At 35.5% G+C, this 118,614-nt stretch overlaps 18 protein-coding genes across 61 annotated transcripts in view; 8 read left to right on the forward strand and 10 right to left on the reverse strand.

Moving 5' to 3' along the window:
• The window catches only part of LOC135163069 (asparagine synthetase domain-containing protein 1), a 7,186-nt gene extending 5,762 nt beyond the window's left edge, over positions 1-1,424 (forward strand). Inside the window, exons 2-4 of the mRNA XM_064122239.1 lie at positions 1-85; positions 198-367; positions 456-1,424. The exon at positions 1-85 is cut by the window's left edge and continues 2,232 nt beyond it. Of these exons, the coding sequence (XP_063978309.1) occupies positions 1-85; positions 198-367; positions 456-1,153 (953 nt within the window). The 3' untranslated portion in view covers positions 1,154-1,424. The remainder of the gene's footprint in view (positions 86-197; positions 368-455) is intronic.
• On the reverse strand, positions 1,281-4,274 carry Rbsn-5 (Rabenosyn-5). Of its 2 annotated transcripts, XM_064122262.1 has the most exons (8): positions 3,938-4,274; positions 3,674-3,802; positions 3,449-3,589; positions 3,142-3,303; positions 2,998-3,072; positions 2,718-2,901; positions 1,992-2,385; positions 1,281-1,913 (listed from the first exon to the last, which is right to left on the reverse strand). In XM_064122262.1, the coding sequence occupies exons 1-8, from the start codon at positions 4,071-4,073 to the stop codon at positions 1,695-1,697; spliced, it is 1,440 nt and encodes a 479-aa protein (XP_063978332.1). In that variant the 5' UTR covers positions 4,074-4,274; the 3' UTR covers positions 1,281-1,694. The 2 variants fall into 2 exon arrangements, with proteins under 2 accessions (XP_063978332.1, XP_063978323.1); XM_064122253.1 differs by having other exon boundaries at positions 2,718-3,072.
• A 603-nt stretch (positions 4,275-4,877) lies between these two features.
• Positions 4,878-7,797, forward strand: LOC135163163 (3-ketoacyl-CoA thiolase, mitochondrial). Its single transcript, XM_064122411.1, has 8 exons — positions 4,878-5,052; positions 5,525-5,691; positions 5,865-5,996; positions 6,215-6,479; positions 6,549-6,724; positions 6,889-7,089; positions 7,189-7,343; positions 7,416-7,797. The coding sequence occupies exons 1-8, from the start codon at positions 5,034-5,036 to the stop codon at positions 7,495-7,497; spliced, it is 1,197 nt and encodes a 398-aa protein (XP_063978481.1). The 5' UTR covers positions 4,878-5,033; the 3' UTR covers positions 7,498-7,797.
• On the reverse strand, positions 7,547-12,373 carry LOC135163140 (ADP-ribosylhydrolase ARH3-like). Of its 5 annotated transcripts, none has more exons than XM_064122390.1 (7): positions 12,238-12,373; positions 9,655-9,929; positions 9,245-9,402; positions 8,950-9,168; positions 8,756-8,871; positions 8,336-8,579; positions 7,547-8,120 (listed from the first exon to the last, which is right to left on the reverse strand). In XM_064122390.1, the coding sequence occupies exons 2-7, from the start codon at positions 9,926-9,928 to the stop codon at positions 7,953-7,955; spliced, it is 1,179 nt and encodes a 392-aa protein (XP_063978460.1). In that variant the 5' UTR covers position 9,929; positions 12,238-12,373; the 3' UTR covers positions 7,547-7,952. The 5 variants fall into 5 exon arrangements, with proteins under 5 accessions (XP_063978460.1, XP_063978451.1, XP_063978442.1 ...); XM_064122381.1 differs by having other exon boundaries at positions 9,655-9,938; positions 12,238-12,365; XM_064122372.1 differs by having other exon boundaries at positions 9,655-9,981; positions 12,238-12,365.
• LOC135163205 (Kv channel-interacting protein 2) lies at positions 10,275-27,828 on the forward strand. Of its 4 annotated transcripts, none has more exons than XM_064122475.1 (6): positions 10,275-10,408; positions 13,301-13,558; positions 25,711-25,780; positions 25,859-25,929; positions 26,226-26,498; positions 26,961-27,828. In XM_064122475.1, the coding sequence occupies exons 2-6, from the start codon at positions 13,394-13,396 to the stop codon at positions 27,006-27,008; spliced, it is 627 nt and encodes a 208-aa protein (XP_063978545.1). In that variant the 5' UTR covers positions 10,275-10,408; positions 13,301-13,393; the 3' UTR covers positions 27,009-27,828. The 4 variants fall into 4 exon arrangements, with proteins under 4 accessions (XP_063978545.1, XP_063978538.1, XP_063978530.1 ...); XM_064122468.1 differs by lacking the exon at positions 10,275-10,408 and adding an exon at positions 10,976-11,469; XM_064122460.1 differs by lacking the exon at positions 10,275-10,408 and adding an exon at positions 10,978-12,474.
• On the reverse strand, positions 20,513-24,545 carry LOC135163182 (dynein regulatory complex subunit 5-like). Its single transcript, XM_064122445.1, has 8 exons — positions 24,046-24,545; positions 23,797-23,970; positions 23,455-23,620; positions 23,050-23,287; positions 22,702-22,857; positions 22,232-22,346; positions 20,753-20,931; positions 20,513-20,681 (listed from the first exon to the last, which is right to left on the reverse strand). Exons 2-8 carry the CDS (start codon positions 23,892-23,894, stop codon positions 20,575-20,577), a joined length of 1,059 nt encoding a protein of 352 aa, XP_063978515.1. The 5' UTR covers positions 23,895-23,970; positions 24,046-24,545; the 3' UTR covers positions 20,513-20,574.
• A 4,878-nt stretch (positions 27,829-32,706) lies between the features above and the next one.
• LOC135162961 (vinculin) lies at positions 32,707-46,854 on the reverse strand. 17 transcript variants are annotated; one of them, XM_064121982.1, is made up of 22 exons: positions 46,795-46,854; positions 46,621-46,667; positions 46,347-46,511; positions 45,468-45,575; positions 44,827-45,234; positions 42,659-42,912; positions 42,064-42,541; positions 41,575-41,815; positions 41,066-41,298; positions 40,860-40,874; positions 39,896-40,783; positions 39,567-39,654; positions 39,200-39,244; positions 38,635-38,754; positions 38,118-38,186; positions 37,282-37,320; positions 37,020-37,144; positions 36,548-36,787; positions 36,349-36,439; positions 35,780-35,815; positions 34,900-34,917; positions 32,707-34,025 (listed from the first exon to the last, which is right to left on the reverse strand). In XM_064121982.1, exons 5-22 carry the CDS (start codon positions 44,881-44,883, stop codon positions 33,856-33,858), a joined length of 3,207 nt encoding a protein of 1,068 aa, XP_063978052.1. In that variant the 5' UTR covers positions 44,884-45,234; positions 45,468-45,575; positions 46,347-46,511; positions 46,621-46,667; positions 46,795-46,854; the 3' UTR covers positions 32,707-33,855. The 17 variants fall into 17 exon arrangements, with proteins under 17 accessions (XP_063978052.1, XP_063978043.1, XP_063978115.1 ...); XM_064121973.1 differs by lacking the exons at positions 46,347-46,511; positions 46,621-46,667; positions 46,795-46,854 and adding an exon at positions 45,667-45,685; XM_064122045.1 differs by lacking the exons at positions 38,635-38,754; positions 46,347-46,511; positions 46,621-46,667; positions 46,795-46,854 and having other exon boundaries at positions 45,468-45,599.
• A 1,714-nt stretch (positions 46,855-48,568) lies between these two features.
• Positions 48,569-51,920, reverse strand: LOC135163052 (optineurin-like). Of its 3 annotated transcripts, none has more exons than XM_064122210.1 (5): positions 51,768-51,920; positions 51,261-51,554; positions 50,811-51,107; positions 49,390-50,400; positions 48,569-49,057 (listed from the first exon to the last, which is right to left on the reverse strand). In XM_064122210.1, the coding sequence occupies exons 2-5, from the start codon at positions 51,552-51,554 to the stop codon at positions 48,746-48,748; spliced, it is 1,914 nt and encodes a 637-aa protein (XP_063978280.1). In that variant the 5' UTR covers positions 51,768-51,920; the 3' UTR covers positions 48,569-48,745. The 3 variants fall into 3 exon arrangements, with proteins under 3 accessions (XP_063978280.1, XP_063978263.1, XP_063978272.1); XM_064122193.1 differs by having other exon boundaries at positions 51,692-51,840; XM_064122202.1 differs by having other exon boundaries at positions 51,697-51,824.
• Positions 51,921-52,041: 121 nt separating this feature from the next.
• Positions 52,042-61,305, forward strand: LOC135162920 (uncharacterized). Of its 2 annotated transcripts, XM_064121883.1 has the most exons (6): positions 52,042-52,267; positions 52,691-60,076; positions 60,358-60,444; positions 60,532-60,594; positions 60,747-60,872; positions 61,072-61,305. In XM_064121883.1, the coding sequence occupies exons 1-6, from the start codon at positions 52,235-52,237 to the stop codon at positions 61,141-61,143; spliced, it is 7,767 nt and encodes a 2,588-aa protein (XP_063977953.1). In that variant the 5' UTR covers positions 52,042-52,234; the 3' UTR covers positions 61,144-61,305. The 2 variants fall into 2 exon arrangements, with proteins under 2 accessions (XP_063977953.1, XP_063977962.1); XM_064121892.1 differs by lacking the exons at positions 60,358-60,444; positions 60,532-60,594.
• On the reverse strand, positions 61,195-68,105 carry LOC135162934 (cohesin subunit SA-1). Of its 6 annotated transcripts, none has more exons than XM_064121911.1 (8): positions 67,951-68,105; positions 67,568-67,757; positions 63,863-67,146; positions 63,619-63,667; positions 62,435-62,470; positions 61,870-62,034; positions 61,707-61,791; positions 61,195-61,475 (listed from the first exon to the last, which is right to left on the reverse strand). In XM_064121911.1, exons 2-8 carry the CDS (start codon positions 67,735-67,737, stop codon positions 61,458-61,460), a joined length of 3,807 nt encoding a protein of 1,268 aa, XP_063977981.1. In that variant the 5' UTR covers positions 67,738-67,757; positions 67,951-68,105; the 3' UTR covers positions 61,195-61,457. The 6 variants fall into 6 exon arrangements, with proteins under 6 accessions (XP_063977981.1, XP_063977973.1, XP_063978019.1 ...); XM_064121903.1 differs by having other exon boundaries at positions 63,619-63,670; XM_064121949.1 differs by lacking the exons at positions 61,195-61,475; positions 61,707-61,791; positions 61,870-62,034; positions 62,435-62,470 and adding an exon at positions 62,600-62,896.
• A 138-nt stretch (positions 68,106-68,243) lies between these two features.
• Positions 68,244-70,136, reverse strand: LOC135163107 (uncharacterized). Of its 2 annotated transcripts, XM_064122313.1 has the most exons (3): positions 69,907-70,136; positions 68,750-69,626; positions 68,515-68,691 (listed from the first exon to the last, which is right to left on the reverse strand). In XM_064122313.1, exons 1-3 carry the CDS (start codon positions 70,134-70,136, stop codon positions 68,659-68,661), a joined length of 1,140 nt encoding a protein of 379 aa, XP_063978383.1. In that variant the 3' UTR covers positions 68,515-68,658. The 2 variants fall into 2 exon arrangements, with proteins under 2 accessions (XP_063978377.1, XP_063978383.1); XM_064122307.1 differs by having other exon boundaries at positions 68,244-69,626.
• Positions 70,137-70,315: 179 nt separating this feature from the next.
• On the forward strand, positions 70,316-73,872 carry LOC135163169 (uncharacterized). 2 transcript variants are annotated; one of them, XM_064122432.1, is made up of 4 exons: positions 70,316-70,453; positions 71,604-71,923; positions 72,005-72,269; positions 72,577-73,872. In XM_064122432.1, the coding sequence occupies exons 2-4, from the start codon at positions 71,687-71,689 to the stop codon at positions 72,981-72,983; spliced, it is 909 nt and encodes a 302-aa protein (XP_063978502.1). In that variant the 5' UTR covers positions 70,316-70,453; positions 71,604-71,686; the 3' UTR covers positions 72,984-73,872. The 2 variants fall into 2 exon arrangements, with proteins under 2 accessions (XP_063978502.1, XP_063978494.1); XM_064122424.1 differs by lacking the exon at positions 70,316-70,453 and adding an exon at positions 70,588-70,963.
• Positions 73,873-73,918: 46 nt separating this feature from the next.
• On the reverse strand, positions 73,919-75,948 carry LOC135163192 (uncharacterized). The gene is made up of 5 exons (XM_064122456.1): positions 75,528-75,948; positions 75,153-75,303; positions 74,940-75,072; positions 74,478-74,613; positions 73,919-74,361 (listed from the first exon to the last, which is right to left on the reverse strand). Exons 1-5 carry the CDS (start codon positions 75,745-75,747, stop codon positions 74,144-74,146), a joined length of 858 nt encoding a protein of 285 aa, XP_063978526.1. The 5' UTR covers positions 75,748-75,948; the 3' UTR covers positions 73,919-74,143.
• A 486-nt stretch (positions 75,949-76,434) lies between these two features.
• LOC135163120 (uncharacterized) lies at positions 76,435-80,112 on the forward strand. 4 transcript variants are annotated; one of them, XM_064122336.1, is made up of 6 exons: positions 76,435-77,013; positions 77,260-77,619; positions 77,836-78,080; positions 78,328-78,522; positions 78,633-78,902; positions 79,014-80,112. In XM_064122336.1, the coding sequence occupies exons 2-6, from the start codon at positions 77,472-77,474 to the stop codon at positions 79,614-79,616; spliced, it is 1,461 nt and encodes a 486-aa protein (XP_063978406.1). In that variant the 5' UTR covers positions 76,435-77,013; positions 77,260-77,471; the 3' UTR covers positions 79,617-80,112. The 4 variants fall into 4 exon arrangements, with proteins under 4 accessions (XP_063978406.1, XP_063978396.1, XP_063978422.1 ...); XM_064122326.1 differs by having other exon boundaries at positions 76,435-76,934; XM_064122352.1 differs by having other exon boundaries at positions 76,435-76,934; positions 77,839-78,080.
• Positions 78,743-86,314, reverse strand: LOC135163094 (uncharacterized). Of its 3 annotated transcripts, none has more exons than XM_064122286.1 (8): positions 86,164-86,314; positions 85,985-86,078; positions 85,072-85,393; positions 84,634-84,754; positions 84,235-84,534; positions 83,337-83,790; positions 82,775-83,001; positions 78,743-78,932 (listed from the first exon to the last, which is right to left on the reverse strand). In XM_064122286.1, the coding sequence occupies exons 2-8, from the start codon at positions 86,001-86,003 to the stop codon at positions 78,894-78,896; spliced, it is 1,482 nt and encodes a 493-aa protein (XP_063978356.1). In that variant the 5' UTR covers positions 86,004-86,078; positions 86,164-86,314; the 3' UTR covers positions 78,743-78,893. The 3 variants fall into 3 exon arrangements, with proteins under 3 accessions (XP_063978356.1, XP_063978346.1, XP_063978365.1); XM_064122276.1 differs by lacking the exon at positions 78,743-78,932 and adding an exon at positions 82,350-82,448; XM_064122295.1 differs by lacking the exons at positions 78,743-78,932; positions 85,072-85,393 and adding an exon at positions 82,350-82,448.
• A 199-nt stretch (positions 86,315-86,513) lies between these two features.
• On the forward strand, positions 86,514-90,066 carry LOC135163035 (uncharacterized). Of its 3 annotated transcripts, XM_064122180.1 has the most exons (8): positions 86,514-86,670; positions 86,886-86,948; positions 87,047-87,628; positions 87,749-88,057; positions 88,148-88,458; positions 88,572-89,024; positions 89,323-89,361; positions 89,826-90,066. In XM_064122180.1, the coding sequence occupies exons 1-8, from the start codon at positions 86,556-86,558 to the stop codon at positions 89,919-89,921; spliced, it is 1,968 nt and encodes a 655-aa protein (XP_063978250.1). In that variant the 5' UTR covers positions 86,514-86,555; the 3' UTR covers positions 89,922-90,066. The 3 variants fall into 3 exon arrangements, with proteins under 3 accessions (XP_063978250.1, XP_063978233.1, XP_063978241.1); XM_064122163.1 differs by having other exon boundaries at positions 87,749-88,458; XM_064122171.1 differs by lacking the exon at positions 89,323-89,361 and having other exon boundaries at positions 87,749-88,458.
• On the reverse strand, positions 89,826-95,394 carry LOC135163022 (GPI ethanolamine phosphate transferase 3). Of its 3 annotated transcripts, none has more exons than XM_064122142.1 (6): positions 95,269-95,394; positions 94,877-94,969; positions 93,376-94,522; positions 91,772-93,222; positions 91,409-91,579; positions 89,826-91,169 (listed from the first exon to the last, which is right to left on the reverse strand). In XM_064122142.1, the coding sequence occupies exons 3-6, from the start codon at positions 94,485-94,487 to the stop codon at positions 90,751-90,753; spliced, it is 3,153 nt and encodes a 1,050-aa protein (XP_063978212.1). In that variant the 5' UTR covers positions 94,488-94,522; positions 94,877-94,969; positions 95,269-95,394; the 3' UTR covers positions 89,826-90,750. The 3 variants fall into 3 exon arrangements, with proteins under 3 accessions (XP_063978212.1, XP_063978222.1, XP_063978204.1); XM_064122152.1 differs by having other exon boundaries at positions 91,772-91,858; positions 91,940-93,222; positions 94,877-95,383; XM_064122134.1 differs by having other exon boundaries at positions 94,877-95,382.
• Positions 95,395-98,602: 3,208 nt separating this feature from the next.
• LOC135169145 (doublesex- and mab-3-related transcription factor A2) lies at positions 98,603-111,618 on the forward strand. Its single transcript, XM_064133882.1, has 5 exons — positions 98,603-99,766; positions 100,953-101,259; positions 109,275-109,711; positions 109,812-110,160; positions 110,378-111,618. Exons 1-5 carry the CDS (start codon positions 99,497-99,499, stop codon positions 110,701-110,703), a joined length of 1,689 nt encoding a protein of 562 aa, XP_063989952.1. The 5' UTR covers positions 98,603-99,496; the 3' UTR covers positions 110,704-111,618.
• The last annotated feature ends 6,996 nt before the right edge of the window (positions 111,619-118,614 follow it).

Below are 118,614 nucleotides of genomic sequence, written 5' to 3' on the forward strand. Positions count from 1 at the left end.
GTCCTGAATCGTGGAAAATTCTCATGGCCAGTATAAAAATACCTGGATCTAAAGACATTCCCCGTTTTACCAGTGAAGATGTCAGGTCAATAATTAATTCATTTACTTTTCTATACACCGTAACAAAATGAATAACTCACTTTCTTGCGCCATTCTATCTTTATTACTACACTCTGATGTTTATTTCTTCAAAACAGATTAATTGAAGAAGCTGGGAAAAACCAACAACGTCCAGCTGCTGAAGTTTTCTTGTCAGAGTGGTGCTCAATGGGAAAAACTAGGCCGACTGTCGGTTCAATGATTCAACTATTGATTGAGACAAATCTGCTTAGGGCAGCTGATTATCTGGCAGTGGATATTTTAAAAGGTTAGAAACTCAATAAACTGTAGAGTATACAAGTTATATTGATAATGGATTGGTTTACTATTGTTTTATTAATGATTAATTGCTGCAGGAAAGCCTCCACTACGTCCGCAAGAAGGTCCAGCAGCTGTAGTGGATCTTTCAAAATTACTCGAGGATTTAAATCCTCGAAAGTCTAATTCTCCGGAAAACGAAGATGCAGAGTTCTGGAACAGATCTACAGCTGAAGCCGGCCTCAATAACATAAATTGTCCAGAGGGAGATATTCGAATTATCGCAATGAATTTCATTGAAGAGCAGAATAAAAATGTCCAGGACGGTCCTCAGAGAGAGCCCGACGAAAGTTCAGACTTGATAAAACTCTCAAACAGCAGTGATACAACAAAAGACCAAAAAAGTGACATGATAAAATTCAGTTCCAACTTAAGTGAAAATGAAGAATTCAGGGGAAATGGGGATCTCGTTGAAACAACAAATTTTTCACCCCGCATATCACTGTTGGGTATCAAGCCCTCGCAGAATACTGGAAACAATAATGTGAATAGTTCTTCCACTCAGAACACCTCGTCAATTGATTCTTTTGAATGCATTATTTCGGAAACAGACTCTCAGACAACCTCCATGGAATCTAGTGATTTCAATCTACCCGCAATGTCTGAAATCCTCCCGGATGATTTAAAACCGAAAAATGACGAGTCTGAAGGGACCGAACAAGAAATTGATGCTTGTGTTATTTCGGGAAGTGTTCAGAATTTACCTGTTACAATTTTAGAACTTTTTAAGCGATGATGAACGACAATTGGCGATCTATGGTTGATTTTTTTGAACATTGTTTTTTTTTTGCATTTTTTTATCTTTAAAATTATTCTATTTCTAATTAATCAAGTTGTAAATACTGAAATAATGCCTGATCCGATTTGTATTGTTCATGTACTATATTTCAATTAAATACTTGTCGTTTTTATATAAATTTACATATTTTACGTTATAAATAGTTGAAAGATAGGATATATCTTATTAAACAATTAAACTTGAAGTGAAAGATAGGTGATAGGAACAAAATATTCAGTAAATATTATTTACAAGCCACCGAAACATTTTTACATGCAACAGTTGAGCTTAAAAGACATCAGAATTTTCAGTGATAAAGTGAAAAACAAATATCATGGATTTGATTCGGTCAATTATTGGAATGAATATGAATATTCTTATAAATGCTAGTAAAGATCAAAGGGTATAGTTGTGGATATTGGATATCAATCATGATTAATAAGATCGGTCAACTTATTTTGATTACAAGTTCTATTGTTAGTGATAATAATTTTTATGATTAACCATCGTTGGTCTGTTTCATAGCAAAGTATGCACTTTGGAGTTCCTTTAAATTACCCTCGAGTGTAGCCACCTCATCATACTTACACTCAGCACGTGCTTGTTTTATGTATGACCTTAGATTGCTCATTTGTTCGATAATTGGATCCATTGTGCTTGAAGGGAGCATTGCAACTGCACTTGACGGTCCCCAGCCATCAGACTTTTCCATTATTGGCTGTTCAATAGAAATATTTTTATTTATCAATTAGCAATTAAATAAATCATTTCATTAAAGAAATCACAACTACTTTACTTCATTATTTTTAACCGATGAAACACCACTCATCCCACTTTTATGGTCGATTCTCTGTTCTTTTCGCCTCTCCCTCAGAGCTTCTTCGATCTCCAACTGCCTCTCGAAGGCCACGCGCTCTTCAATTTTCTGCTGGCGCTTTTCTTGAAGTGTAAGATACACCTCTTCGCTCGGTAATGAGGGAATTGTCACTAGGTGCTCTTTCAGAAAAATCATGGCTGAGGCTCTGACCATCTGGTGGAGTCTGAGGGCCTGCCCCTGCGGTGGATTTTCCACATCAGCTGTTCCAATCGCTAGAATTCGTTTGCTGATGTTGTCTACGTTCTCCCCTATCTTTGCTATTTTCACTCGAAGAATTTGCGCGTCTCGAAGATCGTACGTGGTTTCTCCTTCACTAGGAATTTGTTGAGGATATTAATTAAAAACAGGAATACAAAGTGGAGAACAATGGAAAATAAAAATTATTTTATTGTGAGAGAAACAAATAATAAATCGAAATTCACTGGAAAAGATATTGAAATATATCGCAGAGCAACTGATTTTTAATTTTTCTTCTTTAGTTAAAAAAATTAGCCAATAAATTAAATGTAAATATATGCTATTGAAAAGAAAATCGGTCATAATAACAAAAGTAAAACTGCAGGTTAAATTTGAAAGACTGTAAAGCCTCGATCGCGAAACAAAAAAATTCTTAATGTCCATTTTATTCTACTTGTCTCCACTTACTTAAAGGACTCCCACATTTTTTGGTACATCGTCATGAATTTGGTCGCCTCCTCCATATAAGTTCTCATAGTTTCGTAAAATTTGTTGATTATTGGTTTTGAGAATTGTCGTGCTTGAAGCCTCTGCCTGGCATCGAGAAGATTTTTGCAGTGAGTACACAAACGGAAATGCTGTTCACCGTTCGCTGGATCATTCATCAATGATAAAACACTGTTTAAACTACTATTTGATGGAGAACGTGCAAGTTTTGTAAGACCTATTCCAGCACGGAGAATTCTACCTGTTAAGTGTGACTCGGGGACTGTTGGCGAGACTGCTGAGTCATCTTGGACAGAGACTGGGCTTGTCATTTTCTCTAGTAATAATGAAAAACAAATCAGTGTGGATATATAGGCTGATTAATCAATTTTTTTACGGTACATACTGGCATCTAATAGAGATAGAAACACCGTGCAGTCGTGACACATTACAGCACCACACAGTCTGCAGTGATGCTTTCTCCTTGCCAGGTGGAAACTTCTCGCACAGTTGGGGCAGAGTTTAACGTCTTTGTCCTCTATCCAAGGAACGATGGTCTTCTCATGAACTTGACAATTGTAAAATTAATGAAATAACTTAAGATTTTCCTTTTGTGTGGGTTATATCAATGAAAAATTAATTGAAAGCGTTAAATTATATATAGATATATATAAACCTCGGTAAATACTATGAAATTTTACAATAAAATTTACCTTTTCGATCAATTGGATCAGTCGGCAAATTATTTAATAATTTATCCAATCTAATTAATAACTTATTAGTTTCAGCGGAGTATCTCTCTAGCCTCGCATTTCTGATATCTCTGAAGTGAAGAGTATGGGTTTTAACAGTACCTGTGAATGAAAAATCAAGGGCCAATTAGAGAATTTATTTGATTTCATTCTTCAAAACTGTATTAATGAAACCTTATGATATACCAATTTCCTGTGGCCCCCAATTGATTTCAGGACTTGTCCTGCGTTTACTGATTGATACATTTTGCTCAGTTAGGCCGTCATTGATATCATCCTGCTTGAGAATTTTCTTCTTAGCTTTCCCGAATAAATCTGTAAAGCAATAAATGCTAAAGTATTCGAGATGATTATGTGCAAAATGAGTATTGCAAAGCACATTGTTAATTTATCAGTAAAACAATAGCGATTCTACATAAAGACAAAACTCACTTTTCTACTCGTGTTTACCTTTTAGTGATTTTAATATTTCGGGATCATCATTGTGAAATTCTTCAAAGTGTTTTGTGAGTTGACTCGGTGTTTTCAAATCAGTCATGCAGATAGGACATATGAATCCCTCGATAATATCCCCATTTTCTGCCATTATTATACCTAATCAATTTTGTGTTCAATCAATGGATATACCACTGCCAGAAAGGCAAAAATTTAGCGGTTGCAGTGATTCCTTCCCCAACGGATTGGGGCGTAACTGATATTATTTTCAGAAAGAAATATTCTACTCTCAATTTATCAACCAGCTGATTATGAATAACCTACCATGGCTACCAGTGGCTACAATATTAGTGTTCTGTCACAAATTACTTTAATTATAAAATTCATGTTGGTACGATTGAAATACCTAGGGAATTGTGGATTTTCCCCAAGAAAATGACAAAAAAATTCATGAAATTTCATATCTCAGTGGAATTAAGTTTCGAGATTCAATTTGTTTTTAAAAAATGTTTTTTTTTCAAACATGGCAAATTATAATCGCATAAATATAATGGTTTTCAATCTCTTAATGACAAATACAAAGCAATGTCAAAATAAAAATAAGAATAAACATATCAAAATGATGTACTGTAAAATTAACAAAGGTCTCTGTCAATTTGAAAAATAATCTAGTCATTTAAGTCTTACATATGGAGTCACTATCGCTTCAAAGATACTATTGGCATTCATCAACATATATTCAACATTTCATCATTGATTGCATAATACTTAATATTTTAATTTTAATCATGGGAAAAAAAAAATAAAAGGGCAAGTTCCAAGTCCAATGTCCATTCTCATTAGAGGATACTTGCACGACCAACCAGTTGAACGAGTTGACGAAAATACTCCGATCGTGAAAATTCGGAAAGGCGGTTTCATGATGTTCGGTACTATTCGACTTGGTATTTAGTTTCAGTATTCAGTAGCGCTGGTAACACTGAAGGGAGCAAAGGTCGACTTGTCCGGATCTCTCATTCCGTCTACTTGTCATTGAAGAATCAATCAACAAGTTGGATTTTTTTTTACTCTCTTTATATTATCTGATCGCTTAAAAGGAATTCCAAAAATCATGTCAATTGTAACAAAAGGTGATAATAAATATAGTGACTAATTTACATTATTAATAAAAAAGACATGATTAAAATGACGAATGAAAGTGTGCAATAATGACAATGCAATTCATTTACCGGTGTTACGATAAGGAGTGATAAGACAGACACTTGACATATGACTAAATTTATGCGAAACTTATTGAGCGAAAAATTATACCCCGAGGATTGTCATTATTTTTTTTTAATTAAAATGTTAATATTTACAGTATTTATTTTTGCTGACTTTATTGAGAATAAAGTCATCGAAAATTAGGACAATAATTAAATTATAGTGTTACCCGATGGAGTTATGAAAATGAAAGTTATTTGAAAAATTCCATTAGAGTTAGAAACTCATCAGTACTACACATTCCTATTTCAAATTCAACCTCTAATTATGACTGATTACGATTTAATTAAATTTTATAAAAAATTTAATGTGTACGACACATTCAATCACTCTTCATAGGAATCTACTTCGTAGCCGCTAAAAGAACCCCTTTTGGCAAAATGGGAGGTGTTTTCACGAACAAGAGTGCAACAGATTTATCAGCAGTGGTAGCAACGAGTGCCATCAAAGAGTCGGGTCTTAAACCAGAACAAATAGATCACGTTATAGTTGGAAATGTTATGATTGTATGTGCCTTTTTTTTTATTCTTGTCAAACTTTCATATTCCATTGACAACAAGATTATAATTATTCATTTGTCACTCTTTTTTTTTTACATTTATCAAATAGATTGAAGATTTACTATTTTCAGTTAATTAATACTAATTAGAATTAATTCTATAATCAACACAAAATATAGAGTTCCGCATCCGATGGTGCATTCTTGCCTCGACATACTTTATTGAAATCCGGAATTCCGGTGGATAGACCTGCGCTAGGAATCAATAGACTGTGTGGATCTGGTTTTCAATCGATTGTAAATGGGGCACAGGTACTGTTAAAAAATCAATTCTCCGTCTTAATAATGACACAATTTTCATTCTTATGTGTATAACTACTCGCTTTTATTCTATCATCTTGATTGCAAAAGCAAGATATGTCAAAAGAAAAATATTTAAACAATAAGAAGAAAAAATTTTTCAATTAAATTTTTCTTTTCAAACAATGGAAAAATACCCATTACTTTATTTTATTTTCTCAATATTATAGAGCATCATCTCTGAAGAATCATCAATTATTCTTGCTGGTGGAGCTGAGAACATGAGTCAAGCTCCATTTGTAGTAAGAAATGTTCGTTTTGGAACAACTCTTGGACAAAAATACGAATTCGAGGATTCACTGTGGCTAGGCCTTCTTGATACTTATTGTGGTCTACCTATGGGGATGACGGCAGAAAAATTAGGGGCCAAGTATGGCATTACAAGGGAGGAAGTCGATAAATTTGCCCTGAGGAGCCATTCTAATTGGAAAACAGGTGTCTGTCAATTCTACTTTATTTCACAAATGGATATTCAACATATTCTCATATTACTTTCTCGTCTAGCCCATGATAATGGTTATTTCAAAGCTGAAATAACACCAGTTACGGTTAAAACTAAGAAACAGGAAATTGAAGTTACCGTTGACGAACATGCACGACCTCAAGCTAAAATTGAAGATTTCATCAAACTTCCGTCGATCTTCCAAAAAGATGGACTAGTTACTGCGGGTACCGCATCTGTGAGTTATTTTTCTACAATAAAAGGAAGAGATTCAAATAAGAGTGAACAAATTGACTAGAATATCATTTTATCAAATTTATCATTTAATTTTTTAATTTATAGAATTTTCTATTGACATACTTAATAGTTTTTATAGGTAATGAATAATTGTGTTAATTCCAGGGTGTGTGTGATGGAGCTGGTGCTGTGATATTAGCCAGTGAGGAGGCTGTAAAACGTGAAGGATTGAAACCCCTTGCTCGTTTGGCGGGATACGCTACGGTAGGTGTAGAACCTAGTATTATGGGAATTGGGCCAGCGCCTGCTATTAAAAAGCTTCTGGCCAATGCCGGCAAGTCTCCCAACGATATTGATTTGATTGAGGTGCGTATACAGAAGAATATATGTTATATAGAGATATTTATGAAAAGAAAAACTCATAAACTTTACAAAAAAGATTAATAAATAAATAAAATATTGTAGATAAACGAGGCATTTGGTGCGCAAACATTGGCATGCGCCAAAGATCTTGATATAGATATGAACAAATTGAATGTCAATGGTGGTGCCATTGCCATTGGACATCCTCTGGGTGCATCTGGAACGAGAATCACTGCACATCTTATTCACGAATTGAGGTAAGACATTTAATTCATTACTCTCATTACAAAAATCACATCTCTTTTATTTGTCATTCCTGTACGTGACAGGAGACGCAGCGGTAAATTTGGTATTGGATCGGCTTGTATAGGTGGTGGACAGGGAATAGCACTTCTCATTGAATCTATCTGAATTTTTCCATTGAAAAATCTACTACAGCTGATGGAGAAGGACTGGCAAATATTTTTGATAAAGTTTTTATTCCAGAAAATAATAACCCAAATGTCTAACAATGATGCAATGTAATTTTCATACACTTGATAAACTCTTGTGTAAACTACATCGTTATTTTATTGTGCAATCACTTACTATTGTTTAAATCTTTTGTATTCCCATAATGATCGTACTTTCAGTATGAGTCAAGTGTAACAAATAATGAAAATTAATTATGGCAATTGTTTTCTATTAAAAAATACAAACATAAAAATACAATTGAAATACTATTGTTTTCCCCCATAGTTAAAAATATGTAAATATATAAAAACGACAAAAACGACTTTATTATTCATCAATTTTTTTATTACAAAATTATAATAAAAATGTCTCGTGACGAAACAATCAATATACGATACAAAAATATTTTTTCATCAGTGTTTATGTACAATATCAAATAAGTGATCTGCCAATTTGGTAAAATTTTCTGAGCATTCGCAGTGCGTTAACATATTGGAGTTTATCCTTCCATCACCATAATATGCACCTGCCATGGCGCCTGCCATACTTGCGATAGTGTCAGTGTCACCACCGAGTGTCATCTAGAATAGATATACACGTCACAAGCAAAATATTTTAACTTCAAATTTAAATTTAGTCTATTATCATTTACACCCTGATAGAAGTTAAGAATGAAAAATCAATGATTCATAGATTCATGGATTTTTTTATCAACTGAAAGATCAACAATATTTATTATCAATAAACATAGAGTCATCGTTTGGCAATAAGCAATTAATTAATGACACATACTCACAGCATATTGAATAGCTCTGCGAAAAGGATTCTCAGTATTGATCCCCTGAATTGGATTCTGAGCATACAAAAAGCAGAAAATTGCCGTGGGCACTGAGTGCACAGCTCTCAATGAGGTCCCCAAATTTATAACAACCTCTTCAACGTCAAGTCTCTTCGAATTTTTTACTGACTTCTTGATCATTTTTTTCATACGGGTAAGTTGTGCTTTGTACGGTTTAACAACAGATTCCTCCCTCTCTAGGCTATCGCAGAGAAAAAATCAACGAGAAATTTTTTATTTGTATGAAGACACTAGAAAATACTTTCAACCCGATGTTTGGTTCGTTCGATTATTATTTTAATATTTTCAAACTCATAGATTAATATGAAAGCCAATAATATTTAATAATTATAATAATTAGGTAGGAAATTGACTCACAATTCTTCATCATCCTTTTCAATGTCATTCATCTTGTCAATCAAATCGTCGATAAATGCTTTAGTATCTAGCTTTTGATTTGGATCCAGTGAAATGGTTTTCTCGATAGCTATTGCCTAGAAAATTGAAAGTAATTAAAATTCCTAGCTTCCAATTTCCACTCATCATCATATTTTTATTATTGGTAATTTTACTTGCAGAATAGCACCATTAATTCCGTCTTTATGTGTGTGAGTCAACATCGCTTGTCTTCTCGCCATATTTACTAAACGATCATAATTATTGTGACAGAATAGAGATACTGGAGATACCCTCATCGCAGCACCGTTTCCCAGAGAACCTTGTCCATTAAATTGTTCTCTAGCTGGGCCCTCCAAGTCCGTAAATTTATTTCCTCTTAGTTTCTCAAATACCTGAATCACAAAAGTCAAACAGGCCATTAATATTGACTATGTACCAATGGCCATTAATGGCATATTTTATACTAACAACAATCACTCCAGCTCCATAACCCCGATTTGGCTCTTGGTAGAAACTTTTAACAAATTTTTTAGCCAAGTCTAACAAATCCAAATCACCTTTATCAATCAGTGATTGCGATATGTCCCTCGTCATAGCAGAGTCATCCGTAAAAGGAATCACCGGTGCTGTAATAATTTATACATTTTTTAAGCAAATTGAAGGGGAATTTATTCATTGACATTCAATAAATAAGTGAATTAAATATTTTGCACTTAGTCAATTTTTAATACATAATTTATGCATAATAATTTAATCTCTCTGTCTTTCTCATGAAAAATAGACATTTTCTACGCCATTGAATATTGTTTTGATATTTTATGTTATTGTGATATACTTCTGTGAAGGTTAAAAAAAAATGCAAATTTCAATTTCTTAACCTTTAAAATCAACTCCCTCCAGTGTATCGAATCTTTTCTGGAGAATAACTGTATTTCCAGGTGTCATGGGGGGGTCACCCTCATACGCACTTCCCAGACAATCGCCTGATAATGCCCCCAGTATGGATCCCCGAAATTTTTGCCTTAATATTGCTAAATCCATTTTATTCAACAACATCGCCGGTGCTTTTTGTTTATCGTCGACGTCACTGCATTCCATTCGCCCTCTGCGCATGCGCCGTAACAATTCGAACATTTCATACAAGAATCCCATTCTGAAAAACCTCCACGAAGTCGAAAAAATCTCCTTGGCATTATCTTTATTAACTAAAAATCATTGAAAATAGAAAAAAAATAGTCATAAAAAAAATATAATCATTGATTAAAAACTACGAAGAACATTATTTTTTGTGTGTGTGATAATATGTTTGATGACCTTGATCCCCTCACAGCTCTCTAATTCGACTGGTGAAGAAACTGTCAAAGAAAAATAATGATAGTCTGAGAGCCGATTGAAGTCTTCAGTGAGAAGAAAAAAAAATAATAACGATACCGTTATAACGTGGAATAGTTACGCCCGAACGAACAAACGACAGAGATCTTTTTATAGAAAGGGGCCACTGATATGCCGGGCAAGAGTAGTGATTATTACACCGCACAAGGGATCTATACATCCAAGAGTTAGTGGTAAATAGCCGCAGATGACACGACGGAGGGTGTCTGATGCGACCTTTTGGACTTGGATTGTCGACAGGTATTTATCGTCTGGGGTCATAGGATCGTCAGTTTCTCTTCAACTCACATTCGGCAGGACGAATAAAACTTACAATGGTCTAAATTCAAATAAAATGATAAAAAGATTAAAAAAAAAAAAACACCAACGTACCGATGCAATATCTCTGGTAACTGAATGATTATATAAAGTAAATATTTCACATAAGCCCCCATGCAGTAATGTCCGCTCTCCAATCAGCAATAATGAGCCCATGGCCTCGAAAAACCCCATTCAAAAGCCGAATCGATCGAAAACACCCCAATTATCTGCAGGCCTCCCCCTCAAAATCACTGGCTGTTCACAGGCAATTGGGAAAACGTATAATTTCCCTTCATCCCCCGTTGGTTCTTTCTGGCGAGCGCGCGTCTACATTCGCGGGATGGAATAGTGAGAGGGCGTGCGATCTGTGGTTTTTTCGGAAGCTAGGAACTATATATATATATCTGTGGGCGAGATGCCACACGGGGTGGTGGAAGCGTTGAAACAGTGGCAGAAGCGACGACGGAGACGAGCCTTGGCCACCCCCGGTTAAACCCGGGAACGAACAGTCTAGCGCCGGCTGTCTGTCGCTACGCTCGGAAAGTACATAGCTCTCACAGCTCCATCAATTTTTAGTTGATTCATTATTATCTAAAATAAATAATGACTTATTGAATTGACCAATTGATGGTATGGCGAGTATCATAGAATTAATCTCCCGTAAATTCAAATATTCAATTGTTTCGCTGATAATTGAGAGTGATAATCAATTGGGGCCGGCGGTGATTGAGACTCGTCGATTAATCATTGTTAGAAAAATACATCGGTAAAATTAATTTTGAGTTTATGTGATTAAAAAAAAAATGCCCAAGTGCCAGACAGCTCGGCGACAATTCTCAACGAGGGGAGGGAGTGAGAGGGAAATAGAGTGTGACTCTTCACACGCCTGACGGATACATATACGAGGGGAGTGGGACAAAGAACTGGGACGCGTTGAGATACATCAGAGAGAATGGAAAAATAAAAAGGATGAGTTTTTTTTTAATATGAGGGATGCATTGGTGAGTTTTTTGTTTGGCATTACAAGTGAATTATCAAGTGCATTGGAGAATGGTTCACGTATTTCGTGATAATAATGTTAACTGAATAACAGCAACGGAGAACTTCTATCAGGGCATGGCAAATAATGAGATAAATTTATTGATGCAGAAGTGTCTGATGACTGCAAATTCACAAAAAATTATTAATCACTGATGCTATCGATGCAGCGAGGTGAATAAGAGATATGTGTATAATAAAATGTACATTTACATTTAAAACTCAACTCATCATTGACAATATTTTCTTCATCTAAATGGAATAACTAAATATATCTTTCGATGTAATAATGGAGGATGAACCGATGTCAATGAGATGGAGTCACATTTGATGGATTTGGCGATCTACTCACTTTTATAATAATAAAAGTGAAAATAAAGTCTTTCTCCATCATTCGAGGAGAGGGTTATTCATCACTTAACAGCTTTTTTAGATGAATAAACGGATCATTGAAAATTTCGCAATTTTCTTCAGAAATTTTTCAATGAAATTTTCGTTGATAAATCTGGTTGTAAATTTCTCCGTCCATTCTTCTATCTGCACGTTATAATAAAACATGTTGAAAAGTACGGATAGAATTTGACAATGTCATTTAATGAAACTTGGAGTTTGCGGTGTGATAATGGAAATGGAACAAGAACAAGAGCTAGTGACAATCACTGCTCGAGGACGCCGGTCAATCCAATTTAGTGGTCGTATATTCAATGCATATCGTGATTTAGTGCACTTACTTTTCGATTTGAAATCAATGATGATACTGATGATGATTGTGTGCTGTTGAGACTGTTGGATTTCACCGAGCAGGATTTTTCTGCCTCACTCCTTAAATCTCAATGTCTCTTGATTCAATGAAGGCATGATTTCTCGTGGGACTGAATTGGAGGAAAAATGAGAAATAATTGAGGGAAAGGGAGGATTCAAGTGAGAATTATCCTCGTTGGATGAGTCAGGGGTTCACTTGAGGAAAAGTATGCCTCATATTTTTTTTCTATCCTTCAATCATTAAAAAAACGATTTTTTTTTCAATTTTTATCGCTTATAGAATAGATTAAAGTATTAGTAGAAATCATTATTCATTTTTAATTAACCCTTCAATTTTCAACTATTCCTATGAAGTCTTTACATATGTGATTAAATTATTGATATATTTATTTAATAATCATCAAATTTTATTATTACAAAATCATCCACTATCCATATTTTAAATCGTCTTTTTTTTATTAATTATAATACCTATCAGCAAATCCAGTAAAAATTCTACAGACTGTTGAAAAACAAAAGCTTGTGAAATCTTAAATAATTAATTTTGATATTTTTAAAATACCTTCGTCTACCTGAAATTGAAAAAAAAAAGTTAAACAGTGTAGAATCTACATAAACTGTTAAATGAAACTCTCTTATGATCGTTGATTTTCCTATGAAAGTGTCTGCTCACATTCTACCGTCGGTAATTCCTGTAGAATTACAATAGATAACCGTGGTAATAATAAATATCTCACGCAGTTATTGCATTCTCACTGGCAATTAATGTAATCCAGAATTAAATCCAGGCTATGTCGCGGTCTAGATAGTTGAGGTCGTACTTTATCGACTCCAGCAAATATCGAGGAAGTCGACGGACAGCGCAGGTCACGGTCGGGCGAATGTTATAATTCATTGTTCATGCAAAATATTATTTTTTTCTCCCCAAGAAAATAATACAAATTAGGGAATTTCAAGTCACTTTCATAATAAATCAGTCTGTAGAAAATCAAAATAATAATTTTTCCTTATTCCCTGTGCTTTTGTTTTCAGCGAATGATAGCCATGACGATTGGATTCCTGGTGTCAAGACCCTGAGGTGACATTGAAAGAGAATTTACACGTGGGTAAAAAACACGTGAAACAATGGCAACGCCACCAGATTCACCAGGCCCTGAGGAGGCGCTGTTTGAGTTCGAGAGTTCGAGAGCTAGACAGCATACGACGAGACCAGTTGCTATTGAGGAATTGTTAAGACAAACGAAATTCTCGCGTCAAGAGATACGTGTCATGTACCGGGGATTTAAACAGGTATTTCATTAGTTTCATTTACAAACATGAGAGAGAGGTACATTTATTTAATGGAAAATCGAAATTCATTTGCAATTTTATTTCGATTAATATATATCTCACTATAATTTATAATGTCCAACCAAAACTGATTATACAAACGGTGAATTGGCCAAATGAGGAAAATTGATTTTCGTCTCCTTCCTCTTATAAAATAAAGTATAAGCGAAAAAATTCAAGTCCTATTAGAGACAAGGTCATCTGGCGCGCAACTGTAAAAACTATTTTCGTACTTGCCTATGTGCGTGTCTTTCGACTTCACAGCAGGTCATCATGAATGCAATATTCACCCAACTATTGAGCGTCATGAATTAAAGATGGAAAATTGAACGAAAATTCCCAAACAACAGAGCTACTAGACCTCTACACCGTTGAAGTAATCCCCGTATTCATTGGTTATGATTATTGCGGCTCCAATTTGTCAGAGGTATGCGCTAGAAGAGGGATCTTCAACGGGGAAAATATTTGCTGCAAAAATAGTATCAACCAGGCAGTCCAGCGCGCTTATTTTCACCACCAATGTTCAAATTCTATTCATTACAGAGTTACAAGTCTCAATTCCCAGCGAATCGATTCATATGTTTACGGAGAACTTATTTTTAATTTCTTATTGTTGGGATACTCTTTATCATTGCTGAGCGATTTAAGAATATTCTTGATAAAATTAACTAAATGAAATCCGAGGGAAACCATTGACATTTTGTATAAAACTATTATTATTTTTTACAATAAACCATTGAATAACAAAGTAGATAAAAAAAAAAAACATTCTGTGAGGGAGAAAATAATTAATGTACTTGGATATTTGGAATAATTCCCTTCACTTTTCTTGCAAAGCAATGTTAATTTGATTTTCCTTAGTTGAATGCTCGGCTCATGGCCTCCTCCCTCTTGCAGTGCTTTGCCATAGCATTTACCAACGCTTCTCATTTTTATTCCTCCAAGCACAGGAAAACTTCCACTCACACAGTTGGAATATGAATTTTGCATATGCACGATGCCTATCGGGTACATGTATGCACATTGGCTGGCACTCGTGCGCCCAACGAATGGTGAACATTTCATTCGTATCGTTGTTTCGATAAACACTCCTACAAAATCAATAAATTCAAAGTGGCAAACTGAGCAGAGGAGAGAGAAAAAATCGGGACGAGGGTTGGGAGGGAATAATTCAAGTGTAAACACAAAGTTTCTGGTTTATCAGAACTGGAGATATCAATAATTGTCAATGGTAGGAGTGACAGGAATAACGATCATTGAAGAATTGAAGTGAGCGTTCAAGTAAGGGAAATTCTGGTGATAATAGGAGTAGGTTTTGCAGCCATTGTAGGTAGATAAGGCATTGTTGTTTGCACATTTTGCCGTAGGTATGTAAACCGAGTTGCTGTTTGTACATTGTCCTCGAGTTGATAAGCTTCGAGGCTTTGAAAATTCCGGAGTACATGTTGCAAGATTTTATTGATTTTTGCACCATTGGTTGTTTCATATGATATATTTGATTTTTCAAAATTTTAACTTTATTCAACGCACATCTTAACTCCAATCCGAATCTCTGGTTAAAATCCACAACTAACCACTATCGATAAAGGATTCCACAATGTCAGCTTGACTAGTTGGCGGTGGGTCGTAAGAATGTGGGTTACCGATCATCATTAACCAGAAGTCAAGGGTATATGTATAGGTCAGAGGTTTCCGGTGAGGCTCAAAGATGGTCTCGGAAGTCCAGTTGCAAATGGACTCGGCATATATGTATATGATCCTCCCAACCATACAATTTGCCAGTACAAGTGGATCTACCAACACTGCAGCTTATATCCCCTGGGTGCATCGAGCGTGTCGGCTTGTTCAATGAGGATAACACATCGAGTTTATTTATCTTGATGACCTTTGCGCGCTTCATAGCAATTAGGGGTGAGAAGCAGAGAGAAGGAAGACTAACGGTTAAAACAACTGATTAACCTTGGCTCATACCGCAGCGTTGGAATGATAAAAATGCAATAATAGAGGGAAGTTTATGGGAATTGACACTAAAAAACCACAACATCGTTTTATATCGATTTTGTTTATATAAGTGAAAATTTATCTAACCTCATGATTTTGACTTTGTAAAGTTGGACATATTTATGAAACTGGACAGTTTTTGTTTGGACTGGTAGGATTTTTTTCCCCTTAATGGTGGAGATAAAAATGATAGTGATTTTCTCCGCCTTGTCCCTCGATGCTTTGTACTTCTCAGCATAAATGCATGAATATCAGCGCCCTATGGGCTCATCAATTTGTTGGCTACTGGGTGGATAACTATACTCCCTAATCCAATTAAGGCAGACTCATGATCATGACTAGGAAATGCCCAGGAACTAATTAAGCGCCCACTCTGTTTCGTATCTCGCCTCACTGACAACACTGTTTTTTTTTTTACTTCTCGACATTTTGTCTGTTCTCGATTGAATGAAAAGTTTATTTTTTATCTCCCTGGCATGGATAGAAATAAATATTTAATAAAAATTAAAATGACATACTTTTCCGAGTAAAATTTTGTTGAAAAAAATTTTTCAGAACAGAACCTGGATATTTTAGCTGAATAGGCTGTGAGAAGTGTGGAAAACTTCTCCATGAAATTTCAGGAATGATTTCCCAAGAGAATATAAAATAAAAATTATGTACTTAGGAAAGTGCAACATTTTTTTCTCTCTCCTAATTGCTGTAAAATTGAATCGGGACGACTCCTGAATGACCAATGATGTTAATCTTTTCACGAGCTCTATCATTTGATATCCAAAAAACTACAAAATGTACGTGAAGAGTTACATTGAGGTGGAATACACGTGTTTCCTATAAATAGAATTTGGCCGTGTTCCAATTCACAGGATACACCTGACCCACCCACGTACAACAGCTATTACCCCTTCTCTACTGCTTTTTCTCCATTTACATTTCTCCATCCGGAACGCAGAAATTGTCCATCCCACTCACTGGGATTAAATTCCAATCGTTGACGACGCTTCATATTGAAACAGATGGAATAGAGGAAGCACCAGATATCATTGAAGAATTAGGGTGCAATCTGCAAATTTCATTAAACAATGCGACAGATGATTTACCAAAAAATGATAAGAGATGTTATTGATACGTTATGTTTGCCTAATCTTTTTTTTTATCGGTATTATTTTTCTTTTAATTCTATCTTCATTTTGTTTTCATCAACCAGATCAACTACAAAAATATTGGAAAATTTGAACCGATAAAATAAATAGAAAAGACTGCATTTACATAAGATCAACACCTCATGACTGGCAGTAATATAATCGTTATTTGAATTATTTCAATGACACAATTGATTTTACTGGGCCTGTAACTTTACTACACCGTGATTACAAATGTTTGCAGTCCCTGGATAAAATCATCACGAACTGTATTTACAAGCTTTGAATGGGGCACTAGAAAGTACAGTTGGCATCACGTGACTGTTAATCACAATTCCGACATTTCCGTTTCGCATGAAAGACGAAAGTTCATGTTTAAATCCAACGTTATGTACACTATCTCTTGGTTGAAGGGATTTATTTCGTGAATACCCAAGGATATTGAAGATTAAGTAACTCGAAGGTCATGTGAAGTGGGACATTACTGGCTGAGCAATTTCAACCTTTGATAATCTCTGGGCCCTGCCTATTGGATTAGTCTAGCGTTGCAAAGGGTTTTCATTTGACTCGGTTATTGTGACTATCCATTCTACCGCTGCTTCATCTGCATATTCATGGGATTTTTCAGTTGAACCTATCTGCATTATCCAATATAGTAGAAATTCTTGGCTCCACTAGGTCACCAGTAATTTCAACGAATGAAAGACAATTTTCATAAAATTTTCCAATTTCTATATGGCCACAAGCCGCATATGCATTCAATATGCATTCAATGTGATGTGTGCTTCTCGAAATGTTTAAAGACTATGTTACTGCAAGATAAATTGAAAATTTAAGTGGAAAAATTCTTGGAGAATTTGCTTGAGTTGCTCTCGAGTAAATAGAATTCGCTTTGATGCATACGAGAGGAGTTTGAGATGGTCCACTCACTTGTCTTCGTTTTCACGTCTTGTATTTTCTTTTTTTTTCTTTATTCAAAGTGAAGTTTTTTTCACTAGCCAATTAAAATAATTCATCATTGATTATTGTCGGTGGTTACTGTCTATTAACGACTACATTTTCTTGACTTTCTATGAGAAAAAACCCAGGAGGTTTTCGGTATTTTTCATCATGCTACACATTCCCAACCACCAACCAAGGAAATTGAAATTTCGTTCCAACTATTGACTTATGAAACACACGAGGAATTAAATCATCCTCTAATAAACTGTTGACACCCAGGGGTCAAATAGCTGCGACAGATTTCGTAATTGTTTCATCAACGGCATGCCCATGTGTCTAGTTACTGTCATTATCGAACGGAAAAGCCAGCGTGCGCATCCCTCACCTACATCATCCTATACGTTTATTGCCTGCTGATGGATCTCTGGTTCATTTCCTCGGTTATTTACAGAGATAATCACCGAAGAATTGGTTTTGCACATTCGTTAGGAGAAAATTGCCGCGGAATTCGATTTTTATCTTTGCCTTTTAATAGAATTAATAGAATATAAATAAAAGAAATTGATAGTTGAATAGGAGTCACTGTTGGCACTCTTCAAAAACTTTGGTAAACTTTCAATCTGCAGGGCGAAATTCATCAAAATAAATTTCGCATTGTTATTTATGAAATACATATTTAAGGGGATTTTATGAACGGACGCGAAATCGTTATCCAGTGACATTCTGCAAATATTCCAGAGTGGCTTGTCTAAGATTTTTTTCCAGGATTTATTTTTCAAGGGTTAGTAAATCCTCTTTTCTGAAGCACAACATTTTCCCTAATGTTTTTGTATAGAGATTTGAACATTTTTCACTTCCTGTATAAAGTTCGCTTGAAATGAGAGAATTAGCCTTAATTTCATATGACTAGTCGTTTGTTATGAGCTCTTTTAATCCACAATCTGGTGGTTTTATGCACAAATATAACTCCGATGCAGATTTTATTATCTCATAAAATGGAATGATTTGAGAATTTTAATGTTTCAATATAATGTTCAGGGTTGTGTAGTACGTGATTAAAATATTGCCTTGAAAATCCTATTGCCACTTCAGATGAATTTTTATTCTTATTCCAGACAAGAGCATGCCAATTGAAAAATTTCAAGCTTTTAAATTCTATACTTGAATAGTAAATGACCAATCATTCTTTTTTTCAATAAAAATTAACAATTAAAAAAATAACAAGCGGAAAATTATAAAAATCAGCGATTAAAAAAATGATTTCATAAAGCCAGGAGAGCAGATGTTGGTAAAGACTTCTCTGACAAAATCCCCCCCCCCCCCCCCCCCAAGAGTGCCACAGGATAAAAATCTGGCATTCATCTCCAAAGTTGGTGTTACAAACGTCCATCGAAAAATTCTAATGGAATTCATCCGGCGCGCATTGAAAATTGATATTTCATAGAATCGCCCTCCCTTGATGCGTAAAGAATTCTCCTCCAAGAGGCAAAAAAAAGCTGAGATACAATCTGTGCCTTAGGAGACTGGAAATGGGGCGAGAGTGAGGAAACGGTAGAGGCTGAATGCAAAAGGGAAAAGGGAGTGAAGGTAGGAAGGGTCGAGTGAAAAAAAGAGAGTGAGGATAGCCCCCGAGCTGTATCGATTTCCTCTCCTCCAACTATGACGTCATCGACTGTATAGCCACCCACTTTGCCACGAGATATGTGAAGGTGGATCATCCGCCGCTCTCTCTTCAATCGTGCTCTTGCCATCGTTCGCTGCACTTTTTCCCTCTTTCTCGCTCTTTCATTCATCCAATCACACCGATATTAGGTTTATTGAAAAGCCAATGACCTTGACTGAGAGCTATTGCGCAAAAAATTAAGACAATTTGCAATGAAAAATATATAGTGAACATAATTCAATAGAAATTACTAGAAAAATAATATCAATATCACGGCTTGAATTGTAAAAAAAGATTTTTTTCCAAAATCCTTTCATTTTGTCTTTTCAATGTGTATTTTTATTTTTTCATGATAAATTTCGATATACCGTAATGGATGGAAATTTAATGGTTCGACGTTCCATCGAGCCACTCAATGACTCGAGTAATGACTCAAAGTTCATCCAAGGAGGGAATATATCGATCGATAGAAAAATATAAAATAAAGTTTCTTTAATAAAAATAATGGTTCAGCAGGATACCATTGCTTCCGGTTACTACGAGTTGAACTTTTACCAATCTCAGCTTTTTCAGTTTTTCTTTTGCTTTTTTGCTTCACTATTTCCAAACTGATGACTGATTTGAGAGAGATGTATTTTAAGTTGGTATACATGTTACCTAGATAAAACTTGACGTGCACACCAGCGTGAATTGCCACTTTTCTTCTCCTCCTTGCTATGTCACATATGATACCACCTAGGTCGCGATGATAATAAATAGTAGAGAGAAATCTCGTGGAAATGGACAAATTATTATGCAAAAGAGAGAAAAAAAATCATTTTTCCCACTACTGCTACGTTCAGCTCGTCTCGAGAAGCGCATTTTCGTTTAGTTGAAAATGAAAAGACTTTTCGTATCGTATAGTAATATGAATAATAATAATAAACGAATGATGGCACAGTTCACCACTCGCTAAACGTAACATCACTATAACAAAAGTATGATTCCGACACATGTGCGCCGGAGTCACTTAATGAGTGCGAACTTGGCACTTTTTATTATCCCGTCGAACTTGTATCGAAATATATTATTTTTCTTGACAATAAAATTTTGCTGCGAATAAAAATATTGAGATTAGTGAATTTCAATGAACCATATGAAAAATTTTATACTTTGTCAAGTTGCAATTACTTTGAGTTAGTTATTTTCATTTATTACCATATCTTATAAAGAGTCATTTATTTGAAACATCATTCGTGAGCTGCATCAGATACCTCTGATCTAGTATGAACCATTTGTTGGCTGTTCATTGCATATTGTCCATGCTCACCGCCAAACCAACTTCCGTCATCCAGTTCTACCAATGAAAAGATATGCTCATAATCGTCCCGGCATTCACAAAATTTCAATCAAGAGTTGTTTGCTCACCAGTATAGACTGAACTCTCCAATTCATTGTGAAAAGGGACAGCGCCATGCTCAGGACTTTGAAAATCCTTAAAATCACGTGGTGGTAGGAGACTCTTTGTTTGCAGTGGAATAGAAGAGATACTACGTTTACGCTCAAGTATAGACTTTATCCTCCTCTTCGTCATTTCTTCTTTGTTCCTGCAACAATTTTTTACTTATTCCCTATTATTTTCTCATGGTTAACTCGTTGTCGACTTTATAAATGAGTAGATTTATCCAAAACAAAGTCTTCCGATTTTATTAGCGAAAATATGCGGGATATTGCGAGGTAAAAAATCGATCCACAAATGATAACGGAAACATTGCTCAAGGGGAGAGGTTCAACAATTGGCATTCTTTTCATGTAGATTTTTATGCCTTCTCATCTTACAGAGATTTGTCCTCGTCATTTAATATTGAGTAAAATTGATCGGGGAAGAATGGCAAAAGCTTTGACTTTTCTTAGCTCATAGAATGTTGCCATTAATCTCTACGTCGATGAGTGACGTTGAAAGGTTCTGTAAAAGAAATATTGAATTGGGCCTAGAATCCTTTGATCAGTTTCTCGAAGAATTAAAAATGAGGCGCTCATCACGGCTAAGTCAATTTAACAAGTGATCATGTCATCGTTCAGTCAGACACGCAGTTGGCTTTCCGCGAATCATTAATTAACATCTATATGCAGCTGTATAAGAAATGCCGGGTTTACTACTATCAACCACTCCAATTAGCCATAGGGTCAATTGATATCGACTATCAATTACAGTTCGATATAATTTTCGAGGATGTGACAAGCGTTATGAGTAAAGGATCGAGAATGTAATTCACAAGAAAAATCTGGGAAATCCATAGCCAGAATTTTGGCCACTCGGTGAAAATCCTTGAACCAATTATCCATAGTTTTTTTCGTCTATTTGCCTCTTCCTCTCACCAGAATTTTTTATCGCTCTTCAATATTCCTTCTCTAGGGGGATTCAAATATAATTCATATCGTTCGAGCCTTTTTGTTGGTCACGTCAGTTCGTTGGCAAGACTTTACATAAAACTCATGAATTTTTTCCCCCTTCTTCTAGTAAACTTTAACGGTGGACAAAAGCCAAGTGGCAACTGTGATGGAGAAAGAGTTGAAATCAAGCCATTATTTTGACCGCCCCTAAATCATCCTAGAGAGATTTTCACTAATCATTTTAAATTTTTTATAGAGCAATATCGGCGAGAAAATGGTTGGCATGCTGGAGGTGCCTCATGGAAAAGTTTATTTTAAAAAATATACATTGCCCCAATTTCATTTATGTTTTAAAATAAAAAAAATTGCCTATGAGCGAGAAAGTTTAATGCAAAAAATTCTGCAGATAAGCCTTGAAGCCCCAAATTTATTCATTTAAAATGACGAACTCGAAATAGATCATCTTTTACAATTTTATACTATTTTAACAGATCTATTTGACCCTAGCCTCACCTTCCAATAGTCTCGTTGATGAGGTATTCCGATTCTTTTGAGAAATTACACATTCTCACGTCCAATCCAATTATATGTGAACAACTTTTAACCGCGACTTCCATGGCCTCGCCAGCTGCACATGAGAAAAATATTGGAATTTTGAATGCTGCAGTTTAAACATCGTTCTATAATAATAATATTAATAATAACAACAATAAATCAGCTGATCAACTATTTTTATGTATTTTGAGGAACAATTGAACTTGAGGAAATATCGATGGTTATTATTTATTCTCATGTCAGTTTCAATGGATATATAAAAATATTGAAGCTTTTGAATAATTTGCAATTACGAGTTATTCCATTCATTAACTTAATTTTGAATTTCTCGAGTCTGCAAATTCGAATTCCACATATAATTTTCAAAAAAAAAAATACTTGTAAAAATCAAGTATTTATTATGAACTACGAAAGAGGCATCTCCATACCAACGGGTCCCATATTGTTATTCGACACATCAATCTTCAGGAAAAATATTTTCGTGTACCCAGAGGCAATGACTTCCGCTAATGCCATTCCAGTTTCAGTTTTAAAACAGCAACCACTGACATTCAAATTTTCCAAATTTCTCGCTCGCAGAATCACTTTAATGACCGGAAAAATTGATTAATATAAAAAAGAGGATTACACCAAACCTACTAGAGATACTAGAAGAGAAGAAAAATCCATTGTCAAAACTTGGAGATTTCACATCGAAAAATGTTAGTAATAATAACTACATTTATTCATAAAGAAAATGTAATTTTCCATTAATTATTGTGGTAATGAAATTTTACGTGCAGCTATGTGGATTCCTCCGTCATCCCTAAGTGGATTCAATCTCAAATCTAAATGTCTCAACGGAGTGGATGAGCCTTGGATAAGTCCATGGACAATTCCAGCTACTCCAGCCCCCTTAATATCATTGTTAGTCAGATTTAGTTCCCTTAGACTACGATGAATCTTCAAAAATTCACCGATTGCATGAGCGCCGGTGTCACCGAGCTTGCAGTGTGAAAAATCCAGCACTTGAATCTAAAAGTATTCAACTACATATTGGATATTTTTATTTCACCCATGAAATTAAGTAGTTGAGTTGTAATTTAATGATAAAATATTATAATAATACTGAAAACTCAATTATTGAAACTATTGTAAGTATTTTCAGTAAAATGTCATAATTTTTATAACAACTCTCCCACGTTGTTATTCACGACGATGCCCTGAAGAAGTGCCGCTGCACGTGGCTGATCTAAATTACTCCGGGTGATAGTGATTTTCTGAAGATTTTTCACTTCTTTTATTCCGTTTCCCAGATTTAAACAATCCTCAACTGAAAATCTCAATGAAAAAATCAATAAAAATTTACTACATAAAAACGTCAAAATTTGTTCTTTTTTTTATGTGATTTTTTAGAAGGTCTCTAATAATCTCACTAGTTGATACATTTCAATACAGTAAGCTATTAATGCCATTTTTCGGATAGTCACGCCCACTATTGCTCTCCTAATACAAATAAATTTCGTGAAAGTAGGACAACTCACTCGAAGTCGCGCCACTCGAATCCCTCGTTCATGTAAATCATACCAAAGTTGAGTCGCAATTCCCGCAGCTCCGGCAATTTTCGAAGAATCACATTCATGGCAATGTGGTGAACCGGAAAATCAGTCGCTGTACATTGATCTTCATCATCATCTCCAGACCACTTGAATGGATATCTTTGCAGTGATAACGAGAATTTTATGTTGGCATTGAGAAAGACCAAGAGAGTATTACATTATTGGGCTATTTACTTGGATGGCTGTAATGATCGAATTGTCAGAGTACTGACATACCGTTGTACCAAGTTGATAAGAGCCTTGCACTCATCTTTTTCACTCTCAACATCCTGAAGTGATTCTAAATATTCGGTGAAATGACGTTCACAATAGAGACGTCGCCACGAGTTGCCGTGTTCATTTGGCTTATTGTGTTTCCACCTTTAAATGGTCATCACTGATATATTTTACGATTTCTTGACAGCATACTATTCAATGCACGAACATATTAATCCTCAATAAATGAGTCATAATTTAAAAATCCTATGCAAATAAGCGTAGTACACAAATTCAGTAGTTAAATATTAGAGAAAAAATTTTTTTTAATGACGTCAACAATCCATGCCCCATTCATTAATTAATATTATAAGTGCACATTGAAAGGAAAGGATTATACTCGCAACAATAAAATAAATTAAATATTTCAATTTTAAACAATAATGAAATTAAAAGAATTCAATTTACAATTGGGAATTCTTCATTCTGTATTAAACAATTGAAAATTTCAGATATGATAGAATTCCTCTATTGAAAACAATACATGTATTTAGGGTGAGATACGTGGCTCTCTCACCTGGCTTTGGCAGCCCGTGACCAGTAATACTCATGATGTATCGCCTGTATAGCTATTTCAAACGACAGATCGGCCGGCAATAATTCCAAAAGTCTATCCTTATCTACCGGGTTTGAAAGTTCATCAAGTATAGGCGTGTGAGGCCATCGTTTAACCAACGAATCAAGTGCTAATGTTTTCAAATCAGGCACCAGGGACACATCCCATGTTTCATTCTCTGCACGAATACTTCGATGCTGCTCGCACTCCAGTAATAACGTCTGACTCGAACATCTGTTCCGATATAGAAAAGTTAATTAGCTCATTCATTGGATCAAAAGATCAATTAAATATTTCGTCGCTATTATCAAAATCAATTGGTCAACTTTGCCATTTTAGTGAGATTATTATTTGTTTCTTACCTATAGGCTTCGATGACGCTCTTGGAAATTGTGTGAGGAACTCTCATGATTGTTATTCTACTTTATCATCACTAGAAATTGAATTTATTGAAATGAATTACATAATTATTACTAGCGATAGTATCTATCCGACAATTAGTTAAATCGTTCTGATATTTTTTATTGCATTGAATTCAAATCTTTATATAAGATACGTTGTTGCAGTTATGTAGATGAAGATAAATATTTTGTAAAATTTTAATATCCCGAAAGTACATCTCAATAGAATAAAAAATATTGAACATTAGGAGAATTCTTCGTCTGTAACTCAAAATATGCTAAAGTAATTTTTTTTATACTGGGAGCCAACTGTATGTCCTATAGTGATAATTACGATGTATCATTCTGTTTTATATAGTATAGATTATTTATTTATGTGTCATTCTACTGCTGAATCAATTTATTGAATGAATTTATTAGTAAAAGTAAATAAAATTAATGTAGTTTTATTTCAATATTTTCAATAATGTTGATCAATTGCCTTTTATCAGAACTCTAGACATTTATATGAAGGAACTCAGTTAGAAAACAATTATAGCGCATTGGACATTCAATTAATTAACTCTAATCAAACTAGTAGAATGTTATGAGAGCAATCTAATACATTCGTCATTTTTTTGTCTAAAGGAGTGTCCTGAAGGTGTCGTTCAGGAAGACTCATTCAAGGACATATATGCCAAGTTTTTTCCCCATGGAAGTGAGTAAAATACAAATTGTTTAATTTGGATAATATTTTTCATGCTTTTCTCATATGGATTCAATGGAATTATTCCAGATTCTAGCCTCTACGCGCACTACGTGTTCAAGGCCTTTGACGTTAACTGCAATGGGGCCATCAGTTTTAGGGTAATGATTGATAAATTAATATCATAAATGATCAATGAATAGACTATTATTTTTTTCATAATTCCTAAATTCCCATTTATAGTTTATATTTTTTTATTTCATTGATATATATTTTTTCAAGCTGATAATTCATTTCCCTTTTTTTCCTCAATAATTTAAAAAAATCCATGAATTCTAGAAAAACATCTTTTTCGAAAAATATTCTTAACCGGCCCTTTGTCGAAGGATTTAACTTGCAAAGAGCCTGAATATATAACAAATATATATTCAATGGAAAAGTTTATAACTGTTCCCAGGATCTACTCGTAACACTCTCCACGCTGTTACGTGGGAGTATATATGAGAAACTCAGATGGACATTCAAGCTTTACGACATAAATGGGGATGGTTGTATTACAAGGGGTGAATTGGGTGAGGTCGTAACAGCAGTTCACGAGCTGATGGGACGAAAACATCCAGCGGAGGAGGAAAGGAAGGCCAGAGAACAACTGGATCGGGTCTTTGAGAAACTCGATCTTAATCATGATGGGGTTATTACGATAGAAGAATTTATCGAAAGTTGCCTTAAAGTGAGTTGCTGATGGGGTTATTCTTATTCTATTCTATTTCTTGTTATCAGTTTTCATAATAACAAAATTATAATTCAAACTCAATAAAATCACGTGTAATCGTTAGCATTGTGCAATCATCATCTTCCATATTTTAATTCAGGAGAAGAAATATTCAGTAGAAATTATGAAAAAAATGGAAGAAAAAATCGGAAACGTGTTGTTAATAATAACAATCGTCATGGAATAGACTAGAAGAAGTCAGATTTTACAGAAAATTTCCACCTTATCATATTCCTAAAATCATAATTTCTTGAATGTTTTCTATGATTTCTACGAAGTTAATTATTTCTATGTTTTTTTCCGTACGATTTTTCACTTGTTCGTGATAAATTAAGTTTAGCCATCTGTTGAATATAATTAATCGGTTTGATTGTCTGGTAGTTTTCTATTCGTATCAAATAAATTATTCAATGAGTGCAGGATGAGGTCATTACCCGCTCACTGGCCATGTTCGACTGTGAACTTTGATCTCCGGTGAACATTAGCCCTACAAGGTCACCAACCGGCGTGACACCAACGTCCCCAGCCTCGGGTACAACCCATTCACTGACGAGTTCATCCCCAACACCACCGCGTTATACCTTACTACCGTCATTACCAGCTCCAATAATAATGGATAATCCACTTATACCGATTCCATTGCCATCACCGATTGATCATTTATCGGAGCCAATGCATCCACCGCCGGACTACATGACTGTACAGCAGATACCCTTTTGTTACCGCGGGCAACACTGCTGGGACCAGACGGATGAGCCACTCTTTTGCTGAGAGAAGTTATTCATCAGTCTGTCATTCAGTCAAATTTATATATTATTATAATCAAACAGAATTGAGGATATTTTCAGTATTTTTTGGTAATTCAGGGAAATGTTTTCTCCTCTTTTGTTGTTTGTTTACTATTTGCATGGAAAACGTGATGAGAAAAATCTCTTGTTTCGGTAAAAAAAAATCTATTTAAAAATCGGCCAATTCTCATAGAAAAACCTCAATGGATAATATTTTTTTTATTCAATAACATTGATGTTCTTATATAAAAATCTTTGTACATAAATTGTGTAATTTCGGTTTATAATTTTTCCTCAATCGATATATATTTTTTTCGCACTTGCGTTGAAATTTTTACGATGAAAAAATGAAAGGATGTCATTCGTCGATTATTTGAGAAATTAGGGGAAGCCCTGTTCTATCTTTAATAAATAATTGACGAAAAAAAAAGAGAATCAGATATAAAAACGAAACTCAATATTGTAATAAGTAAAATAAAGTGGATTAAGAGGTGTAATAATGTGGAGTAGATAACGAATACGAGACTACCACTTTGGGAGGGTCAGCATTTTCACAATGACTCTCTTGAGATTGTACCTGTAGAATTGAAAAATACGATTGAATAGATATAGCATAGGACCTGCACGTTGGGTCATCCGATAATTTGACGTTCATTATCAGTTGGCATTATTTTTTTCCGAATTATAGTAACAATTTCTGACTAAAGAAATGGCACGAGGTATTTGAAGTAGTTTGAATGGAGTTGACGTGCTGTTTCCAGTTTACTTTTCTTGGTCTATAAATATTTTTTAATTTTTCATTATGGACTAATTATGCATCTCATTGTTTCACTTTAACTGTTAGAATAACTCATTTCATTTCCACTTCGATATTAGAGTTGATTCTTTCTATAAGATATTTCTCTTTGTTGCTCCTTCATTCAATAAAAGTAATATTTATTCACGTTATCGATCATCTTTGATTTTCTTTTTGTCAAAGTCATTTCGATTACGTTGATGTGCCAAAAGAGTTATCAATAGCGAGTAAATTTATTCATTGATAACTATGAATAATACGTGAATGTTAAATTATATTATACGCGGCTGTGAATTCGAGCATCTCAATGGAGGTTTGCCAAGGGTAATAAAAACAAATATAACACGAAAATGGTGAAGTTATTTCGGAGGGAAGGGCGAGCCACGTTCAGCCACGATTTTATAATTATAAAATGTTTAATGAATATAATTAAAGTAAATTGTATTCGGCGACATCAAGTAATTGCGTTGATAATTGATCTTTTTAAAGAATCTTCCGGGTACATGGGAGGGAGAGCACCTTCAGGTCAATTGAACGGAATGAATGGGGCTACTGATTCTAAGGAAAAATACATGGTTTTGCTACTCTACTTGTTGAGTGGATAGAAAAAAAATTATTCTCTGCAAATTTCAAGGTTTCATTTCTAGTTTAATCAATTCATTTTTAGTAATCCGTCAAAAAACGGCTGAGAAAATTCATTCATTTTCTATAGTAAACCTTGAAAATATTTCTTAAATTCCTATTTGAGAAAAAATATATATTTTCCATTACTATAAAAACGGAAAAATTCCTCGGAAAATCCTACCGAAAAGATCTGCTATGTTGAATTACATGATTTTCAAACAGATAGGTGAATAATGAAGCTGTGCCGACAAATTACCGAATATTTAAATAACTCTGTCTCTAGAGATTTAATAAATTTTCATGGAAAAATTTTCCAAGACTTCGCAAGAAACTCTGACGTGAGTGTTATTTTACATTGGAGCAAACAAACATCACTCAATATTTAGAATGGTTATTACCATACACACTTAATCAGGTAGATGGAGAGGGGCGTAATGGTTGTAGGCAGTATTTCCATAATTTTTTAAAATGCGAAATATTAAAAAATTAGCTGATAGGTAACTTGTTATAGTAGAATTGAAACTAACGTCGATATTCGACGGAGTGAGTGCCCTTAGAATTATCGTTATTTCTCATTTTCATTGAGTGGAAATGGCCGTTTATCGGTAAATAACAATTTCATATTACGAATTATTGTCAATGAAGGTTTACAATTTTTCATTGCTCTTTCATTTGAATTATTCATTTTACTTATTAATACTTGAATAGAAAAATAATGTACACATAAGTCATTGCATTTGAATTAATAAACTTGGTTGAGTGTAAATGGCAGATCAGCTGAGCATGTCACTAGAGAATTCCAAAAATACATATTTTAAAGGTAACGAATAGAATTATAAGGGATAGTGAATGAGTTCTAAAAACCTTTCTTAAAGAGAAAACAATTTAAATCAATGTTTTTAAGGTTGAAAAATGAAAAATTAGGAATTTATAAACAGCTAAAAATTGCTGGAAAATTAATTAGACTGCGTAAAATAGATACGAGGAAGTTTTTCATATCACTGAAAATTCATTTTGTTTTCCCCTCATTTTATTTGATATTTACACGAAGCGAATTAGGACCATGGAGTAGATTAAAACTATAGGATAATGGTTTAGATACGTTTTTTTGGTATCTTCGGCTGTACTCGAGTTTAATCATCCTGTTGATCAGCCTTATCGAATTTCTAGAATACTTCTGGACAACAATTTCGTCGAACAGATAAATAAATTGACTTGCTAATAAAACAGCATGAATATTTTTCGAATTTGTGGGATGACTTGAGAAACAGAAACTTGAACGCCAAGTTTTTCTTTTTGCAACTCAATAAAAAACAACTTTTAAAAAACAATGGCTCAATGCAGTTGTGAAGTGGTAAAGTGAGATAAGTTGATTTATGTCGCTTTAGCACTTCGATATTGAATAAAAATTCAATACAATTGTCCACTGAATGATTGAGGTATTCTCCTGAAATTATGTCCTCCGTGTCAACAAAAAATTATTCTCAACGTTGTCCTACGCGTTCGTCACAGAACTAGCTCGACTATGTCCCTACACACCAGAGTTGATAGAGGATAATATTGAATAAATAATTGCGTCGCCCTCAGCGATTACAACTAAAACGATAATTAAGAATGTTACTGCGTGACTTGAGAATCTGAAAGATATAGAAGATTCGTTCAACGCCATACTGCCTCACGATAATGAAATAAAAATTCAAAACCGAAGAATTAACTGATTAAACAATTTTTTCTAGATCTTACATCAGCGTAAAAAATCCACATCTCATCGACTGAGTGAATCAACTCATTAACAGTAATTTAGATAGTTTAGAGAGGAGTCGAGTGAATGGTGATTATAAATAATTTATGCTCATCTAAACTCTGATTTCAACCCATTTCTACAGCATATGGGACCTTTAATTTTCGTTACTAAATTTATAATGCATTGATTCATTCATTTTTGTAATATATGTTATTAATGTAATTTTGGATTCAATATTAGGTTTGACTAAACATGCAAATATCGCACGCAAGTGGGGTAACAAGTGCTGGTAAATTTTCATTAAAAATATTGAATAGCTTGACTCATTAAGATACACACTCGCTCATAGCAACTCTATAAAATTGATAGCCATCCATATAATTTTTCCATAAATATTCTATATTGGGAATATTAATAGAATATAATTTTTCTAGGCAACTTATTTTATTGAAATATTTTCTATAAAAGCTCAACTGCTCAATTTTTTCTGCTTTTTTTTGATTTTCTTTATAAAAAAGAGAAAAAAATAAATAATAAAAAAAAAATAGAAAAATCATTCCTAGAGTTTTCTATAAAAAATATGTCAATAGAAAAAATAGCATAGAAATATGGAATACTGGAAATTTTTTTCATAAACGATTATGAAGTAAAGATTTTAATCAAGATGACATTATAAACCTGTAGAATTTCGGATCAACTTCAATTCGCCTACTTTTTATGTACTAAGAAAATCTTTTCAGCACATCCCCTCACGTTTAAGTAATTTTTTTTTCATTCACGAGGGCCTCCAATCAATGCCAAGATAGTTGCTAAAAGCTAACATTATAGTTGAATCGACTCCTCTCTTTTTTCCAAGGAATCCAACACGTGCTACTCAATTTCATTTCATGTATAAAACGAGTCACTAGATTTATTCAACAACACTCCACCTCTGATTGAAAAAACAAATTAGAAATTGAACAACAAAGTGTAGTTCTATTTAGATGAAAAAACTGCGGAGTGAGTATTATCTGTAAAAATAACGTACGAATTTGTGTGCAATTATCAAAAAAGTAATTTGTGATTAGCCGAAAATTTGGATGATGAAAATCCAGAGGATAAGTAAATCATGAATATAAGACTCCGGTCGGGATATCTCGTTACGCTCAGAAAAATAATCAAGATAATTATATCGATTTCTAAAGCAAATAAAATAAATGAATTGTTCAATGAAAAGGCGAGTATTGGAGAGTTAATGAAGAAACAGGTACGATGTTGTTGATTAGAGGAATTAAATGTCATTGCAATAGTGAAGTGATGAAATGGGGTAAGTCAAGTTCAACTTGAGAATGCGATTTCAATTGATTCCGATGAAAAATGTTATACGTTTTTTCTTTATTTCTGTAAAAATCCAAAAATCTGCTGATTGTTTGATTTTCCATGGAAAATTTAGGGATTTCTCTGCCTATTGTTTACAAACAGAGAGAAACAGAAAGGTTATTACAGCATATTTTATTTAAAAATAAATCAATATATTTCAAATTTTCTATATACTTTGCTATTTGAAAATGTTCTTCACAGGGCGTGAGATGTTTTTTCTGTTTTTCCATGATGAAAAGAAAAAATTACTGGACATAGTGAATTTTTCAACAACAGCTTTTCTACCAAACATTTCCATGAAAAAATGGCCAGGAGCGTTGTGAACTTTTCCAACAAGTTTAATAAATTTTTCTAACGCATCATACAGGAATTTCTGGAGAAATAGAAATTTTTCTTTGATTGTGACATTCTTTGTGAAAACCCATCTTCAAGTGAAACTTTACAACACTTCATTACTGATTTACGGAATGGCCTATTGGGCGAATTCCTCTATTAGTCATTTCATCTTCGAATTTGTATGTTATAAACAAGAACGTTACCTTTAGGTATAATTATTAAAGAGTGGAATCATGATGTTACATAAATTGTTGAGTACTCCTTCTTTTTAATAAAAGCTCATGTTTCCTAAATGACTTTCAACTATTAATTAAAAACGTAATAAAAATTAATCCTTCCTACCTTCCTGCCTTAAATCTCTTCTGCTACATTTCCAATGGTATTTTCAGGATGTTTGAAGTAACCAGGGACGTTTCCATGACATCCATGAAAATTATTAGTTCGAAGTAGAATTAGTTGTAACAAGAATTTTTCATTGAGAACAAAAAAACTATAAAATAAAGAGACAGATAAAATGGATAAATCCACGAAATTAATTTATTATGGCAATATTCATCGTTGTTTCTTACATTAATGAATGATATTTCATTGATTACAATAAATAGAAAATTAATTAAACAATCCAATAGATGAATTGAAAAATATATAATATTGGTCATAAACTAGGCGATTGTTTTAGTTTGGACAGAATCATCATGAAATATTTCTATTGCACTACCATTAAGCACCAACTTTGTTTGGAAGATCTAGGAATTCAAAAAAATAAACAATTTTTTTTTTGTTCATATATCAATTAAAAAATTAAAAATTGTTAACACACAGGGATTCTTACAAAAATAGATGAGAAATTCGTCTAAGGCAGAATATTGAAATCGTGTATCAGTGGAAAAATACCATTGAAAAAATTCTTCAATGTTGTAAATATGATGTTTCTGTTGATCACGAACTATTAATAATTCATATTTTAAGGCCAGACTAAATAGTGGTCAAATTGCGAGCGCGAAAATTTGAGTAATAATGATCACTTAGGCCATAGGTTATCACGAACAAAAAATTTTAGTTAGATTTCTATTAAACATTCTAGTAATTTTTTACCACTTTCATTGAAATGTCCTGTACAAGATATTCATTAGAAAAAGTTTATAGAACTAATTTATTTTAATGCAGCTGATTTTATTGATCTATTTTTTATTGAACCTTTCTCGTAAAAGTGAAGCATAGATCAAATAATGAAAGTTCAATATGGATGTCAATTCATCAGTGAAATTTTACCATAACTTTTACTAAATACCTTGTTAAACTAATTATGATGGTTAATTATTATTAAGACTGTCTTATTGGAACCCCACAATGGAGACTCCATTATCTTCATTACTTCAGTATATAAACAACGACAATTTTTTAAGTTTAGAACTTTAAATTTTAAGACGGAGTTTACTCTGCTGTCCTCTGTAGATCTCAGAAAGGTGAAATTAATTGATGAACTATTAATAATACAGTTATAAGTTGATTATTCATACGAAAGCCTGTGTGAACTCTTGGATGGATTTTATTTGATGTAATTAATATTTCAAGTAGTCGTCATATTCCACTCATGGAAAATGGTAGATGTACTGTTCTGCAGTGGATCGAATTGTGTCGGCGAATGAAAGACGGATGATGCTAGATTTAGTATTGGTACCAAGGCTGACGTCTTACCCAGCGTAATTTCATTCCCGATGCTGTACGAATTTTAATACTGGCACACTCAGCAGCACGGACTGTTTCTTTTACACTCTGCATCAAATTTTGGGCATTGCCAACTAGCATATCAGTTGCCTCTTGATCCTCCTCAGTACCTAGACAGAATGTATTCATTATTTTCACTGAATTAGGATCACTTCATTTTTCTAGAATCTAGACTCTACGTAACGTATTTGAATTTTTTTTACCAGAGTGCATTATCCAATAAAAAAGAAAATCGTAGAAGAATGGAGGATAGAATTTATAAAAAATATATACTAAACTGTTCGCAAAAACTAGCCGTTTTTGAGCAATTCTATTTATCAATATCATACTATAACATAAGCTTGCATAAAAAATTGATAATAATCTTATAGAATATAATTTTTTTTCGGAAAAGTTTTCGCTGTAGCACAAATCTTAAAAAGAAAATTTTCTATCATTCTTAAACGCAACAATATTCACTAAAACTCATGCTAAATTCAAGCTAGGACGCCAGAAATACACGGAATGAATATATCGAAAAATTTTGACCAATAGATATTATCTCATGATTAAATACTACAAGACCACTGAAATTGTTCATGCACGCTAATCATAAATAAAAATTTCTTCTTTAACTTGTGCGTATGAGATTGCTCGTTGAAAAAAATCTAGTGCAGGCATTCATAAATGTGCAAGAATGTTATGCATGACAAAAGATCATAGAGAAATTTAGCATATTCAATCGAAAAATTTATTGAATTTCTTCAGTTTAAATTTTCAAAGTTTATTAGTCCAATTTTTTAAATGAAAAAACTGATAACATTTTACATTTTCTAAATGGGAACTTTTTCTCTCAAGCTCTTCAATAGAATCAGAGAAAAACTGTTAGAGACTTTAAATGGAATCTAATAGAATTATCTAGCAAATTGATTTTTCGCGTGGCCTCTATTATAATGTAAGACTAAGCACTAATTATTATCATGCGAAACTTTCGTCGTGACTTACTGCATCCGATAATTTCATCTGTAACCAGTGATATCGTTGGGGGGATGTGTATTTATTTATTTTGGTATTCATAAAGCCAACCGTGTTGGTTTTTTCATGCCGTAAAAAAGAAGTTGAAAAATATATAAGACAAAATATTATAACTGTGTTAATCTTAAAAATAAGTTCTAGAGCGCAGCTTTGGGCATTAAGGTTTTCATGATGTACTTGATGAAAGTAACATTAATACGTCGATATTTTGCTCGAATAATGAAATATATTGATGAATAGAAAATGAAAGTTTCACTTTGCGCAAAATTACGAGAAAAACTGTAAAAATTCTCTTTTGAGTAGAAACCTCGATGAAAAAATATATTTGCTACTGTAGTTGTTTAAATTACTGAATCTACGCAAAAAAGTGAATAATTTCATTTTTTCACACCAAAAAATACGCAAACTCTATGAATAATTCAACATTAATTGAACGTTATAATTAATTTTTAGCCATTAAAAAGTTTCCATACGGTCATGATTTTCATAAAAGATATTTTAATAAAAAAAATGTTGCAACAATCAATCCACATCTCCTAAGCAGTGAGAAATTTACCTATTACATTTCTACAGGTCATTTATTCATACGGGCGTTTTATAGCACTGTACGAAATAAAAAGCAGATGCATTGTAAACATAAACTTGTGCTTTACGACGAGTGGAGAACTCCACAGCATTCAGAGCCTCCCTAGTTTGTCCTCATAATGAGTGCCGTGAAACCACAGAGAAATGCATGCATCAAAATATTGTCAACAGCAGATTGAAATGCACCGGATAAATGTATGAGGGATTGGAGGAAACTATGGGGATGTCACAAAAAGCGCATGATTTATTTACAGCTCATTTTTACCATATAGCATCAGCTCTTCCCAGGTGGGGAGCATTTCTACGTACAAAAAAAATTAATGTTGATTATTAACGGATTGATCGGTGAATTAGTCTGGAAAGAAAATGACTGGAATGTACACTGGGCTCTCTCTATAAGATACTTTTATAATTTTTTTTTTCCTCAACGTTTGAATCCACTTTTAATTTTTTTAAGCTATCTATATTTTATAGAAAAGCTTTTTCTATATTTTATAGAAAAATGAAAAAATAAATACGTTAATAACGATTATTCAAATAGTTATAGATAATATTGGATGAAATACAATTTCAGTATTTTATATAAAGAGTCGGCTGCACAAACGTATGTAAATTAGGAGTGGTGATGAGATTTTTCAAAGGAAAATGTAATTCGATGATTTATTAAAGAAGTCGTTAAATGTTGTTAAGCTGGAGATATTTTGCTTCTCGTGGCAAATGAATCTACGATTCTCGAACACCAATTACTGATGATATATGCCTTCTTTCACGTTGAAGCTTCAATTGCCTAATTAGCTTTAATAATTAGAATCAGGTGAATGTCAGTGAGCCTACCTTGAGCACCTAGCATCGTAGCTTTTACCGTTGACAGGATTTTTAATTGAGTTCCAATAGTGGGAATTCTCTCGCACACTTGTAATAAATTCTGAAAAGAAAGAATAGGTTTGAATAAATAAGTATAAATTTTTGTCTGGATAAAAGTAATCAATAACCCGATCGGTTGGATTAGTTATCATAGAGAAATATAAATTACCGTTCTGATACGCTTGTCCGTGCATTCTCGGGCAAGCTCTTTAGCAAGATGAGTAACCTCCTGTGAAGCTTCAGCAATGTCCTTAGCACACGCGATTAAATCACGCTTATTGCCACCTTCACCTCGGACAAGCCCAGACAGTCTTGCCATGAGAATTGCCATTTTCTTTGCTGCTGCAATAATATCATTGTCCTTGCTAGACCATTGACGCACCTCTTGATGAAGACCATGAGCAGCCATCTAAGTATTTCACAGGCATTATTAATAAATAATGTCCAGTAAATAGGAATAATTACTGGTTTCTTTTAATTTTCTAATTATTTTTTTTTACATTTCGAGTCAAGATTTACATTTTTTTTGTTCTAGCAGTAAAGAACAAAATTAAAAATTAATATTTCTAAAATACCCGAAATTTTTTTAATGAAATCACTGATTATATCAGAGAAATTGAATAATTTTCTCATTTATTTACCATGATAGGTTGATTTGGTTGAGGTGCATGCATGAACATTTCGTCCTCATCGTCAGTTTCCGGAGGTGGAGGACGTGGGGGTGCCACATCACTGCCGGGTAGTGGAGGCCTCGGTGGCGCCATATCTGCGAAAAAAATTGCTAATGTTGAAATCAATGGAAAAAAGAATTATTTTTCCATGCACATTCACAAGTATCAGGATGCAAACACTTTTATGTACTGAATTCCGGCGAAACTAGTTCATTCATCGGCAAATCCTTACCATCGTCCTCCTCATTCCGATAATTATTATCGTAGTGTCCTGAGCGATTTCATGCAGCATTAGAGAGATAAAAATGATTGCAATTAAATTTGAGGATTATTCGGAGATGAGTGAGGCTTCGTTTTGTCATGCTTGATGAAATTCATGAAATGATGTTAAATATAGTTATATGGTAGTCACCAGAGCGAGCAACACCATAATCACAGTGATTTTGTGACCTTTGGGAATTGATTCAATTATGAAATTGCGGAACGGGATAAGGCGATTTAATTTCATACTTTGTTTTTGTATAATCTCTTCCTATTTAAGTGATAAGTGAATATATCATAGCCAATTGGATTAATTTCCTCCTGATTTTGTTGAAGAATTTCTTAGCCCTCCTATTCTTTTTGCGGATAGACAATGGCAGACAGAAATTTCATGTTATTTTTCATTTCGTTCCCCATCTTACCCAATTGATACAAAAATATCGCTCGAAATTGCTGTTCCATTAATAAAATTTTCATTTTTTATTTTCTTTTACCTCATTTTCCAATATTTTGTAATTATTGTTTGATAGTTCTAAGTTCCGTTGTCAAACGGAGAATTGAATTTAACTCCTCAAACTTCCTCAAAAGTTGAGGAAGAAATATCGAGTGGCGAGTGATTGGGGAAGATAGCAAAGACTAATTAAAATATTTTTCATGTAGAATTAATTTTCAATAATAAAATCAATGTTAATGTCAACTTAGACTGCATATGTCGCGAATTATCCACTTCCAAAATTACATGAATATTATTATTTTGTCCTGTTTCACAATTTCATGACACGAATTGTTGGCTTTAATTGGAATTACCTCCTACGTGAGGCGATTTGTCAACATCATCAGACGCTAGTTCCTCGTATAGAAGAGCTGGGTTATCTCCTGATAAGAAATTAGAAGCATTTAAAGCAAGTGCAAGAAAATAAATGTTTGGAGATAATAAATATGACATCTTTTTCTTTTAAAATGATTGTTTTCGGAGAGAAAAAATAATGAATTTTTGCTTTTCTACTAAACTAAATCACGTAGCGAGGCAGTACAATGTTTCACATCCATTTCAACACCTGGTCATTTTCCATTAAATATGTTGCAATCTATGACAGATCGCGAAATGGTTATTATAATTTTGATTATCGCTGTGAGCTCACTTTAAAAAAAGATCATTGGAAACTTTGTTACCTCCCTCAAATTTAAAGACATTTGTAGAAAATGCAGCTAAGAGATTTAAACTAGACTTGAATGGTTTTACCGTAGCGCTACTCAAGTTTTTTCTCTGATGATTAAATAGCCAATGAAATCGCGTTGATTAATTTTGTTAATTCTTCTGTACCTCCGCGTGCCCATTTGGGTAGAGGACTAACAGAGCCGTGCTGTGGTTTTCCGCCACCCAGGATAGGACTGATCGCTTTCAAATTGCTGGGAGACGGCTGATTTCTCAGCGGTTCACCCACTGGTAATTGGAAAATTTAATGATGATCATGAAGTGAGATACATAAATGTGTGATACTTTTGGTAAATGAAAAAATATTTGTGTACAAACACTCAACTATATTATCTAAAAGGATAAACTTTTTTGGACTAGGAAAATGATAATGTAGATAAAGGGAGAACTGAAATTTAGAAAATGCTGGTGTCTCAAACTTCCTGACAAAATGATTTTTTTTTTTGTTGACTCGAAAAACATGCTTCATATATGAATTTTTTTTAATAAAAAAAGGTAAAATGCTTCTTCATGTAAATTGTCAAATATAAACATTGATGATACATAAGAATAGCTTATTCATGTGTAATTATATAATTCCAGCGATTTTAAAATTTCAGCCTAGTATTTGAAAAGAATTTTGATGAAGGTGATTGTACATGCAGAGATACTGGGCATACACACGCAATTGTACCTTTATCAGCGAAAAACGTATGCCTAGGTGGTGGCACTTTAGCCTCTGTAATAAACATGTAAAATATCAACTCTGAGCATGACAAACGATGAAATTTACAAAGAAACGATTAATTTATCTGAACTGTTGGCCATACCAATGCAGATCGCGAGTGAAAAAAAAATGAATAGAAAAAAATCAACTAATGTTTGTGAAATTATATTGAGTTGCTAGTAAATTGCATACATATAATTTTATAATAGTCGGTAAAAAGAACTACAATGGAAATATTTTGAATGTTATTCGAACGGAATGAACCATCATTCAGTGAACATATAATTGAGAAAATAAATACTTGGCTGGAGGATATAAAATGAAAATATCTTACCATCATTAATCCGTAATTGCGACAAGTCTGGAGATGTCCTTTGATCTGTGTGAACAGCCCTTCGAACTTGTCCCACACTATTGAGCAACTGAAAAAAAAACTTTTTTGAGGGACTCTGTAGACAATTCAATATTCATTAACGCTATTCGATATACAGATATGTGAAATAATTCAGGAAAAATCATGTATATAATTCTGTCACTGTCGTTAAAATCACTAGTAATAATGTATTTTGTTATTTATCATTTTTCTTGTACGTACAAGAAAAGTCAAAAGTAAAAACTTGAACCGAGGATATTGTATAGAAGAAATGGTTTAAAAAATCTCACCGCTCGATTGCTCTCCCTCCACCTTGAAATAGCAGGTCCATCCGTTATATTCATAGCTACAGACTTGGCATCCTGCACCATAGGTGTTACAGAGTGCTGAAGTACATCTGTGGCCTGATTGACTCTTTGTATATAGGGTAAATCCTCGCTGTTATCGCTCTCCTGTTTAGCTACAAGAATAACGCGATTAGCTAGTCTAGCAATGGCAGCAGTATTGTCCACCATCTTTTGTGGATGTTGCTTTACAATGGCCTCTTCACACAGAAAAGCGTGCTTTTGCATCTGCTCCTCCGAAGTTCTTATAAAATCTGCACTATCAGTTGCTTCATCACAGAGACCTCGGGTTCTCTGCATTGTCTCAGCAAATTGTTGACGTAAATTTTCAAAATGCTCGTGCGCTGCTTTGCTCTCTGGATAGCTCATCCTGATTCTCCCAGCATTGACCAACTGTGGCGTCAGTGATTCTACTTGTGATGCACTAGTGAGAAGTGCCTCAGCGAGTTTTTTGTTACCTCCGCTGCCTCCAGCGGCCACCATTCTGGCGGTTTTAGCTGCCCTGCTAGAGAAACTCTGGAGAGTGTGTGTTTTTTCATTGAAATTCTGTTCACGTCCTGGGGTACCCTCAGGGATCAAGACGGCATCGGTGAATTGTTTCAATGGGGTTGTTATGTCGATGAAATCCTCGACTACTCGAGAGACAACCGCTTGTTGAATGCGATTTTTCAATTCGTAGAGTTTCTGCGACAATTGACGAGCTATTTCTTGAGCTCGTGGAGTGTTGCCTTGACCATGAGCACAGAGGTCGGCCAGTTGATGGGATAGAGTATCGACTTCGTCGCATAACTGGAGGATTTCTGCTTTGTGAATGCCTGGCAGACCCTCAGCAACCTTTGATTAAGTTTTTTGAAAAATTGCCGTTTTTTGTTCATTAGTCTCATTCATTTAATCACATACAGAAACTTACATAGGCTATACCCTGCTAAGTAAATATGTCCAATGAAGCATGTATTATTATTATTATTATTATTATGATTATCATCATCATTATATTGTTATTATTATTATTATCAATACTTTCATAAATACCAATTCAATGGTACGGAGTAGTGGGAATACTTTCGGATTTATCACTAAATTTATCGTCGAGCAATAAATGTTTTTAAATCTTACCTTTTTGCCTTCATGAATAATCATGGCAATGGCTCTCTGTCCTAGTCCCTTGTCATCTTGTTGAGGATTTAATAACCACTTGTTAGCCTGCTCAAGACGTCCAGCTACTGTGTGCGCCGTCTGAGCAAGCCCAGACTTGTCAGCTGCCACAAGAGCAGATGCCACTGACGATCGGAGTTCATTCAATTTATCCTTTATTCCACGAGCGAGGGACTCTGCTTGTGGTGTAGTTCCTAGGTAATGTAAGAGTCAGAATTAATATTTAATGCAGATATCCAAAATCTTGTCGTAGAAAATCCTTAAATTATAATTAAAAATTGAAAAATAGAGTGAGAAACTTGCTCAATAATATCAATATAACTCGATACATTCTATTTTTCTGTCATTCACGTAAAATGCTAAACATGAAAAGCGGTTTAGTATTAATTTGAATTGAGACTTTCCTGCACATCGGAGATTAATTGATTGGTGGAAACTGATAATTAACGCATTTAAAAAAAAAACAATACCTTTGCCATCCTGACGAAGCTCACAGAGTGCATCTGTCATAGTTGAAATTTCACCAGCGAGTTTTCTTAGGGGTTCTGCCTGCATTGGGTGTAAATATCTCTCAGCCAGCCTCTCTGCCTGTTCAATAATTTGTCTAATACTCTTTTCACCGACACCACCACGCATTGCCCTTCCGTCGTCGAGCCAATCGTGTGCTGCTCGTACACGAGACTCAATAGCACTCTGAGCCTTCTTTAAAACCTATCAGATTCCATTTTTATGAAAGACCATATAAATTAAATTTTTCAACAATATATTAATCCAATATGTGCCACTTTATGAAAATATTTATCGAATCAAAGAATGAAAATTTACTATTTACGTTGACTTCATTATAAATTGTGCACTTCTTATGATGAAATTCATGGCAATATCAAAAGAATTTTTCATTTATTATTTTCAATTATCAGTTGGAGTTTCAGGAATTATGAAATGAGAGAATATAGTACCGTTAATTGATCAGCATCCCACTCTTCCTCATCATAAGTAGTAAGTTGGAGAACCCGAATGATTTCATTCAACTCATCCGACATTCGCCCAGATAAGTAATTACGATTTTCGGCTGCCTCCTCAGCTCCCTTGCCACCTTGTGATATAATGTGAATGAATATTTTCATCGAGCATATAAGAATAGGGGCCAGTGTCTTGACTTGATCCAAACAACGGACTAGAATTTCTCTGTGCACCTGGTGCGTCAATTCCTTCTCCCTCGCGCTAACTTCACGCGAAACTTTACTCAGACAGGGGCTTAAATTCTTCAAAAAATGGACAAGATCCTCCATTGTTTCAATCACTTCGGTTACAGCGAGATAATCCAATACCCGTTTACATTCACGAATGATTTTTCTCACTTCACTTTCGTCGAAACAGAGAAGAAGGGAACTCGTGCCTTGGAGAATTCCACGAGAGCCTTCTATCAGTTTTTTTCTGAAAAAAAAATCACAGGAGCGAGAAAAAATTACCACCATTTGACCGTAATATATCCTCGTATAATTTATCAAAATATATCCAACACCTCGACATTATGAATAATTTCATTAATACCTAGCTGGTCCTGAGTACGGATCATGTTTAAGCAATGCTGAAGCCTCCTCCAACAGCCTAGAAGCCCCCTCAACCCGCTGCAATGCTGAGGGCATGTCTTGCTTAAGTAGCGCATCGTCCGAGGAATTGATTGTTTCTTTTCCAACTTTGACAAGATTTGTCACTGCCATGCTGACCACCTGGACAGGACGGCCAAGGTCAGGCATAGCGTTGCCATCTTCAGCCTCTTCATGAAGAATCACGAGCCGCGAGACCTATAACCATTAAAAAATATTTATTGCAATAGTTTATCAAAAACATTTTTCCTCAAATTAGTGATATTTATTAATTGAATTGCCCAATCAATTCAAAACATGTATGTTTCGACGCATTTAACTTTCGGAGTTGAATGAGTGAATAAATATGCCCATTTGGCACACACTACCATCATCACCAGTTTATTTTCATCTTGTTTATTACGAAAAAGTATTTCATAATTTCAACTGTGGCTGAGCAACAACGAAAACGTCGGCAATTACGTAAATATTTCCAGTGTTTTGACAATATTAAATGCCATGGAATGAGGAATAAAAATAAATAAAAAAAAACTCCAATTTTATAGACTGATTGATATCGTGGAGAATACATGCTGGCGATTTTTTTAACTTTAACAAAGAATAATGAAAATAAAATTGACAATTCTGATTAATTTTTTCATCAAACTGAAAGAGAAAGAGAGAAGAACCTTTTCCTTCTATGGTTCGAGGTCAATGAATAGTTTTATAGTAAATCTCAACACTCTTAAAGACCCCTCTCTTCACTTTTATCGTTTTGCCTTCTCTTTTCAAATGAGTTGGGGATTTAAATCTATTGCAGACATCAATAATGATAAATCCAGAAAAGTTAGTTTAATGAATGACCGACGCAAATCTAAACATTTTGTTATAATAACTAGGTGAACAGTTCCCTTGGGATAACTCCAAAACATCTCCCAATATCAATCATGTTTATTTCGCTATTGTACAATCATTTTCGGCCCCAATGGGTTTTTACTGGCCCTCGGTAGGCTTCAAGCCACCACCGGATGGGCTTTTATTTTCATCTTCATGTATTTTTAGAATTTCTTCATAAAGCTTAGATGTGGCATTGGCCAACCGGACAGGCGTGGTCGACAAAGCGCTAGAGAAAGAATTTATTTTTGCATAAGATACTGGTTATCACGACCTTCAGTCTTGAATTAATTCTTACCAATGGCTATTTAATTATTCTAAAGAGGCCAAAAAAATTTTGTGTTATGAAATATTTTTGAATTTATAGCGTGGATTCATAATGACAACATTATTATAGAAATTTTTTTTTCTGTTGTAATGAAAAAAAATTAGCGAAAAATTTCACGCTGTCCTCATACTCTTAATTATTAAGAGTGGTTCCGTTTACCTGACTCTCCTTTATTCTCGTAAATTAATCAGTCTAATTAACGGCTAAATTGGCCAATCTTTTATGGATTTATGAATTATTTCAATATTTCCGAGGCTCAGCTCACTGCCTCACTGTGTGATGTCAAACCTAAATATACGCCTATGAGTTTGTGCAAAGGAGCATTTATTGCTAGAAAAATACAAAAATGGTGATACTGAGACTCAATGAAGATTGTAATTATAATTTAATTCTTTAAATTTTGTAGTCCTTAATTAAACAATTTGGACCTTCGCAAAAATATATTTGTCAGACACGAGATAATGTGACATATTTTTTTTTAAAATTGCTTCCACATTTCACTCCTAGATTTTTTATGAATATGAAAATAAATCATATTTCACGTGGATTTAGAGATAATTATCTAAATATATTTTCCAATAAAAACAAGAATTTGGAGTAAAACATGAGAATTCTTTAATGACAAAAGTTACACGCACTAAAATTCTACTAATGGTTTAATTAAATTTTCTTAATGCATGAAAAGTAAAAATAAAATAAAGTACATGGAGTTCTTCATATGTCTATTTAATGATTTCTAAAGGTTATCTATGAAATTATCGCCAAAATTGACGATCGCAATAGACTTTTTTTTTGACATATCCACAGCAAAGGAGAAGAAATATTCTGAGAAATCCGTGGGAGTGGCTGTATTATGGCTCCAATTACAATGAATGAAAAACAAATGATGTATTGTTGTCGAAATGTTTTACCTGCTGTGCCACAGGCTCGAGGATACTCTCGATGGTCTTCGTGTGAAACACCGGCATGTTAGTAAACCTCAAAAAATCACTTTTCACGGCAACTGAAATGCTCACTTCAATTAACGTATTTAAAGGCCTATGTGAATACACATTAGTTTGTAAGTAGCTTTAATGGAGTGATACGAGGAATTGAGGCACTTGGTTGAAGCTTAAAGCACTGGGGCCTTCAGTCGCGTCTCGCGTCGAGGAAAAAAAAATATGTCAAGTCTCTCCTACTCTCTCCCACGTAGCACCAACTACTGAGAGTGACTTTACTGACACAGCCGGAGATACTCGTAGGCCTCGTTCCTGATCGTGGGCTTCGGCTATACTCGGAGAGTATTCAAACTGTTGTTTTTCTTCTCTTCGGTCTGTTGTCTGTTGGAAAATAAACGTTGGAATCATTTTTATTCTTTCTCATAAGACTGGGTTTTTCATTTATTCTTGAATTTATTGGCAAACAATTCATTACCGTTAAAAAAATGAAAAAAATTATAAAACCCTGAAATAAAGATGAATTTAGACAATGAATGCATAAAAAATTTCAGACAATGATTGCATTGCAAAATAGAAGAAAATAATAACAAATGATGGTCTAATGATTTACGTACAATGTATAGCAGTATTTTCAGTTTTCCAAAGATAGACTTCCAAGAACTGGAAATACTCATGAATTATGCATTGTCTTCGACCGATGTCCTAATTTTGAGTTCCATTCCCTGCAAAAAGGATTTTCAAATGAGTTCATATGGTGGAGTGCTAGTGTGAGGTGTCACCAAGAATGAATGGTGAAAATATATCTCAATCTACTTTGATGGCTCTCAAAATCCTCCACAAGACCTTTTGGGCATTAGGTTTGGCGCCCTGTGATCTCAAGATCTTCACTCCAAGAGGATCAAAAATAACTCTGAAATACAGCAAATCCCGTAAAAATTGCATATACAATATTTTTCTCTTAATAAGCATTATCTTTATATTCTGCTACTTATCACCGAAATACGTCACGAAGGGATTGCCATCCCTAGAGCGGAAAATTGCAATGAGTGCTTTAGCAACAGTGGGGAATATCTCAGCCTTCATAATCATCATCTCTCACACAGTATGCCAACGGAAATATGTTAAATTGGGGAATAACTTATGTGAATTCGATGAAATAGTGGATTTTTCTCGGCCTGATGAATATTTCCAGCATTTGATTCATGCCTTATCTATCACACTACTGTGGCTGGGGCTACTGATAACCGAAGGATTAAAAAATTTATCGATCTGGCAGTTTATCATTCACGTACCAAACTCAATGGTTTGCTGTTGGTTCGTCCTTCAATATAGTTTAGTGGGAATTTCTCTCCGAATGAGATTCCAACAACTCAACAAATTATTCTCAAAGAGTGATGCTGCTAATAGTCCGGTAAAGAGCTTCCAGAAGCTCAGAGAGACGCGAAATTTTCTCTGGAAGACGACTCGGAAATTTTCTAAATTTTACTCATTACCTATCTTATTTGCCATTGGTAATCTCTGTTTTGATGCCACCATAGGTGTATATTACTCCGTCGCACACATATTGAATTCTACAGATGTCATTTTCTCTACTGAAGCAATCAATGGCTTGTGTTGGGCTTCCGTCCAGATATCTCCAATTGTTTACTTGAGCATGTCTATTGAGAAGCTTATAAAAGAAGTTTGTATCATTTGTCAATCCATCAAGATATATGGTTTTCAAAAAATAATCATCTATACATGAAGAATATGCTTTTATATACTTGCCTACAGATTAACACCACTCCATTTATCGTCAATAATCTTTCTGCTGCCTTTAAAGGAAATAAGGATGTTATATCTTGGGTCAGTCTGTCGACTGCTGCTATGTCTGAGTATTATTATAGTGAATTGAAATATTTTATTTTTCAAACTAATATCTTACAGATCAACGAGTTTTACCTGGAATTATTCCATAAAGAAATAGCCTTCACTGCTTATGGATTGTGCTCGTTGGACTGCAGCTTACTCTTCTCGGTAAGAATGACTGTAATTATTATCATCGATTGAAAAGATTGGTATTGTTAGTTATGTTATCTTAACAGGTGATAAGTACGTTAGTGACGTACGAAATCATTGCAGTAAAGTTCGACCAGCTTGACGGTGATGATGTACCAAACATTTATGATTAATAAGTCATGCGTAAAAAACATGGATAAATCAACTCTCAACCTTCTGTTCATTATATATTTTATTATAAAATCATTCGGTGTTTTTCATTTAATATTTTTCACTTAATTAGAAAAGCAGAAGTAAAACTCTACAGGTAATTGTGAAATTTTACGTCCTATCACACTACTACCGTATCACAGCGGTAATTCCTGCGCCTGTCTTCATGGTCCGTGCTGTATCGTTGGGTGAATCCCAATGTCTCTCATTCACTAGTACAAACTATGATCAATTCTTCGGCAATGGTTGATGCTCAAATTGAGGAATTTAATGCCCTTTCAATGGACTCTATTTCTGAAAAAATTGAGAATAAACAGGAAGAAGGCAAAATTACTCAATCAAAACCAAAGCCGAATTATCCCCGGGTCTCAGAGATGGTGAATCTCGCTATAAAGGCACTCTGCGAGAAAAACGGCTCTTCTCTCCAGGCGATAAAAAAATACATGGTGGAGACGTACAAAATCGACGTTGAAAAGCAAAATCCGTTCATCAAAAAGTATTTGAAATCAGCCGTTGAAGCTGGATTTCTTATACGAACTAAAGGAAGAGGAGCCGCTGGTTCATTCAAAATACCGCGACATGAAATCGATCCACTGAAAGTAGTGGTAAAACCGGCACCAAAATCAAGGAGAAACAAAGCAAATGGAACAAAAGAATCTCTGAAAAAGAGCAAACCTTCGAAAAAAAACGGTAAAAAATTTGCAAGTATAGAGGAAATCATTGGAGAAGGATCTGCTCAATCGAAACAAGTTAAAAGAGAAAAAAACATCCAGCGCAAAAGGAAGGAAAACTCAAAATAAATAAGCGATAGAAAACTTTTGGCTGTAACAAAACGGCCCTTTTCAGGGCCACAACTATTTCACAACGTAGAATTCGATGGCCCGTGTGTATTTTATCAAATAGAATTATAGCTTAATTCATATTTCAGTGTTATGTTTTAACGTGGTGGAGTAAGTATTAAATTTGAAATTGAATATATATATCGAATAATTTTCGGAAAAACCGATGAGATAAGCTTCACTATTTTCTTTGAAAAGTATTACAACTGGACTTGAAATATCAAATTAGTCTTCAAATCTTGAGTTATCTCACAAACAAATTGATGGAATAGACGTTGACCAATAACTAACCTAGTGCTCTTCTTGTAACACGATGACTCGCGCGAACGGATACAATTCATAGATTGCTCGGGTTGTTAGAGCAGCTCTTTAATCTGTTTTCCTATTCTGACTTTCAACAAAACTTTTCTATGAACTGCACATTTTGTTAACTATCAATTAGATAAAAATGTAGTACCAGGAAGTTATTTCAAGAAAAATTTTATACTCCATTGATTAATATAAGCAGATAATTTCAACTTGGATTTTATGTTGCATTGATTAAATAAAAATTGCATTATGTATTTCATATTTTAGTGGTATTTATTTGCTCAAAAATTGTCGATTAGAACCTACTCAAATATACGGAATCATTATTTTCAAGAATAATAAGTCAAGATTTACGTACATAGAGGAACAAAGGTTATTTTTATTTGCCTGTTTTTACAACAATCATGTTTGAAGCTATCAAACACGGTTGAAACTACATATATAGTTGATTTTCTAATAAAATAAACCTTTAATGCTTGACAAAAATATAGATACATCACAAGATTTCATAATTTCTTCCACTGCAATCACACGAATTAATCACGAGGCTGACACAAACCTGGGCCATGCCACTGCCCCGGCATTTTACCTAAGCCACAAGTCTCGCAGAATGCGTCGATGAGAAAGCCATCAGGAGACATATTGTGCTGTTCACCAGTGGTTCCTAGTGTGGCAGGATTGGGACCATTTAGACGTTGCAGTAATTGCTGATTATATTCTCGCATTTTTCCCAGCTGACCTGATAATTCTTCTCGTTGACTCAATAAATCTTGTCGCGATATTTTCTCCTCCTCGAAGTCTAATTTATACGCTTCGATTTGTGCACGGAGGTGATCTATATCATCGTTCTGAAAAATAATAAATATAAATAACCTTACTTAAAGGCCCACAGTTGTAGTGGTAGTTCAACTCTCAATGTGTAAATGTTTGATGAATTAAAAATCCAAAGCAATTGTTGTTTTATCCTATCCTATGCTCCTATAATCAAAACCACAATGAAAATGAAACACAAAAAATATCTTAAAATCTTAACGGAGCCTGAACGTAAAATTCGAAACATTACAATCGATATGAATCACATTTGAAAGTATGACCCAATTCAATGGATTTTTCATCAACAAAGATTTCATCGAAACATTTTGTGAATGAGTTATACTCTAAAATTTAACTATTTATTTACATGATTCTTAGCAAGAGCCCTGAGTCTCTGCATCTCAATATCTTTTTTCTCCGTCTCCATTCTTAGACTCGTTATCTCGGTGAGTAGATCATCATGTCGCTTTTCGAGGACTTTATTATCATCTCGCAGACTCTTCATTTGTGCCTCATACAGCATACTTTGAGAATCGAGGGAAGCCTTCTCTCCATTGAGTGACTCCCTCTCTAGCTCGAACAGCATTTTCTCAGCGAGAAAACTTTTTCTTTCGAGTTCAAAGGCCTCCCTCGCCTCCTCCAAGCTCTTTCTCTCCCTAAGGACATCGAGTTTACCCGGCTCGTGTGAGGCCTTTCGCTCCACCGGCTTCGAATTTTCTTCTCGAAGGATTTCCAGTTCGTGAAGGGCCGCGTTGTAATCTGAAAAAATGCTCTCAAACAGTTTCTGTGCCTTTATCAAGTTCTGCCTCTCATTGATATTCTTCAGCTGTTCTTTAATCAATTGATCTCTGGCTTCATCCAACAGCTGTTTGTGATTCAGTCTTGTGTCTAAGGTGAGATCCGTGGGCTCGAAATTCTCGTAATAGTCCAGTGTCTCAATGCAGCCTTTCAAACACTCCTGAATTTCTGTAAATCGACTCATCTGCTCTGTATAGCACCGAGCGAGGGTTGCCAGTTTCTCATTATAGTGGGTGAAATTATCCAGAAATTGTTTGCGATATTTCTCCTCTGACTTTTCAGAATCAACATTGAGCTGCAGAGGAGTGAACGAGTTCTCACTGAGAAGTCTTATTTGCTCCTTCAAAGAATGGATTATTTCCTGCTGGTACTGCGTGTTGTGATTCTCCAGGGATTTCTTAAGGATAATTCTCGTGAGAGATGACTCTTCATTGGGGAGACTCTGAACGTCCTGCGTCACTGAAGATTTTGTGGAGGCTTGGGAGTCATCACTGACAATTGTGGATGAGGGACTTTTTTCAGCCAGCAAGGAGGGGTACTCGATGTTTTTTTGGCGGTTAGCACTCATAGATTCACCGACCTGCAGAAGTTGAAAATTTTTTGGAATTTTTTCCAACTCTTATTTATATGAATACATCAACGTAAAAGTTTTTTTTGTATTTATCATAATTCACCGAGAAAGAAGATGAAAAGCTATCTAATTTTAATAAATTTGAACGGAAATCTCTAATGACTTTTCCAATGATTTCAATATAATATTTTTAGTAAATATATGTTATCAATAGACGTTTTAATAGTGACGTTATTAATAGTTAATAATTGTTATCAATAGACGTTTATTTACTGTGCTTAAAAATGGATTTTTCTAGAATAAGTATTCTTTCGCATTTTCTCATTAAAAGACTTGTCCACATAATGAATAAATCGTCGATAAAAATATATAACTTTCCTTCAATAATTAAATCGCTTCCATTGGTTAAAATATCTCACCATTTCTCCCGAAAATTTTGAACTTATCATTGACGTCTCCATAGTCAATTTCGTCTTCAACTCCGTATTTTCGTTTTTCAGAAGAGTAATCATGTCACGTGTTTCAGCGAATTTCTGCTTATGATTCTCGTGAACTTTTTTTAACTCCTGTTGGTAAATCGCCAAAGTGTTGAAATGATGTTTCATAGTGTTATTGTTTTGGGAGAGAGTGTCCTTTAATTTTTGATTCTCCTGGAGTAATTCCACAACTTTCTTCTCGATTTCTTCAGGGCTCAGAGTGGAAACTATCGAAGTATCCTAAAAGTTTTTCAATAAAATAAACTACATTAATCATTTTTACTCACTTAACATATTTATTGAGACTCTACATGTGAAAAATTTATGGTCCACGTATTTCTTAATCCTAACAATAGGAAAAAGATCAATTTTAATAATTGAATTTCAACTCACCACAGCCAAGCTCTGTTCCTTGATTTGTTCATAATCAGCCAGTGAAGCAGCATTGATGAAATCCATTGAACTCTTCCCCAGGACGACGAATGAAGTCTCCTCGTCTTCGTCCTGGTTGAAATGCCGACTCCTCATAGAGCATGCCCCAGTTGAAAACACAGGTTCATTGAGCCGGAACCTGGGTTTTCCATTGTCCATGACAATCCCCAAACTCTCAAAAGTACTTTTCGTCATCGACTGAGGTTCATCTCCATCACTCGGTGCTATTATCCCTTTGAAAACCGGAGTTGACATCTGGAAGTTTACGAAATAACAAATGTAAAATTTGGAAAAAAAATTGTGTCAAGATGTGTCGCAATGTTTTTCATGAAATCTTTGGACAAGTAGATATGATTAATATTAATATGTCGACTATTAATGGATGAAGAGACCTTACAATGTGACACAGCTATCACGAAGTGGAATCAAACCCCAGTAAATAGATTCACATGACAAGTTATTTCTCACCAAATGATTGAGTGTTATTTTTTCCGTTTGTATGATGCTGCTGCGTCAATAATTCCGCTAGAGCTTCTCTGGCATGGGTTGACATTGCCAAACGATTTGACGAATCAGAAATTTTGTGAAAACAAATTCTGAAAACCAATGTATCTTGTTGGTTATCAGCAGTGGTAATAAACCAATGACATCGAAGGTTATGTTTCTCCGCCAATAGGCGGCGGAAATATTCCCTTAACACCCTGTGGGTACCCTGTTGAGGGACCCCAAACTAAACTAGAATAGAGTTTGAAAACGGTCAGTTGACCACTGGAACAGTTGTAACCGAAAGACAGTGAACGCAAAGGAGACTTTTAGCTATGATCATAACATGAGTTGATTTAGAAAATTGTTTGAATTATTTATTATACGGTTATTGATATTTTCGAGGACTGTTCAAATTATTTGTGAAGGGTGAGGTAAAGTTAGTGGAAAATATGCAGACATGGATTGAAGCCATCATTGAATGGGTATGTAACGTATTTTTGTAAAGGGAAGCGTCCCTTGAAAATTCTACATTAATTTATGTTTTGTTTTGGAGTTTTTATTTTTCGAGAAAAGTAGGGAGAGGCATTAACCATGGGAATGGTTAACTAATTTGTTGTTATTTAAAAAATTAAAATTAAGTTACCATAAAAATAAAAACAAATTTTTTAATATATCATTTAGCCATTATTTATTGAATCAGTAAAGAGTAAAAACAAAAATATCTGTTCGGCTCGAATTATTTTCTCTGCTTTCTTATTGTTATATTTTATGAAACATTTGGAAAGGTTTATAGACAAACGCCAATGGCTGGAAATTCTTTCATTTTCACAAGTTTTAAGTTTAAAAAATGCTGGCATCACCGAATTTTGGTTGAAAATAAAATTGTGGAAATTTTTTAATGCTAGGTGAACTGTCTGGGAGTTCACCCCTCCCCAGTAAAAGATGTTCGAGACTTGGAAAACAAGAGTATCTACCTGAAAATAATAGGTCAGCTGGCTGGTGAAACGTCTGAATCTCCGACACAAATTTCCGAATTTCTCTCAAAAGAGTACCCTGAGTTCCTCCCACAACATTCATCTAACGACATCATACCAAAAGATGTTTACATCGCTTCCTTGCTGCTCCTAACAAGCTCTCAGAAGATCTCGTTTCACCGCCCCATGTGTAATCTTCGCAATGACACTCAGATCCTAATAAAAAGATTCCTAGAAGTCCTCCTGCCTTATGGGAAGAGTATAACACAAGGTATCCTGACGAGTACTATATCAGAACTGATCGATGCCACTCCAAGAACTCCGCCGATTACTCCTAAGGATCGTCCTCTTAGAAACTTTTTCACATCTCCAGCCGCACAGTCCGCTCATCGACACAGAATTCTCAATGAAAAGACGCGAGAGCTTCGGTTATTAAAAGCTGAACTTGAGACTGAGAGGTACGAGAAAATGGATTTGCAAGAAGACATCAGAATCAGGGAGGAAAAAATCCAAACGCTCCAGAAAAAACTTAACGAGAAGGATCTGGAGTTAAAGGCTTTCAAAGCAGATAAATGCAGACCTCATACTCCTCAAACCGGACGGAAAAATAAGGCATTAGAGGATATGGAACATATGTTGAAGAAAGAGATTCAGCACTTGGAGAGCTTTAATTCTCATTTGCAGGATCAGTTAGATAGCGCGGAAAGTGATAAAGAGGAGTTGATGAGGAAATTGACGTCCAAGGAACGTCTAAGTCAGGTATTGAAGGAAAAGACCGAAACATATGAGAGGGAATTAGAAGCACTGAGTATCCAGCTAGATCAGAAGTCCTCTGAGCTCTTACAACTCCGCCTTCAAAACGAAGAATTAAGATCCCATATCAAGGACATGCAGAGATGTTCCTTGGATGCTGACCAAAGTTTTGAAGTTGATTCAGTATCAATTTCCCGTTCACCCATCCCAGGACTGAACACCAGTGAGGCACTTAGTTCGATCGTGGATATTCAGTTGCAGGAGGCTAAAGAAGAGTCCTCCAAGTTGAAAGCCGAATTGACAAGTATGCATCTCCGCCTGGACGAGGCTCACCAATCCTGCAATGAGTTAAACCGAGTCAATAGAGAACTGGCTATAAAAACTGATGAGTTGATTATCGTTAAAGAAAAATTGCAACAAACTAATGAAGAATTACTTATTATGGAAGATAAAATTAGGACCCTCGAGGAGGAGAAAATGCATTTCGAGCGAGAAGTGGAGAATCTGCAACAAGTCCTGGCATCGAAGGAAATAATCTTGAAGGAAACAACTGACAATTGCAAATCATTAAACACGAAGATCGAGGAACAACTTGAAATAATAAACGAAACAACTGAAAATATCCGAATATTAAATTTATCATTAACCAGCCACCAGGAGGATATGTCACGAATAAACTCTGAAAAAAATGTTCTCCAAAATGATTTTGATAATTCGAAGCATAAAATTAATGAGCTGGAGACGTTTCTAGCTGCAGAAATGTCAAAATCATCAAACATCGTTAAACAAGCTCGAGAAAATGAGCAAATCCTTGAAGAGAAAATAATTGAAATCAAATTAGAAAAAGAAAAACTGGAGAAGAATGTTGAAAAGATGACAGTTGCTCTGGATGAATCTGCGGAAAATCTGCATGATAAGCAGCAGAAGATAAATTCTTTAAGTAGTTTGGTAGACAGTCTTCAGAACCATCAGAGCATCCAGGAGATAACCCTGAACAATCTACAGATGAAGCTGTGTGAATTAAACGAGTTAAGAGACGAATTGCAGAGTCAAGTGGACGAGGAACGCCGGAATTGTCTCAGAGTATCATTGGAACAGGAGAGCTTGCAACAGGATTTGATGGCCTGTGACAAGGAGAAAATGAAACTAATCGATCAATCAACCGGGCTAAAGGCAGACCTGGAGGAGATGACGAGGAGAGCCGAGGAGCTCGATAAGCAGAGAAAAATAAATGAGGAGAAATATCTCAAGACTTCGGAGAAGATCCAGCTGCTGCAGACAGACAATGAGAGGTTGAACTCCGATATATTCTCCGCTACTGCTGAAATGTCGAGGCTGAAAGAACTTCAGGAGAACCTCGAGAACCAGCTGACCCAAGAGCAGGAGAATTCCATGAAACTGATCACTGAAAAGGCGAGGATCGAGCGCGAGTTATCGAACAAGGCGCTTATGAACTGTGATTTGTCTGAAAGAGTTGGAGAGCTTGATGTACAGTTGAGCAAGACTCTTCAAGAGCTGCAAGACTTAGAGAATGTTCATGGAGATCTCACTGGGAATTATCAAAGGAGTGTGGAAAACGTGCAGAGACTCGAAGCTGATGTTTTCAAGACCAGTGACGATATTAGGAGGTACAGTCAACAGATGTCTGAGATGAAGTCTGTGATTTGTCGTTTGGAAGGACAATTGGAAGCAGAGAGATGTAGTGTGAAGAGTCTACTGCATGATAAATCGGAATTGGAAAGTGAATTGTCTTCGTCTGAAGGGGAGAAGAGGGAGGTGATGGAGAAGTTAGTCGGATTGGAGGTGAATTTAAAAAATTCATGGAGGAAAATCGAAATCATTCAAGGAGAATCAGAAAAATTGAAGACTTTGGTTGGCATAAAAGAGGGAGAAATTGAGTGCCAGCTGGATGAGATCAATGTGTTAAAGGGCGATTTGGAGGCAGTCATGACCGGGCGAAGTGCCTCAGAGATGAGGCTGAAAGAGAGTGAGAGGAGATACTCCGAAGCTGTTGATAGAATCAATTCTATGGCTTCGCAAATCGAGCAATTGAATTCTGAATTGACTCGTGGTGTATTAGAACGAGAGGCTCTCCAAGACGACCGGAATCGTATCGCCGAAGAAATGTCATCACGCATTTCAGGATTACAGAAGGTTCAGGACGCTTTGGAGATTGAGTTGAAGACAAGTCGAAATGATAATGAAGCTCTTTCAAATGATAAGTCATTTTTGACTCAAGAATTATCAATTTTGAAGGAAGAAAAGGGTCGCCTGAAGGATGATTTAAAATCTAATGACCTGATACTGAGAGAACACAGGGAAAAAATTACAGAACTCGAGATTTACTCTGGAGAATTGTGCCAGAAACGTGAGGAATGCACCGAAATAATTAATTCAATGACTTCAGATGTGAAAAATTTAACGTCAGTACTGGAGCAGACTATTTTAGAACGCGACGAAGTCCAGAATAATTTGACAGGTTTGAAGAAACAAGTGACAATGCTGGAGGCTCAATGGAGATCGGAACTTGATAAGAATGGAGTTATTTCCGGGGAAAAATCATTCCTGACATCGGAAATGAATATTTTGCAAGAAGAGAACAAGCATTTGTTGGAAAAAGTGTATGTCAATGGAGAAAAATTGACTATACTCAACGACGAAATTGAAGAACTGAAGAATTATTCTGAGCAATTGCACCAGAAATATGAAAAATCTACTAAAAAGATTATTTCCATGACCTCTGAGATGAATAATTTCATTATAAAACTAGATGAAACTAGTATAGAACGTGATTTACTCCAGGAGAACTTGACAATTCTTCAGAAGAACATTGAACAATTGAATAATCAATTGGTGACTGGACGAGAGGTCAACGAAATTTTAACAACTGAAAAATCAGATATCAGTGTAAAATTATCGAGTTTAGAAAAAGATAAAGTCGATTTAGTGGAAAAGTTGGCTTGTCGTGAATCAGAATTAATGGAACTTCAAGGACAAAATAAAAATCTTGAAGTTCATTCAAAGGCACTGCAACAAAACCTGACCGAAGGTATCGAGAAAATCAATTCACTGAATTCTCAAGTGGAAAATTTGAATTTGCAACTACAGAAAATGATACCTGATTTGACAAATAGAATGAGAGACTTGAGTGATCAGTTGGAGAAAGAAAAAGATATGATTCAGGTTCTTATCAAGGAAAAATCAGCTCTAACGCGTGAATTATCAAAGATGAAGGAAGAAAACAATAATTTGTCACTTAATTTGGATTCCAAAAAATCGCAATTGAAGAATTCTAACGAAAATAATGAAAAACTGATGAGGTTGTCTGCTGACTTGCAAGAAAAATGTGAGGAATCTAAAGATAAAATCTCATCGATGACATCCGAAATTGGCAAATTATCGTTCAAGTTGGAAAAGACAATTTCAGAATGTGATTTAATGCAAAATCATTTGAAAAATCAATTGGAGACAGAAAAAGACTCCATTAAAAGTGAAAAATTGTCGTTGGTGGCGCAATTATCAGGGTTAAAAAAGGAAAATGACGATTTAGTCAAAAATTTAAATTCAAAACTTGAAGCTCTTCAGAACAATTGTCACACTTTAGAGGAAAAAGAACGAGTGTCTTTTAAAAAAAACACTTCATTGCACTCCGAAATCGATAATTTGACTTTACAACTGCAAGCAGCCATTTTAGAAAGCAATGCTTGTCAATTGAGTTTAAATGATTGTCGTAATGAATTGAAAGATTCAGAAGCTCAGCTGGAAGTAGAACGAATCCGCAATCAATGTCTTTCAACGGAAAAATGTTTTCTAAAAACAGAAAATGAGAATCTTCTCGGTGATGTAATGTCTGCAAAAGAAAAACTACTTGAATCGAAAAAGAAAATTGAAGACCTTCAATGTATTTCTGAAACCCTACAGCAAAGCATTACAGAATCTTCTGGAAAGATTACCTCCCAGAGGTCTGAAATCGATACATTGACGTTGCACTTAACGGAAACCACTTCTGCACATAATGCAGCACGAGATAATCTCGCAGATGTCGTGAAACGCCTAGAAATGACTGAAACAGAATCAAAAAAAGGCAAGGAGGAACACGAGGAATTAACAGCAACCATTAACCGCTTGGAGGAGCTCGTAAGGTCCTTGGAGGGACGCCTTCTAAACCTCAAAACCACCCACGACAAACTGAAAATCAATCACAAGCTGAAGGAAGAGGCTTTTGAAGTTCTGAAATTGAAATTGGAAGTCTCGATAAGAGAAAAAATCGAGTCAGATCTAAAGCTGAAAGAAGTCATTTTGAGTCTCCAGGAAATTCGTACGAGTCAGGACGGAGTGATGGAGGCCCAATCGAAGGCGTTAGCCCAGAAGAATCTGGAGCTTGAAGCTCTTGAACAACAACAGCTGAAGTGCAAACAAACTCTCGAGGAAAAAATCAATCTCCACAACGTAAGAAACACTGAATTAACAAAAGAACTTGAGGAACTTCATCAGTCACAGGAGTGTTCTTCAAGGGAAATGCAACGACTCCAGGATTATCTGAAGATAGAGAGAAATGAATTGACATGCCTGAAGGAAGAACTCCGACAGTGCAAAGATGAAAAATCTAAAATTCTCGAAATAATAAAATTGTTGACTTCGAAATTGTCGACATTAAATAGTATTATTACAAGTGATGGCACAATTGTTCTTCAAGGGGATGAAATCGGGGACATTGTTCACTCCTTTGAATATCCTGATCTTCAGGAACTGTTGGAAACCCTGAAACCTCTTGTGAACTCGATGAAATCTAGTGCAGAAACGATTTTAACACTTAATGTGGAGAATAAAAAATTAATAGGAAATCTTGAAGAGGAGAAATTAAAATCAGCGTTTCTTGTCAAGGAGAAAGAGAAGAATGTGAAGTTAATTGACGCGATATCTCAATTGGAATCCTCCCAGAAACGTCAACAGGAAGCCGTTTTATCCATTATTTCCAGAAAACAATGTTTTCACGGGCTTGTAGATGAAGTGATCGCCTCACGGGATGAAGTGGAAATGACTTTATCCTCCCTTTGCAGCTCCTGGAGAAAAATATCCCTCGAAAAACAGTGTCTTCTCTCCGAGAGCTCTTCCGCCTGTGATGAGGTGAAACATCTTAATGCTAAGAGATTAGAAATTGAGGGGATGATGGGGAAAATTAGTGAACGTCATAATGCCAGCTTTCAACCGTTAATGAGAGGATTCTATAGAGTTTTGTTGTGGTGTCAGCATCAACTAGCCAATATTTCCTTGAAAACCGATCTCCAAGGCATAGAAATGAATTTATCTCATGAAAGTCTGAAGATAGAGGATCCTGATGACATAGAAATTGATTTATCATCTTCAGAATCTATCCTCCGGTCAGAACTCCAGAAGAACGGGGAGATAAGAGACAGTTTGGCTCTCGTAGTTGAAAAAATCCAGGAGTTAGAGGTCTCAATAAACTCTTACGAGGTGAACTTGAAATCAGGAATGGTGAAACGAGAGCCAACTCCGGAAGAAAAACTACAAACCCAATTGGATCGGCTTAGCAGAGAGAAGAAGGAGATGAAAGAAAAATTGGACGCCATCAGGGTTCGAAACACCAAGATGGAGAAGAATATCGATGATCTGAGGTGTGAAAACAAGAAGTTGAAAGCAGAGATATTGTCAGCTTCAGTATCGGTAGCTTCAACCACTTCAGATCCATCGGAGCTTGACCAACTCATAACTCTGAATGAAAATTTGCGGAAAGAGAATGAAGAGCTGAACAGATTAAAGGAGGAGCTCGAGAAACGTCCAACGAACGAGGAATTCGATGTCAAACTCAAGCAAGTTCATGAAGAGTATGGACTAAAGCTGGAGAAAATCAAGCAAAGGATGAAGCTGGCGTACAACGAGCAGGCGACGAAGATGCAGATGGAGCAAGACAGGGTCATCAGGGATAAAACAGCTGAGATGAAGGAGAAAATGGAGGCTGTGATGAGGGAAAGGATGGAGGCACAGTGCAGAAAGTATACAGTGGACATTAATAAGTACAAAGCCCACGTCAAGGAGCTGTCGTCTCAATATTGGGACGTGGGGGAGAAGCTCCTGGCTGAGCAGCAAGAAAAGGAAACAGCGCTTCAACGGCTCAAGGAGCTCCAAAGGAAACACCAGATGGCGATTGCTGAAGCCAGCCATCAGTTAATAGCTTCGCAGAGTCAAATGAGATCGACAAGTCTTGACAAGTGTTTCGATCATGATAGAAGTCAACTGGGGATGAGGTCTGGTTTTAGAACTGTCCAGGTGATTGAGGAGCAGACGACAACGAGAAGACATAGTGTTAAGAGCATCCAAGCGATGGGGAACGCCTTTAAGGCTGAGGACGAGGATGAGGTATTCGACAATGTCTATCTGACGGACCTCAAGGAGGGGCAGTTTAGGGCTATCGAACCTCAGACTGACTTTGACAGGCTGTCTGAGCTGAGGATGAGGAACTCGTTGTGCCGACCCCATCTCAAGAGCTCCTATGCTGTTGAAACACATTTGCATCCGGCTGCACTCACGGAGGAGGATATGAAGGTATGTCATCGCTATTACTTTTGATTTGACATTCCAAAACTATTTGTATTTTTTTTTGTTTTTCTTTTTAAAACCTATTAAATCATTAGAAGAATTTCAAGCGAAACATTTTGACATGTAAAATAGTACTAAAATAAGTCGTTTTTAATTGTCTTTCGAATTGAATGAATTAGGAAATTTTTCCATAAAGTCAGCCAAATACAAGTATAAATCAAATTGCATTTTTAGATCTTGAATTGTGGTGGTAATGGTAGTGGTTTAGATGGGTATTTTTGTTGTAGACTGGCCCTCATGACGATCTGTTCAATGACAGTCTCAGCCAGAGTCTGTTACCGGGCCAAAAGGCAAAGAAAAAAGATAGAACACAGGTAATTTCCGGCAAATTTTGCATGACAAGTGATGATTAATTAACTTTTTCAATTAGTTGTTAATCGTGTGTGTCTGCATAATTGTAGACGTCCTATAAACGCCCTGGACCTCCCACTCCGAGCAAAAATGGTGGCAGACTATCCCTCCAGGTAAAAATGCGGTCTTTAATTTGTCATAATCCAATAGTTTAAATAATCCAATTTCCTAAGCGTTTCGTAAATCAGTTTATTTATTTTTCATTTAACTCGATAAATTATATATATGATATACGGTGAAAATAGAAGTCATAACAAAATTCTAGGGAAATGAGCTGAAAAGTCCCAGTTCGAGAATTCTGAGAGAGAAAAATGTGGACCGGAGAACAACGGCAACACCAAAGAGGCTGAAAGACTTCTTTGGAACGTCTCTGTCGAGACGTCACGATGAGGTGAGCTTCAGGGACAATTCGACGATCCCTCCGAAAAGAAGAATTCCTCTACATGCTCTTTTGTTTCTTCTGCTTTTCTTTCCCCTTCAGCTCTATGGACTCTTAATTCTCATATTTTTTTATAATTTGTAAATATCATGTATTGATCTACTAAGAGCTCCGTCTCTCATCAACACATATTTTCTTTTATTTTTTGTAGAATGCTCCGGGTACTCCAAAAGGTCGCAGACTCAGTAACATTTTTCGTAAGCCGAAAACAGAGAGAAGCTGAGGAGATGAATATCCCTCAAAATGAATTTTGTAAAATACAACACTATGCTGATACATTGATTTCATATATGTTTTATTCAAAAAAAAAATAATAATGTTATTCTCAATAATATGTAAAGCAATTAAATACTACCAGTAGTAACAAATAATAATTTTAGATACACATTTTTTTTTTCTTTTTTGTTTTTATGGAAAAAGAGAATTATGAAAATACGAATTGATTTCGTAGCGATAGGGCAATGATGGGACTTGAAAAAACTTATGCAACATGTGGACAGGATTTTTATACGTTCTTTTTAGATTCCAGAGAGCTCCTTATTCTGAATCGGACTCCTGGAAGAATTAAAAAATATATATTCGGTTTCTCTTATTAATTTTCTTAATTAATTATTTACCAAGTAAAAAATGATTAACTGGAGAAAATATTTCAATTCGGCAATAAAAATTATTCATGAATCGAAATTGAAAATAAAAATATTTGTATGAAGAAAAAAACATTCATATAATTTCATTAGAAAATATATTGCCTAAATAATGTTTCAACAGTGGAAATAGCATTTTTACCATGTATTGTCCTTCAACATATCTTCCAGAATTTCTTTGTGTTCTTCTGAGCTCCCTAGGCTCTGACTGATCCTGACTTCGACGACTAGGAACAATTGAAAGTGATAATCAAATAACTTTGAAAAATGTTAGGGATAAGCAATTACTGATATGATTTGCTTACATTCTTCCTTGAATCTGCATTGCTTTAAATCTGTTATCAATATCTTGTGGTGGACTCAGTGAGTTATCAGCCATATGTCCAGGGGATTGGGGAATGCTCTGAGCATCACCGTTGTCAAAAAAATTCAAGGCTTTGGGGCGCCCTGGGGTTTTTGTTCCACTTGGACTATAAAATATCAAATTGGATCTGTCAGCTATAGTTATTACTCATTACAGCATCAGCAGGGAAGTAGTAATACGTGACAGAATCTTATTTTTCTAGAGTTTTAACTTTGTTACTATTCTAAGCAAATCATATTTATATTGATAGACTGTTGATAAATTGTCAAAAGTGTTCATAATATTCTAAAATGGTATATTTTTGTATTTCATAAATTCTTCATTTTTAATTGTTTCAATTAATGAAATAATCGTAAAATATACAGAAATTGGAAGTTATATGAAAATAGTTGGATATTTACAAATGAACAATAAAGAATAAAAATCAAAAAGTATTGTGATTCTTTACCATTTCACCACTGATGCACTTGATGAAAATTCAAAGAATAAAATCTTCCTCTACTCACGATATTTTTTTCGTTGTTCTTTTCTTCTTCTGCTTACTAGAAACAAATACATTGCTTTACAGGTAGTGAACTTCATTTCCAATAAACAAAAAATTTTCAACAGACACTAGGTACAGGAGCAGTAGGGAAAAGGGGTTTTCCAATGAACTTAAAAAAACTAAAAAATTTCACTCCAAGATATTTTTGTATTATTAAAACACCAATTTACATTAAGTATATCTTTTACTTTCATTATCCATCATCAATATATAAAAAATTAATTTTTTCATTACAATTTAGCATCTCATATTGTTTCTAATCTAGATTAGGATTTAAAAAAAGGGGCTTGCGATTTCATTTTTCGAGCTCCCATAGCATCCCTAATGCTCCACTGATACATATTTCTCATATTTATTCGTTCATTAACTTTTGTTCAAGTGAATGTGATATCGACAGGCTGGTGCAGGAGGGCTTCATCGATTCCTGCAAAATTATTGTTCTGATTTCTTAAATTTATTCATCAATTTTCTCTCTCTCTCTCTCTCTCTCTCTTTCTCTTCCTCTCCCTTCTAAAATTAGGATGAAACAATTATTTGAGGATTTAACAACAACGAAAGTCCTCTTGCACTGAGCCATCGATTTTTATTTGTTAATTATGTGATGAATAAAAAAATGTTAAAGACAATTAAACAACATTCCGTGGCAAAGCGGTCAAACTTCTCAAGCAGTTGGTTTTTATTTAATATTTTTTACTGAATATCTCCAAATCTGAGAGACATTTTTATCGTGACCATTTCTGCAGCCCGCAACTGGGCTAAGAAAAAAACGGTCATTGAGAAAATTCAATGATTTTCCTTCAATTCCCAGATATGTAGCAAAAAAAAAACAATTGAAATCAGTTTATTGCAAGAAAAACTGAATCGTGAAATGAACCAAAAATTAATTTAATGAGAAGGCGCGATTCACGACTTAAAAAATCATAATAAGTTAATGAAGAATAAGCATGAAAAAGCGAGCGAGGATGACGTGGCGCAGACACAAATGGCAAAGCAGTTAGTAGATACTGAAAAAGCACATGAAAACAAAATAAACATAAATTTTAAAAAATGGCTGATTTACTCACAATTGAAAAAACGCTCCAAAATGTCAACTCTACTTCAGAATAATTATTCACAGATGTTCATTTACGAAATGAGACAACTTACCCCATAAATTCATGATCAGAACCCTCATCAGCTTCCTCAGCATCTTCTTCTTCTGAAAACAATGAAACTATATTGAAAATTGCTTAAAAATGAAAACAAATGAAAACAAATTTGTAATAAACTTGTAGAAAATAAAAAATTTGTAACTCTTTAAATTGCATTACAAATAGTAATAAAACTAAATGGTAGATTGCAGAAAAATTGTTTTTGAATGATTTCTCAATTACAACCATTAATTAATTACCAATTAACAGATCCTTTTTACGTCTGGTATACGCCCTCTTACTGGTAACAGGTACCTGATCGGTTTCTCCGTGCAGCAAGCTATTTCTATACATCAACAAGGGCTGCCAATCCTCACCCCTTGACGAGGGCATTCCAGCAGGAAGTTTAAGATCTAAAAACGTCAGTACCACTTTTTTATCCTGTCTCAGTAATTTATTCGTGAACTCTAGTAAAATCTCCAAGTAAGGAAGATTTGGTGGTGGTCCAGTAGGATCGAGTTCTTCCCCATCAGGCGGTGTAATCGCGAATAGAATACCAGCTCGGTGAAGAGCAGTAATGGCTTCCCTATTTTTCACAGCATCGAGCCCAAACGAAAGTGCAAATCTCTTGGCCAATTCTTTGATGGGCGTTATGTCATCGATAGTTCTACTGCTTCCCTTCTCCAAAATAACATCGTTGTAAAGTTTATTGAGACTCAGCTGCATGGTGAGTGCGCAGTTGACCTTATTTATGTCCCTGGCCTTCCCTAGAGTGGTCTTGATTATATCTCCATAATCATTGTAGTATCTTACGTAGTGCTTGAATACATCGGCAGCTGATTTTGTTGGTATCATGTTATAGACAATAAGTTTGCAATAGCTAGCCAAAAAATTTCTCCTTTTGTGCAGCTCCTCAATCTTCGAGTGCTCGTCATGATCCTCCTCGTCCTCATCGAAGAACACGTAATCTTGGATGAATTTATTCAACATGTCCTGCATATCCTGATCGGGCTCGTAGACAAGTCTGTGGAGGAGAGGATTGGGATTGCTATTGAGTTGATTGCAAAACATTACGAGAAGATCGCAAATGGTATTATAGGCTTCTTCACGAAGAGGTACGGCCATTCTGTGACCCTCACCAGCTACAAAATATCTCATAGCATCCATGAAAGTATGTAAATATCTGTAAAGATCTCTGGCCTCATCCTCTCCCCTCGTTCCAAGATCATTGGCCTCAAGTAAATGATTTTGTCCCCAAAGAATGGAGAAGAAACATCCACTGATGCAGTATTTAGTTGCTTCTTCAGGAAAGCTCCTCTGGGGATCCTTAGCATCTTCAATATTTTTGTACAAAGGGTCCCATATATCCCAACCATTCATATCATGACAGCTGTAAAAAATGGCGACCTTCTTCAAAGATTGCACAACATTGAAAATTTCATCCTCGTCAGGTGTTTCAGCACCATCAATGAGATTTCTGTAATCATCAATGGCCTCTTTGAACTTGTTAACGATTGAATCAATAAGAGTTCTTCTTGCAGTATCGCACTGTGAAAATTTTGCATGAGTCTCCACACACATGTACTCCAGTGTTCTGGCTGCAGTCTCCAAGACATCAGTGTCATGCATTTTCTCGACAATTCCCTTGACTTTCTCCAGAAGTGCCTCAAGGTTTCTCTCCTGCCTGGATTTGACGTAAATGTCGAGCTCAAAGTATTGAGGAATAGCGAGTAAATTAGCTAATTTTTCAGGATCAGCACGATATTTGTCAAGAAGAAGAGGAAGTGTGACAATGAAGTGTTCAGTGAGCCTCTGCTTGTCATCAGAGACTTGTTTTTGCTCTTTAGCTGAGAGAATTTTTCTGGTGGGGCCCCGACCAACAGGGGCCTCTCCCGTAGCTGCTTGCTTGATGCAGCAAACCATCAACTCGATCAATGACGTCTCCTTTTGATTGTCCAATGCCTCCTCCTCAGGTCCAGCTTCCTCAAGGAGTAAATCAGTCATACACTCCCAATCCTTCATCATTTGATTTGTCTCAATGAGCGAGTCCACGAGATATGCCCCATGCTCATGCAGCTCTGACTCAATAAAAAAGAGAACAAGATCTCTAATAAGAGGAGTATTAGGCAATCTCTTCTTTCCTCTCTTGGTCTTAACTCCAGCAACTGCCTCTTCATCAGGAGTGAATAATCTCTCGTTGAGAAATTCACCAGCTGCTTGGGCAACTGCTCTGTGAGAGGAATAAACAAGCTCGTAGACATGCTCACAGTCTTTATCAGTTAAAATTTCTCGATGATGCTTCAAAATTGATATCACAAGTTTAACAGCCTGAACTGCTACGTCGTACTCTTTATCGAGGGTCATAGCCACTATTCTATCCTTGAATTTACTTGTGAAAAGCTCGAGCTTAGCTTTGAGTTCCTCAGATGCATAGAGTGGCTGCAGTGCCTGTAGGCATTTTAGCCTGACCTCACCAACTTTATCGTGAAGTGTCCAGCCAATGTACTTTAAATAAGAGTCGTCCAGAAAATTCTGATGAAATTTCTTCATCCACACGCCAATCTCCGCCATACAGATTGCCCGAATCTCAGGGAGTGTATCTCTATACCTATGAACGAATACTGATTTGAACATGTATGTCAACATGTTCTTTATTTCGTCCATGTTCTCCTCGAGTTCTTTGCGCTTGGACATGAGAGATTCCAGTCTATCAGCTGCTCTCTTCTCTCTAGCCTTCTGCCTCTCCGACTCATACTGCCTCTGGGTATTGTCCAAATTGACCGACACCGTGAGGGCCACGTCTACTAGAGCTGTCATAAGTTTCATAGCAGCTAGTGTGGCTGTGTGACGAAATGCTCGAACTTGAGAATCTGATAAACCGGTCAGTAAAGAAATGACATTGTCCATAAGGAACTGATCATAGATTATGGAGTACTGGCATTGTCGCACCAGAATTTGCACAAATTCACAAAAATTTGAACGAAATTTTTTCCACGGTTGTCCAGTCATAATGAGAGGATATTCTCCACTTTCTTCGTCGAATTCTTCAGTCATTCGACGAATAATCGCCACGTGCTCCATCGACGTCTGCATATCCGGAGTGATTTTTCCCTTGCAGCCACTAGCATTTATGAAGAATTGCATCAGAAGGAGAAGTGCATTGCCACGATTTGTCTTGTACTTTTCAATCCAATCGTCAACAATACTCGTGAGGGAGTTGCGATTATTCTTGATGACGAAATAAAGGCTCTGTTCATCCTCAGATGTCGCAGGAATGATAAATTTTTTAGTACGACCTCGACCACCTCCACCTCCTCGAGGCTTTGAAGCTGGCTGAGAAGGAATGTAGTCCGTGTCAACTTCTCGATATTTTGGTTGGCTGACTGCACCTCCACGCATTCTGGCACGAGTATTTCTGGTTATTCTCATGTTGGGGGTAGCTGGAGTCACTGGTTGCTCGAACTGGGGCTCGTTTGAGAGGGCATCCTGGTATTGGTGGTGAGACGTACTCGGAGAACCGTAAGTTTCCGACAAGTGGTCTGAGCTGTAAAAGATTTTGGTTACCACGTTTTATAATAAACTGCGAAAATTTTTATTTAAATTTGATGATCGATAGCAAAAGTCATTTAAGTAATTAATTCATTAGTGTTAAAAGTATGAAAAGATTCCTGTCCTTTGTCAAAATTATTCACTTACAATTCTCTTTTGTTCAGTTGGAAACTTTGACAGAAAATATTTAAAATTTATAATTTTAAAAGTTAAACAGAATAAATTAAACAAGAAAAAACAATATCTTTGTGAAATATCATAGAATAATAAGGAAAATCATAAATTAGAGATCAATTTCATAAACTTTTAACATAAATTTGTATTGAGAAAGTATTCACACTCAAATCCTTCAAAAAACTCTCCCATTTCATTCGATCTTATGGTCTATCAATAGCTTTAAATAAAAAAATGCTCACATCGGAGTGTGAATTGGTGTCTGTGGTGCTTGATAAGTTGAATAACCCCCATAATTATCCGCCGTGTCCGTACTATCAGTCATTGGCGTCATCGGTGTCATTGGTTCCTGGTACTCTGGTGGTACAGGATCATCCATTCGGATCCTCTTGCCTCCGCGTCGATGCATCATCTTTGATTGCTCTCGAGGTCCTCAAAGGATGAATAAAAATTGTTAAAGTAACTAAATAACTGTTTTGTTTGAGGTAAATCGTGATGATTGATAAAGTGCTGTTTAAGGAGTAATGTTGAGGATTGAGCAAACCGTTAGTTACGTTGTATATTGGGAGATCAATTGATGTTTTTTGAAAGATACTTAGAAGTTGATTTTCGAGACTCCACTTACTTGGTATTTTTGTTTATTTATGGTAGTTAATCACGTCATTAATGTGTCCACGCGGGAAAATAAACGCCACTACAAGTTGATCTCAATCCGGCCATTTTTCTGTGTGTCGAGCGGATTGCTCGTGCAGTAGTGTTAGTTCGCGTGTTTGGTAGTAATCAGTGGGGACATCTAGCGGAAAGAATCATCATGGCAAAGATTTCAGCGGTACATTTGATTACATATATTGGTCAACTGTTGTTGCTTTTCAAATGGATTGTATAAACAAAGTGATGGAAATTGTAGTATTCTGATGATAAGTTAGAATAATCGCCCCCATGTATATTCTTTATTTCAATAAGAGGAAAATTCAATAAAATGAGATTGCTATTAAGTTACGTACATTTTTATAAAAAAAAAGAAAATTCTACACCGGCTTCAAACCAGGAACTCTGTACAAAAATTCACCATCACAATCATAATAACAATCCTGCACCTTGAAAGTTATCTGCTTCATTGTCTTGTGCTTCGGGATTTTAATGAATTGGGGATAATCCTCCAGACCACTGACTTCCTTCTTCTTCCACTCGATGATTCCAGTCGCTAAGCTATCCTGTTCTAAATTCAGTTTGGGTACATCGATATGGATAATTTTATCCCGTTTTATCTCTTCCACCCCTTTAGATTCTTCAGTCTTCAGGTCTAGTCGAGATTCCGGACGGTTTTCTTCTCTCATTTCGACATTTTTTTCTTTGTCTGCTCCATCTGTAGTGAATTTTGCTGTCATACTCGATATTCTTTGAAAACTATTATTCACCATTACCATTTTTCCATCCTTCTTTTGTTCCTTTCTGCCCTCTAGTATCTTTCTATTTCTTTTGTTAAATAATTCACCCAATAATTCTCCCTCACTAAAAATATTTCTCCCCTGCATTGTGATTTTTTCATCTTCTTTAACTTCAAAGGGGGTCCGTTCGTTTCTATTGTTGACTGTTATTCCTTCAACCTCTGCCCCTGCGATATCAGAGATTTCCAAAGTCTCCTCGTCTTTTTTCTTCTTATACTCGCCCACCAGTAACTGAACCTCCAAACTCAAATTATCAGTACTATCAATTTTTTCAACAGTTGTTTTTACAAATGTATCAAAATTCATTCTACTTTTCCTAACGTTGAGTTTCGAAAAGTCGAGCTTTCGATTTTCATTTCCATCAGAAATTTTGGGAATGTCCTTTGTCGTTGTCAGGGGTTGGATGAAATCTTGAACGATGGATTTGAATAATGTGGCTTTGGGCTCGGGGAATACTGGCTTTGGCCGCACGAATTTCTCAGCAATTGTTTCCAAATCTGCAACTTCGATTTTCCGACCCTTGAATTGCTGGAGATGTGCCTCGAGTTTCGAACTGACAGCTATATTTCCCGATTTGAATTTGTTCCAGTTTTCGATGACCTTTGTGTCGTAGTTGACGACAGTTTGAGCGTTCTTTGGCTGCCAATTTGCACGAAGAATTCTGCGGATGGTATCCGGAAGTGCTGGAAAGGATTCACTGAGCCTTTCCGGCGACCACTCTACGGGATCTTTAGCATAGAGTGATTTAATTTGCATTTTTTCAGTCCACGTGATGAAGTTTGGGTCATCGGGTTTGAAGTATTTTCTCGCAATTATTTGGACTTTTACTTTTTCCTTCTCATGATATTTCTCTCTGGGAAAAGAAGAATGAAAAAATATTAAATTAAATGTAAAAATAGATTAGAATAGACACATGGATTTCTTCCTGAATGTTCTATAGTTCAATAACATTAGTAAATTTCCAAAAAACTAGTAATGACAAACCCTTTGTCATCAGTTAAAAAAAAAAAATCTTAATGAAAACTTGAATTAAGCAAATATTTCGAGTATCCAGTGATAATAGATGAGAGGACGGTATCGAATGGAATTTCCTTTAAAATAGAACATTACGAAACTTGGCCTGTTCTATTTACCTCATGTGTTCCGTGTATGCTCGATTGGCCGCCATGAAATTAGCCTCATCTTTCTCCACATCGTCAAAGTCATGCTCATTTGGCTGGTCATACTCATCAACATCAGGATAAAGTTGCTGCTCAGTCACCGCCGGATTTGTCTTCCTGAATCTATTCTCTCGACGTCTGCCTCGTCCTTTACCATGATAACCTCTCAGAGTGATGAAAATTCCAGATGCAAATTTATTCATTCTGTGTCATCAAATCACAACCTCTTGGACTCTATGATTAGTCTGTCGGAACACTGCTTCGCACGGCTTAATGGTATATTGTATTTCAACAATTACCATTCACTTTATATTTCTGGTAAACCAAAAATTTATATTATTTATATATTTCCATCAGCAATGCTTTGTCTCGCGTCGATAACGGAGTGATGGAGTTCTACATTAACGACATCCTAAAAGGCGGGTGAAATTCAATGAGAGCGATCATGGAGACATAATGATAATAATGGTCCATTGAAAAGTCGTCAGTGGTTCGGCGAGTAACTGACCTTTTCTTCAAGGTAAACACTACCTCCTACTTGTTATGTGGCAATTCCCCTTCCTTTCTCCACGAACATTCACAAAAGAAAAACAACATTCGTACTGCATTTAATTTATCGGTGAAAAAAATCGAACACTCGATACACAGAACGTATCAGTCACTCGCTGGAAATTACCGAGTCCCAAGTGTGTGAATATAAATAAATTTTAGTGCTCGGTTTATTTTGTTTGACGATGGAATTGTGATTCGGATGAACTCTGCAAAGGCATGATTCATTTAAAAAAATGTAATTAGCATAGTCCGAGAGTCCGAGCGCTATTTAAATTTATAAGTTCGGTGACTTTCTCGGGAGAAATACGTGATAGCGCATGAGCAAGTGATTTTTTTAGGGGGATGAGAGACAGGCTGGCAGAGGGGGCTGTGGGGGAGGGCTTGAGGAGGGTTCATATGATTAATGATCTACCTGACGATTGTTTGAGAGAAATTTTTCGGCGATTGCCTATTTATCAGAGAGTTGAAATTGAGAAAGGTACGAGTTGAAGGTCAATTACGTATGAAAAGTTATGAAATATAGTATGAAACTCTGAAAATTTTGGTGAAATGTTTACGTGTAGAATTTTCTTCTACCATATTAATTTTAGTTATTAAAATTCGTAAGATTTTTCAAGTCCTTGAATTTATATTTTTCAATGGTAATCATTCGGTTGAGACGAGTGTTTACATTTCCCGCGTTTTTTTATTTTAAATGGAAGTCGTACTTTAAGTACTTTAAACGTTCCCGTCTACTTCTGTTTTTTTAATAATTCAAGTCATTTACAGCCAATTTTTTTTTTATGTTCAGTAATGAATCGATCTAATTTATTTAAATGTCATTGGCCCCAATTCAGCAACGTCGATTAAAATTGAATTCCCGTATTAATTTTAAAAATGTTATTATAGTAAATAAACAAATCCATTTTATTAATTGCTGATTTAACAAACTTTTTCCATGCTCCTTTAAGTTTTAATAATGTAAAAATTGCAAAGGTTTCCATTAGAAATCTCATGAATTTAATTTTTTGATTCAATTTTTGCATTCGATGTGATTTATTTTTGACGAATAGGTCCTGTAAAAAAATGAAATTTTGTGACTATTATTCCAGTAAACAATAATGATTATTTGATTGTAGTTTGCAAACGTTGGAAGAGAATAGCGAAAACGTCTTGGCATGATTTGAAACATCTTCCCTTCCTCCGGTTCTCTAACGGCAGCATGGACTCAAAAACAATTCACGAAGTGCAGAAGAACCCAAATCTAATGAAAAAGATTATCAAACGCTGTGGACACTTCCTGAGAGAATTAAAAATAGCGACACCATGCGACCCTATAATTTTGTCAACAGCAGTTAATATCTGTTCCAACCTGAGCAAATTGACTATAGACGGTGGTAATATAGAGTGCAGAACATCGCGTTCCAGTAAAAAGTATCTTCTTCGTAAATTGGACTTGGTAATGCATTTTTTCTTTATAGCTTGCTTCGATATTTTCTCAATTAAAATTGAATATCTTTTTATTACTATTGGTTCGCAGAATTTCGAGAGGTTCATGAAACTCAAATATTTATCACTGAAAAGTGTCTCGTCAAGCAGTAATGTTTTGAAGTCAATAGTGATGAACCAAAAGTCTTTGACCCATCTGTCTCTATTTTATTGTAAAATGGATGCTGAAAGTTTGCTGTTAATAACAAAACTAGCCAATTTAGAAGCCCTCCAACTAACACATAGCATCATTGACAACGAATGGTTGCGAAAATTTATTGAAAACTGCCGAAAGATCAAGCACCTCGATATAAGTTGTGAGTAGTAACATTATCATGTAGTTTAGGCTAAATGAATTCATTTATGAATATCTAAATTTATCTTTTAGTTTAGTATTATTGCGAGGCGCCACATGGAAAAAAAATTGAGAACAGTCGGGCTAATTTTCTTGACAATTGTTTTGGATTTCTATTCAACAATTTTGTTTTTCATTATTTTAATATATTTTTAGACCAGATGATTCTCATAGAAATAATGACTGTTTTGGTGTGGTTCAAAATATTTGAAATTCCTTATTCTTATTAATTGTTGTTAAATGTCATTGTTTATTGTTTTATTTTTTAGATACGGAGTCCATCACAGATTCCAGTGCATTAGATCTCGAAAAATTGAAAAATCTTGAGTGCTTATCCATCCAAGGCACAAGGGCAATTACTGATAAATCGTTAATGCATTTGTATAATTTAAGAGAATTGAACAGCAGTCGCTGTAATAGTATTTCAGATCCCGGAATAATAAATCTAATAAGACATGCTCCGAATCTCATGTTTATGAATCTGTATGGCACGAAAATAACGAAAAAAACCATTGCAGAGGCTTATACAAAATGGCTGACAATGGGATTAAATAAAGAAAAATTCAGAATAGCGGTCAGTGTAACAGCTCGATGGAGTTGGATGAACACTGGTGAGCCTTTTTCACCTCTTGGCAGGGAGGAAACTCGCTCGGAAAGTATTTCTGTTTTTAATTAATTTTTCCTTTTTTGAGTCGAGACACTAAATATCACAGATCGAGATCAGTGGATTTTTTAATGTATTTAAATATATAGAAAAAAAATGAGAGAAAAAAGCCAAGGGCATTCAAAAAAACATCCTATGGAACTTTAATTCTATCCGTTATTTTTTAATAAGATGTTCGATAGAAATATTTTTTTTTAATCTCTATTTGTTATATACCAATTCTTAGTTGATGTGAACTACTATACTTTTCATATTTTATTCAACTCCATTCGTGTGGATTTTTTTAGACGAATCCGCTCACAATAAATATTGCAAAATTGAAGCATACATTTACGAATTCTACGACTGCGTCTCTACTTGACTGATGAAAGTGATAAAGTTAGAAACATCTATGATTTTTTACATACTATTGTATACTAAATTTGTTTATAATCAATTTGATATTGGTATAAATTACCTGGCAAAAATAAATTCTGAAAGTTGATCGTTAAATTTCTCATGCCCCGGATATTTGCATAATACACAACGTAGTTGTTTAATCCAAATAAAAACTTTATGCATAGTGTTACTTCTATGTCAGTCAATTCCATTCATCTTTTTGTATTACACCAACTCCTAGCCCATTTTAATTACAAGTTAGAATTTGATATATTACCTTTTTAAAAAATCCTCAATTTTTTGTAAGAAAAATTAATTTTTGTATTGTTGAAAACTACTTTACATACAAGTAATATCATCTTGACTCATCACTGTTTTCGTAGAATAAAATTTTAATTTTCAATTAAAATTACCATGATCTACAAGTAGTTGAAACAAAAATAATTTTTAGCTTTTGAGAGATATAAAAACTCATCTAAATATTAAAATTATTAAACATAAAAGATAATATTATAAATTAATATTATTGACAGCATTCAAAATATTAATAAAATTAATAAGAATTAACATTAATCGTTTACTTTTTTGTTTATTTTTATAACTTGTGTATTTTACTAAGAATATGGGTTTTTCATTTTCTGAAATGTTTCAAATTCTCAAAATCGAGTTTACATTTAATTCTACCATAAAAGACAAAATAATTGCGATAATTCTCATACATGAGACGTACTATGACGTTGGAATATTTAAAAAGAATTTTCCCTGAACTTCAATTTACTATTGAAAAAATTTTATTACAAAAGGCTTTCGTACTTGTGAATCACTTGGAATATCTCGATGAGACACATCGTTCTACGCTCGAGGGGGACAAGTTCAAGCCTCTCTTCTATGATGCACTTGCATCTATCCTTTCCTTGTTCATGGAAGGTATCCGCTCGTGACGATCTTGTCGTTAATCCAGAGGAGTCAGGGCATACGGGTTTACGGTCAATTTGATCAAGTGTTTCGACTCCTAGTGATTAGTAAATATATATTTAATATGCCTGGGAATATTCTAGATAAGACGTCCGCTCATAATCAATGAATTTTGTCGCATTAAGGAAATACGTGAGTCACTTGAATATTTACTTGGTTGACCGGGTTCTGCGAGAAGTTTCAATCCATGATCGCTGTAGTTTCCGACAACCTGAGATATGGCAAGTGTATTGCTTGCGTCAGCGAGGTCGGATTTCTCCACTCCATTCTGAGATAAATAACAGGGCTCCTGTGACGAAAATTCTACAATTATCAATCAGTTCGCGGATCGAAATGCAATATGTTAATAAAGTATTGTACCATTCTTTCATTGATAAAATGACTTAATAATTTAATTATTCTTAATTATTAAAAAAAATATTATGCACAAAAAACTTGTAAACTTTATAATTTTTACTCAGATTTATTACAATTTTTCCCATGATTCGATCTGAAAAACCAAATTCAGAGCTTCAAAGCTGCACTCATAAAATCATAAAATGAAAAAAACTTAAAACATTTTACTGGAAAAAGAATGGTCATAGTGTTTTCTACTTTACTACTTTCTACTCTTACCAATGAATCAAGGTACTGTCCAGTGGAAGATCTCGTTATTCTTGACGACATTGGTTTCCTCAAATGCAACGAATATTCAGTCTTGGGTTTAGTGTCTTCAGTTTGAAATGACTCTTCCATCTTCAAAGTCTTTCTGGAGTGAAGGGAAATACGGAAAACTGTGAATTCACTTTCCTTCCGAGGGAGCAAACCGAAATGAAAAATCAACATTACCGATGATGGGATATATATGGTTCCATAAACATCATTGCGTTGAATAAATACCATTTTTTCACATTAGTGTCTATGGGAAATGTATGAAGCCTCCTGTGCTCTGATATGAACGTGGATTTCCAACCTAGCCAGCGTTTCTCGAGTTCGCTTGCTACTCAAATGACAATGTATTTTATTTTTACTTCCTTTTCAATCCGATTGCAGAATTTCATTTATTTTCAAATAAATGGATTTTTAAAAATAATTTTGTTAATTTCGTCATTGTTAGCGCGAGCCATTCTCCTGAACATTAAGTTCGTTTAAAAATTTTGTAAAAGGTTTTTCAGAAAATAAACTCACTAGCAGAATTCAGTAAATTCCATTGAATGAACTAACCTGTCATGGTAATCTGCATTTCTCTGGCAATATAATAAGATATGTCCCTCCAAATAGCCATCTTCTTGCTTCGATTTTTGTAATCACTATGCCGTTTATCATAAATAATTGGATATTGGCTGACAATAGTAACAATGCTCTTGGCCCAATCATTTTGTTGAGGATTCTTTCGACCCATCCTTTCAGTTTCGACAGAACTTACAGCGAGGAGATATTCCATGAGTTTATCAGTTTCCCAATTGTTGTATTATTATCGACGGTGCTTATACAACATGCTTCAGTAGGTAAATCTTTTTAATAACATACAATATTCATTCGCGAACCACTTTTCTACTAAAGAAGCGACACAAGCACAGAGAAAGAGAATCGGTATGGAGCTTACAGCTTACTGAATTGAAGAGAAAACACCATAGCTGCAATTTTTAATAACCGACATCGACAGTAGGTAGATAATTACAATAATAACCTCTACTGGTTATGTAAGATTTTTTTCCTTGGCGAAATATCAATGAGAATTAATTCTAGTGAAATTGAATTAATTAGTTTTTCTCTTGCAAAAAATGGGGTGATAAATTTCTTATTCAATTGTAGGGAGCAGCCAATAAGGAATTCGTATGTAGATAACTGGCAAGTAATTGCTTTTCACAAAGTGAACTAATTCTATTATTTGCACTAGTTCAAAATGCTTCGTGAGTATCTCATTTATTGTTAAACAAATAGTTAAAAATTCAACATGAATTGGGCTGACAGCTTTGGTAAAGATCGATTATTTTTCAATGTTTCACTCCATATATATCCTATAGAGAATCGTTTGTAGCTGGAAAAATGTATCTTTTACACAGAGGTCACTACTTACAAATACCCTATAGGCATGAGAGATACCGCTAGATACTCCAGAATTTGCATGTGGGGCCCTCCTTCTTCTGGAATGAGGTACTCCGATACTGCTGGCGTCCAGTCAAGAAGTGAAACCCCCAGAACTGAGCCTCTACTTTAGTCTATCCTCTTTGGTTCTAAGTACATTGCGCTGGTAGAGAGGAGAAAATTCAAGGGAACAAACTCACTCATTGGTTGGCGCATTGGGCGATCTAGCCTTTTCATTACTGCAGCTCTTGACTTTCTCCTTCAATTCCAGCGATTGACCAATCAACTTTAGCCCCATGAGCCAGCAGATAAACCAGTTGGTCCCTGCCATGCCACCCCTCAACCCTCAAAAACATCCCTCTAGCCGATGCGCATCTCTCGAAACTTTTCCATTCTCACGGGACAATGTGAAAAAAGGGGGTTTATAAGTTGATTGAAGAGCGGTAATGGCGACACTCCAAAGGTTCATAGGCTCACGAGGACAATATACTTAAACAAAAAAAGATGTGATAAATTATACTTGAATGCTCACAATTTATCTGGGTAATTAAACCATTATAAATAAATGTTCGTAGCCAGTAGTTTCTCATCATTGTTGACGTATTTAATATGAGACGGGCAAGTATGTCAAATTGTGAATAATTCGACTGACAATTGATAATTTAAAGTATTGCATGTTTTTATAAACAATCCACAAAAACATTTGGTATTTATTATTCCTGCATGAGTTAACGTTGTCTTTTTGTAAAACAAAGCCACTAATTTCAATCTCTGAATTTCAATGTCTTTTTTATCGTCACTTGTTTGTTTATGTAATGATAAATTCTACTGATGATAGAGAAAATATGATTTTTCAAATATTTTACAGAAGCTGTTGCCAGAATACAATGAATTATCGAAAAATTGGATTTGATAAAATTTGAAATGGGTTTTAATGTCAAGTGGAAAGAGATTGGTTTGTGACAGGTCTAGTCCCGAGGATTTTCAACTGCAAAATCATTGGGTGGACCCGTCATAAGCTCTGTCGGGTGGGGGTGGGGGGAGGGGGAATATTAATTTCACACATTCAACCCCCGAGTGATGAGCGAATCTCGGCATCATCTTCGCTCCGTCTCGGATTTGTACGCTGCAGACGAAATTGAAGTATTGTTGTTGGAAGAAATAAGGGATCTGGAGCCACCGCCAACGGCGTATTCAAGACCCGAGGATATACAGGACTTCGAAATTGGTACTATTTGTAATAATATTATACCTCAGAACAGGGAAACTCGAAACTCGAAAAAAATTATCTGGCACGGTGAATTAGTTTCGTACTGTTTTTTTTCGTATGCATTCGAATGAAGAGCTTTCTTCAGTTCGAGCTTATATGTTTCTACGTGAGCTGGCATTGCTGTACAATATAAATCATTATAAAATTTAATTAATGTTTGTATTTTGATAATAGCAGGGAGTCGAACTGGGGGAGCTATAAGCTCCCACTCGTCAGAGCTGGATTCACCAGGAGTACACTCAACTGTCCACTCGTGGGACTCGCATGAGAATTACCATGGTCCTTATGGACACGGTAATCATCGGCATGGCTCTTCCGGAAATGCACTGCCATGGCCTCGTGCCAGCCACTTGGTCCTTGTCTGTGACATACAGGGTCATCTTAAAACTACCATTGGTGTTGTCAGAATTCTCTTGCTCGTGAGTTTTTCCTGAAAAATATTCAACATTTCAAGGCATTAATTAACCGATATAGTTTTATGTGTACGACAAACCACGCCGGCAGAACATTTCTACAATTAACAATATATTATTGGAAATATCTGTATATTTTTTTAACGTACAACTATCTGCTGGAAAATGCGCGCAAACATTGAAAATAAGATTACATTGACATCCAAAAGATCAATGGTTAATATTAATTTATTATTGATTTCTCATTTTTCAGATAACATCGGCAGCATGTTTAGCCACATTATGCAGTTCTGGCACAGCAAGTGTCAATCTCTTCATGCTGCCACTCGTCGAACGCTTAAGATTCATGATATTTATCACTGTATTTTGTCTCCTAGTCACAATTCTACTTCTCTTCCTCGATATTACACACGTTGTTTATATGTTTCCTCTCAATTGGGATAAAGTGGTAAGTATACTTTACTGTGAAGATATTTCAACTCAACTTCATAATCCTAGACGTTGTTTTTTCACAACAAATACCATATTTTGTTAATGAATAAATTATCATTTCCACAGAATTTTTGGGTATTCACTGGTATCGGAGTATCCTATACAGCTAGCAGTGGCTTGCTAGGGCTTTCAATATGGGAGTATCATGGTACAGGATGGGTACCACGTCGTACTCGTTCACAACTCACTGTGGCCGCTGGTATAGCTGTATTCTGTGCACTTTTCGCATTTTTACTCTCTTGGATACATGGAAGAACTGGTGTGAATTGCAAATCACAAGCTCATGATCATTCACAGAATCAACTTTATAAGCCAGTAGATTCTACATCATCCGGGGTAACTTGAATTCAACTCCTTGGAACCAATCTATTAAGAAATAATTTTACGTTAACTATATTGTATATTTATCTGTGAAAAATAACCAAAATCCAAATGATAAATTTACAGATAACCCTGAAAGATAAAAGTCCAAAGCCTGGCTCAGGCTGGGTAGTGAAAAATCAAAAAAACAAGAAAAGTGTTGATAGTGAATCTAACACAACGAGTAAAGGGAACGGTAACTGCGATAAATACAAATCGAGAAAGGACCACTGGGCATCAGCAAGAGACGCCTTTCTCCCGCAGGAGGATGAAGAGCTTCAGACAATGCAGAGAGACGAGAGTGATCTCGAGAAAAAGAGACGACGAAGAAGACGAGATGGAAGTGGTTCCAGTGGGAATGGTGTTGCTGGCAAGAGAGTGGAGCCAGCGACGGGGAGACGAGTGCCACAAAAGCTGCCCCTCAAACAAATAGAGAGACCACAACCACGACGAACCAATGCTGGTAAAGGACCGACTGTCAAAACATCTAGGACTAGCACTAACAGCGATTTCCAAAGCTGTTTAGCAGCCACTGTCAAAGAGTGGGAAATGCAAGGAGCTACTGAGGCTGAACGTGTTGATGCTGCCAAGGCCATTGAAGTTGCTATGTGGTCGAGTCAGTGGCGACAACCGCCTGATGATGTTCAACCGTGCTCCAGCAAAACTGTTGATCCTTATCCATTCCCTTGAATTTTGAATCCTTCCAGCGAATTAAGCATGTTATGAATCATTTGAGAAGAAATTAATCCAATGACATATTGTACAAAGTATATCAATGCCTTGTAAATTGTGCTGCCGTCTACGTGTTTATCAACTTTTTTTTTTCTTTTTAGACGTGGCTTTGTTTCGTTTAATTTACGCACGAAAAAAATTCATCAGTTAACGGAACAGTCAACTCTTTTGGTATTTACTTGGAGAGACCTCGGAAGTGAAAAAATAAATGCATAAATATTGCCGGTAAGATTTTTGTTTTTTCACCTCTAATGCTTCTCAATAAAAGACATCAATAGTTTTTTATATTTCTATACAACTTATTTCAATGAACCATTTTCTGTAAAAACTACATAACAACGTTGTCTTTGTCCCCCCCCCCATTGAACAAAATTTTATAGAAAATGTGAAAATTTAGATCCAACGATTTTTATAGGAAAATATTTCAACAAAATAAATTATGTCGAAAAACTTGCATTCGGTTCATTACTCCTATCAAATTATTTCCACATTCGAAATGAATTTTTTTCGTACGTGTCCTGGTTATTATACGAATGGTATTGTTATTATTCTTATTGTGTGTATGTGTTTTATTGTGAGTTTCATGAGTGATGTAATATTATTAAGAGGAAAAATTGATTTCGTCAGTGAATAGATGATTAACCAGTATTAGTTTTGGTGGTGAAGTACGGTGATAAGGGGAGTTAATTTTTCGGATTTCGAGGAACAGATTTCGAGCCTGAGATTGACAATTTTTTATGAGAGACTGCCCTCAACGCATTCACAGGTAATCGGCAGTGATTAATAGATATTGAGTGAATAGTGAAGTTGAAGGTAATTCAATTATTTACGAATTACAATGAAGTGAATGGCTCTCATATATTTTTGCTAACAAATTCGCAATATTTCCTTTACATTTTTCATTTTTATAACTCTTGTTATAATCATCTATCATTATATTAATTTATTATCATATTATTTTCAATATAAGTCTACAAAAATTGACGACCGAGTGAATTGACCGAAGATGTCAACCTGGTAAAATAAATAATACTCATGTCATAAAAAATCAGTATAACTGCTAAAAAAGGAAAGGGCGAAAATTAATATTAAAAATTTTGCCATATCTAATATCTGGAAAGGGTGAATAGCTTCACCACCGATTAATTTTTTTTATTCAATAACATATCGTATGAACATTCCAGGGCTTGATTCCATCGAATGTGAAATCGATTTTATGGTTCATGTATGTTTAGTATTTATGTTTAGTATAGTCATTTTGTTTCATTCGTATGTAAGGTATGTTTGATGGATATGATTTTCATCTCGGCTCTGTAATGAATTTGTTGTTCTGTTTAAATGAATAGTTGGGTGTTTGTGGTCTTTTTAATAATCAGTGGGTTTAATATTGAATTACACCCATTGAGTCTTAAATGTAATAATTAAGAAAATTGATCTGAAATATTGTGCGTATTCATTTTGTGTTATATATATTAAACGAAATAATTTGTTCCTGATATGGTTATTGAATAGATAGAGGATAAAATTGGGCTAAATAAACCCAGTTTTTTTAGATTTTATTCAAATAAACGGCGGTTTTTTCCATTGAATTATTTCACGCCCGTGAATTTGAAAAAATTGATTTTTTTTGTAAAACGATGGTTTTACAGATGGAATGATGAAATAAGATTCATTGGTTGCGTGAAGATTTAACTTATATTGATTTTTATCACCAACGATAAGAAATTAAATCTGAAATTACACATTGATTTATCTCATTTTACCAATCCGCAATTGATTATGAATAAAAAGTCATCATAAAGCAAGAAATTAAATCTTCATATCATTTGGTGGCGAGTTTTAACATAAAAATTTTTCTTAAAATAATGATTCACTGCCAATTCAATAAATTATATGAATAGAATGATTTTAAATAAACAAGTCGAAAACACTCATGACCATGAAAATCGAATACAAATTATAATTACCAAAGTTTCCACGAATAATTTTTTTTTCATAATTGATTTATTTACCTTTTACACTAGCTTCAGGAAGTGATATAGAAATTTCGAACATTTTAGGTTAACAACGATCAGAACTTGTATAAAAAATAGAAAAAAAGTAAGAAGAAAGAATTATGATCATTTTTACAATTTAAGAATTTAAATATCTGGATTGATTAATTTTCTAGATAGGAGAATAAATCCAAGAAAATCTACGCGCACGGTTTACTCGCCAATTTTATGAATAAATAAATAAATAAATGAATACGAACTGAAAAAAGCCAAGAAGGTACTAAGACATTGCGACAATCTGATTATAATCTGTAATAAATCATTGTACATTGAAGGAACGAATGAGCATTGATTACATGATGAGTAATTATTGATATGAATTTCATTCGATAATTCGAGTCCGTCTCAGTGAATAAAATGTACCCAATTCAGTAGAAGAAAAATATTAAGAAAAAAAACTATAATGAAATCCATTCGAATTATTAAGTTAATATTAATCATATTAATATATTTATGTACACTGGAGAATGAATGCAGGTACCTTTTTTGTGAAATGGGAGGATCAATTACAGATGACATGAAAATGACCCGACATTGAGAATTCGAAATTCATTTCAGTTCCCTCTCATTTTTCTCTTGATTTTTTTTTTACTTTCACTTCAAGTGTTACAAACAATTATTTTTCCAATATCCCCATAGACTTTCGAGGGTAGGGTTGTTATTCTAACTGCTTTTTTTTACAATCTGAGGGGTAATCTGTCCTGTAATAATGAGCAGTAGAGCCTATACTAGACACCTGGAAAAGAATTTTTGTTTCTCAAACGCAGAGATAATATACAATTCTATAGCATTTGCGTTGAATGTTGCAGCAGTCTTAGCCCATTAAAAAACTTTCATTCCAAATAATCGAGTATACTTTTCATAAGTCGTGTTGGCCACAAATTAATAGAAGTTTCCATAGAATAGTCTACTAAATTTGCCAAATATTAAATTTCATCTTATGCCATTGGATCCAATGTAAAAATAATCAATAAGTTGTAATATTTCTATTCTGTTTATTCCAGTGGATTTATTTCTTTGAAATTTTAAATGAATAAAAATTTAACGAATTTCGCCATTTACCTCTTGTGATTGCCTGGATGTTGTACATTGGGACATCCAATCGTTGGATAGACCATAGGGATTACGAAAAGCTAAGAACTCGGATTGTGCTAATCTCTGTGCATATTGTTGGCCCATAATTAAACGCTGCTGGTGCTGATAGATCGACTGCTGTTGCTGTAGGTAGTCATAATAGGGAGAATCGTATGAACTTGTTGATGCCATAGGAGTTAATGGAGTAATCGCAGCTGTTAAGAGAGACGGAAATGTTTTAAATAGTAGTTGGTGATTCAAAACAAAAAATAAATAAATATTATGATTTTGGCTATTTTTCGTTAATAAAATGTTTTATTACTTTTGCATACTAAAAATCACTGTTAAAAATTCTATATTTCTGTCAAAATCACGATTGTTATTTACAAGTAATTTATGCTCTAAATCATAAATGCTCTTCTATTTTATTAAAAGTAAGAATATGATCAATTTTAATGTTTCCTTTTGAATGCAAACATTGCAGTTCGGTCAGATAACTAATATGACTTTTCAAATTTTCTCTATAATTTTGTCATACATGAGTGATTACCTTTTGTACGTTGAAAATTGAAAAGTGAATCGTAATATTGCCTCCGATGGACTGCCGTGTCAGATTTTTTCATGTAATAATTTTTCCCCCAATGATTTGCATCATTCCAGGGAGAATAATTATTGCTTCCAACATGAAAGAATTCTTTTCTCTCGTTCGACGAGACTCCAGATCTTTTCAAAGTCGGATTGATCCTCTTAGTGTTGAAATCTGTATTATTTTTAACCCTAGTTAAAAATCGTTCGATGCTACTTTCCAGGTTCTTGCCGATTATTAAATTATCGTGCCAGCAGATTGCATTATTTACGGAATTAGCTTTCGTTTGTGATCCTTTGCATTCACTTTTTATGGACGATGAATTTTTTTCAAAGATTCGGGGGCTTTGGCAAGATGTCGAGGTACATGATGTATCATTTTTCTCATATAGATAACTGACTTTATTAGTTGACATCAACTGAAAATAAATATGTAACGATTTCATATTTTTCCCTTTTTAATATCATATTTTTCTTTCTTAAATGACTAATTTTTGAAAGAAATATTCTATTGAAATAGACTTGTTTTAGACAAATAAAAATGACATTGCAAATGTAGATGATGTTACATTAAGTTGAAAACATATTGGAAACGTCGGAATAGAACTAGATTGCTCAAAGATATTTTTTAATTCCATATCGGTGACTCAAATGCATCCAGTTTTATTTTAAAAAATATGAAGAATGGAGCAATTACATTTTAAGAAAACGTGGATGAATGATATATTTAGGATATGACAACTAGAAACAATAACACAACTATAAGTGTATTTGCTATCAACGTATGATCGTTTGTGCGTCGAAGATAAAAGGCATTTCCCAATTTGTTTTATACTCTGGTGATAGATATTATAGTTCAGTACCTGGTATGGATAATAACTCTGTATATTATTGAAATTGCAAGGCATCATAAGCCCAAGATTAGCTAATGGAATTCTCGAAAATTTCTTCTCCCGTCCAGTCTTAATGGAAAAATCTCCGTAACAATTGGATAATGTAGATTTGCCATTGTGTACCATCAAAGAAGGAGGCATCCAGTTTATTTTAACAGCTTGTGGTAAATTTTCAGAATCCATGATCAACTGTCCATTGTTTAAGGAGTAATAATTCAACTTTTCATTACTCTGCTTGATGATTAAATCATTGTCTTGTGAAGAACATTGCTGTAGGGAATTCAATGCTTTTGATTCTACGTGTGATGAAACAATTGTAAAATATCATAATATATGATTAACATTATTAGTATTTTATTTGGAACATACCAGAGGTATTTGATGACCATTAGACATCGCTGTGTCTCCACAAATTTTTATCGACGCAGTTTCACTCTTGTTTTTTCCTCTGTTATTAGTTGAATTTATAACACCTGGGGTTAAAGACTCTCTGGAATAATGGAAATAAAAAATAAAATAATGGCCTTTGAAAAAATTCGTGTTAAAAAATGATTTTGCTGAGAAAAGAGGCTGTTATCAATAAGAACTTGCAGTGCTTTTTCATTAAAATTCCATGAAAATAATATAAAAGTGTATTTCTTAAATGGGACAGTTCTCTTAGTTTTTCTGTGCTGATTCTTCTGTTGAAAAAATTCTATAATTTTTATGTGTTTTGGGGATACGGCATCTTTCAATCGTTTCCGTAAACAAGTGGTCAACAAACATAACATCAGCGAGAAGATTAGGAAAATGGTTTTTTTGTTTTACTTTTGGTAAAACATTGGGGCTTCATGTTTAGAAAATCCAGTAGCCTTGAAAAATATATCTTTGACAACGTCTTGAGATACATCTTTTGGAGGAGGTACCATGGACACCAGGAGTCTCAAGCCATTCATATCAAAATCTTCCAGCAATACGAATACAGTTTTCAAAAGTCTTTCATATTCTTGAATACCGTCCTCTGGTCGGTACATTTGGAGAAGACTAGCAATTGTTTTCGTAATGTTTGTCCCTTCATATCTGGCTCGCAAGGATGACCACAAAGAAGCAAACACTTGTAGGTCCTCTTGTATTTTATCAATTTTATCGTCTACACCGACCAAAAGAATTTATTAAAAAAGTTGTTATATACTACGAATAAAATTATGTAATTTGAACATCCTTGTAGTAATTTAATTAATCAATTTAATAACATTTATACCATAACTTTTGCACTCGTTATGGGAAGAAAATTTTCTTTTCAATTAAATATTATTAATATTATTAATCAATCCCTCCAATTATGTACCATTTAATAGATTATTTCAACAATATTTTATAATTATTAATTAATTTGCTTTTGTAAAAAGTTTTTATCTCATGGTAGAAAAATAATGATAATAATAATCATCAATTGATTGATTTTCAATCTGATCATTTTTATAATTAATAATAACTCATATGAGCATTATTTATCCCCTCTATTTTCCTATTACTAACATGGAATTATATGAGTAGGAGAATGTTTTTTAATCCCAATTCATCCCCTTTAGTTATTAGTCATTATTAATCGATCACATGAAGGGCTCATTTTCGGTTATTAGATCCTCACTGACATGAGTCAATCTTTGCTCATATGCTATTATGTATTGTTTGAAATAATTATTCTATTGATATTTTGGAGAAACAGTCGTTTACTCACGGTTCGTTGTGTTTTCCATGACTATTGACAGTGATGACTAACACGTTTGTCTTTTTTTTATTCCATAAGGTAAAGAACTTGACAATGAGAACATCTGACGATAGAATATGAAAGAAGTAAAAAAAAATGATAGCTTTTTTGTTTTTAATTTTTCTTTTAACTCGTTTCAGAATACTCACTGGTCATAGTATTTGTAATCTTGTATAAAATGAATATATGTTTCACCATAAAAAAAATCAAGGCTCATGAATTATTTTTCATTTCGTTATTGATGAGAACAATGGCTGGATCATTTGATAATACGAGAGAGATCGTCAATATGCAATTTCGCGGCTTTAAAATATTGAAATAAATACGACACTTAATCTTCAAGTGTTTGTGGTTAATGATATAGAAATGTATTGGATTATGTTAATGAACTGAAATTGTTTTAGTGAGAGTAGACGATACGTATCATAATCTCATACAAATCATCTCGAGGGATGGAGGGAGGGGAGCTGGATTGAACGAAAAAAAATGGGGTATAAAAGGTGAGAAGTTTGATGGCAATAGATCAGTGGAGAGTGACAAAATGGTTCGTCAACGAATTGGCCTAGGACTGCTCGCCTTTGTGGCGGTGGTAGCCGCTAAACCCCCACCGATGAAGGGGATTCCCCCCTCATGGGCTTCAAAGGCCGGGGTAGAAGGTAATTCAATGCTATTATATCTTAATAGATAACCCAACGTTTTTTCATCTATTCAAAATAAACAAAATTTTGCTATTAGCATCTGCCATTTGACCCTTGCCATGGTTAGGCTCACATTTAATTTACCAATTTACCACTCACTCCTGAGAATAATAAATTCAAAAGAGACTCAACAATACATTATGAATATATTCTCCATGTTATTTTGCGTTTAGTATCATCCTGGCCTGCAAAAGCATCACCATTTGCACCGGCTTCATTTACAGATGGAAAAACAGGTAAATTTATTGCACTAATAATCGATAATATTTCATAATACTGAGTAGAAAGTGAAAAAGAAGATGTTTGTAATTTTGAAAGAAAAAAATGTTTCTAGCTTACGGTAGATCGCTGGGACCAGCCATGGCCCCAGGAATGAGCACAATCACCGTGCCCTATGTCCCCAAAGTATCTCCTTTCTTTCCAAAATTTATTGATCCTCAAGCGATGATGACAAAAAAAACCGACATGCTGGCAAATCTATTTGGAGGCCTTGGACCAGTACAATACCCGATCACAGGAGGAATGGCCCTGAATCCCGCTCAGCCCTTCCTCTATGCCACTAACGACGCCACAGACGTCCAAGGAATAAAGAACATAGCCACCAGTGAAGTTAAACGCGGCATTTATGGTGACAAATTAGCTTCCCCGATAACTGCTTTCAGTCCGTTCCCTTCAAAATTTACCTCATTCTCACCCAAATTTAACCCAAATTTCGGCCCATTGACTGGATTCAACGCAATGGATAGCTTTGATGACTCCACACAAACCTCATCATCTCGAAGAAAACGTGCTATTGTTGGAGTTGCTCCAGATACACCGAAGAATCTTAGCCCACCACCTCCATACCCAGGACTCACTTCGATTCCCGAAGAATCGGAGACAGACATTTCAGAAGTTCCAAAACAGTACCTTCCAGGTATCTATTATTTTTGCTGGAGATTTTGACATTATTAATAATGAACTCTTTGCCCGAGCTAATTGTAGACTACAAGTATATAAACCAATGAACCAATTAGCCAATAGCATTACATTTCAGGAATGTTGGGTCCATTCGGCCCCTTCAGCGCAGTTCCCCTGATTGATCCTAGTATCTACGTGAGCAAAAAAACTGCCTTCCTGAGTACCCTCTTCAATAGCCTAGCCACCAGCACTCCAGCCCCCCCAGGAACTGTAACGGACCCTACAGCCCCCAAGAGTACAATCGTTCCCCCCAACTTTTGGTTACCATTCGCTGTCCCAACAGAGTCAGCAATTCCAGCCACAGTCCACACAATCACTGACATGCCAGACCTCACGAGCACCATCGTTCCAGGGGACTTCTGGCTCCCCAACTCCATCATCCCAGGTTCGACCGAGTACACTGACAAGGTGTCTCAATTTTTGGAGAAACTCTTTGACAGCCTTAAGCTCAACAAAACTCTGCTCTCATCGTCAGGATCTACAGACGAGTCGATGATACCAAAGACTGTGATCGCAAGGTCTGTGAACGATCTTGAGACAGCTAAAGACGCAATTGTTGATTCGATAATGGGAGAGCTTGGCACCATCAAGACTGATATGTTGAATACCCTCAACGACATGATCGTAACGCAACAACTAGCTACTGTTGCTCCTTTCAGCAAGCTCAGCAAACCTACGAAAGCCACCAAACCTGGCAAACCCTTATCTCCGTGGGCCGCCTTGTTTGCTCCACCAGCAGTCGACCCAGCGCTCCCTTTCAAGCACAAAATGATAATGCTCAGCCAGGTTTTAAATTAATTTATTCATTTATTTATATATTTTCTTTATACATTTATACAGTACTGTGTGTGAATGTGTGAATTACTTACTACTGTGGGTTTCTATTTTTCAATTTTCAGCTCTTTGATATGTTAACGGCAATGCAGAAGAATATAACTCAAGCCATAGATGAAACAATCAAATCCACTTCAGTTACTGAGTCTCCACCCGCTGCAGCAGCCAGTCCATCTTCTTCGGGCGCTGTCATGACTTTCAACACAACACTTCTAGATGCCATTAAGGATAAATTAGATAATCTGGAAAAGGCGCCGATTATACCAGTTGTTCCGCCTTATCCAGGCCTCTGGGGGGCTTATCCTGGGAGCTACTCTGCCACCAGTAGCGTCAAGAGAAACGCTGAGGATGAAGATTACTATTACAATGATCGGGATGACCAAAGTAAACACGAGAAAAGGGGAGTCAAAATGACCATGCATCAGGGCTACCAGAGTATGCCTCCTGGAGCTGTTGAGACTGTTGAGGCTGGTGGAGGGTCTGTTCCCGGACACCAGGGGGGTGGTGTCAAACTTTTTGTGAGTTATTTTTCTTATAGTTTATTTTAATTTTCTATTTTCAACTCGAAAATTATAATGTTAATTTTGCTTCTGAATGGGAGAACATTCTATTCTTGTCACGTTCGAAATTTCCACTGTTTGCAAATATTTGGAATAATAAGTTATTGGATGCACTCAAAAATAGAAAGACGTCCTCAAAATTCCATTCGGAAGGAAATTAAAAATTTCTTTTTTAAAATATATTGACTACATGTTGTGGGTAAATTAATTTTCCCCTTGCTTTAATGGTGACTTGAGATTGGCAATCTGATTTCAGATACAAATGCCTCCTGCAGGTCCTTCGGCGTACGAAAATGTTAGTCTTGTGATTATTGAAAAAATTTTTAAGATTCTATTTGTATTGAATTGATACCATTAGCCTTACTAACAATCAATTTTGAACAATAATCCTCATACCACTCCGTCCTTTTCCCAAAATTGTCACTCAATTTTTTCATACCGATCACTCACGTATGCAATGTTGATCAAGATCTTTATTAACAAATTACGGTCTTTCTAACATTCCGACATTTTTTCTGGGTATTCCACCACTTCAATACAAAAATGAATTTTCGTAGTCAACCAAATCCCCCTCACTGATGAAAAAAAAATTGCACAAGTTAAAGGAATGATACTAAAAAATTTCCATAAACGTATAAAAAACCTTTAACTCTTAGAAAATTCAAAATAAATAGAGTTCCTTTGAATCTGTTGGAGAAAGTGCTAGATTTTTCTATCAAATTAATATTCTTCTTTCATATGTTGTGGCAATCTCGACAGAATGATAACGGGGAGTGGAGTAAGCAGTGGGCCGATTGGGCAGAGGTTTTCAAAAATGAAAACAATGGACATAGATATCACCACAACCATCATTAACTGAAGCATTACAATGTAGATGATAGACATGGATAAATCGTCAACTAGTAAAGTAAAGAGTCATTTTTGAATTAGATTAAATAATAAAAACTGTAAAATTCGTCAGTTATAATCGATAATAAAAATCGTGAAAATTTCAAGTCAATTTTTTTTAGTTTTCATCATCTGCTTTTTTTTCCATTATCAATCCAACAATTGGAATGTTCGTGTTAACAATAGCATACCGACGTAATCCTGCATCAAGTGCGTTGCGAGTGTCAATATAAGTTGCAATGCATTGCACGCAGGATAGCGTTTGTGTGCTCATAGACAACGACTTGGGGATCTTATAAAATTGTTAAAATGTTGAAAAATTATGGAAAATCTTCACTCCTTGTGGATAGCGTATAAAGTAGGTGATGGAATAATTGCGACAAAAAACAACATAGAAAAATCTATCAAACTCGATGTCGAAATCTTATCCGATCAATTGTTAAATTCTGGAATTAATAAAATTTTACAGAGCGTGCTTTCTTATTATAAATGTCTTCACGATGGAAAAAGTTGTGACGAAATATCTTGTCAGTATATTCTAAAATAGGTAAGAAGTAGAGTTGAAATGTTACTATCTGTCTTCCACGAATTACAAGTTTAGGCTTTATTTAAAAATACAATAATTGAGCATACTTGTAAAAAAAACACATTGAAATATTATACAATATGGATAAGATTTTCTGTTAGGATTATTACAGAGCTTTGTAGAAAATGACATTGGTGACTTGTCTGAGAAGTCACAATCTTTCACTTATACCATCTAAAATTCACGTTAGAATTTTTTACACTAAACTCATCATCTGGCTTTGGCTACTCTAGTGATGAGTTTCTCTACTTGATTATCAATCCTTATAACTAAGAAAAATGAGGTGAGAATACTCCCGAGAGTTACAAGAAAACTCAAACCCTCGAAAATCAACTTTGGTGCGAAGATTTTCCAGACCATGAGGTGACGACAGTGAATTGTCGCTGCAAACATACAAGCAAACACTCGAAACCCATGAAAGAGAATGTATTTTGATGCTGTGTTGAATAGAGCAGTCTGAAATGCACTGTCTTTGTCAAAGAGAATTAATTCTCCTCTTTTCATATCCTCGTCAAGGCGGAATTTCACTTTTGCTAGGCTTGGAAGCATCACGAAAATTGTGAACGGCGAGATAATCAAGAGGGGAAAAATGAGGCCCATAATTAAATGCGAGCCAAATGTATTGATTCCTGAAACAGAAATACATGACAAAATATTGAAAAATAAATAATAAATATAAAGTTGGAAGAGAATCATTGAAAAAAATGGCATCTATAATCAAACGACTTGAGGCGCCAACTGCCTGACAGGTTCTGATATAAAAGCTTAGTATTTACCATTAGAAAAAAAATCATTCTCAAAAACATATTTCTGGTTTCGGTATTTTTTCTCTCTCTCTCTCTATGATTTACATAAAAAATGAAATTACCTATTAAAACAGCAGGAACGATATTTCCATAGTAATGTCCTCCAGTTCCAATAAATGCAGCATCCCAATAAATAGTCGGAAATGTCGGTTGATGCCCCGTTCCATAAAAGAAATACTCAGCAATGAGAAACCAGCAGAAAATGGATGTATCGGACACTTGCATGAGTTCATCTGTAATGAAAGATCATACCACTCTTCAGTAGATTATAAACCTACTCCTTTTTATTATATTTTCGTTGTTTTCAATAGCTGAACAGAATTGATGAATTCTGTTCCTTAAAGTTATGTAAAAAGTTAAAACTATTGACTTGATTTTTTAAAATGAATTTTGTTAAATAAAGAAATATATAAATTAATACTTACTAATATCATTTGCATTCCTAAATCTCTCCACCGCAGTAATTCCCAATACTGCACTCGCCGTAACAACCAGCAATAAGACACTTGGAGCTAGAACGTTTCCAAGCAACAATGCATAAACCAAGCTTCCGAAAACCCCGAGAGATATGAAAGCAGCACTGTATACTGTACCAAGCCCATAAACTATAGGAGTATCATCCTGCCAGTCTCGTTGGGTTTTATAAAAAAGTTTTTTAACTTTATCAAATAACTTGGGAACAATGTTCTCGCCATGATAAACATTGAGACTGTTTGGAGTCCTGGGTAGAAGGAATACCTGAAGTGGTTTGACAAATATTACAGCGATTGCAATGATAGCACAACTGTAGACAACAAGAGCGAAACCATTGGTTTGCCAGGCAAAGACAAACTTGATCCTAGGATCCTTTGGTAACCTCTGAAGAGCCCAATAACTTCCCATGCAAACCACCATGAGCGGATGGCAATACCTCGCCAAAGTCGTGCTTGGAGAGAACCCAGATAAGTTTCCACAGTTGGTTAACCACATTCTCACGATTGTAATGTACAATGCCAATCCAATAAGTGTAAAAATTAAGAGAATTCTCTCGAAATTGTTAGATGTGATGGATCCAACCTTTCCCAGGATAATAGTTGTGCAGGAGTTGCCCAGTTGCTCCTCCCTGCATCGCCAGAAGTAACTGGAAATCCTGATTGATACTGAAATTAAAAAACCTAAGATGATGAAGAAGATCTTCTGCTGATATGGCTTTGACTTTTTATTCTTTTTCTCAGAATTCTCGGGCTCGTCATTGATTATGTTAACAAGTATCCAGATGAGGGTAATCAAGAGAAACGAGAGAACCTTGTCCTCGTGAATAATGTAACTGTTGGAGAACAATCCACCTGTTGTAAGTCCCAAAATTACTCTCAGGAAGTAGTTATACTTGTTGCGCTTGGAATTATTATACCACGTGTCTGATATTGCATCCCAATTCTGAATCACGAGAATTACTAGAAAAGAGAGGGAAATTACTCCGGAAACGAATAAGTTTGTATTCTTGAATTCTTGTACAATTCTCATGGAATAAAGGGTGTAGACTATGAGTAATCCTGCAAGGTTTCCAATAAGAGAGATTTGAAGGAATGATGAATCTAGGATCTTCAGCATTCTGGCTTCAGGGATTCCAGTTAGGATCAAGTACATAAAAAAGAGGATGCAAAAGGAGAGAACGAGACCCTGCGACATCAGTTTCCCATCAAACTGCACCCAGATTTCCAAACAAGAGTCACGAAGGTATTTGAAGTAATCGGTGGAGATTTCTAAGAAGGCGTGAGGACTCGTGGCATCTGTCATGTTTCGTAGATGCTCTTGGAGGACTTTGTAACGTTTATCAAGTGTTTGTAACTTCTCCTCGGTGAATAGAAATGTGTCAGAGGAGTAAGCTTCGATATACCTGTTGCGAAGCAAACAGTCTTGTCAATTTACACCTGTTCAATTGTATGTAACTATCGAGGCTTCAAATTAATGGGCCCTTTTACTTTCATAATGTTAGCATAATGATAACACTTATTATAATTGAAGGAATTTTGAGGAATAATAAACGTACCTCTTTGTCTGAACAACATTCCTCCACATCGCATGCATTGCATACCAAGGATACGTTGACAGTATTTTATTATTATATTCTGGTAAAGCATCCAGGATAACAACTCCAATGTTAGAAAAAGGAATAGGCGTTCCCAGAATAGTCGAAAAAGTTGGTACAAGGTCCACCTGATTGACAGTTCTAAAGCCCTTTTCCAATTGAGTTATATTCTGGAGATGTCGTTTGGAATAAACAAACATGGCTGTTTCCACCTCACCAGGTGAATCCCCACCGTGATCTCCAGATTCCGTCATTCCATGATCACCAACCACAAACAGAACTGTCTCATTATCGAGAACCTCAATAATTTCGCTGATAAGTTCATTTGTCTCGTTGAGCTTTCTAATCATCTCAGGATGATTCTGTCCGTGTTTGTGTCCACAATGATCGACACCTAGGGTATGTGCCACCAATAAAGACCAATCGTTTCTCTGGAGTTCGAAGAAAATCCGATTTTTCACATCACGATCCACTGTATCTAAATCCAAAACATTGAATGAAGGAGAAGGAAATTGTCTGATGAATTTGTCTGGGAATAGTCCAGTCCAAGTATCATCGCCCATGAAGACAACACCATTTATCCTATTCTGTTCAATGAGATTATCCTCATCGATCTCTTCGGATGCGAAGTTCGAACTGATGTCGATGAAGGTCGGGAGGGTTCCTGTCATTAAACCCTTAATTCTCTGCATGGTCGTTGTTGGTGGATCCGCGATGCTCCTGAACAGTCTGGCATTGTTGGGCTCCTCTGTTAGGAGTTTGTGAACGATTGGAACTTTGTTTCGATGGAAATTAATATCCGGAGGATTGTCTGTCCACTTGAGAAATTCGTATTTTAGTGCGTCGATCACAAGGAGGACGACTCTGCCCTTGGGGGGCAGGCAAATGTCTGGAAGGGATGTAAGGTTTTCTAGGAGAGACTCAGGAGTGCATGAGGGACAGTGGGTGCAAGTGTTTTTTTCTGGGCGTGAGACGCGGGTTAGGAAGAAACCGTCGAGGAAGAGAAACAGACCACTGGCCATCAAGTAGGATAGCCAGACAAGAAATACAAAGTATGACCATAATTTCGCCATTTTTTGTGAGATGACACACGTCTTCTTAGTTTATTCTGAAATAAAAAGTTTTTAAAGTTTTAAATACAACATATCTATACTATAAACCCGACTAATCACATATATGGAATTTATCAATTGAATGAAATGTGAAAATTTTGCTAAATAATGCGGACAATTTTCATCGGCATTCAAAATAATATTTTGAAAAAAAAATCATTATCTAGAATTATCACGCTTCGTTTTTCATAAAGAAATAATTGAAAAAGTTCAAGCTTTTGGAACACTTGTCATTGGATTAATGCGATTGTTTTCAGGTAAAAATTGTCACTATTATTGCATTTGTTAATTATTACAAAATAATTAGCGTCATGCTGAAAAATTGATTTTTTTACAAGTTATTTACTCACTTGTTTTGGTGTTTTCATAGTCAGTATTGGAGTATATCACTTCATTTTTCTTTAGACTTAAATGTTAGGTATTGTCTCAATAATTACGGCCACCTGGTTTTACAGTACAGCTTATCATTATTATGTAATTGCACGAGTTTTGAGTCACTTATATTTTCACACTTGTTGAGATAGCGCGAGAGAAACAAATTTTTTAACCAATGCACGATATAATGGCGGCCACTCGCTTTCAATGGATTAGACGAGGATAGTGAATTTCAAATCGAAAAAACAAAAAGTTTGATCTACAGAAATCACTCTCAAATTTGTTTTGTATATTGTCAAGTTTACGAAAGAGGAGAATATTAACAGTTGTTGAAAATATCGCCATGAAATGACTATCAATTACAAACCCTTTGGCATTTCTACACAAGGAGTAGAATAGACTAGATGTAGAGACTCCAAAAATCTTTCTCCCCTCCGCGACCCCAAGCGAGCGTTAGTACAAAATTCCGATCGAGACCTTCCTGTTAGCGCGGGGGGGTTAGGAGACTGAGATGTTGGAGAATTTCAGTCACTGTTCTAGTCTATTCTTTGTCCTCATATCTAAAACACTATCCTCACCTTTGACTGGTAAAGTAGATGAAGTCTGCCAGCCTGCTGCCATATAAGTTTGGTTTCAGTTCTTTCTTTGATCTCTCTTATCGACAGATAGTAAAGGAAATGAAGCCGGGAACACATGACAGATGACACTGCGAAAGGTATCGCGGAATCATAAAATAGTACTTACAAGAGTATGGACAAATTGAAAGAAACTTTCAGCGCATTCATTTGGGTTGATAACTTCTTCCTACTGTACTTTTAACCGATGCGCAGCATAATTATTGTTCTTTTATAAAAGCCGTCTTTGACATTATTATTTTCACAACATGATTAACATAATATATTTAACATTGCCGTAAGGTCAGTTGCCCGAAATAATAATTACCAGGTGTGATATATACATTAGATAGATTTCTATATGCACGTTAGTTGACCTTTTTTATTCGGCGCCTGAAGATGTAATATTAAAAAATAATTCTGGGCCGTGGATTCAAGTTGATGAAAACCTGTAGGAATTCAAGGGTTTGATCTAAGTAGAAGTGGTTGCTTGGTCGATTACGGGACGGGAAATGCTCTCGAAGCTTTTAGAAATGAATTTTCTTTGAAATTGTCATGTGAATTGGATAATTTATAGGAGCAGTGAGAAAATTGGAATGTCAAGGATGGAATGTAATGCAACGGATTCAAGTCTTTTCAATTGTGCGCCTGCGTTGATGGCAACTGTTGCCAGTTCCGATTCTGTATCGCATTGGCTCCAGCGGCCTTACTCAGCTGAAAGGAGATTCGAGCTTCTACCTCCATTACCACGCCCCAATCCTCCCAGGATTTTAATGTTCTATATACCAGACTTGTTTTTCTATTGATTGATAAATTATCCCGAAGAAGCGTATTAAGCATTTTAAAAAAATGCTTAAAAGAGAAAAATTCAATTTTTATATCTCTTTCACTCCCAACCCTAACTCTCATACATAAAAGCCACAAATATCACATGGCGTGCGACATCAGTGAGGCCAACCCTTCGCATGGCATCAAAAAATGTTGGCATTAGATTTCGGAAGGGAGAAACGAATTGCCAGCAATTTTTGTGGGCAGTCTGCCCCCCTTCGGAAAAAAACAAAGATGTATATATGGGTTTTTCAAATGCTGTGTTTGAAGGGTTGCTGATAATATATAGCGTTTGAACGTTTTAGCTTTGACCATTTTCCCGCTCCGTCCGAATCCATCACCCCAGTTTTATTCCATTTTCAGTTTTTTTTTTTTTATTATTCAAACTTTCAGGACGCCAACAGTTGGAGTAAAATACATATATATTTTTCAGAGAGAAGTGGCACATAATTTTCCTCTCCTGGTGAGAATTCAGCTGACCACAGTCTATGGAAAAATAATATACTCCCTTCGGAATTTTTCGACGAATCTGCAGTGCACACCGTCTCGTCGTTTCGGTACCGTTTCGCAATGTGCCGGATCAGCGGACGTGAAAATGAATATGTGCGGCGAGAGACAGAATAGGAATAAAAAAAAAAATACGTTTGAGCGAATATATCCGTGTACATATATTTGCAGAGCTTCTCCGAACGGGTCCGAACGTTCTTTTTTTTTTAGACGCAGCTATGCTCTTCTGTCGTGTCGATGCCAGGGGGCCATTTTCAATTCAATCTGTCAAAAGCCAAACATCAAAAATCAGAGGTATATTTCATTTTCGGAATATAGCGTAGAGCTTCTCCAATTTATATTTTCTTTTAGCGCTGTTTTTTTTGCTTTCTTTTTATCGATAAAAATGCCGAATTTTCTACTCCGTTGACATGTTGAATAAATAGTAAATTTATCTAAACTCATTCTGGGTGCAATTTATGAACTTTCATTTCATTTATGAATAGAAGACTTTTTTACCACTGAATTTGCACCTTCACCAGGCCCTACTCCACCAATAAGAATGCAGGTCTCAGTGACGATTGAGAGTAGATTTAAGAGATTAAAACTCTGTTACAATCGTACTCTTACGATATTGTTTGGCTTTTGAACGTCTCTCTATACTTTTCTAAACAACATTCTTCCGGGTATTATAGGATGTATACCTTTAAAAATCTGATGGGCTATCTCAATCTGATTGTAATCTTCTTGTGAAGGTTGGCGCGATTTCTCGTTTGTTGGCAAACATCGTAATTCGAGATTATGTATCCCTCAAGTGTTTTCTCAAACAATGTATCTCGATCACGATAGCTATCGGATATTTTTTCTCTTCTCGCTCGATATAATACAGAAGCGATCTTTAGGTTACATGAATGATGGGAAACTGCGTTTTTTCAGGAGCAGGTACCTGTTGCCTCGTAGTAACTGTCTGATGGTTGTGGAAATTCTCAGAAAAAAAAATCACAGGTACGTCCCTCCACAGATATCTAGAGATTAGATTAGATTCGACCAAATACGAATAATTTTATTGATTTGGTCGAATTTTTCAAATTTCTTGGAAACGAAGGAAAGAAAAATAAAGCTTTAAAAATATGTAGAATATTTGTGTTTGAATATTGTTAACAGAATAAAAGAATTTTGAGTAAACTTTTATTCTGTTGAAAAGCAAAGGAAGAAAATAGCCTTAATGGATTTAAATATTTTAATGGGTACCTAGTGAGAAGCAAATAAACTTTTTCATTGTCCTTAAACTTTCACCTTAGAATCATATGAGAAGCCTGGATTTTCTATCTTTCGGGGTTTTTTTCACCAAGGCTGACAGTTCATAGATGCCATGTGCATGTGCCAATTAAGTCTCTCTATCGAATTCGATCGCTAACAAAAACGACGAGTTTTCAGCTTTGAAGAAGAAAAAAACTCGAGGCTCTCCTTCCCACCCTCAAAGTTCCCTTAAATGAAATAAATCGAAGCCTTTTGTCTAAAAGTCCACCGAATACAGCCCTGGTTTTGCAAATGAAAAAAATACGAGGCGAAAGTGAATGATTTGTCTAAACAGCATTGAACATAAACTCTCATCAAATGTAGATGCACGTAACAGCATGCAGTGGCAAGTTAGACAGCCTGCAAAAATACAATAATACCGGGGAAGGTTGGGTTCTATAGAAATAGAGAATAGTAGGATATAAACTCTTAAACATCAACTGCTGTGGTAACCGTCTGGGTTGGTAATATAATTCCACCAATAGTAGAGTTGAGCAGGGCAGGCGTGGCCCGTACAAGCCAGTGGAGGGTTACGTATGGTTGAAACTTCGGGGTGGGTACACTGTGGCACTGTACTTTTTATTTCACGCTTTTCACCAGTGGTGGGGCAGTACGGAATAGTTAGTTTGAGGCATCGATCCCCTCTCCACCTTTTGTGGAGGAATACCATCCGCCTCTGAACCACCCTCACCACTGTCAACTACCCCCACCATATGGCCATTGAGAATGCTGCAATTGTTGACAACGCCTCGAATATTCGACACTTGGCGCCCAGAGCGTAAAGTAACTCCCGACAATCAGGATGGTGCAAGTTTTTCCGGATAGAGCGTAATCCGCGAGCTCAAATGATTATTTTCTAACTTGCCATGTTGGATTACGGATAATTATTGGGTAACGCTCTCGATGGATACTCGGCTGGCCAATGTGAATTTATAATGAAATACTTAGCTACGGTGATGCGCAAACATTGACGAAGATAGTTACTATCACAGTAGTCGGTGATCGTTGGTTGGCTGGAGGGCAGGACGAATGAGACATTGCGACATTGCGCGGGTTAAGCATTGCGCATATACCTCCCCGCTTGAGAGTTGAGAGTGCAAGGCTTTACCGATACCGACGGCCAAATCCCAATGACGATTTGAATAGTCAGGAAACGTGATACCATCTCCAATTGGATTGAAACATTTAGCCCGACGTGTATACCATATCATTTGTTGCATCTTCTTTTTCTTTTTTTTTTGCCACATGTGAAACAGTGACTTTGTGCTAATGAAAGCGTGGATGGTTTTCAACTTTTTATTCTTCTACGTGATGCTTTGGAAATCTTTTGACTCTTCTCGGTTATCGGTATATTGTCTGTGATATATTATGTCGTTACCGCGGGGTGTTGGTTTGGGCGTTGACGTGGGCCAGTTGATGCAGCATCAGCAGCAACAACAGCAGCATCACGTGCTGCCTGCTGCATTCTTTCTACGTGCTAGTGCTGAACGGTATCAGAGGACACCCAAGTGTGCGAGATGTCGGAATCATGGGGTTGTGTCAGCTTTGAAAGGACATAAACGCTACTGTCGTTGGAGAGACTGCGTTTGTGCTAAATGCACCTTGATTGCAGAAAGACAGAGAGTTATGGCTGCACAGGTTGGTTTCCAACATAATTTTTACATTTTCACAAATCTTGCTTGATTTAATATATATAGCTATCTTTTACAATTATTATAACAGTAGTTTACAATGAAGGAGACAAAAATTGAAAAAAAAATCGTTACATAATTTAGAAGTGAAAATTTTTCCTTTTTTCAATTTTTACGATATTTCTCACTTTATTTTTGTTGTATATCGAGTAATGAGATTTGTTTTTAATTCATAATTTTTTAATATTAGTTGAAAATGGAATGGTCGTTGAATTTTAAATTATGAACTTGACATGAATTTATCTATAATAAAAATGGAAGAAAAAAAAATTATCCATTGTAGATAGTTTTTTTTTCTTTATAATTTGTAAAAATAATTAGTAATGTATCTTGGGAAATAAAGAAAATGCTGGAGCTCCACCTCCCCGCGTAGGTGATTCCCTTGGTAACTGTCTTACCTTTCGTAATTTAAGTCTCCTCTCACTCGGGTACACTGTTGCCGAATAACGTATTTATAAAGGTGGGCAGGTAAAGCTTGAAATATAATCAGCCTATCGTGTCACATTACGGAGCTACGGCATTTATTTTCTGTATACTTTTCAACCCCTCGTTGTAACCCGCCTCTTCAAGTTTTTTTCAACTCTCTTCACTTTTCTGCTTTTTCATCCCCTCGTGTTATATTATGCATCTGTATGTATTCGTCTTACAATTCGTGTTTCCTATTACGAAAAATGACACCGGGTTAGTGATACATGAAGGGCCATGAGGGACGATAGAATGGTTTCTCAGTTAAATTTAATCATTTATCATTTATTAACTGTACTTGAATTCATTTCCATATCTTTCGTATGAACAGAAGATTACGCGTACGAATAAATTTAATACAGCTGGCTCTTCAATTAAAAATGTGTCAATTAATTTTATTGGCAAAGCGTTCAGTGAGAAAAAAACATTATTTTCCATTTTTTTTTCGATCCATTTATTTATTTATTTTCCATTTTTTTGTATCTAAAAAATATTGTTGATTTTCTCCAATAACATTTATTTTACTACTCAATGTATTTGACACAAAAAAGTTATTATAAAAATTTGGTTAGCTTTTCGAGATATTCATTAAACATTGCAATTGGAAATATTTGAGGAACCTTTTCAGTTGATAAAATTGTCTCCAGTATAAATTTTGCTCGATTCAGGTAGCTTTGAGAAGACAACAGGCGCAGGAAGAAAGTGAAGCCAGAGAACTTGGCCTCCAGCTGCAGTATAATAATGGTGCATGCCCAAGTAGTTCGGTGATGTCAACGTCTTCGTCAACAGTATCTAATCGGGATAGTCCGCCACCGCATCCCCATGTATCGAGTCCTGCCGGCCTAGCAATTGCTGCTGCTGCTGCTGCTGCACAGATTCAAACTCAGTTACATCAGCAGAATGATTGCAGTTTGCTGAGAATGAGAGTTCCCGATGGCTATCCGTCGCCGGACAAAAACGAAGGATCTATCACTGGTGAGTGTATGTTTTTCATTATTTAATCTATAGTCCTCTTGAATATTAGGCCTGTGATGTTTTTACTGCACAATTTTGTTCGCAGAAAAATTAGTAAAATTGATTGTGTAAAAAACAAAAAAACAAGTATAGATTACATACAGATAAATTAACGCAAATGATGGAGATGCTATATACGTGTTTTCATTAAATAAATATATTTTTTAAACATATTGTGCAAAAAATATTAATCTCGCCGTTCGTTCACTGATTGCCCAATTTGCTTAAAAAAATTATTGACGATTTTGCCATTTTCGATATCTCCATTATTTTAATAAAAAATTACGTGACATTTTAGTGATATTTCTAACTACCAAATGTTTTATTAATTATTGATATTTCTTGAGTTCGATCATTTGTCATGTGTTCACTTATTGATTCATCCATTTATACATTTACTCGAAGTAGATTTCATCTGTTCTGACTCCTCCAGGTGTTAATTAAAGTATTATAAACTCAAATGAAAGCCCTTTGGGGGTCGACACGCGCTCATCTAAGGCCATTAGTTGCCCAAGAAAAATACTAAGTAGTGCTATAGAGCTCGAGAGTCAGCGCGTGTGCTCCTCTAACAGACCTTTTACCCACATTTGAGTGTGTTGAAAAGAAAAAAAAATGATTGTGAAATAAATGCGTATTTCAATGTGTACTAACGATCAACGGTTTTCATTTGAGAAAGTTTTGTTCAAGTGCGGTGGCACAATGGCGCGCCCAGTGACTTATATGACTCCTTGTGACGACTACTTTTGTCCTGGATCGTTTTTGTACAATAGTTAAAGATTTATGATACTTGGACGTGTGGCCAACAATCTCCACTTGATTCGCGTGCCGGTTAATTGTTCATTTTATCAATGTTTTTTGCTCTTTTCGTGGAAAAAAAAAAAAGCCATTTTTCATTTTCTAACAAAAATACGGAATTACAAGTTATAATTATTCAATTGATTGTCCTCTCTATCTCTATTTACAATTAAATTTCTCCCATAACTCCTCTCAACTTGAATTTTTCCACGACACTGTTATTAGCCCCATTCAAAAGCAGTTATAGAAACTTAACTCAAGAAATTCCACCAGTAGTAATTGAATTTCTCGGGCCAGTGCCTTCCAGCCAGGAAAATCTTGGAGAGAGGAAATGGTACTTGGATGGTTAGTACTTAACTGAATATCAACCAACCACTGTGCTCCTGTCTCCTCACTCCTTGGAAAATACAGATATATTATGCGTTTATATATTGAATGAAATTGTAAGGGTGATGTGGCCACATGTAAGTGTACAAGTGCTGACTGGAATGAGAGTGAGTATGGATCGGGGGGATGCGGACGTATCCAACTCGAGTTGACTTGGATCATCATGATCCCCATTATATGTGGACACTCGAGGGCCAAGAAATTTTACTCGTATTCATATGTCGAGGGAAAATTGTCATGCATACAAGCTTATACATCACGTGTTGTAGACGATCAGAGAGGAAAACCACTTGAAAAGGGAACTCGAGTTCGTCCAACTCTGGACTTTACTCTTTTAACTCACGATTTCACTATCCCAGACCCTTTCTCCCCCAATGTTTGTACGTGCTAGCATGAATTCATTATACAGTTCGACTACTTTGCCTAGTTTTTTTTTTTATTCTAGGAAATATTTATCTACTCTTAATATGCTCTCGAGATATTTCTCATCAGTTTTTCCCTCAAGTCCTTTGATTCAAATAAAATTTGTTGAATAACAAATGAAAGAATATGGAGTTGGTACGAAGTACTTTCTTACACCGAGATAGATCAGCATTACGAAGACAAGAGTAAAGAGACAAAAAGTTTTGTACGCGAAGCCAAGAAACTTTGTCCCAGGCGGCATTTCACCTTCCGCTTCTGGCGTCGACACCAGGAAATTATTTTCACTGTACCGCCACTTTACAATGGATTTTTTTTTTCTTTGAACTGTTCGAACTGAATTGTCGATTCTTTTTTAATGTATTTAACCGATATCTCTTCATTATCTGGATTTGAATTAATCTTACATAATGCTCAAGTATATTTATGCATTTCAATTTTTAATAGTCATCTTTTAAAAAACTATTGAAAAAATTGAATATGGACAAAGCATTAATTCAACATAAATTCAATTGATGGCAATGATAGCAAATTTTTAACTTAAAAAATGTGACCCAATGCTTGAATATTTTAAAAAATGAAGACTTGTTTTATCATTATTGTAAATGATGATAATATACCTCAACCTAATTCCTCGCAAAAATCATTTATCAAAATAATAATAAAAACTATGGAAAAATACGACTGATGCATATGTATATCTTTGAAAAATGGACTTGGTGACCAAAGCTAGCCGTTTATTTCCTCAAACAACATCACTCAAATCATTTACCCACCTTGGCACGTAGTCACACACTCGGAAATATTATTTGCAAAAATGAGTCAGGGAAGAGGTGACGACCCCAAGAAATGTGCGAGGGTGCGGAATGAGGGGAATATCCATGGCACAGAGGCAAACCATCAGAGGAGGGAGCGCCCAGGGTATGTTTACCTAGATGTACCCGGGCGTGCAAACGTCACGCAGGACATGTTTCTTACCAAGTGTTTGTACTAAAGTTTTACCGTCGACTCTTTTCAATTTTCTCTCCAATCCTCTGTCCGGTGTATGATAACGATAAAGATGAGAATCATCGCAGAGAAACCCAAGCAGTTCTAATGAAAAATACAACTCCCCTCGAGCCCGTGAAGAAAAGGTTTCTCACGCATAATTACTTTTCTCTTATTCTTTGGAATTATAAAAAAAAAAAAAAGGCAAAAAATCATATTGATTTGCATTGATTGATTTATTCATGTATTTCATTATTCATTTATTGAGAAGACTTTGCACTATTGACGTCACTATGTGGGCAAATTAAATTAAATTTCTTCAAGTTTTTAATTGTCCCGGAAAAACTGGGACATAATTTCATGATTTTGAAAATTTCCTAAACTATTTCATCCATAGAAAATGTGTTAGATGCGGATTTCCAATATCTCTGATAACAAGAATTGTTCAAAAAAATCTATGCACTGATGTAATTTTTTTATCCAAGGTTCGTCAAATTTGTAAACCTTTTACGAAATTCAATGGAATCAGCCCGTGTATGAGAAGTATCGAGGGGACGGAAAATATAACGGTGCAACAAAAGGCAAACCTTCGCCGCGAAACAATTAAAAACGTTTTGCTCCATCGCTTCCACATTCTCTCCCCGCCCTCTGGCTTTTTCTCGCTCTTTCGAGCCCTCGTCTTTTTCTTCTTCATTTCGAGTCAAAACAGCTTAACCCGACTAACCCCACCCATCCCTTACACATACACCAACGTGTATATGGAGAAAAGTGGAATTAAAAAAAATGGTAAAATAGTGGAGAATGTGCGATAGGGTTGGAGAAGAACAAAAGGCAAATCGGCGACGATTTAATGACTGATCGAGCGCTGTTGCATGCTCTGTTGCTGTCGTGAACCCAGCCACAACCCCATCACAGTTGATCGCATTTCGCCTTCTCCCCCTTGCCGTCATTTTCTTTCGGCGAATGAATGGAAAAAAAAGTTTTTTTTTCTTCATCGCAACGGGTTTTAGTGTTTTTCAGGCGTATCGATACGTGGATAATGAGGTTCTTTTGTTGGACACTGAAAGGAAGGTCTCATAACGGTAATTACCGAGTTTAGTGACGGAAAGTTGAAAAATTTGATTCCAATTGATTATGGGGATGTATTATTGGAGATATAACATTACGTTGAATTCCAACAACCTCAATTCACATAAATAAATTTCATCTTGATGGAAAATTATTAACTAAAACGACAACAACAAATTAAGCTGCCCAATTTCATCATATGCATAAGTAACTCATCTCCCATCAGTTTTCAACGGATGCTATTGAAATTGTTTTATGTTCCTTCGTTCCAACAATGGCTTTGATAATTCATGGGATCTCGCCTGTTACAAGGGAACGACCGCGACATGTATGCGTGTATGAGTCCGTTTTACCCGTGGGGTGAGATCTGTGGATGAAAACTGTGACGCCTAACTACCTAATTTATTACCTCAAGTAGACATCACCGATTCCCTCGGTTCTCCGTTATAATAAAGAAAAACTGTCCCAATTGCAAATTAACAACAAAAAAAAAGGCTATATTGTCCTTCATTTTTTTCGAAGCATTAACATAATAATGAGGGTATGGATTAATATTTTTAATCCAATACAATTGATTATGTTGCACAAATATCGAACACGTTTGAAAATCCTGTCACCCCTATGGCCAAGTCTACCGTGACAGTCATATAGAAGAATATTTCTATTTTTCACAATATGAGAAATATATAGATGAATTATATGTTTTAAAAATCCATTTATTCATGATAAAGGGCTTAACATTTGAACTGTGAGAGCATGTAAAAAGGAAAGATCATTGGAACAAAACCGATTGAGCCCATTCTCTACCCACTTCAGACTGTTTCACCTTAACCATCACCTCCAACAATACCCACAGATCCTTGGCAATGTGAGACTGGTGGCAAATTTATAGCTATGTTTCCCGTCCTCCACAGTAGCCCACGCTTGTGCAAAGGGTTGACACGTCCCCAAGAGGAGCCATACGGAAGGTGTATAGTTGGGCTGTGTCCTATTGCTCCTATTCTACTATCTCCATTATGTTCCCAAAAGGGGGTGGGAATGCAAGCTTACCACCCCCCACCCGTTCAGCTTTCCCCAAAAGCTAACGTAGGCCGGAAACCACCACCACCTCCACCCAGCCAACATCTATATGCCATTCTAAATTATTCGCGCATTGTCCCAGCTTGATTCCATTGTCCGTGTCTGTCTCCACCGCTTATCCAGGGATAGTATACGCAGTGGGAGAGGAGATAGATACCCACCGCGAGAGAATATACCGCACCTCGTCGTCCGCCACGAGACACCCCGTGACTGCCACCATGGCATTTCACTCCCTCCTTCCTCCTCTACTCCCTCATTTTCCATACCCAACAATTCGTTATATATACATCATCACACTTGTACAAGCCACTCAGTTTGAATATGTGTAGTGGTGGCGGTGAACAAGGATGGGAAATATACATTCAACTGACCCTTCAACGGGAGGAGTGAGAAGCTGGCGATATATCTGACGTTAAATCCATCCACATTTAGAGATTGTTTGTCCTTCAATGGGAATACCGCGCTTGCACTTATGCTGAGGATATGTACGCCAGATCGGGTAGAGGGAGAGGAGGGTGGGGGCGGGGGGGGGGGGGCGGGGTGCTTGAAACGTATTAACGTGTGTCTGGGACGTCTCGCCTACTGGTACTCGGACATCCTCTTCATGCAGTTTGTAAAAGTCGTCATATTCTCGGGTGAGGCTTTTTTTTTTTTCTTTTTGTCAGTTTTCAATAATCGGTGAGGTTAATCTGGGGGAAGTGATGGAGACGATGATATTTAAGAAATCCCGACTTTTTATTATGGTTGGATTTTTTGCTGATAGATATACCACAATAACTTTAATTATGCCTATAAATATAATGTCACTTTGAGAATTTTCCCTATTAAATGCTGAAGACCTCATTTTTTCGTATAATATCAAGGTAATTTGTGTGAAAAAACAATTGATGAAAAAAGTTATGCTGTTTCATCATGATTCTAATTTTTTTTATATACTCAAATATAGTTGTAGTAATATTTAGACTGTATATTATCAATTTCCAATTACACATATTCATGATCATTAACCAATAAAATTTATTCAATTAACAGCAACTTAGAGATATCTCGTATCGAATATAAAATAGATAAAGTGTTATAATGGTGGGGCAGATACCTATTACAGAAGTAATACCCTAAGGTAGTAAATTCGAAACGCTATCGCGCATAATAATCTCCTAGAAACGATGAATAGGCTGTTATGGATCGTTTAATAAAGTGTCGACGACGGGGTTAACTATATCTATGTCGTAGATGTGTTTCCCTGTTGGGCATTACGAGGGTTGAAATAGTCAACGGAAATAGGGAGCGAGGTCATGCCACCCTCTTAGATGCATTCCTCGCATTGCTTTTTGCTGAAGTCATCTGTGAGAATATTCAGAAATATTTAGTATCCTCTTATTATTAATCCAAACCAGGTTAACAATAGTGGTCTTAATGCAGAAGAGAACTCTTTTTTTTTTTCTCAGATTGATGCACATTTTTTAATTATACAAAAATCATTAACAGCCAAATATATATTATTGACTCGTTATAAATTATTTCTATATCAGCATTAATTTTATCATTTATTAACCAATTAAGTGAATATGACGCATGGAATTATTTCCTTTTTTCTGCTCGGCTATTCAACTTTCCAAACGATTCTTTAATCCTACATATTTTCTCTCTACCCCTACCAATACTCTTCTCAAACGTAGTATATTTTTTTTTTCAAATACATGAACTCGTCCCAACCCACACAGGTTTTCTCTCTTAATGATTATAAATCAACTGCCCCACTCGAGTATCAGATACTTGAAAACACCGGGGTATAGAGTATCCCGCCACTGGTCAGTCAGAAATACCCTCAATTTAACTCATAAAAACATTTTTCTCTCAATAGCGAGTTTCAGCTATTCACTTGGTTTTCAAATGTATTAATAAGTGAAAGAGTATGAGAGGAGTTTTTACAAAGGTATAGATGTAGTCTGTATTCACGGTGCTCCCGCGTGAAATATCGGTCTCGGTTTTGATTGGGATATTGCTTCACCCTTGCACAGTTGCTTATTTAGTTTCTCTACTGTCAAAATATATATTTGAGCATTTGAGATATATGATGCGATGTTCTTCATGGCAATGAATTTTCATCGTGATGGGGGAGAGAAGTGCTTGTGAAAAATTTCAACCTCAAAATAACAGTATTGTGCCATAGTGTAGTTCTTAATTTCCACCAAAAATCGTCTCGATTCAGTTCAAATGACTGCAGTTATTTCTTGCTCAAATGATTAGCCCTAACGAGATGAATAGAAAGACAGAATGGGGTGGAAACACTTTCGTAGCTCCTTTCACCTTCCACGTATGCTATATATATATATATATATATATATATAGTATCCGTTAATAGTCCTTGAAAGTTAACCCACCACTTGAAACACGACCATTATCCCTGGATGAGTGCGTGGTTGTGCACGTGTACTTGCGGCTAACTTGCGTTTAACAATTCTCGTGTATAATACCTTTTTATTCTCTATCCTTTTTTTTCCATTTTATATATCTCTCCATTGCCAATATTTTTCGGCGTACTAACAGGTACCAACAATAACTTAAAGCAGGTAGTAAAGAACTGAAGAGGAATGTAGTTCTTATCCTCTTGTAACACGTGTCGATATTTTCATTGCTATTATTTTTCATTGTGTACAATTTTCACTTGAGTATAGAGTACGCTGTGGAATAAAAAAAGGCCACACTCATTGAACCCGCGGGTTTTTGGCAGCTTTCAATCAATACAATAGCCCCCATTCCAATGTTTTTGGATGATGATATGACCATCAGCACTTGAGAGAATATTGCGTTATTCATTTTTCGAGAGACAAACATATTCCATTGAATGAAGCGTCCAAGGTTCATCCACCAGAAAATACATACATACATTAATGTTGATTAAGTGGTTCATGTAACGAGCATTTGAAACGATGGAAAGCTATTATTTCCCAGAAATGTCATAAGAGCTTCCTTTCAGAATAAGAAAGTAATAGTGCCTCGTGCATAGAAACAACACTTTAATCTTGAAATTGTTAGATGAAAAAAAAACAAACATGAAAAATGTGAAAATTATACATCGAAAGATAATCAGCGAGTGACGTAGAGATATTATACTTATTCAAATTTCTGGTTAGCGCTCCTTATATGGACAATCCCTCCATAGTTCCCTCGTTATGTGAATTTTCGTTGAAATATCTCCGTTGCCATTATTGTCACTCTTTTATTATCACTTCCAGGAGTCAAAAGAGCACGAATAACTGTAGACTCAATAACCGAGGATGACAGAGATTCGGATTCTGGTGCGGAAACGAGACCATCAGCGAAATCAAGATCCCGATCCCGATCTCGCTCCCGTTCTCACTCAGCAAGCCGTACTCATGCCAGTGGATCAAGTGGTCATGGTATGGCCAATGAATCGGATTCACTGATCGGTAGAAAAAGGGAAAACAGTGGTAATGAAACGGACGATGGGAGTCCAGAGCCAGGGACTCCTAGCCCCACCCACACACCACCCTTAACACCAGCATTGACTCCACAGAGGGTTGACACTCCTGCGCCTGAGAATCTCAGTCTCCGAAGAGCGTCGAGGTCCCCGCAGACACCTACTCAAACGGTTTTGCAGGCAGTTGATCTGGTCCAGCCAAGGCAAACTCCACCGCCATCTTCTTTAGCGGTAAGTAGAGAAAAGAAAAGAATAGTCATGAAAATAAGTCAGCGGGTAAAATGATAGAAATATATATATATATATTTCTTTTTGGAATTTCTGAAAGCAGGCGGCAGCGGCAGCCGCCCATTTCTCCCCTTACGCTCCCCTTTACGGCCCAGCCGCGAGTTCCCTATACTGTTCGCCAGCTCTATATCAACCACAACATCATCATCATCATCACCTAACCACTGAACCTCGAGAGATTCAAATGCAGATGCAAATGCAGATGCAAAATGTTCAAGCTTGTGGTCTCCAAGTTCAACAGCACTCACAGCAGCAGCAACAGCAGCAGCAACAGCATCAGCATCAGCATCAGCATCAGCAACAACAACAAAGATCACCCGTTGATGTATTATTAAGGGTTTTTCCTGGAAGACGACGAGCCGATGTTGAGGCACTTTTGCATCGTTGTAAAGGTAAAACATTTAATTAATTCTCTGGCTGAATTAATAATATTCTTTCTCTATTAGTAAATAAATAAATATCTTGATTTTCATGTCAGTAACAGCATCATTTCAATCATTCATTATACCGGTCCATATTTTTCCAATCAATATTCAATAGCCCCCACCCTCCCCCAGTAATAATAGAGTCAACTTGAATATTTTTCCCAATAAATTGATAATTGCGTAGGTGATGTAGTGTCAGCAATGGAGGTCCTAGTCTGCGAAGATAATCTTCAACCAAAATCAGCATTTTCTCCTTTGGCGGGAGCACTGGTATCAGCAGCAGCGGCATCAGCTGCCTCATCAGCCAGTGCTTATGTATCCCGCGGTGGTTACTGCGGTCCCAGCCCACCGACCCGCCACAGATTTCTCGCAGCTCCCTATACGGGAACGGGTTACCTCCCCACCGTCATAAGGCCACCAAATCAGGGCTCACATGCTAATGGTACAGGCGACGCCTACCGGGAAACCAGTCCCGATGACGCAAGTGACAAAACCAGTTACTCCGAGTGACCTACCGAACTCGTTCAACAAATACCCTGGAGCTACCCATAGTCCCTCGCATTACCAACTTCGAGGAAGTGGAGAAAACTGAAAAAGATGGCCAAATTATGACATGTGAATATGCACATGGAAGATACTTAAGATATCTTTTATTCAAGTGAAACATAACCATTTAAGGTAGCGTGGCCGTCTTGAGACTCTAGTTGGAAAAAAAATTCTGCGAAAATTACTCACTATTTTAATGGTAAATAAAATGGAATGTCACGTTTCTGTGTTTATGTCATTGATTGTGATTTCAGCATTATATCCTTTGAAATTTCCGGACAATTTTCCATTTATAAAAGATTGAAAATTAATTTTATTCGATTCCACTATAGACTCAAATAATGAAAATTAATTATTTATTGATAAACAATGGTTATAAGAGGGATTCTTTTCATTTGATGATATTTTCAAAATGAAGTAAATTACGACGATGCTACCTTAATCGCGTTCAAATACCTTTTATGTGTGTAGATAATTACAACTCATATAACGGATGAAGAAATAAAAAGACTTAATAGTGTGAACGTAGATAGAATCGTTGATATGAATACCAATAAATGATGAAATAAATAAATTCTAATAAAATAGTCAAACTGTAATAGAAAATACAACTCTGTAAATAACCGTTCATGATTTTAAGATAAATTATGTATTATCAAAATTTATTCGATATATCATCATGCAATACACATTCAAGAATGTGACAAATTTTCTTTTTGGTGCATTCAATGTTCTGAGGAGAATGACGGTGACACGAGCTATTGAGTTTAAATTGTATAAGATTGAATTTTGACCACATGATTGTGTGAGACGATCATCTGTATAGACCGGAAAACCTCAATAAATCAATCATCCAGTATAAAAAGATAATGTTTCATTGATCGCACATGTCCCTGGTGAATTTTCATTTTTTTTTACTCATCCCCTTCCTTTTATTACAAGGAATATAGAGAAGGGAGAGAGTATCTGGGTTACCTGGGATATGTCTCCCCAGGCGGAAGTAATTCATTTCGTGTTCAAATGGTAAAGCATACCTCAATTAAGTCGAGAGTATCCGATTTCCGGTGAAAAAAACTGGAAAATCAGGGGAATTCAAGAATTCTATCCCCCACGCCCACTGAAGGACGTCAAGTGGGTGATTTTTGAACACGCATCAATGAAAAAGAATGAATAGAGGGGGAAGAAAAATGGCAAACTATATTTTGTTGCCAAATAATGAGGCAATTTATTCTTTTTCTATCAATCGAAATGGATAGAGTAAAATTCCTATTATTTCTGTGAATAATTATCGTGAGATTAAAAATTGACAATTATTAACCAAAGAAAGAAAAGTGAAAATTTTAAGTTAATAATAATAATATATACCCATTCTTATATTTGACATACCATACTCACTGGCAATCATTAGTATCTCTAAAATAGAATAACTAAATAAATATGTATTAACATTGACATATTTAGTTTTCTGAAACGAAAAAATTTCATTCGTTCATCCACAATAAATATCTTCACTAACGAATTCAATAGTGCCAGCAGTGTGAATGAAATCGCACAGTGCTTGTGTTTGTTTGAGATTTCACATACAAATACGAAGTGAATAGGAACAATGAATAGTGCGGCATCGATACTCGGTATAATCCAGGGTAAAGTTTATATCTCCTATACTCGACAATGGTTCCTGTTATTAACGAGCATCCGAGGGCTAGTATATCCCTGTGTGTTTATATGTCTGATGGCAATATAGAGGCACCCCCCGTTGAGGATGAAGGGTAGTGCTAGGTTGCTGGAGGTGGAGGTGGAGTGATTTCAGTATGCGCTGGCGCACTCACGAAAAATTTCCTAAATTTCTCATTCCTTCCTCACTCTCGTCGTCTCTACCCCACTTGCTTTTATATAATATAACCCAGGGTTACACTCTGGGGGTTATATTGTCTGCAATTTGCAGCTCAACGGGGAAACCTAAAGTGGAATGTTAAGCCTCATTTAATTGATATAAGCCAATTGAGTTGCTCAAACGTTCTTTCATCCCCGAAAATTCTCAGATTGATTCGCTTCTTCAGTGTCACTGGGTGTCAATGAAGGAGTCATTGAAGGAGATTGTTGCTAACGAAGACAAAAAAAGGGGGAGAGGGAGAGAGGGATGAGGGAGGGTTGGTCATTGATAATATGCATTCGATGAATCTCACAAGGAGTTATTTTCAATGACTAAAAGAGAGTTGTACTTGTTTCAAAAGTTGACACGATTTTACCACCTTTTATTAAATTATCATTATCGATATATCAATATTATAGCCGAGAAAAAGATTGAAAAAATAATCTGGATAAAAATTTTATATCTTCTATGTATATATGTATTTGTCTATTTTGTGCGACATTTTACAATTGTAGAAACAAAATTCAACTTCCACAACATTAGGAATTTGAGAAGTGTGAAAATTGTAACAATGGAAAAAAAAATAATAATAAAGGACGCCGAAGAAATTTCCTCTCTTTCCATTGCTTTTCCATTTCAGTGAAAGTATCATTACTTGAATGGGAGTATTCGATGGATTTCACGTGACCTCTTGAAAGAGTCAACATTTCAACTAAATACACCAGTCGGCAACACTTTTTATCTTCCTTCAATAACAAGAAAGATACTCCTCACCGGTGTCACTGTAGTATATTTCCCTTAAAAAATTGGGAAGTACTATAACAGGTAGGCGGACAGGTAAATGAGAATGTATAGATTTGTCTAAAAAAAATCTCCGTTGGAGGTTGAAGTGAACACTCTCGGCAAATATTGATACAAAGTGGTCACGAAACGTTAAAAGCTAAAGAGCCACCCATCATCTTATGCTTTATTGTTATTTGATGTGATCAACCAATATCCTATACAGGTTTTTTGAAAATTATTCTTACAACTTTAATTGATAAAGCAATTCACGTGAAAGAAAATAAATGATTTATAGGTTCTTTTCATTGTAGATACATTAAATCGGACATGAGTTACCTCTCTTTTATATTCTATAAAAATGAAAATTCCTGAAAAAGGAGATTGTTCGGTAATTTTAGAAAATTTTCCTCCCAGTGTTATAAACCAAATGAACTAAATATGAATAAATTGAAATACTGGCATTCACCTTCACAACAAGAAGTGAATGAGAATGGAAAGTGCGAAAGAGTGACTGGGATATTTTCATGAATTTAATTAATATTTCATTTGTATGCTATTTCTCCACAGCTTCACAGCATCCCCGTCCCTTCCATCGCTCACTCACCCTCCATTTTATTCACACAGATATACTGGAATTGTATTAATACACTAGCGTTGGAAAATGGAAATACGCACTCCAGTTACCACCGGCAACACGTACATTTCATCACTGTAGATGTGATTCTCCTCATCTTCGTATACATTATGTAATCATAGAAGTACATTGTACATGAGGTTTATGTATTTGTGGATGGTGAGGATGAGGAAGTGAAATAGAATTCCACATCACCTCACCTCGACCTTTCGACTCTGTCTGTATTTCAATTTAGCACCACCATTGTTTGATACTAATATTATTCAGTCAGTGGATTGTTTCTGGAAATCCTCATGTTCCTTGCACTCCAGATTCTTGAACTATTTAGGTATGGAAGCCAAGTTTTGCAATCAGTCGGCTAAAAGTCGTATAATGTCGATAAAAAATTATCATTCTTCAATCTTTTCAAGTGAGGAGAAATTGTAAATGGAACGTAAATAAAAAATGACTCATAATTGCTCATACAATTCAGATATTTAAAAATTCATAATTTTATTCTTCTACTATACTCTTGAAGATTTTCTTTTCATCAACAGATAAAAAATAAATAAAATATGTAACTCTATAGAAATTGGTATTTTCTTGGTTCTCTGTATCAGAAATGGCATTATTCTTTCTCTCCTCTATCTATTCCGCTGTTTCTCTTCTGTGCCTGTGTTTGGTGTTCGGAGAGATATAATATACAGTGTTTGCGTATCCATTAAGGCTTATACAATAACAACACATTCTTTCAAACAGTGTAAAGACCACTTTAAGTATCTCCGTATAATGTACTGGGTGAGATTATAATAAATAAGGGCTGCAAATAATTTTAATTGCGCGCAATATTTTTTCATTATACGGTGAAAACGGTCATCTTTAAATACATTTAAAGTTCAACGAAAATATTTTGAATTTTAAGAAAATTAATATATTAATTTCGTTGAATGATAATAGAATGAGGCTAACAATGCCACTTCTATCAACAATAAAGTACAAGGAATGAGAGAAATAAGGTGAACCTCGATATTGAATACCGTTTCACATGCCCTTCACGTAGCGAGGCACGAGAAATAGGAGAAAAGATGGGAGAAAGAGGTCTCTCCCACCATCCGATTCCCCACAAAGTTTCACGAGTGGTGGTAACCTTACACGCCACCCCTTGGACATGCCAGTGTACCTTCTCCACCCCCTTCAGCCTGACATTTCGTTCTATTACTCAACGATATTAAAATAGTCTTCTCTTTTGGAAAATGGAGGGTGATGAAAATTCACTCTTTCCCGCGAGCTTTCATCGACAAGCGCATAATTTAACGTATAATATCTGAGACGGTGGCACGTTATATTACGTATTGCTTTCTTGAATCGACCAATTTAATATATTTATCACGTTGAGAAAGGCTCTGCTATGTTCCCTTTCTACGGAGGAGAATGAGAGGAATGGAATTTTCATTTTGCGTGACAATGAATTCATCTGAGGTCAAATTCTATACGTGTTATCTATCGAGTATTATACTTTTATTGATGATAATTGTTGTAAATATTTAGACGATCGCTGACATTCTTATTATTTTAAATTCCAAGCCCTTTCAGCCATAAAGTTCATCAAACTCATAGATATTCTCCCAATTCCAAACTCGACTATGAAAAAAATTAAACATAAGTAAAGCTATGGTTAGCAGATGATGAACAACTACTGGTCAATTTTATATTTCTACTCTTTTTTAATTTTAAATTTATTCATTTTTCTTCACACTATTACTTGAGAGTAATGGTTAAACTGTTTATTAAAATGGGAACGACGTGGTAACGACTCGTCCACGCGGCTTAAATTACCCAAGGGGAGCGTCATCCTAAGAGAGGCTTTTTATTCGCAACCAAAGAAAAGATAAAATACTCTGTTTTAAATTGCAGTATAGAGAGCGGGAACTTTGGACGGGCGTTCGACGACTTAATTCTAAAGCGATTAGCTGCACGCGCGACAGGGCAAAGGTGTCAACCTGCAATTGACAACGTGGCACGATATAACCCGGGGGTGTATATCCGTTCTTTTTAATAACAGCGTGGGGAGTGGTGAACCGCAGTCAGTTACACCGCACACCGCGGTATATTAAATACAGGTCGAGATCGAGATTTATTTCAACTAGTAAACATAATAGATTCATCACTTGGTTGAGTTTAATCATTCCATTATGACAAATTATTTCCTAATTTTCAAGTTTTATGCTCAATAAAACAAAATCTTTTATTCACATTTCAAACAGAAAATCTAAATGGTAATTTAAATTTTCAAAATTTCATCTTTTTTTGTTATAAATAAGGTAAATCAGTTAATCTCATTGAATGTTTATAGCGAATCAGAAATTCAAAATTAATGATAATTTAATTGCATATCTGCTACTTAAATAATTGAAAATTCGATATGTAAATAAATTTCGTGTACTGAAGAAAAGAAAAATGAAAAAAATTCTATCTTGGTGAATAATAATAATGAATAATCATTAAAACTGGTTTCACTGTAACGAAGAAACAAAAATAAAATCTCAACGATAATTGGCTGAAAATATCTGGCCAATTGAATTCTCGCTGATGGACATGAGTGTTTTCAACGACATTCTTTATGATATTCGTTCACACAAGGGCCTCGACAATCATCGATCCCAGTTCGAAAAGTCCCCAACATTATGATTCCCACAAAATTCCATGATTGCTGAAGATAGAGGACATTCAGCCATTTCATATTTTTCCATTCGTTAATGTTAATTAGTCGACAGTGACGTGATGGAGTGCACTCTGTGTGGGTGAGGAAATTTCATGTCGTTCGATTATTACGAATATATTCACCAATGGTGAACTGGAATATAACACTCCTTCCCTACCTCCCCTCGTGGCTTCACATACCGGAGAATTGGACATTTGGATTTAACCGGTATGTGACTGGTGATTCATCCATTTCAATGAGAAGGACCAATATTATGTGGCCGTCTAGTGAATGCATATTAAATTATTAGGAGAAAAATAATAAGTTTTCCTCGTTTTTATGTAATATGGAATTTCACATTGCCTTGTCGATACACAATTCTAATATTTCTTCACCTTTAGAGGACTCAATTGAGAAAAATATGTTAAAAAATTGATCGAGTATTGAATTTCTTATACACGCTGAGATTTACTCCACAAGTATAATATATAAATAAAATCGCTTAAGAGTCCATTGTTCGATGAATTGTTTTCCATAGCGAGGCCAAATGATATAGGTACATGAAAAAACCATTTCTAAAGAAAAGTATATTAGAAGAAGGGGGTGAAGAAGAAGGGGCACATACATTGGACTGCTATAACCTGGGTCAAATAAAGAATGAGAAGACGACGGGGTGTTTCACCGCAGGATTCTCGGCGTACTTCACATTACCCGGTACACTATACCAACCTCAAAAATAATATGTGCCTATTATACAATAAAAATCCGTCATACCTATTTTCATTCCTTTCCTTTCGTGGGTTTGAAACACACACCCTCGTTTATGGTAGAATAAAAGGAGCACTGCGGGATATTCCAGAAGCTAAGAATTCTCGAGTGGATCATGGATATGAGGATATATAACGTAAATTGTACCACATATTCATTGGGATATTCGAGAATGTATTATGGGTTTCATTTTTTTTCTGAAATCAAGTGACCGAAAAATTTATAACGGAAACACATAATACAATATATTAAGAAAGAACAGAGAGAAATCTATTCAACTACAAAATTATGTAAATCCCGTTTTTTTTTCAACTTAAAAAGTAAGTTTTAAATATTTTGTCAAATTCATTTTTAAAATAGTACAATGGTATTCTTACTCTTCCATAATTTTTTCAATAAGAATTTGGAAAAATCTTTCATTACGAGATAATCTTGAATAACTTGGATTTTTTAACATGCATCATAATAATTTATTGACTTTTTGGCTCAGCATTGACGATCGGGGAAAATTCAAATTTACATATAAAAGCAATAAAATCCAACAGCTAAACGAATGACGATTACATAAATATTTTTTTGTCACTTTTTTTCGACCAGTGGGAGTGTTTGCCACCTTGGAAGTGAGATAGACTGCGTGAAAATATACCCGAGGCTGGGGCTGTACAGGGAAAATCTCGGCACTGCAATATTATTTCCGTGCAAGCTCTCGCGCCGTCGGCTATTATTCCAATCCGCAAACGCATCTGCCGGATATTGCTCCCAATAAAAATTCCCATGCAAATTATAGTCACTGAAACACGCCCCTGTATCTGTATACCAGTAGCGGAAAAAGATTATTTTTCTTTTCTTCAGTTTTTTCCGGCTCAACGGATTCATTATAAAAATTATGTCGAGCACAGGGAAAGAGGAACGTTGAAATTTCATCCACCTTTAAACAATAATTTTCATATACTCATTAAAGAAACGCAGACACGGTGAAAGCTATTCAGTAAAAAATATTAGTACTGAATTGAAGAGAGCAAATCAAACATCAATAATTATTTACGAATAATCGAAATTTTCCAAAAAATTTGCAACTTATTGTCCTTTTAAAAAATTTTTTTTCATTTAAAAATGGATAAACCGTAGACAAGGATG

This window comes from Diachasmimorpha longicaudata, chromosome 1 (genome assembly GCF_034640455.1).
Source record: "Diachasmimorpha longicaudata isolate KC_UGA_2023 chromosome 1, iyDiaLong2, whole genome shotgun sequence".
Taxonomy (NCBI): Eukaryota; Metazoa; Arthropoda; class Insecta; order Hymenoptera; family Braconidae; genus Diachasmimorpha; species Diachasmimorpha longicaudata.

Excerpts from the sequence above, each read along its gene's own strand:
- Rbsn-5 (XM_064122253.1), bottom strand. The coding sequence starts at position 4,073 with ATGGCAGAAAATGGGGATATTATCGAGGGATTCATATGTCCTATCTGC. Across the intron at positions 3,803-3,937 it reads AATATTAAAATCACTAAAAG|ATTTATTCGGGAAAGCTAAG; the intron begins GTAAACACGAGT and ends ATTGCTTTACAG. Across the intron at positions 2,386-2,717 it reads AAAATGTGGGAGTCCTTTAA|TGAAGGAGAAACCACGTACG; the intron begins GTAAGTGGAGAC and ends ACAAATTCCTAG.
- LOC135163163 (XM_064122411.1), top strand. Across the intron at positions 5,997-6,214 it reads CGATTGTAAATGGGGCACAG|AGCATCATCTCTGAAGAATC; the intron begins GTACTGTTAAAA and ends TCAATATTATAG. Across the intron at positions 6,480-6,548 it reads CCATTCTAATTGGAAAACAG|CCCATGATAATGGTTATTTC; the intron begins GTGTCTGTCAAT and ends TTTCTCGTCTAG.
- LOC135163140 (XM_064122361.1), bottom strand. The coding sequence starts at position 10,602 with ATGGGGGCTTATGTGAAATATTTACTTTATATAATCATTCAGTTACCA. Across the intron at positions 9,930-10,540 it reads TTACCAGAGATATTGCATCG|AATGGGATTCTTGTATGAAA; the intron begins GTACGTTGGTGT and ends GAGGTTTTTCAG. Across the intron at positions 8,580-8,755 it reads GAAAAGGATGATGAAGAATT|CCTAGAGAGGGAGGAATCTG; the intron begins GTGAGTCAATTT and ends TCTCTGCGATAG.
- LOC135163182 (XM_064122445.1), bottom strand. The coding sequence starts at position 23,894 with ATGAATGTGATTCTTCGAAAATTGCCGGAGCTGCGGGAATTGCGACTC. Across the intron at positions 23,288-23,454 it reads GCATCGTCGTGAATAACAAC|ATTCAAGTGCTGGATTTTTC; the intron begins GTGGGAGAGTTG and ends GAATACTTTTAG. Across the intron at positions 22,347-22,701 it reads TAACAATATGGGACCCGTTG|CTGGCGAGGCCATGGAAGTC; the intron begins GTATGGAGATGC and ends TCTCATGTGCAG.
- LOC135163205 (XM_064122457.1), top strand. The coding sequence starts at position 24,816 with ATGTTTTCAAATCAGGCACCAGGGACACATCCCATGTTTCATTCTCTG. Across the intron at positions 25,930-26,225 it reads ATGGGGCCATCAGTTTTAGG|GATCTACTCGTAACACTCTC; the intron begins GTAATGATTGAT and ends AACTGTTCCCAG. Across the intron at positions 26,499-26,960 it reads TTATCGAAAGTTGCCTTAAA|GATGAGGTCATTACCCGCTC; the intron begins GTGAGTTGCTGA and ends CAATGAGTGCAG.
- LOC135162961 (XM_064121982.1), bottom strand. The coding sequence starts at position 44,883 with ATGCCGGTGTTTCACACGAAGACCATCGAGAGTATCCTCGAGCCTGTG. Across the intron at positions 41,816-42,063 it reads GGGATGCTGATCAATTAACG|GTTTTAAAGAAGGCTCAGAG; the intron begins GTACTATATTCT and ends GGAATCTGATAG. Across the intron at positions 35,816-36,348 it reads TACGATGCTAGGTGCTCAAG|AAATGCTCCCCACCTGGGAA; the intron begins GTAGGCTCACTG and ends TTTTGTACGTAG.
- LOC135163052 (XM_064122210.1), bottom strand. The coding sequence starts at position 51,554 with ATGTCAACTCCGGTTTTCAAAGGGATAATAGCACCGAGTGATGGAGAT. Across the intron at positions 51,108-51,260 it reads AGGAACAGAGCTTGGCTGTG|GATACTTCGATAGTTTCCAC; the intron begins GTGAGTTGAAAT and ends AAAAACTTTTAG. Across the intron at positions 50,401-50,810 it reads CAAAATTTTCGGGAGAAATG|GTCGGTGAATCTATGAGTGC; the intron begins GTGAGATATTTT and ends CAACTTCTGCAG.
- LOC135162920 (XM_064121883.1), top strand. The coding sequence starts at position 52,235 with ATGCAGACATGGATTGAAGCCATCATTGAATGG. Across the intron at positions 60,077-60,357 it reads TCACGGAGGAGGATATGAAG|ACTGGCCCTCATGACGATCT; the intron begins GTATGTCATCGC and ends TTTTTGTTGTAG. Across the intron at positions 60,445-60,531 it reads AGAAAAAAGATAGAACACAG|ACGTCCTATAAACGCCCTGG; the intron begins GTAATTTCCGGC and ends GCATAATTGTAG.
- LOC135162934 (XM_064121903.1), bottom strand. The coding sequence starts at position 67,737 with ATGATGCATCGACGCGGAGGCAAGAGGATCCGAATGGATGATCCTGTA. Across the intron at positions 67,147-67,567 it reads ACACCAATTCACACTCCGAT|CTCAGACCACTTGTCGGAAA; the intron begins GTGAGCATTTTT and ends AATCTTTTACAG. Across the intron at positions 62,035-62,434 it reads AGAACAACGAAAAAAATATC|TCCAAGTGGAACAAAAACCC; the intron begins GTGAGTAGAGGA and ends GATATTTTATAG.
- LOC135163107 (XM_064122307.1), bottom strand. The coding sequence starts at position 70,136 with ATGAATAAATTTGCATCTGGAATTTTCATCACTCTGAGAGGTTATCAT. Across the intron at positions 69,627-69,906 it reads GCATACACGGAACACATGAG|AGAGAAATATCATGAGAAGG; the intron begins GTAAATAGAACA and ends TTCTTTTCCCAG.
- LOC135163169 (XM_064122424.1), top strand. The coding sequence starts at position 70,828 with ATGAGAGACAGGCTGGCAGAGGGGGCTGTGGGGGAGGGCTTGAGGAGG. Across the intron at positions 71,924-72,004 it reads TTCTTCGTAAATTGGACTTG|AATTTCGAGAGGTTCATGAA; the intron begins GTAATGCATTTT and ends ATTGGTTCGCAG. Across the intron at positions 72,270-72,576 it reads CAAGCACCTCGATATAAGTT|ATACGGAGTCCATCACAGAT; the intron begins GTGAGTAGTAAC and ends TTTATTTTTTAG.
- LOC135163192 (XM_064122456.1), bottom strand. The coding sequence starts at position 75,747 with ATGGAATATCTCCTCGCTGTAAGTTCTGTCGAAACTGAAAGGATGGGT. Across the intron at positions 75,073-75,152 it reads CCATATATATCCCATCATCG|AAAGACTTTGAAGATGGAAG; the intron begins GTAATGTTGATT and ends CCTTCACTCCAG. Across the intron at positions 74,614-74,939 it reads GACAGTACCTTGATTCATTG|GAGCCCTGTTATTTATCTCA; the intron begins GTAAGAGTAGAA and ends TTTTCGTCACAG.
- LOC135163120 (XM_064122336.1), top strand. The coding sequence starts at position 77,472 with ATGAGCGAATCTCGGCATCATCTTCGCTCCGTCTCGGATTTGTACGCT. Across the intron at positions 77,620-77,835 it reads TATACAGGACTTCGAAATTG|CAGGGAGTCGAACTGGGGGA; the intron begins GTACTATTTGTA and ends TTTTGATAATAG. Across the intron at positions 78,081-78,327 it reads TTGTCAGAATTCTCTTGCTC|ATAACATCGGCAGCATGTTT; the intron begins GTGAGTTTTTCC and ends CTCATTTTTCAG.
- LOC135163094 (XM_064122276.1), bottom strand. Across the intron at positions 83,002-83,336 it reads CAATTTTCAACGTACAAAAG|CTGCGATTACTCCATTAACT; the intron begins GTAATCACTCAT and ends CTCTCTTAACAG. Across the intron at positions 82,449-82,774 it reads CATCCAGGCAATCACAAGAG|GTGTCTAGTATAGGCTCTAC; the intron begins GTAAATGGCGAA and ends ATTCTTTTCCAG.
- LOC135163035 (XM_064122163.1), top strand. The coding sequence starts at position 86,556 with ATGGTTCGTCAACGAATTGGCCTAGGACTGCTCGCCTTTGTGGCGGTG. Across the intron at positions 89,025-89,322 it reads GGGGTGGTGTCAAACTTTTT|ATACAAATGCCTCCTGCAGG; the intron begins GTGAGTTATTTT and ends ATCTGATTTCAG. Across the intron at positions 89,362-89,825 it reads GTCCTTCGGCGTACGAAAAT|AATGATAACGGGGAGTGGAG; the intron begins GTTAGTCTTGTG and ends CAATCTCGACAG.
- LOC135163022 (XM_064122142.1), bottom strand. The coding sequence starts at position 94,487 with ATGGCGAAATTATGGTCATACTTTGTATTTCTTGTCTGGCTATCCTAC. Across the intron at positions 91,580-91,771 it reads TAGGAATGCAAATGATATTA|ATGAACTCATGCAAGTGTCC; the intron begins GTAAGTATTAAT and ends CTTTCATTACAG. Across the intron at positions 91,170-91,408 it reads CGTTCCTGCTGTTTTAATAG|GAATCAATACATTTGGCTCG; the intron begins GTAATTTCATTT and ends TTTCTGTTTCAG.
- LOC135169145 (XM_064133882.1), top strand. The coding sequence starts at position 99,497 with ATGTCGTTACCGCGGGGTGTTGGTTTGGGCGTTGACGTGGGCCAGTTG. Across the intron at positions 109,712-109,811 it reads CACCGCCATCTTCTTTAGCG|GCGGCAGCGGCAGCCGCCCA; the intron begins GTAAGTAGAGAA and ends TTCTGAAAGCAG. Across the intron at positions 110,161-110,377 it reads ACTTTTGCATCGTTGTAAAG|GTGATGTAGTGTCAGCAATG; the intron begins GTAAAACATTTA and ends ATAATTGCGTAG.